At 40.9% G+C, this 144,179-nt stretch overlaps 6 protein-coding genes and 1 pseudogene across 9 annotated transcripts; 3 read left to right on the forward strand and 4 right to left on the reverse strand.

Annotated features, from left to right (window-relative positions):
* Positions 1-381: 381 nt before the first annotated feature.
* On the forward strand, positions 382-63,479 carry nfatc3a (nuclear factor of activated T cells 3a). The gene is made up of 10 exons (XM_034116288.1): positions 382-909; positions 15,456-16,638; positions 22,151-22,313; positions 36,660-36,859; positions 37,358-37,530; positions 38,484-38,624; positions 42,168-42,223; positions 42,359-42,485; positions 44,900-45,967; positions 60,649-63,479. Exons 1-10 carry the CDS (start codon positions 819-821, stop codon positions 60,723-60,725), a joined length of 3,279 nt encoding a protein of 1,092 aa, XP_033972179.1. The 5' UTR covers positions 382-818; the 3' UTR covers positions 60,726-63,479.
* A 510-nt stretch (positions 63,480-63,989) lies between these two features.
* Positions 63,990-86,530, reverse strand: esrp2 (epithelial splicing regulatory protein 2). The gene is given in 16 exon segments (XM_034116289.1): positions 63,990-65,385; positions 69,428-69,623; positions 69,820-69,986; positions 69,988-70,022; positions 72,419-72,617; positions 73,433-73,663; positions 74,510-74,811; positions 76,036-76,078; positions 76,234-76,366; positions 76,939-77,049; positions 77,527-77,581; positions 78,323-78,418; positions 78,605-78,719; positions 79,268-79,381; positions 85,534-85,662; positions 86,134-86,530. Coding segments are annotated over 16 exon segments (2,220 nt in total). The 5' UTR covers positions 86,266-86,530; the 3' UTR covers positions 63,990-65,223.
* Positions 86,531-90,127: 3,597 nt separating this feature from the next.
* Positions 90,128-91,707, reverse strand: si:dkey-148a17.6 (uncharacterized protein LOC108190685 homolog). Its single transcript, XM_034116291.1, has one exon. It carries the CDS (start codon positions 91,511-91,513, stop codon positions 90,425-90,427), a length of 1,089 nt encoding a protein of 362 aa, XP_033972182.1. The 5' UTR covers positions 91,514-91,707; the 3' UTR covers positions 90,128-90,424.
* On the reverse strand, positions 91,565-93,785 carry LOC117471346 (annotated as a pseudogene).
* A 1,940-nt stretch (positions 93,786-95,725) lies between these two features.
* On the forward strand, positions 95,726-106,908 carry LOC117471347 (E3 ubiquitin-protein ligase AMFR-like). Its single transcript, XM_034116292.1, has 14 exons — positions 95,726-95,882; positions 96,397-96,720; positions 96,819-96,911; positions 97,579-97,743; positions 99,405-99,560; positions 100,232-100,272; positions 100,844-100,976; positions 101,257-101,390; positions 101,527-101,637; positions 102,014-102,210; positions 102,309-102,412; positions 103,808-103,942; positions 104,047-104,237; positions 104,597-106,908. Exons 2-14 carry the CDS (start codon positions 96,466-96,468, stop codon positions 104,778-104,780), a joined length of 1,899 nt encoding a protein of 632 aa, XP_033972183.1. The 5' UTR covers positions 95,726-95,882; positions 96,397-96,465; the 3' UTR covers positions 104,781-106,908.
* A 1,492-nt stretch (positions 106,909-108,400) lies between these two features.
* Positions 108,401-112,164, forward strand: gnpnat1 (glucosamine-phosphate N-acetyltransferase 1). 3 transcript variants are annotated; one of them, XM_034116294.1, is made up of 6 exons: positions 108,401-108,667; positions 109,699-109,865; positions 110,024-110,086; positions 110,325-110,452; positions 110,664-110,725; positions 111,215-112,164. In XM_034116294.1, exons 2-6 carry the CDS (start codon positions 109,712-109,714, stop codon positions 111,360-111,362), a joined length of 555 nt encoding a protein of 184 aa, XP_033972185.1. In that variant the 5' UTR covers positions 108,401-108,667; positions 109,699-109,711; the 3' UTR covers positions 111,363-112,164. The 3 variants fall into 3 exon arrangements, with proteins under 3 accessions (XP_033972185.1, XP_033972186.1, XP_033972184.1); XM_034116295.1 differs by lacking the exon at positions 108,401-108,667 and adding an exon at positions 108,679-108,832; XM_034116293.1 differs by lacking the exon at positions 108,401-108,667 and having other exon boundaries at positions 108,861-109,865.
* A 4,116-nt stretch (positions 112,165-116,280) lies between these two features.
* Positions 116,281-121,710, reverse strand: styx (serine/threonine/tyrosine interacting protein). Of its 2 annotated transcripts, none has more exons than XM_034116297.1 (11): positions 121,461-121,710; positions 121,099-121,131; positions 120,369-120,422; positions 119,801-119,898; positions 119,636-119,696; positions 119,488-119,524; positions 119,355-119,394; positions 119,141-119,191; positions 118,696-118,768; positions 117,280-117,373; positions 116,281-116,846 (listed from the first exon to the last, which is right to left on the reverse strand). In XM_034116297.1, the coding sequence occupies exons 1-11, from the start codon at positions 121,518-121,520 to the stop codon at positions 116,773-116,775; spliced, it is 675 nt and encodes a 224-aa protein (XP_033972188.1). In that variant the 5' UTR covers positions 121,521-121,710; the 3' UTR covers positions 116,281-116,772. The 2 variants fall into 2 exon arrangements, with proteins under 2 accessions (XP_033972188.1, XP_033972187.1); XM_034116296.1 differs by having other exon boundaries at positions 119,624-119,696.
* Positions 121,711-144,179: the final 22,469 nt, after the last annotated feature.

The following is a 144,179-nucleotide window of genomic DNA, read 5'->3' on the forward strand; positions in this document are numbered from 1 at the left end:
TGCAGGGTAGTTTGTTAATTTTACTCCAGGTGTAACTAAAGTCTTATTTAAGTGTTGATTATTCTATTTCACATCATTAATCGAAATCTGCAAAGTAACTAAAGGTATTACATAATTATAATGGAGTGAAAGTACATGATTTATCTCTGAATTGTACCTCAAAATTGTACTTGAGTAAATCCTTAGTTACTTTGCACCTTTGGTTTTAACTGAAATTAGGAGATTGTGTGAAATGTGTGTGTGTGTGTGTGTGTGTGTGTGTGTGTGTGTGTGTGTGTGTGTGTGTGTGTGTGTGTGTGTGTGTGTGTGTGTGTGTGTGCGGCGTACCCTGTGTTGTGTTGTGTCTGCTGACGTCACCACTGGAACAGCCTTGTCACGCGGGGTTAGTAAAAGTTGGGATCGGAGCTCCGGAGAGAGAAACAGACAGGAGGAGAGATAGAGAGAAAGAGATAAAGAGGGGACGGACAATTAACCAGACAATTAATCGGCTTTTATAGCAGGGAAAGCGCTTCTTCTTTGTTGTAGATTAGCTCGGCACACAGAGAGAAACAGTGAGGGAAGAAGAGACAGAACGGACAGACGACTTTCTCTGAAGTTACGAGGAAGAGCAGCAGCCACCGACCTGTATTTTGGATTTGTCTAACTAAGGGGGGGAAACACGGCTTCGTGCATGGCCATAACCGCTTATAACTTAAACAAAAGTTGAAGTTCGGAGTCGTGACAGTCGGTAAATGTGGTGACATTTTTTTAGGAGAGCATACATTGCTCCATCGGTCGACGGTCGAGTGGCGGGGTAAAAACCCGAGCTGTCAAACCCGATGACGACTGCTAACTGCCCCGGGAATGAGGAGCTGGACTTCAGGCTGATCTTCGGGGAGGACGGGCAGCAGCAGCCGCTGGGGCCTGCAGGTCAGTGTGGTCCCTTTGGGGTTATAATGTTACTGCATGCATTGGAAGTATACTAAGACACTGTACTGTAACATTAACATAAGTTACTCACCTAAGCTGCTGCTGGTTTAAATTAAACCAACAGTATTTGACTGCAATATCAAAACCGCAAGCCATATGAAAGAGGAACCGAACCTTATAAGTGTTGTAATACTCTTATATTAAAAAAATATTTCTGTCATGGTCGCCTAATGTCCACAACGCCAGCTGTCATTAGCCTGACGTGCTAGCAAGTTAGCCTCAGTGCAGTCATTGTCACGGCTAATTAAACTGTTCATCCAGGTAAAAACAACACTTGTAAATGCCCCATTTCATTTTGCACCTTATAACTTTTCTTCTGTATACGTGGAGGCTGTGTAGCTCAGGCGGGACTGCAACAGTTAGGTTGATGTTGTGTAAGTGAAGCAGAAGGAGGGACCAGTTTGAATGTCACTGAGACACATTTCTGCAAAGCTGCACATGCTAATGTTGTCATAACTTTTAAGCACTTGTTTTTCACAAAATAAATCAAAAGTAGGACAGTTGCTGTTTAAATGACCAATATAGGCTTTGCAGTATATTTGTTATTATAGGCAAGTGGTTAATACATATCTTTATTTAATTTAGCAATATTTAATAGTTATTAGTTATTATTGATGTTTGTAATGTTAAGACACATTTGATTCCACAATTAGCCTTATATCTGAGTGTGAAAAGTTTTAAAATAGGTCCTAGCTAGTTAAGGCACACTTTAGTCTGTTAAAGTTTGTCAACTTTTTCAATAGTTTAGGTAGCAATGTTGTCAAGTCCTTTATTACTGAAACTATTGACCCTTGACTTTTTGAAACAATTTGCTCATGGAAATGATGGGTTACCCACTGCTGAATTAAGCATTGTTTGATATGTCATGATGTTCTGGACATAAACAAAATGTATGCAAAACCATCAGATCATTGTTATGGTGCTTTACACCTTTAGAAGAAACATTTACTCTACCCAACATGAACAATTAGTCATAAAGGCTATTGGACCTGTTGTTACCTGTTACAACAAAGCAATATAAAGAAGTTAAAATAGACTTTCTCCTGGTGGACCAGTGATTCTAGGTGCGCACCATGCTGAATGAGATGCCGTGGGGTTGAATCTAGATGATAATCTTTCCCGCATGAAACTGCCCTCTATTTCCCCCAGGCTGAAGTATCCTACAATATGAGACATTTGTCTATCAAAAAGGAACACACTTAATGGCAATCTGGAAAACTATTGTCAGAGTAGAAACAAAGAGTAGGAAAGGATTGAGCAATGCCAGGCTGTATTAGTTATGTTTAGTTAAGTATAATGACAAACAATCATAATAGTAGTACATGCAAACAAAGTTAGATCACAAACTTGATAGTAAATAGGAAATCTATGAAGTCAATGAATGTCTTTAATTGCTAGGACAGATATATAATTAAATTAAAGTCATTGCAATTAGTTTCCCAGTTGATTTATTGACGCAGTAATAGAATGGTTCTGTCTGATTTCAAATGTAATTTCTCTCAGTGAGGTGAGAGCAGGTATGCAAATAGTTATGTAATCCTGTCAAACAGCAAGAACGTGTTAGGGTACCTGGGTTTGAAAAGCAAGTTTAAAATTCATTTCTTAGTGAAATGCTTTCAGTTACAGGCTGCTTTTAGTTTATATGACTTTACATTACCAGTGTTGTTGAACTTCACAATGGTCATATCCATTTAAAATAATAAATGGAATGAATGCTTGAATGTAAAAAAAATGGCATTCTAGTCCTGACAAAAATACGTGTGTCAGGACTACCATCAAAATGACTTTCAGTTTATTGACTATATTTAACACGTGGATACATTGACTCATTTTGCATATGCCTAAGTGTGTGTTTTTATTTCAGCTGCTCTAGGCAGTTCCTGTTTAATGCCAATATCTAGCAAAATGCGAGTGTGTATAGTTGTTAAGTATTATGATTGACAGGAGCAGATTTCATCCTTTTCATAATGTTTCTTTATTGTCTGCAAACACTTGAAAAAAAACGAATAAATCAGGAGTTCTCATAAAACAGGGATTTGCAGAAGTCTACACCCAGCATCACAATTGCAGACAAAACTTTCTTGGTTGAAACTAGACAATATTTTTGATTTTAAAGGATTGAGTCTTTTAGATAGTATATATTGTACAGAAGCTGAGTGATATAAGATGTACGGAAGATCATAAAGTGGATTTCAACCCTCAAATTCATTGATTAATGCCATCTGTGTTAGTCTTCCATGCTAAATTAATCTTCTTCATCTGTTTCTGTCTTTGGGCATTAACCATTGGAACATGTGAACGCTGTCCTTTTCATGGGGAAAGTAATGACTTCATGAAGTTTTGGCTTATGCAGATTTAAATAAAGTTTTCCTTCGATTAAGAGAAGATTGATTTGGAGATGGGACGAAGGGAAAAACTTGCAGTTGGAATAATTTCGGAATAAAAGCACCACTGTGCAAGTGGGGGCGCATGTCCAAATGAATAACTGAAGTGTAATGCAGGATCACACAGCCAGAGTCACAGGGAGCTGCACACTCCTCAGTTGTTCTTCCACTGTGCAGGCAGGGATCAAGTCAGGGCTTGTTTTTGTTACAACCTGAAGAACTTCTACTGTGAATATCTGACAATATCTACTCCACTTAGCTCCTTATTGTTATTGCGGCTTGAACTTGTTGAACGTTGTGAAAAAAAGTGAGAACTCTCCCCAAATAAAAACGGACCAGTGCCACATCATACCTTATTTAAGAAGAAAGTACGAATATGTTACCATACTGTACCTTTGAAAGCTGGTTGCTCATATTTATGACAAATCTCCTCTACATATTTGTTTTATATCTTGTTCTTTAATTTAGCTGACTGTTGGCTTTCTGCTCACTTTCTCTTTTAGCAGAATTCTGAGATTTCTTGTTGTCTTTCAGCATTTTTACTTGTTGTGAATGTGATAAGAAATCTGTGTAATATCGTGGTTCAGAAAAACGCCCTTCCTATGTCTGTCTTTTTTTGTTCTGCTTTTCTTTGTCTGTTTGTTATGGGTGTTTGTCTTCTCACTTTCTTGCTCTCTCTGAGTGTTTTCTTGTTGCTCAGGAAACCTCTTTGATTTGAAGTATTGCTGTTAAATACAGAGGAATCAGCCACTTGACAGAAAGGGGTTTCCCGAGATGATATACAGTGCCTGCTGAATAGAAGTTCTTCTGTGAATCAGCAGAACTAGAAAGAGTCATTCATAACATTTACTGAAAAAGTTGTGAAAAAAGGATAATAGCTATAGAATCAACACCAGCATTATAACAAAATATATAATTAAAAGTATCATCTAGCAATATTTTTTCACAGTTAGGGGATGACCTAATCCAATATTAATTTTGGTTTTACTTTAAAAGACGTATTATTTGCATTCATTGGGTGTAGTCTTGTTTCAGGAGAAGGTTTCAGAACCAACGCCAACAAAAAAGTTCAATATATACAATTCTACCGTAGCAATATGGCTTAGTGCATATACTGTATGTTGGACAAAGAGTAATAAAAACATTCTGTACAGCAATGTCAGAGATAATGCAACATTTTAGAAATAATCAGAGTATTCTATCTGTAGTATATTGTTTAATATGTTAATGGTGAAAGCCTCACCATTGTGTGGTTGGCTGAGTCAATAATACCGAAAGTTATTTTCCACTTTTTAACTGGTGTATGGTCCGCTTGAAAATAGTTCATGTTTTACCTAGACTCAAAAGAGTCATTGGCTGAACAATTGTCTTTTTTAAACTTTGAGATAACGTGGTTAGCTTTTACATCGAGTTATTTTGACCCCTCTGACGTTTCCTAATCATAGTCAAGACATTGGAAAATGCATAGTTTGATTCTTTGTGCTTGAATTATGCTATTTTCCCTTACTCTGCTTTATGAGAGGGGTTTTAACCAATTGACTTTTTAAAACTAATGCAACAACAGGTATAAGTAGTTTTAATATTAGCTCATAGACAGATATTCAAAAACCTAAAAAAAACCTTTCAACCCTTTCAAGAAAGTCTATTAGAAATAGTTAAAAAAGTTATCCCTCTACTTTAGACTTCATCCGGCCACTTCACAATAAACTCCTTGTATGATATAACATGTATGATATTAAATGAAAAGAAGAAGTGTGCATTTTAACGTTTTCATTAATAGCAACTCCCCATTGCCTGTTCTCTTGCTTCGTTGTTTTACAGCAGATTTATCTTGAGATGGTTGAGCAGCTTAGAGTTTTTTTTCTTTTTCTAATTTGTCAATTTAGGCTGTTGAAAACCAACACGCGTAGGCGGCCTCCTGTAGATTTACATAGGCAGGGGAAACCACGTGTCAAGAAGTATCTCAGTCATGTGTTGAGTAGCTTTATGCAAAAACGTCTCTCAATCCCAGACGTTGTAGCTCATAGTTATCATTGTGAAGCCAACGACACTGAAAAGAGTCAGTAAGAGACACTTTGCCGCTACAGACAGGCCTCACACCTGCTTTCAACTAAGGTTAAGCTTGGTTGAACATACTAACTATAGAACATATTTCCCCTTTCACTTATTTTGAATCTAATTTCGTAATACAAATACTCCATCTCACACACAACATGTATTTGGGCTTATCGCTTAAAGTACCACTTGATCCATTGGTGATAGAGTGGTGATAAAAGGAGTTGTAGAACAAAGGTATTGGTGAGTTAGGGTTATTCAGGTCCAAGCAGTGGCCTCATTGGGCTTTTGAGGTGGTATGAGTCAGTGGGGGTGCCCTTTATGGGTGGTATGGTAGTCGATCCATAGCGGAGGTGTCTGGCTCTCTGCCCAGACATGCCATGTGGGGTTCAGATGGCAGGGGGTAATAAAAGGAGAGGGGGGCACATTGCTTACTTGGCGAAGATGAACAGCCTTTTTGTTTACCCACTGACTCTTCTTATCTAGAATGTTCTTTTCTTACTTTTGTATATACTCCATATACATTGACTTCTTATCTCAAACCCAAAGACGTTTTTGTGGTTTGTCAATTGCCACCATACCAGGCGGTACGTTGTAGACCAGCCGCCACCAGGAAGACTGAGGCTTCTTTCCTTTCTCACGTCTTTTTCTCAGGATGTGAAAGAGACCACCAGTGACATCAGAGAGGTTGATCTCGGCTAATGAAATCTCCAGATGCCAGCAGTCACCACAACCACTTACTGACTAGTTGGGTTTGATTTTGTTCTGCATGCTGTGGCATTTATTGTACCTATAGGATTGTCTTTGCAACCTTTGCAACCTTTTTAGCTTCAGGGATCAAACTGAGGGCAGCCATTGGAGAAAGCTTTTTGCCCTTGTGTATGTTGTTGTCATTGCTCCGCTTCTCTGAACCAAGAGCACGATCCTCGCAGTCCTTGTCGTGGGAAAGACTGAAATTACATCGCTCTCATGGTGGACTATTTTGAGCTCCCAGAGAGAGTGGCAGAGGGCAGGCGGCAGGTTCTAGTGACTTGTTTGTACTTAGTGCCGGAGAACCCCTCTAGTCCCAGCACGTCTGCAGCCTTCAATTTTTTACTGCTCAAGCACTTTGCGATCTTAACGAGGAGAGGAGTGGAAGAATGCTGTGCGCTACATCGCCAGGTGAGTGTGCCGGCACTCCCACTCTCTAGCCAGGTGTGTGTGTGTGTGTGTGTGTGTGCGCGCGCGTGTTGGTCTGGACTTTATATGAGGGGTGGGAGCCACCACTCAGACAAGCAGCTGTCATCAGAGTACAGGCTGTACTGAAGTGCTGAAAGATGACGAATAAATACGTTTTTATTTATTTATACACGTATGGCCAATTTTAGTGAACAGTCTCACTTTTTTGTTCAAATATGCCCACATTTCGATTTTGTTGATATAGTTGTATGTTGTATGCACTACACTTGATTCTCACTCTGCTAATATGCAATTATAACGTGTCTCTTTTGCACATTTGATTAGGAGGATTGTTCATATTACACATGTAGGACATGGATACTTTTTAATATGCATTAGTTGAGTTATTTTAGACAACCACAGGAGATAATATACCTATATATATAATCAAAAAGTAAATAAAAGAAGAGAGGAAAACACACAAACAGAGCTAAGACGGTGGAGAGATTGAGAGTTAGAATGTCCATAGACTTTGTAAATATTATAGTTTCATATTGAAGGCTTTATGTGACAGAAAAAGAGGGTTTATGGAACTACAGGTTCTAATACTTCTATGAAAATGTAAAAGGCAGAGAGGTGAAAGGTCAGACAGTCATGCATGAGGTCCACATGTGGGGCTGGATCTCCATGTGGGTGCCCCATGACCCTACTGAACTGGAGGGGTCCCAGCACCCAGTGTGATGAATGAGACGTTTGTTTCCCGGGGCGAGGCATGAGTAAGTATGTGTGGCATCTGTCTAGTTTAAATTTAGTGTAACTGAAGCTACCGCTGGCTGCGCTGTATCAACATGTCAGAGGCTGCATTACACCAGAGAGAAAGCTGTTGAACTTCTGCATCTGGCTTCTTTTTCTCATATTTTCTTTGGTCTCTTTTACTATGAGGCTTGCTCCTCAGGGATTACGCTGTTTTGAATCCCATTTTATTTTAGGCTGACCCTCAATGCCTTATTTCAGTCAGGCTAATGCGTGGTCACCTCTACATCAGGCACTTCCCACTCCCGTTAGGTGTGAAATGATCATTCTAAAATGAGTGTGCAAAAATAACGTGAGGATGCGCTCCAAAATGGTATGGGCTCTTCTATGCTTTAAAATATATATTTTTCATAATCTTGCTGACAAACAAACCAAAAAGATAACCTTTTTGGCGGATGTATGTATTTAAATATAGTGACTTCAGTAGTTACATTTTTAAAACTTGTAATGCACCGGTTTGATTTTCACTGCGTAATGAGACCACATGGGTCACGGTTGGAATGTGGACCATGTGGACTTTGACAGCTGGGTATAAAGCCCACACTAATTGTGGATAGAGGTTTTAAAAATATGAACTACTGATCACATAATGCACATTCTTAAAAGTTTAAAACATGAATCGGGGCCCCAAGATATTCTAGTCCTCTTGGGGAAACCTGTATGAACTTGTAGAGCTTTGAAAAACACAAAAATGAAGTGTTTACCTACTTTAGGCGTAGTTATTTTCTGGATTTCAATTCCATTTAAGCTTTTGGAGTGGGAATTGCTGCCTTCCTGTTTTTTCCTTGATTATTTCCTGTTGATCACAAGCTCGATAAAGAGCAACAGCACTGTTGTGAGACTCTCAGAAACTCAGCAGATGGACCCTTTACTTGAGGACACTGCCTTTCTTTTCACCACCTCACCATATGCTCATCATCCATGTGGTTTTGCCGGTACGCTTTAATTAATCTACGTGAAGGTGGGTCAAGACCAGGAGGTTGTGGTGGCCACTGTTGACATGTGGAGATAAGGAAAGTGTACAGAGATACATATAAAACAATCCGTCCTATGTATATATACTTAGTTCTAAAACAAGCATTACTGTGTTGATGCTTGGATATTTCAGGAACATAGTATATACAGTATAAAGTATAATAATCTCTATGATTTGTTATGGACTCGGTTGGAGGATATTGGTTGACACACTTGTGCATTTATCAGTGGTGTGTATATATACTGTAGACTCACTACTAAGACCTGCAGTTAGTAAATGTCACCTCTTCTCTTGCTCATGTCTCTCGCTTTGTATTTCTCTCTCAAACACACACACTGTCTCTCGCTTTTTCTCCCACATATAAGGCCCACAAAAGCTTTCCCTGCATGTCCCTCTCCCTCTTGCTTTCTCTCTCTTTCTCTCTCCCCCCGGGCAGACTTTTTCAGGCACATGCACAGTCAGCCCTGACAGATTGTTTAAATGTCAAGCTGCTAGCAGTAGCCTCTGATGTTATCTGCTCTGGGTTATTGCAGGCCATCAAGCAGCTTGTGTTCGCCTTGGAGGCCAATATCCTAATGCACTCTCCTGCTCCCACTGACAACCAATACATACATAAAGCGAGTGACACACTGTTTTGTTTACATGCACACAAGAAAACAGGTTAGTGGAAGAGGCAAAGTTAAGCGGGGGAGTAACAGCATTTTATTTTTGATGCACTGTGAAAACCTTGTGGTTACTCAAAAACCTGAGTTAACGTGCAAGTGACATCAAGAAGTAAAAGTGGAGTAAAGTTTCTTAAATGCATGTAAACACAATTGCATGTTAAAGATGAGGCTTTATACCAGACAAGATACATCAGTGAATGCATATGTAATAGCTAATATTGATTGAATAGTGGTGTATAATTATTTCGACAATCTGGTTTCCTTTTCTGTTGGATTTAATACTTATACTGTGGATTTTGGACCAACACATTTATCAACCTTATGAAAACCTTTGTTGCAATCAGGGATGGGGTTTGGTTGTGGTCATATCTGTCAAATGAGTATGGTGTAAACCTCCTGAGGCATTTGATCCAAATACACATCACTAAATGTAATTTCTGTGGTCATTCAGCTGTACGCCCTGAAAAAACATTTTGTTACAGACATATCTTACATTATGTGGCGTTTGTCTGAAGTGCTGGATATCTGTTTTTTCCTTGTCTAATGATTTCAAATAAATGTCATATCAAGGCATTTGTTTTGATCAAATTGTAATTATTAAATGTTGTTTGATATCTTTTTAAAATCCAGTTTTTTTTTACCGGTTAGGGTTAGGGTTCAATTGCACGTTTATAGTTTGCAATTATAGCCCTGCAATTTCCATGAAACCTATTATTTGATTACATTGTAAGAATAACCCTTTCCTAAAGCCTAGATCTCTTTATAGTACCAAATAATGTACTCTTAAGGCAATTAGTGATGTGTTTGAAAGGGATCTTCGTGTGTTGGTGGGTATTTAGTTCAGCTGGTTATTTGGCACTCTATGTTTATCCCATAATGTTACCTCTGCATGAGATTGTTAATTAGGAGCTTAATTTAGCTGCCGGCATATGTTAACATTGGCTAAGTCTGCTGTTGTTAAGCCTCTGCTGGCTAGTGAGTCGTGTAACCCTAACATAACATTACAGAACAATATGTCAGAATAATACCTACCTCAGAATCTTACCTTATATGTGATTTGTGCCTCATAACTGATAAAAAGGAGTCTGACTCGTTCTGCCCTCTTGCTCACTCTCACTGAATGTTATATGTGCACAGACCAAACCACGGACTCATTCAGGGATCACCAGGAGGTTTGGCACAAACCCATTCAGCAAGCTTAAGATACCCAGGTGTAGGCCAACCCTTACTATATACGTGTGCATGTGCGTCACAGGCTCCGTGTTTAGAAACGTAGCAAATGAGCCAGAGTTATAGGAAAACCCAGGGGGTAGAAAATAGATTAGCTTGGACTCTGCTGCGAATCTCTACAACTATCTACATCAACAAAATATTATGCCAAGTATTACAATTATAGTTGTTTTTAAGGTTATAATGTAATTATTACTTTATGTATTAATCAAGGTATACACTATTGATCAATGCCATGATAAAACTTGTGTTTTCTATTTTCATTAAGTGACAGCTGGGCACTGATTACATTCCTTGCCCTGCTGTTGCTTTGCATAAAAATAAGAGCAAATGTGCTCCACGCAGTGACGCAAACAGAATAAATTAAAAAAAAATAGACCGTTACAATCCTAACTCGGAGCTTTACAAAGAACTCTTGTACAACATTTGTGTTGAACCGATGTGGACTGATACCTATAGACCTCTGAAATGTAAAAAAATAAATGTTTCATGAGCATCCATCACTGACATTTTGTTTTACAGACCACAGAAATAAAAATAAAATGTACTTCCTTTTTAAATGTGTTCATTTTTACTTTTATCTGGGGATATACCATATATCCCATGAGGCTTATAGTACCTGGCGGGGTGGCACACTTCTGCTCTGGTCTGTTGGTCAGCAGCTCTGGAGGAGGGCTGAAAGAGGACACTGGGCCCAACACAAAGACTTTGTACAGGGGATGTAAGCAGAGCCTGCTCTAATCAACCTGCTTGCCCACCACAAAGGGAACCCTGGCTAAAGTTACCCTTTAGCTCCAGCACCACATGGTGTTTGGGCTAGTGGGTAACCTAAGACAGCATATACACACAAACACTCTCATATATACAGTAAGTGCAAAAAAGACACAGGAAGGCACAAAAGCACAACCACAGGCACACAGGAAAATACACACAGTCATACACCACCCACACTTTGTTACCCATATGCACATACACACACATAAAGAGATTCTGGGTGAACTAGCAGGAACCTGCCTCAGCAATGAACTTGTCATCTTCTCTGAAAGAGACTAATCCTTCCCTCCCTCCGTAGTACACTGGGCTTTCTCAGAATGTGGGCCTGTGTGTCACTGCCCATCACAGGACCCTGACACACTTTGTGGACAGTGAGAGTAGAGAAGGAAGCAGCAAAGTCTCTGCGGATTAAATCCCCAGGCAGTGTGACGGTCAGCCAGAGGTCTGTTGGGCTTTGTGTCAAGGAGCCAAAGTGGATGGCACCATCAACAGTGGGTCGGGCCGCTCCCTGTGGTTACCCTGAGAACACAACAGTCTTTGTGGTGTGTCGCACATATCCACAAAGATGCTTCACTAAAACATCTTCCAGTGAGAAGAGCTATTATTATCTTCGGTACAGCAAAGCCTCTTACAGATCGTTCTTTAACCGGATTGGCTTTCTGATGTATGGATACGCTTTCAGGGGCTTTGCAACCAAGGCCATTGATACAAAAACAGTTCCATTGCTATAAAAACAGTTCCATTACTATCTCCACTGCTCTCGTCTCCTCACCTCTCGTCTCCTCACCTCTCGTCTCCTCACCTCTCCTCTTATCTCCTCCCCACTTCTCTCCTCTCTTCTCTGACCTGATTTCCTAAGGTGACTGTTGTTTGGCTCTGACTCAGGGGTTTCCCACCACCCAACCCTTTCCCCACACTTGAGGGTTTTAGGTAGCATGCTAATGTTATATCAGGGCAAGGAGGCGGCTGTGGGCCAGGTAACAGGGTCGTCCCCTGTCTGACCCACACTTTGCAACTCTGCTAATAACCTCTTCACAATGTATGAAGTATAAAGAAATCCAAGGGTAGAAAAGTTGATGGCTTTTTGTGGCTATCCCACCTTTAGTCCTTTTTGTCATATTTTAATTTCACTGTTATGCAGGAGGCAACTTTAGGACATGGTAACAACGTGAGCCAGTGTGGTCAATAAAATATGTTATAAGATGTACTGATGTACATTGCTACTGGTGATACTCAACAGACATTGCAGCAAAAGTGCGCCTTTTCACAGTTGTATACCACAGGTTGTTTATCGCAATAAATTCATACAACACTGTCAGATATGCAAAAGATAAGTTTATTAAAACAGTGCCAGATTTACAACATACAAACACAAGGCAATCTGTGACTTTCATTCAATTGGCGCTTGCTAATTGTGTGTAATTAGCACCTGATTAACTAAGGCAGCAGCTCATTACTGAGTCAGCACCTAAGACTGCCCTGCAATGAATTATAATTATCTGAATTCAATGATTTTCTTGGTTTGATTCCACAGTCAAGTGTTGTTTTGAGCTAAGAAGCAACACAGATAGGCAAACTGAAGAACAATTCAGAAAGCTTTTCTAAAGCAGATGAAAATGTATTTCCTGCATTTTACATTTTGTATTAATGTTAAATCCTTCTAAGTGAATATGTCTCTCTAAAGTAGTCCAGGATAAGGCTTCTTAAAAGGAACACTTAATGCAATGTGAATGGGTTAATACCAGTCCTTTGGCCAATTAATAGCTATGTTTTTTATTGAGTCAGGCACAATGAGTTACATTTATACGGTCTATATTTTTCCTTCCCCCCCCTCCCGGTCCTAGCTAGTAAAGTAAATAAATAGATAAATACATATATAGGTAAAAATAAAGTAATGTAAAAGATATTTAAAAAAAAATCAATAGATAAGGAAATAAAGAATAATAACAACAATAATACATGTACCCATATACTCACATATGCATACCCACATATACACATATATATATGTACATACCTACACCCATACCCACACATTTACATACACATATATATACACATACATACACATACACATACATACACATACACATACATACATGGATATAAAAAACTTACATTCATAGTCCCCCCTTTCTTCCTAATTTAGTGAATAGCTATGTTTTTAATCCAGATTTTTATATTGGATTAATTTTAATTGCAAATGTAGCTTTTATTAGTAGTTAGAAGAAGACAAAGCACCACTCATGAGATGGATTTGCTTTGTCAACATTATGACAGACAGGGAATATTTTGCAACCTAGATGTAACAGCAACAAGTTGCAACAGAAGAAAGTCATGTCACTATGAAGTAGTTGCCTTTTTCTTTCTGTGTGCATGGTATACTGCCGTTTAATTGATAGAAAAGGCAGCTTGCTGTGGTATGCCTCCCTCTGTTATGATGTGTGTTTCTGTCTTTAGTGGTGCCCTCTGTCTCTTTCTTCTTTCCTGTTCTCTTCATGTTATTTCCTAAGTCCGGCTGCCATCGTTTTTTTTCTTTTCCTCCCAGCCTCATTCTGTTCCTCTCAACGTTGTCCTTCTCTTCCCCCGTCCGTCAGTCAGACGCTGTCGTCAGAGGATCCACTGCTGGGTCTTGTGACTGGCAGGCAGGGCCAGTGCGAAGCCGAGCGGCTATAAATAAAGAGCCGGCTGCTACTGCCTCTGCTGCTGTTGGATAGAGAGGACAGGAGAGCAGGAAGAACAAAGATTTTTAAAGCCACCTTTAATATCTGATTAAAAAAAAAACATTACGGTTTATTATTTAAAAACAGAGGACACGAATATGCTGACGTCAATTCACTCAATTTGAAGTTATGGCCTTTTTCAATGTGCTTGACAGTTAAACAAATATTTTAGTTTTTGAGTGTAAAAATATATTTTATTATGATACATTTGAGGAATATGGGGAAGTGATTTCACAACCTTATCCTGTGCAAGCTTCATGGTTGCTTTAGCTAAGCTAGGTGTGTAAAGAATGGTCATTGGCTTTTTATTCATTAAAGTTTTTTCATATTTGTTGTGAAGCAGAGGTTGTATTAATAGCTCAAAAGTCCTAAAAAGGACATATTTTGTCAAGTTTGATGTTGGTTAGGTGAGTAGTGCTCTGCAAAAGTAAACACTAATTGTAAAATGCATGTTCTCTGCTCTACTCAATGCATGATACATAAAGCTTAATGGTCACAAGTTAATATCTGCATGATGAGATGTTTTGGGGAAAATCTCAACTTTTATATAAGAACATAAACATTATGAATTCCTGTTGTCTTTGGAAATGTCTGTGCATGTGAAACACTGGAAGGGGGGGGGTAACTGCCCCATTGGGAGCAGCAGAGCATATCCAGTGGAAGTTTATCAATAACCTCTAACAGAGTAGTGCCAATGCGGACAGTGGGTTCTTGTCTATTTGTTTGTGTGTGGGTATCTGTGTGTGTGTGTACTCACAGCCTGTGTTGGATGACCTTTGATATAAATAGCCTGCCGGCGCTAGCTGTGATGACAGCCGACAGCACGCACCGTTGTGTGAATTTGTTTCCTGAGTAGTGCTGTTCATCGGTTATCCCTCTTGGAACAATGCCTGTATGACTGCCTGCTACCCAGCAACACTCTGGCCTCCAATTTCCTGAATCTGGTCTCAATCGCAAGCACAAACTCAGGTGGCAAACGCAATGTTATTGGTCTGTGATCAAATCATTTCGTGCAATTTTGGCAACCAGAGAATCAAGCAAAGTCCTGGTCAAGGTCAACACATGACTAGTAGGAGAAGCAAAGTATCACCAGGTTGAAATATACAAATGATCAATCCTCTTATCACTTGTATGAGAGTCTATACCACTCTTGGTACAGTAATATAAAATATTCTCAAATATTCTTTTTTTCCTTTAGTTGGTAGGTTGGCCTCATAATCGTTGTTTTATTTTGGATCTGGCGAGCCACCAGAAGCTCTACTTTTGACCGAAATGACTCCATTATTTGTTTTACACTGTCCATTCCTCTCTGCTGTACTTCTGACTGTGATTTAGGATTGATTAAAGGATGGGCTGGATGTGACTGATGTTTCAGCTATGCCCAATAGTGCTTTTGTCTGCTTAAACACCACCTTGACTCCGCCACTTAAGACCTAGGTATCACAAATGATCTCAAGAATGTGGCTTTACTGTGACACAACTAAGGTGTAGCATTTAAGCTCTCACTATTTTAATCTATGTGTTATTAACATAAGCTTTTAAACTTGTGACTCTGGATATTCCTAGTCCTACCAACAGTTATTTGTTTTTTTACCTATTCTTTGACACAGTAAAGTCAAACTAAGGAACTTGAGAAATAACAAAAGTAATACTTGAACTTTTCTCTAGATTGCTGTATCTAAATCTTCTCTTTCTGTCATTCTCCTAGATCTGGAGCCCGATGACAACACGTCGTTCTACATCCTGAATGTGGGCCAGCCCCAGTCTATGATCACCAACCACCAGTCTGTTGGCCTGCCTCGTCATGGCATGCAGTCCCACTCCCAGTTCATCAGCTCCTCCCCACGCCTTCACTCACACAGACAAGGATCGGATCCTCCGAGATATGAAGCCCCAGACTCCAAGTATGGCTCCTCCCCTCTGCTGCCCTCGGCTCCTGTGGAGGCGCCGAAGGCCTTCGAGTGCCCCAGCATCCAGATCACCTCCATCTCCCCCAGCTGCCAGCAGGAGATGGACGCCAATGAGCAGGATCTGAGGGCCAATGGGCCTGATGGGGACTATCATGTGGATAGGCCCCTGTCCAGAGACCACCTGTACCTGCCTCTGGACCACTCGTACCGGGACTCTTCGCTCAGCCCGAGTCCGTGCAGCAGCCTCTCCTCTCGGAGCTGGTTCTCTGACGCCTCCTCATGTGAATCTTTCTCACACGTCTATGACGATGTTGACTCGGAGCTAAACGAGGCGGCGGCCCGCTTCACCCTCGGCTCCCCTCTGACTTCCCCGGGATGTATCTCCCCTCAAACCTGTGGGGGGGTTTTGGAGGAGCAGCCCAACTGGCAGCACCATCACCCCGCCTTCGTGCACCACTCCCACTCCATCAGCCTGTCACCCCGGACGTCCCCGTGCCACTCGCCACGCACCAGTGTCACCGATGAGAATTGGCTTAGCCCGCGTCCCACCTCTAGGCCCTCCTCACGTCCCACCTCACCCTGTGGGAAGAGGCGCCACTCCAGCGCTGACATCTGCTACCCAGGCTCCTTGTCTCCTCATCACTCACCCTCACCCACGCCAGGACCTTCACCCAGGGGCAGCGTGACGGAGGACACATGGATCGGCAGTCCTTCTTTAGGCATGTCTCCCTTCCAGTGCTGTCCATCAGAGGCAGACATCCCGTCCAAGACGAGGAAGACGTCGCAGGACAGAACAGCAATGCAGACTGGGACAGGGGAGATGGGGCTAGATGACCAAGGAAATATGTCTCCTAATCTAGACTCTCCTTCTGACGATGGTCTCCACAGTCTGAAGAAGGACGGGCCCGGGGAACAGTTCCTCTCAGTGCCCTCTCACTTCTCATGGAATAAACCCAAACCTGGTCACACGCCCATATTCAGGTAAACCTTCTGATTTTTAAGAATAGTAGGAGACAAACTGTAGGATTTCACTAAAAACCATCTTGTCTCAATGTAGCTCCAACAATCACTAAATGTAAATGATTCATGCAGATGTAACGTGGGAGAGGAAGTGACAAAACATTTGAACTTTTCAAATGTCAGTGAGGACTTTCTCAACTTTTTGAAATAACTTTCTGTTGCAATCATTTTTTTCTTTTCTGTTTCCTGTATGTATTTGTTAAGAGTTGTGACAACATGTATAGGGGGGCATAATGGATTCTTGATGGATTAACATCCTCGAACTAAGCAGTGTTTTTAACTTATAGTAAAAAAGCACAAGGCAATGTGGCATTAACTGCATCTTGGTCAGTATTTTGTTAATCATTGAGGCAATCACTGCTTGGCAAGACATCATTATATGTCGTCAATCTTAAAATCAATCAGAAGGTCAACTAAATAATAGACCACAGTGATGATTTTATTTGTATGGAGAGTGTTGCGAGGAGTCATAAATATTGGAAAGTTTGATCTAGGGTGACAAGTGTGATTGCAATGCTGTCAATGAGTATCTAATAGCACATAATAAGCCTTTGATCGAGCAGACACATGTTCAATAGCAAGGGAACTTTGAGCTTTGAACAGTATCACCAGTATTCATCTGATTTAGTTACATCATAGAGTAATACAAGTTGATTAGTTTGTGGCAGGGAACATGTGGACACACAGAACCAACCACTCCAAACAGGCACACAAACACACAGGCAACATATCCACATTAAAGAGTGATGGGTGATTTAAGAAACTCATAATGGAGTATTTTTGGAGAGGAGTCGGCTGTCTGTTCTCCAATGTGTGCAGCAGATGAAGACTTGGCCTTGTTTGTGTGCACTGGCCCCTAGCACTGTAAATCAGCACAGGGCACATATGGCAAGGGGGCCACACACACACACACACGCACACACACACACACACACACACACACACACACACACACACACACACACATGGACATAACACAAACGCTCGCTCACATAGACCTAACACTCTCCAGACAATAGCAGGGTAACAGAGACGGCTCTATGATGAGTCACCATTTCATATTTGCATCTTTGCCCTTGTTAGTGAAATGTCCTTAGGCCACAGAATCATGTCTACATCGCTGTATCATGAGCAAAACAGAAGCTGTTGATTCCAATAATGACCAAAAAGTATTCCGACATACATTACCGAACCATTAGGGGCTGCCCAATTATTTAAGACGTTATCAAACTCGCAGTATAGACCTATGCAATATCTACATTGCAGTAAACTCAATATTGGGTAAGTGCAAATTTGTTTTCAAACATTACTCTAATTTAAAGTATATTTTGGTGCTGCAGAGAAGTCCTGGCTTATAAATAAGTATTCTTCAGACTTTAAAAAAATGCAGCTCTAGAACAATTGCCAAACCTGCCTGAAGTAGTTGCTCACATTGACATAAAAAAAGGCATAGTCTTTTAACAAAATGTAAACATGTATAGTCAGACGGTGTTAGATCAGTGAGTTGAGTAGGTCTGTGTTTTGCTTGTCACCTGCAGCTCCTTTCAAGCTTTTAAACAAATACCATACTTAACCAGGTCAGGCCGGGTCAGAGAAGGTATGAAAGTAGGACAGAATACTGCCCTGGCCTATTTTGGAGTTGCCTTTGTGTATGCACATGTGTGTTACTAGTTTGTTGACCAGATGGCTCAGGTGGAATGGGCTGGCTTGGGTTAGGGCGGGTGGAGTTGTGTTCAGACACTTCAGTGTTCAGTCTTCTCACGCCTTACTCCCTGAGCTCTCGGTAATGAAATATTAACGGCACTCTTATAGGGCTGTGCGAGTACTGTATGGCAAAAATCATAATCACGATTATTTTGGTCAATAATTGATATCACGATTATTAAATACGATTATTCATTGACTTTGAAAAAACATCAATTTATTGAACTTTAAAACAAATACAAATAATCATTTGAACAGTATTTTTTTAACTGTTGATTACCCTGAACGTATAATTCAACTGCAAAACCAATACAAAAATAAATTATACATTTATATTTACATTTAAATAAATAATATAAAAAATAATAAATACCAATAAACAAGATCAACAAATATTTTGGAGCGCACTTCCACAAGCTACTAAACATATATAAATATGATAAATACAAATAAATTAGACTAAAATAAATTAGATCAAATATGTTGCACTCTCACAACCTAGCAAAGCAAAATAATCGTTTTTTTCGATTATGTTGTTTTCGTAAGGCCAAAATCGTAATTGCGATTAAAATACGATTAATTGCACAGCCCTACACTCGTATGACTTGGCTCCCAAAAGATTTATTTAAAGAAAACAACGGTTTTACTCAGTGGCAAATACACAGTATGTGCATCTCCAGTCAGTAAGATAGAATTTAGTAGCAGGAAAATATAACAATGACCACTGCATCACTGGGATAAGTAAATGAAATACAAGTAGCAGAGGAACTGATGGTATTATTGAGGTTGGATGTATGCTTAATGGTGTACCATACGGCAAGAGAAAAAATGCGCTAGATGCTCAAGAAATAATTGTAATAGGCTTTCATTATAAAGCTACAGGGCTTCCATTGTACAATACATGTTTACAATGCATTGAAATATGTAACTAGGTGTCATTTCACGACTTAAAATATGACTGGTTGGTGCAACATGTAGGCTACAGGATTCATTGGATGCACAGGCTGATGGTGGGACAATGGAGAAGAAATGTAGAGAAGGGTATTTGGGTTGTGGGGCAGTGATCGGAGTGGGAGCCCCTACAGCATGGCTCAGACATTTGAGAAAGGTTATGCTGTGTCAGGACATAAGCCACCGCTTCTGCTCTGCTCCGTCACAAAGCTCATATTTCCTCTGTCCTCCTCTACTCCTGTTACCGGAGCAGCCATGCTAACCCACACTTCATTGGTGGTTATGTCATAGTAACCGGGAGAAAAACAGAATTAGGAGGCCTTTATACACTGTTTTAGATCTTAGATAGAGCAGGTGGCATGTGATCACAGCTATTTGTTGACTATTGACACAACAGGCTAAACATTTTACCATCACGGTTACTCAGAGCAGATAATCATACTGTCATAACTTTGTTTTGAAGCAGGATATGACTTTTATAGAACTGTTTGTGATATACATTATGTGCCTAAAGTCTATAGTCACTGAGTTTCTTAAGCTTGACAGTTACAAGTACAACTTAAAGTCGCTTTAGGTGAGCTTTCAATATCACCATGCCATAGGAAAATGTGTGTGCATAGATTTGAAACCAAAAAGCTGCATCTAGTACATCTTCAAAAATATCAGACACATGACCTTTCATCCCATAAATGCAGTGTTTCCTTTGAAATTGGTGCCAGTCTGTAAGGCAGTGAAGTGAAATGGCTCCACTGAAAGCCCTACTCAGATGTCTTTCATTCAGTCTGATCAGATTGGTCTGAACGTAGCCAGCACTTGACAGGCGTTTGGAAAGGAAAGAATTACGGGAGTCAGCCATGCTGGCTAAAACTTTACAAACTTTCCCTTGAGAATTATTTGTACTGTCAAAGATCTATCATGCCGTTTAGACTTGGATGTTTGCATGCTAGGAGCTTCTACCCTTTATGCCAAGTAAAAGCTAATGCCACTGTGCCACAAAGAGCCTACAGTGGCCCACACTGTGCTGGAAATCAGTGTGTAGCATAGGCTGCTTCTTGGCCCATGACACAGCATATACTACAGCTGGACTTGATTTACTGACTCAGGCCTAACATACACAGCTATAGACATAAAGACACACATGCATGGATTCGGTGAGAGTACAAACGCACACACACACACTCACACACACAGGTGTGTAATTTACGTCTATACTGCCACGCTAGTAAACAAGGACACTCTGTAACTGCTACCAGACAAAACACCTGGATGACACGCATATAGCTTGTTCTGCCCTATAGTAGGCCTCTAGCGCCATGAATCATTAATTGTGTACACATTGTCAAGATGTCTCAAAGGTTTACGTTATGACAGTTACTACAATTCAAGTACATTGTCAGGTTAAACATATTTAAAGGTTCAGTAAAGGTATTACAGAGTAGAATAAAGAGGTATTCTCAAATTAGCAAACGCCTAAAAAATGTGTCAAACTATGACATAAGGAGATGAAACCATTTAGGTAGCACAGCACAGCATTAACCTGTGGACGAACCATCTTCTGAATGTGTTTTGGTAACATTTGATTATTGTACTGGAACATAATTAATCAATTATAATCAGCATCTTGGATACAAGAACATTTGGAAAAGGTTACAACTTGGGTTGATGCTAATGGTTCATGTCAGTGTTTACTAAATGTGTTCAGGGATAATCTGATCTAATGCACTCGGATGGACAGACACAGTTTCTCAGTGGAGAAGGCCATTGGGTTTTTTTATTTCTGAGTGCAGCTGTTCAAATATGATTGTGGACTACACAGTAAACAACTAAAAACAGAGGCATGGAGGAAAAACACACAATGCCAGCCCCTGTGGTGCACTAAACATTAAAATACACACACACACACACACACACACACACGCACACACACACACACACACACACACACACACACACACACACACAGAGAGAGAGTAATTTAGTCACTGTCTGGCACACACTCTCATCCTGCCTCGACTTCACTGACCCACACAGAAGACTCACAAAGAAAAACCCCCCTCAGTAAATGATTCAACCTTAGAGTCTTAACCTGACCTATTACCAGTGCTGTGTTTAAGGACAGGATTAATGTATGTGTGCTCTCCAGTGATTCACCGTCTGCTGGGGCTGAGCATGTTAATCACACATTTCACACCTATCATGCTGTCTCGGGCCACGAAGGGGGAAAACCACCTTTTAACCTTTTCAGATTGCTGTAACAGCCGCAAAGTTGAAAGAGAGGTTGTCTGGCTTGACCCTACACTTTAATGTCACATAAATGACTAAAACAGATTTTGAAATGAGGCAAACTTTTTCTGTCAAGGCATATTTCTTCATCATTGATTACATGTCATGCTCTCAGCTTTAAGCTTCAGGGCAGCTTTTTTAAATCAAATACTACAACCACATTTGTTTTAAAGAAGACTGAGAGCCATTGTTTTGTATCTTTGCCATGAACACGCCCCTTTAGGAGACTAACGCCAGGTCTGAATATATTACCTCCAATGGGAGAAGTGAACGTTAACCTGGATAAGCCGATCCTTTCTCCTTAGAGTCACCAAGTATATTTTGGACCCATTTTTCACAAGTCATATATATTTCAAACAATCTGAAACAAAAATGACGGACGGACAAATCTGGGGAAAAAGACTGAGACCAATTTCTCATATTTGTCTATAACGCTTACATGAACTAACTTTCACAAACACCCTATTTATCTTTGCCCTGTTTTTACTTAAAGAGCATCTTTTTCAACAACCTTGCTTTGGTTTTCTCTCCTCAGGACCTCCTCACTGCCTCCTCTGGACTGGCCGCTGCCGAGCCAGTTTGGCCAGTATGAATTGAAGATAGAAGTGCAACCCAAAGCCCACCACCGAGCGCATTACGAGACCGAGGGCAGCCGAGGAGCCGTCAAAGCTTCTTCCGGTGGCCACCCGATTGCCAAGGTAACATATTTGGACATTTTCCCACATGTTTGGTGCTCTTCCCGCTGCTCAGGGAAAACCCCAATCATTTTGTAATTTAACTCTGAAGCTGTAGAGTCTAGACCATTACATAAATGTTAACAGGATTAACTGTGAAAACATTTCTCATACCATGCAGAAAAATGACCAAATCTCTTTTACAGAACATTACTTTTGGTTTTGTGCTCTATTAAACAAAATACCAGCACTGATGTCTGTACCATACTGGGGATTACATTTCCCCCTGAGTTCATGGCTGATTTACTGTACGTGTTAACATGATGCTGGCCATGCATTAGTTAAGTGAGACCCTTCTCACTGAGCACTTATCCAGCTCCGCTGCGTTAACCACACGGCAAAGACGTCAACTCTTGAGGCCTGCAGTGATGAAATAAAACATGAGAAGTAAACTGAAACGGACATATTTGATACATTTAGCAGCGGTTTCCTGGGAGATTGAGACATTTCCAGTTTGTTAGGATTGCCTTTTCTACTGCATTTGAGTGAATTATATTTTATCCTAACAGTGTATCATCTTTCATACTTAAAATGCAGATCATTATATTTGAGTGATAAAATAAACATCGTCTGCCTCCACAGAAGTTGCAGTTAAGCACCTTTGTGATATTTGCAGATAGCTGTCACTAAGGCCCCGTCCACACGGAGACGAAACGGAGACGAAAACGAACCAAAGTCGTTTTCAAAAAAGTCTTCCGTCCACACATGGAGATGCTGTAATACATATGCCGGGCCTGTAAGTGGCGCTGTACTTCCGTCACAAAATACACCAAAAGCAGCGAAGAAGACCGATGACGATTATTATTATTATTATTATTATATTATATTATATTATTATTGTTGCTGATGGTTGTGGTAGAGGAGCTGTAGATTTTGCACTAAAATCTGTATCATGGTCAGTAGCGTCTGGAGCACGAACGCAACCCTGTGATCCGCCATTGTTGTTGTTGTTGGCGAAACGCATCAGCAATGACGCGGGTGACGCAGGGGTGAGCAGGAGAGGTGGGGAGAGGCGGAACTATGGCGTCATCGTTTTCAGGAAATGATCATATAGGGCGTACACACGGAGCCGCAAGCGTTTCGTCCTCAGACATACCCACTTTGGGAGCCGTTATCAAAGTGTATCGGATTCAGGCTCATAACGGGATTCAACTGATATCGTCTCCGTGGGGACGGGGCCTTAAGACTTATGCTACATCATTGGACTTTGAATTAGTAATTGTTCAGTCTTATAGCCCGATCATCAGTCAGCAGTTGTGAATAAGCATTATATTTAGGGTTTAATTTTATACAATACACATTAGCATATGTAGATTGCCCCAGTCAGTCAACCTGTTGCAGACACACAGACAGAAAGCAGAGCTTCAGCTGTAGCCCAGTCCGCTGCTCTGACATTTGATATCACCTGCGAGAGTCTAGCTGAGCCCATAGAGCTACGGCTGCTTTGCTCTCCCAGCCAATGAGAGAGAGAGAGAGAGAGAGAGAGCGAGAACACAGTGACAAGCTTTCTTTGTGCGTATGATTAGGATAGGACCTTGACTGGACCATGACCATTGTTGGGTTTCACAACAGCGACTGACTTCAGACTGGCAGTTTGGTTCCCTGTCCAACAGCCCAATAGGGTTGCCACGTATAGTCCAATATTCTCCGTATATTTTGCACCCTTGCATCTACTTTGTTAGAATTGCAGTGGCGTTTTAATCATTTTATTTGTCAAACCTTTTTAGAACTGAGCGAGGATTTTTCCTAAAAAACTAAATGAAGATACTTGTAAGCTTTATCTTGCTGCCAGTTTTACGTTTCATTTTTTTTATGGCTTTTAGTATTGTATATTATTGCATCCAAGTGCACCATTAAAGAATAAAGACGCTTGAAAAGAACATTATTATCTAAATTGCAGGGACAAGAAACAAGCATTAGCTTTACTCTAAGCAATATATTCCATCTGTGGTGAGATAACAAAAATGCATCAGAAACAAGGAAAGATTTCGGTACAATTATTATTGTTTAGTTATTATTTGTTGCAGGCAGCGTGTGTTGTGTTGTTTGGGACTACAGAAGGAAACCAGCTGTGTTCTCAGGCTTTTTCAGTCTTTACTCATTATGCACTATTTACATAAGATATAATCATTTAAAATACCAAAACAATCCAAAGCTGTGGACACAATATTTCCTGAAACAACATGGAAGCCCAAATGCCTGCCATTTGTTGCTTTAGAAACTCAATGCCCTCATGCAGTCTCCTTGAAGGCCAATCATTAACCTCAGTTGCACCAAGATTCTATCCTGCCATATGTGACGATGCATAATTTAGCTGTCAAATGGTTTCAACTGAGCATTTGCCACGCTTGCCCTCATTCCTCTTCCCCAGAGGGAATTGTTTAGTTAGCACTGCAGTCGGCTTAACCGTGTGTGAAAGCTGCAGACCCTACGTTTCCTGTTTAAGGGTCATTTGTTTTATGTTATTATAGGAATTAGTTTGTGTTGGGCTAAATCTTGACCAAGATAAGAATCTAAAGCAGTTAGATTAACAGATCCAATAATGGTTAATCACATGTAAGGTCAAGCAGGGAAACTCAGATGATAAGCCTCAAGAGAAATTAAGTTTACTACCACTTTTAGTAGATGAGCTTGGTTTACTAAACCCTTTGTAATTTATGGATAAATTGCCATACAATAAATCTTGTATTACAGTTTTTATTATAGATGCCTTGACCTTGTACTGTAAAGTTACAAAAAGTGAGTGGTTACAACTTTTATCTTAAGCAGTTTGTTGCTACTACCAGTGCTGGAAATGAAAGATCTTTCAAAATCACAACGAGAAACTGCAATGTGTAGTCGCAGACAGAGAGTAGACAAAGCGAGAGCCCAAACAAACTACATTTGCATATCATGAGCAGCGATTTGCAGAGCCATGTGAGAGGAAATGATCGGGTGAATGAGTTCTGTGAGGGAGGATAGGGCAAGTGAGTTTAATTGCTCATAATTGTTGGGTTATATCTGAGGTTAAACTTAAAGGGGACCTATCATGCAAAATGCACTTTTGTACGTCTTTTATACATGAATATGTGTCCCCGGTGTTCCAGGGAACTCACCAAGTGTCAGAAAACACAACCCTCTCTATTTTCCTCCATACCCAAATCTCTAAAAAAGGGGCTGCAACGGATCTGATTAAAACTGATCCAGATTTGAACACTGTCCTGACGTCAGGACGGTGGCGCTACGGCTATTGGGCCAACTCTCCACCTATCAGGGGAATGTGGGGTTGGGCCACGGCCGGCCATTGCCGCTCGAAAGCGCTGGAAACGCTGTAGTACATATGCCAGGCCTGTAAGTGGCGCTGTAGTCTGCCACAAAAGCAGCGAAGAAGACTTCCCGCGCATGGTTGCTATGGTTACCCTTCTGTTTATTCTCCGCTGTGGCTTTTTTTTCTCCCTCCCCGAGGCAAGCGTTTGCTCCCGCTGCTTTAATTCAATGCAATCCCTCCCCGTCGAGGCAAGCACTGTAATTCTCTCCGGTTAGTCCACCAGCAGATGACAAACACCCACCTCTCCGCCTCTTCCAAGGAACGAGGGGACCGTGCGGCAGAGTTTCAGTTAGGTTTTCTTTCGCCGGTCAAGATGTCCATTAAAGTTTAAATCTTCCGGACAAAATTAGAGAAGTGCCGGTCAAAGGTCTTCTTTGTTATTTATTGAGCTTTAAAACAAATGAATAACGACTCTATAGGCCTATAATAACACGGAGGACGGAGATCTCTTTTTCTCCCCCTCTTCTGACTTGATCAGAGCCCGCTCCCCTCTCCTGCAGGGGGGCGTGGTCAGCTGCAGCTCACAGAATCAGCCCTGTGCAAAAACAGTGCTGGAGAACAGCAAATAGAGCGAAATGAGGCATGGCTAAAATGCATGATCTGTTTGGTATTTTGAAAACAGAAACGTATAAATATACCTTATATAGGTATGGCCCTACAATATATCATTTAAATATAGCATGATAGGTCCACTTTAAGCAAAACCTCATTCTGTCTTCACCTGCTATATATATACTGCTCCACTCTTTCTAGTGTAGTTGCTGTTAATTATTTTATTACCGCAAAATGTATATTTTGATGTCCTGCTGTAAATTGCTAACTAAGATTTTCAATATTGTTAACTCATAGTAACTCCCTTGTACTTTACAGAAAACCTAAAGCTCCAGTTACATTTTACGATAGACTTATGATAAACCGCCTATGGGCACTTTTTGTAGTTTAGACAATATCAAAAAACAGACGAACATAAAATGAACAGCCGGCTTGTGATAGAATCAGCACTTGTCCAGCAGGTCTAACATTCAGTCTGTGTTTACTAAACACCCAGTCCTCTATTGTTGGTCTTCTTAGCCTTTTTTGATGCTCTGTGCAAGGTCAGTGCCTTACCCTGTGACGTCCTTTTTTTCACACAAAAAACAATTTTGTGTTATGTATTAATGTTTGAGCAACAGAATAGCATTTTCTTTGAGGGCTAGATACATGATCAGACCTATGTTAAATAAACAAAAACCTTCAACAAGGATAAACAACAGCAAAGAAAGTGCATTATTGGAGGGAATGTCAAAGTCATTTGACCCAGTATATGTTGGACGTAGAAGGTTAGACCACCTGAAACCATTAACAAGCTCACACATATCATGTTCCCAGGTGCAATGTAGGTGTGAAGCCAGCTATTCCCGGAAGGCCCAGTGACACAGGTGTCGATGTGTGTGATCACAGCTTTTCTAACACAGAGTTCGAATACATAGATTGGACAGTTTGGACTATATTTCCAATAAGTCCGAAATTAGCAATTAGACGGGCAACATTGAGAAGGAGCCTTCCCTTGTTATAATGACAAACATTGATTTATATATGGTAGATAGAGATACGTTACTGATACAACAGCAGCTGCCCTTTCTAAAGATTGTACTTCTACCACCTCTCATTCCCCTCGGGTCTGGACTCTGGTGGTGTGATGTCACCAGATGACGGCATAGCTGCCATCTGGTGACATGGTGATGACTTCCTTTTGAGGCCACGCCGTTGCCTACAGTAGATCAATGCACCACTGAGCTGCTGTGTCAACAGAAAAAAAAACAGGCAGTGGTTGAAGAAGGAGCTGTGGGCTGGTGTTGTTCACATGTGTTTCAAATCAAATAAATGTTGTGTTGTTGTCTATGATTTATAAGAGTGAGTTACTATGATGTATTCTCAATGGTTTGCTAATGCTAAATCCTTCTTGTATTCATCATCAGGCTAGTAACACTGTTCCAGTGTCTGTTGTTGGTCTTGAGTTACATTTGATTTCTTTCTCTAGCCTGTTTGAGGCCGGCAAAGACATTTGTGTTTTGGGATAATACAATACACATTTTGTGAAGGTGAAGCCCACGTAGCAGTTTTTATACATTTGTGAGTTTCTGAAGAAATTAATGGCTGAAAGCAAATAGAAACATGTTTGAAACCTTATATTTAATTATTTCAATTCATCTAGAGATTCCACATGGAGTTTGAAAGCTTGATGACAGTTCTGTGGCATCATGTGACCTGAACAAGTTTCCTCGTGTTCTGAATTCCCTAACTGGAATGCTTAAAAGTCTTTTTTTTAAATAATTGTTTAAGTTTTGGAAAGTATACTGAATGAGTGGCCACGTTGCTGTCTAAATCATCTTTGTGGAGTTAAAACGGCATTGTGTCCATTGCATGTCTGTCAAAGAAAGCAGCTGCTTGGGATTATTGGACCCACACACTCCTTGCTTCTGCTTGCAGCGTCTTCCTGATTTGGAAGGATCTCATTAGTGGTGTCAGGTAATCTCTGTTTGCAGTTTTGAGAGGTGTGTGTACTCTACTTTGAAGCTCAAACCACTCTCTCTAAACAGGTGAAGTACCGGCTTCAATTCCTGTCGCGCAGTAACATAATCTGTACCCGACAAGGCATTAGCAAACAGACGAGTGAAGGTTTTGTTGAGAAACTCAAAGATGCTTCAATCCTGCCATGAAAGCACCAATACCTGGTTGTACAGTTTTCGGCCAACTATTGACTTTAATCGCTCAATCATCTCGAGGTGGGAGTCCCAGCAGGTGTTTCTGATCAGATTGAAATCTGATAATTAGTATTGAAATCTGATAATTTGTATGCAGTTAATTATGAAAAGCTTTTGATTTTTAAACTGTGAAAACTATTAAATAGTTGCATTTAAGGGGTAGGGTTAGGGTTTACAACGGCTTTTGAAATGACTATAGAATGGTTTACAAAGATTAGTTTCAAAAAAGACAATTTCTGGGAAAAGGAACTTTAGAATATTCTTCAAGTTTCTGTTTTGGTGTCTCCTAGCTTCATTATCCAGTGGCTGCAGCAGTAGTTAACCTTACCTCTCACCCAGTGGCTCTTATCCAGATTTCTCAGGGAGAATGGCCGTGTGAATCTTTTCAGGGCGTCTGTGTAGAATTGAATGGCTCAGTTGAGAAGCAGTTTTAGGTCAGTGATTTCTAACCTGCGGTTTTGGGCCCCAGGCGCAGGATTTAGGGGTTGTTAAGAAATGTAGCCACAGAAAATAAGCGGCAAATTAGCCACTGAGGAGATCCTTTTGCAGAGTCAGAAATATAACAATTTAGTTTAATTTGCTTATTATTATACTCAACAAGCTGGTGATGTGAGCTGGTACTTGATGTGTACCCGACCATGTAAACCTTTCTGTAACATTGAACGGAACAGAGTGACTAAGTGTGCATTACATTTAAGAGTAGTCATATCTTTTGATTAGAAATAACTGTAAATTGTGCTCTGACATGAGGCTGCAGAGTCTGACTTCTTTTGAAAATAAGAAAGGATTAAAAAAAGAAGTGAGGGTGTGGACCAGCTGTTGACCGGGGATCTAAAGAGAGACGGGTGTTCTAAAGGCAATGGTCAAAGCAGTCAGCTCCTTTTCTGTCAGTCTGTACGGTAGCCAGACAAACAAAGGCCACAAAGCGTGACAGAGTTTACATTGAATTGTTATGACAGACATGATTCATTGCTCGGGGGTTCTCTGAGGAATGCTTTGTGTTTCTGTGCAAAAACTGACACTCGGAGCTAATGAAATCACAGTGTAGCTTTGTAAAGTAAGAGCAATTACCACCTCTTCAAAGACATGTTTTACACAGTCAAGATACATTTGAAAAATGAGCAATCTTCTGCTTTACAATTAACATTCTACCTAAAAACAAACATCGTGGTTTTGATAATGAAGTTCAAATGTTAACAACACTTTGAAAGTTACTTTGAAAAGATCCTTATGGTTCCACATTTCTTTTGATATGATTGACCACCGTATCATCTCAGTGATTGTACATTGAAGGAAGGCTACGTGTGTGCCTGGCTGTTTTAGCCATTCCTCCGGGGCTAGCTGCAAACCATAATCGGTACACCTGTTGCTAGGAGACATATAAGTCCAAAGCCTCTCTGGCTTGCTGAGGTATCCTTGTGCGTATTTAAACAGCTTAATTGAGTGCTGGTGCACCCACACAAATATAAGGAGCCCCTCTGGTATTACCTGCTGCTTGACATTGAGGCAGGCAGACACAACAGAGAAAAGGCTGTCAGATACAGTGAAGAAACACACCAGCACTTCACAGGACTATACTGTATTACACCTGTCTTAAAGAACACAGACAGTCGGAGAAAATGTGTCAAATCCACAGTGCCTCACTTAACAAATCTGAGTGTAGCTGTGGTGTCTGGTAACAAGGATATTAAAAAGAATATGTCTTGTGTGTCTTATATCTTCATTGGCTTGGATGTATTAAATGATTCTAATTCCAGCACTTGAATGCAAAGCCATGAACCCATTGATGTCTGTTCCAGTCATGCACTTAACCCTTAACTTATGTTTGAACTTACTTCTTCTTCTGTCTTTCCTTCTTATGCACTCGCTCGCTCGCTTGCCTTGACAGGTCTCTCTTACTCTGCTGTCTCTGCTGTCTCTCAATAGACTGACTGACATAATGAGGGAGACACACAGATAACAATGCAGGGCCATGCGCTCTGCACTGTGTGAACTGGCTCGACTCAGTGCTGCTTTGCCCCGGGGCTGTATTGGATGTAAACATGTTGGAAGCTTGGCTCTCATTTGTTGTAATCAGGCTTAGTGCACAGCGAGAAGTGAGAGGGGGAGAGAGACAGAGAGGTGTGTGTGAGTGAGAGAGAGTGTGAGAGAGACAGAGAGAGAGAGAGAGAGAGAGAGAGAGAGAGTGAGTGGGGGAGGATAGAAATTGGAATAAGAGGAATTGAGCTTGGACCAGTCTAGCAAGGCCATATACAGCAGTATACAGTAAACGCTGCTGTGTGTGTGCATGTATTGACCTTGTTTAAACAAACAGTACACCGGCCCCCTGGCTCTCTCTGCCCTCCCCAGTGTGCTAGGCAAACAGCAAGCCTGTGTGTGTGTGTGTGTGCGTGTTTGTGTTTGTGTCCATAGATCCTAGGTCGTGTTGCCCCAGTAGGGAAACCACTGCCAGATAAAATGGACCCACTCGTGACCTTGACCACCAATTGCTCCTGATTTTATATCTGTTGCACACACACACACAAACACACACACACACACACACACACACACACACACACACACACACACACACACACACACACACACCTCAACCTTTCAAAGTTAACACCACTGTTTTGTGCTTAAATCCACACATTCTAACACACACACCACCTCCAACACAGGCCTTAGGGCTGTAGTTTACATCAACGTGAGTGTACGTAGCTGTTCGCTCACACACACACACACACACACACAAAAACACTCCTGCATACACACAGAGAGTCTCACCATGGCAACAGTGGAGCAACACAGGGAAACAACTTGGCAGAGTCAGGCGGTCGCTGTGAGAAAGTGTCGAGTTACGACACAGGGCTGGAGCTGAGGTAGGTGAGAGGCGAGGACAGGGACGGAGAGCAGAGAGTGATAAAGGCAAAAGAAGTGGGAAGAGATGAAAAGAACAAAGTAGTAGGAGAGGGCGGGAGAAGGAGTGTAGAGGAAAGATGAAGAAGAGAGGGTAGTGTATGAAAATGAATGGGAGGAGCGACGCTTGCAGGTAGTTGTTTCTGAAGAGGCAGTGTTTTGCTGCAGGGAGCAGGTGGTGTGCTCCATGTACATATCCCATTATCTAAGACTAAGCACCTCTCAATACCACAAAGAAACAACAAGGTGTGTGTGTGTGTGTGTGTGTGTGTGTGTGTGTGTGTGGTGTGTGTGTGTGTGTGTGTGTGTGTGTGTGTGTGTGGTGTGTGTGTGTGTGTGTGTGTGTGTGTGTGTGTGTGTGTGTGTGTGTGTGTGTGTGTGTGTGTGTGTGTGTGTGTGTGTGTGTGTGTGTGTGTGTGTGTGTGTGTGTGTGTGTGTGTGTGTGTGTGTGTGTGTGTGTGTGTGTGTGTGTGTGTGTGTGTGTGTGTGTGTGGTTGCAGTAGTTGCAGTAGTTGCCTGTTTATGTGTGTTTGCAGTGATGGGAGATGTTTTTCCCCTCAGCTTGCTCGCCCTATTACTGGATCAGTGCAACAGATGAAGGCCAAAAATAAGTGGGGACTTTATTTAGTGGGAGCTGAGTATGTAACTGTATCCAGTGGTTTTATTTTAAATTCGATCCACAGTCCGAAGAGGCAGTCTGGCCCGGGGACATGTGACCGGCTTTAATGTCAGTGTGGTTTAATATAAGAACTGATCTCTATCTGGCCTCAGTTGCTTTCTGACCAGCTGGGCTGCACTCTGGACAGGCAGAAAGGTGAGGAGTTAAAAGTGCAGAGACCACCCTCCTGTGGCATTTCACACTCAAGCATAGATTTAAGGGGGGACGGAGGGGGTGACTCAGGAATGTGAAGCAAGCCAAGGGTGTGTGTGTGTGTCGTGTGCATATCACTGCCGAGAAGCCTCCTCCGCCAGAACCATGGTACTATCCATGTGTGCTTGTTTACATCTCCCGCTGTTTGCAGGTGGTGCTTTACCCATTTTCTAAACTGAAGGTGCAAATAGGCCCCTGAAGTGTGCTTGGAAAGCTATTGGAGGAGCTCATGGCATCAGTGTACTCTGCATTTGTTACACAGATTGAATGCAGTCTTAGGGATGTAAAAGAAAGTGATCATCCTATAAAGTTAATGACATTGAATTAAAAAACTTGGGATAAATTAAAATCATGGAATATCATGATATATATTGGAAGACAGCTTCCCACTTGTCTCCTTTCCAATTCAGCTGCTACCCAGTATTGGTACTATGTGCTAGGCCCTAGGTGCTAAAACAAATGTCCTAACTTTTAACATTTTACATTACATAAACGTTAAATGGTTCAATATTACCAACATAAATGGAATTAAACATAATCAGAGAAACACCAGACAGAAAAAAACAACAATTGGGTTTTGTTGACAGTTTTGAGTGGTTCTGTTTCTTTTGATTCGCTGGGACTACTGAAGTGTGCCCTTTCTTTCTGGCCCCCTAATCAGGTTTTTCCAGGATGATTATTTGATTTATAAAGAACTGCTGGCCTGCTAAGTGTATGTTTGTCAACACTCTGGCTCCACACCAAATCCCTCATGTGCAAAGACGGAGACATAGAGACAAATACAAGAGGGCACAGAGAGAGGCAGAGCTGAAGAGAGTTAATGAATGGAACAAAAATGATGGTGACAGTTTGTGGTCTTGGGTAGGACACTGACAAACTGGGGTAAAAAAACCATACAGACATTTCTTTATTTAAAGGTACTCCAATAGAAAACACAGGTATCACAATGATACTGATGTTTAAACAGGCCACTATCTGTTTAAAATACAGGGCACTTTTTTTGAGCTTTCCTTTTATTTACACCCTTGAAGCATTTTCATTTTTTACGTCGGTCTCGCCTTTCTTACAGATGCATTCCACCAGACACTGTTAACGCATTTTACGCTGTCTGGAACACACATGGTGCTTTGAGTAAACATGCCCTGATTTAGTGACACACACATGCAAGCAAGCACTGTCTGTCTGTGCTCACTTCCACAGTTTGCAGGCATGACTATAAAAACAAGGACTTTTGATTCCCTCGCCTCCATGTTGCTTTGAATCCAGAATAATGGTGTCATTTACAGCCATGGATCCATTCAGACCGGGGTGCGTAATGACCTGTTAGCTTGTTACTGGCAAGATTTGTACTTTCATGTGGCTCTTAAGATCTAATGCGGTTTTAAAAGGATGAGCCCATTACTGGTTATTAAAGGGGCCATCTGCTGTTACTCGGTACTTCCTTCCTAATGTATTTCATGTGCCACATACAGTCGGTTTTATTCCATTTTGACAAGTGAGGCATCATCTTGAAGTTTTATTTCAGAAATATATACCCTCTGGGAGTTTGTATGTATTTGAATGTGGGAGGAAGCTGCCTTCCCTGACCTTCATCCCTGTGGTTGGTATCACAGAGATGTCATTCTGCTCTACAAGAACCAGTAGCAAGCTTAAGCTCGACACACCCAACGGGAATAACTGATCCATTTAGTCATTCAATCTCAGACATGCCTGCCTCACTGAGCAGTTAAAACACATGTAGGATGTGGTGGAGGAACATCAACATACCTTTGGGCAGGGAGTTTTTGATTCAAAACAAAGCCTGGGGGTTGGAAATTAAACTTTAAAAGCCTAAAAAACTCAACAGTTGGAAAAATAGCTATTGATTTATTGCTACAGTACTGATGAATAAACATTCACCCTGTATAATTATACACGACAAATACATGCTTCACACAGATATTTGGTGAAGTGGATAAGAAGATATTTCAATCAAGAAGATAACATGTCTCACCCTGTCTAGTGGAAAATACATCCCTTGTTTTATTTGAGGCTTTTGTGTTGTAAATGTGTGCTTCTTTTAGTTTGTGCTTATGTTTGTGTTATGGTTTCCCTTTAAAAGTTATTTGTGTCTGTTAACAGTGCTTATCTGCTCTCAGTAGGTAGATACACGGAAACAGAGTGTTAAAGTGAGCTGAACCAGGCCGGACCTCAAGCGTCATGGCTTCTCAGCTTTCTCTGAAGCTCCGTTAGTTTAGCCTACGGTTCTAAGCCCAGACATTTGACAAACTTCTTACCTCTCAGCTCCCAATCGACCTGAGACACTAGTGGCGCGTTTCCACTACAGCACGGAGCACGGTTTAAGAGGGCTGTGACGTCAGCGGCCCGTTTTTGGTTGCGTTTCCACTTGGCCTAGTACCGGCCGGCGGGTCCTAATTCACAGTTTTTCTGGCCTCATAAAATCGTAGTTCTAGGGCCAGGGACAACCAGGCTGAGTGTGTGACGTCAACACTCTCGGCTGCTGATTGGTCGGAGAGAATCGTCACAATCGGCGCGCGAGATAATCCCTAGCGTCGCATATATATAGCGAAGCTTGCAGCATTTTTATAAACAGCATTTTTGTTAACAGAGGAGCTACATCAATGGCAAAGAAAAGCACACCATGGTCGGTCGAGGAAGTGACGACGTTCCTCCATTATATAAGTGAGCCACGCTGCAGAGGAATGTGTCTTTGATACCTGGAAAGGGATACTAAAGATTTTATTATCTACAAAAGTTAAACAAATTGAAGGTTAAGGTTACCACTGTGCTCTTAACTTACGTGATGTTAAGTAGTAACAAAAAGTATTTTGTTTACTTTCCAGAAATAAAATTTTCCGACATATTAAATTCCACCCTTTTTTTTGGGAAGCAAAGCGGTCTTTATTGAGCTCAGTAGCATGGCCCTCTTTAAATTCAATGTTTTTATTCAGCTAAGAACAGTGAAGCATTATTCAGGTTATAGCTATGCTGCCTAGTATATGCCTCTGGAGGCTCGTCCTCTCGCATAACTCGCTGTAAACACAGCATATTTCAGTTTTTCCACAGCTCAGTTCAATGTTGGTGCCCCCCATACCTTAACTTCTTACACCACAGGGGACCGTCTCAGAAGAGGAAGAGTGAAAGAGAGGGAAGGAAAAATGAACACAGTAAATCCAATGAAAGCCTTTCTCATGAACACCAATCCAACCATTGAACACAGTACACTCTTTACCTATTCTGGAAATAAGCTGTGTTTAATAATCTTACTGCAAACAAGTTCAGTTCAATTATTGGCTTCAGAGAAAGTCGATATTTTGAAACAAAGCACGTATTTCTTTGCTCGTGCTTTGCTCCTGTTATTTTGTACAGATGTTTCCAGGGCCTGATTGTGACCAATTTAATCCTTTCTAATTTAGCTGGTTTTGGAACAGCAAATGACAAATCCCAAGCTACACCCACTTTTTCTCTTTCCACCAAACGTTGACACAGCGGTGTGTGACGCAAACTTGCTGGGAGGAAAGGGTCAGTAGCCAGCTGTGGTGAGGTTGAGGCTTGGCAGTTCCTGGGGTGAAACAGCAATGAATGGCCTTGTTCTTCTCTGTTAAACTCAATGGACTGCCCTCCATATGAGCTGGATGTGAGGGCAGTACGATGGGAGTGTGCAGGAGGCGGGGGTCACGCAGTTTGCCAAGTACAACATTACAACAGAGGTGGGATTGTGTGGCCTGCCTGTTTGTTCTGTCCCTCTGAGGAGGAAGGGTCCTGCTTGCCTCTCCATCTTCCCCTTGTCTCTACCTGACACCAAACAAAATGTCCTTCATCCAACTTCTCACCTGTCTGAGTAGAGACCGCGGTGCCATCACTGTGATGAATGGAGAGGGCAGCTAGTAGTTTACGTGCCCCATGCCATCCATTTTGGCCTGCTCGAAGCACTGGATTTGAAAAGGCTGTTGACATTTTTACTGGCATTTCTTTCCCTTTTAGCCCCAGCGTAACCATTAAAAGGTTTTTTATGTGCACGAGACCTCACAGAATGACTTGAGGAGCGTGTGAATGATGCTTTGTATATTTTTACAACCTTTTTTCGTAAATTGATCCGATTGATTGCACTGTAGATGCAATACACATTTTTGTTGGTTGTGGAACGACCGAACAGACCAGGTTTTAAGGCTCTAGCTGGGTTTTTAGGAGGTAACGGTGGTTTGCATGGAATCCTGTTAAGGGGCAGGCGGTTGAGGGGAAAAAATTGTAAGTCCATTAGTTGAAAAAACGCGTGTTTTTCGGCCAAACGACCAGATGAATCTCCAGCGGGACTGCCAGACTTAACACAACACCCTCGAACTGACATTTAGATTCCCGCCAAAAGGGGTGGCCTTCTGAAGTCAGTGGAAATGAAGAGAGTATTCCTTTGTTCACACCTCTCATCTGGACTCCAATAACTCACATCTGTTTCTCTGTCTCTCTCTCTCTCTGTCATGTCTCAGCTCATTGGCTACACTGAGAAGCCCATCAACCTGCAGATGTTCATCGGAACAGCAGACGACCGCTACTTGAGGCCGCACGCCTTCTACCAGGTGCACCGGATCACCGGGAAAACTGTAGCCACGGCCAGCCAAGAAATTGTAGTCACCAGCACCAAAGTTCTCGAAATTCCTCTCCTGCCTGAAAACAACATGACAGCCGGGTAGGTGTCTGAAGCACTTCGGGGGTTACATTACTCAGTTATGAGCTTACCACCATGAAGGAAGCCCGATCCAATGAAAAAATAACAATGTTTATGATCATATAGGATTATAACATCTTCCAAGGGAGATTTAGTAGATTTTCTTAATTTAAGCCAACATGAGAGTTGGGCGCAGAGGGAAAATCTTTCTCATGGAGCAGAAACTCTATTCAAATATTTATGATTCTGCATCCCCTTGATTATTTTATTTATATAAGGTCTGGTTTCATTTAAGTTGGAACTCATATAGGAAGGGATTTGGTAGGGATTTTCTCCTTTACAGTTGTAATAAATCATATTCACAGGCATTCTTATTTTGTTATTCAACACTCAATTTGCCTCTCATTGCCGACTCCCTACCGGGCTTGTGGTTGGTTTTATCACTCCCAGACCTTCACTACTTATGCCTGTCTTAGTGATTGCCGTATAGGAGCCAACTATTTCCCCTCTACTTTGCAGCATCGACTGTGCTGGCATCCTGAAGCTGCGGAACTCAGACATCGAGCTGCGGAAGGGGGAGACGGATATCGGAAGGAAGAACACACGGGTCCGCGTGGTCTTCCGAGTCCACATCCCACAACCCAACGGGAAGGTGCTCTCTCTGCAGGCCGCTTCTATCCCTGTGGAGTGCTGTGAGTGTCAACAAGCCAGAGTCTCACACACACGCCTACACACATCAAAACATGTTCATTCAGAAAAGCACATGCACACAAACCTTCCCACACACTCCTTTATTAGCCGGCTTGCAGTCTGGCGATTTGAAATGTTGATTTAAACTACTGTTTGCTCATTGAAAGTCACTTAAGATAAGAATGTCTGATACATGTTAAAAATGTAAACGCTCAGTTCTATCCATGCCATTTTTGTTAAGCATTTAGGGAGGTGTTGACACTAATTTGTGGTTTATTTTAAGGCACATTTTTTGGGGGGGTTTTGTATTACAGGTCACCTATTATGCAAAATCCACTTTTTCATGTCTTTTATACATAAACATGTGTCCCCTCTGTGTAAAGAGATTCTGAAAGATTCAGGAAAAAAGATTCGCTCACTTTTTGTCCTGATCCATTTATATAAAAACTGAGCTGATCAGATTTTGGCCACTTAATGATGTCATAACGATTTTTTGGCTTGTGTAACCATTAGCCAATAACCAACCAAGGTAACCCCCCCCCCCACCTTATCACCTGAATCTCCTCCTAGAGCACCATTGTGTTCTTTTTAATCAAATATCTCTCAGAGGGGCGTGGGGAGTGGCTCCTTATTTCCATCTGAAGTAACAGACAGAGAATCAGCACTTTTGAAACAGGGCTGAAACAGAGGGGATTATGGGATGCTGCAATGATCTGTTTGGTGTTTGGAGCCAAACACTTCAGAGACATGTTTTGTATATCTCTGAGACTTATAATAGATTGATGAAAAACAGTATAATAGGGGACCTTTAACATCCATAATGTTTAAAGGTGCTCCTGATGATTTGTCTACACATTATGAATCCACCCTGAATAGTAGACTGCAGAGTGTATAATCACAGCTCAGCCAATGACGCTCCTCCTTCTCTCCTCCACCCCTGCTGCTCCTCTCCCAGCCCAGCGTTCGGCTCAAGAGCTGCCCCAGGTGGAGAAATTCAGCCTGACCAGCTGTCTGGTCAGCGGGGGAGAAGAGATGGTCATCACCGGCTCCAACTTCTTCCCTGAGTCCAAGGTCATCTTCCTGGAGAAAGGCCCTGGTAGGTGCACAGCAGCTTACCTTTGAAACAGTTCGAGAAAATCGAATTGTGTTTAATGGTTGTCTGACAGATTTTATCAGAGAAGCCGCCGTGAGTAAAACATCACATGTGTCATTTATGTGGTCTGTTGGAAAATAGGTATTCTTCAGTGGCCAAAAAACGGACTTTGGGGTGTTGTTAATTTACATTTCTACTCTTGAGGTTGGAATCAGAGGCTTTTCTAGGTCTTGCAGAGGTCAGCAGAAGGATTTTATGGTAGTCCTGTCCGATAAATGTCAGTGGGGATGTGAAAACATACGTGTGTCTTTACCTCAGCCCCAACAAGTCCTCTATTCCCACAGGGCATTCTGTCAGGTGCAGAACAGATGTATCTCTGCTTATAATGCTGTCTATCAAGTAGGCATGAGGCAATGCACTGCAAATCCTGACATGGCTTTTACATTGCAGTATTTGTACACATTTGTTTACACAGACACATACTATCTTGTAGCAAACTCTACAGTCTTTTGGTTTGATTATTCAAACCACTGCAGTATCAATATATTACACAAACATAAAAAGGTACAAACTTTATTTTCACAGTCTACAAAGCTTCCTCAAAATACTGTCATCTTTACTTAACACAAAATGATACATCTTATAATTCACATGCTTAGCAGGACAGGCTAATATGGTCAATACGTATGCTAATTTGCATGCTTCATGCTACAGTGTGATTATTTGTGACTTTGAAAGTTGCTTATATCTGTTAAACAAAGGCCGACGCTAAATACGTTACTTAGTTAAACTCTCTTTGCAATTCATCCTGTTCAGTCACTGGCCTTTCTCTGCCTTCTCTTTTGTACATCACTCCGTAATCAAAACACATATTGTAGCTGTTCCCTTGGATGGAAATGTTAAATGGATAGCAATCGTAGAGCCAGTCTCTGCCTGCCTGAGACACCTTTGAGATGCGGAGCAACAGAATCAAGTTCACACATGGCAGAAAGTTGAAGGGTGTTGTTTTTGCGAGTAAGAGCCTATGTCTACCATTTTTTTATCCCGTAGGAATGTCTGTAGCTCTTTGAGGTGTAGCAGCTGAAGCATGGCAAAGAGAGGTAGCACGGTTGAAACAACCCCCTGATGGTCGAGTTTTTATAGCACAGCAGCAAGTGGAAAGCTTAGAGAGGTGCATCTTGGGTATGAAGGGAAAGCTGGGCCCCATGGAGCACGAAGGCAGCGGACTGTGGAAAGAGACAGAAAGAAAGCGAAGGGGAGTGGAAGATGATGTTGATTAGGTTTGTGTAAATGATCCCCCTCATCACGACTAATCCGCCTGCTTTAGTGCAGAAAGGCCCTGATTGGAGTAAGTATAGGAATGGAAGAAAAGGAAAAAAAAGAGGCAGTGACAGACATTTTTCCACCATCTGTCAGAATTTGAAGACAACAGTAGATTCATAAGGAACTGGAGAAACTGGGATTTGGTTGCTAGTACACAGAGATGATGGGATGGTACTATAAATGACTCTATGTACAGACATAGAGATCATGGGGCATTTGTTGGTGTGGGATCATATTTACAGTAAAAGCAGAAAAATGTCAAAGTGTAATGTCTTTTTTTGCCATGTGGTAGTAGTCATAGCTTCAGAGTCCTGCTTTTGTTGCTACCTTAAAGCCTGGCAACTGAAAGGTTACATCTACACAAAGTACATACTGTTTAAAATATGTGATAGATGTCTGTTTTCCTCACTTTTTTATTGTTTTTCTCTCTGTATTATTTCCCTAAAAGCAAGATTAGCATTTCAAAGCTACGAGACTTCTCAAACAATGAAGTTCAGAATAAGTCCATAATTGGTATAAGTATTTCAACTTTACAAGGATGAATGTTTATACAAAAGAATGAACTTTAAAGGCTATAACTGTAGTAGTGACTAATAGAGCCTGTGTTCTCTGTAGTCACTGTGTTGTTTCTCTTGTAAGAGCAAATAACTGTGGGCTTTTACAAATATGTTTTAAATAAACAGTAATCAGCTTTTGTTATTTTTGTGTTGGATCTTCCGGGGCAATAGGTGCTCGCTCTATCCCTTCTGACTGGGGTGCGCAGGGTGTCTGGATGATGGAGTCATTGTCTCAGCTTGGTATGAGGTGCCTGTTGGTGCTTGTTGTCTGACAGAGCATGTGGGGCCCTTGCTCCTGCCTGTTGAATGTCAACAAGCTGCGCTGCAATAATGCACTGCTGTCAGCTGCAAAGACATTCAAGGTCATTTGCTCAGAGGAAAAGGAAAAAGTATCTTTCATCTGTGATTTTTTTTCACGAGTGTCTTCAGAGTTGTTACTGGCTTATGGATAACTACAACTATGACTAACGTTAGGGTGAGATAAGAACAGGTAAATCACTTACTTAGAGCGTGGATTGTAAATGTTACATGGCTTACAGTTGAGTGCTTGTAAGGAAACATATAGGCTTGCCTCTCTGCAGACATGCTGCAGATGCCTGACGGTGGTTTTTGGGGGAATCCTTTGGGTTTTGAGGAAGAGGCCGTGCAGGTGCAGAGTACACTCGCACCATGTGAGCAGTATGAAAACAGGCAACTGCAAATTAATTTGACTCCGCTGAGAGACTATACAGTACTCACTTAGTTGTCAAAGTTTGTATTCTTCTCCATGCTGCAATGATTGTGATTTCTTCCAACCACACGGCAAGTCTGTCAGTGTTTTCAGCCCGACTGCTTCCCTTCAAGCAGCTGCCCTTAAGACGTCTCGCCAAATAATTAGATCCCTCATAGGAAAGCTGGAAAAGGATGTTTTCTAGCCAGAAACCTGGCAGTGTGTTAAGGCCTTTTCAAATAAATACAATTATTCCACTCCTCTGTCCCATAATGTTAACCAGGCAAGACAAACAGCAGGATATTTGGACATTTGATTACCATTTAATAGCTGCTAAGACTTTCTCCATAAGGCTTCTGGGCCTTTCAAAATGACATTGTTTTGATGTCTCTCGTTTCTCCAGAACAAATTGAAATCGTGTGCTCAAAGTCTCATATGGTTCTCAAGCCCTGTCTGTTTGAGAAAACCCTGCACACTGACATCATCTTTAGGAAACTTTAAGATGGACAAAGAGAGCTTCTCCAGAAGAGGAAACTTACTTTGAAAAATAGCAGACTTTAATTCAAAAGGGTCCTCATAATAAAATGTAGACATCAGTGGTCATGTGTGGCCTGGGTTTATTTATTATCACTTTTGCTTCAGGAACTTGTTTGTTTTAATGTATTTTGTGACTGGTATGTGATACAATGATACTGTGTAACTCTCAGTCTATTCTTCATTAAAAAGCCTATTTTATCCAGACCTGCACTGGAGAACTGTCTTTTCTGATTGACTGATTTGTCAAATGTGTCACTTTCCTTATGAATTGGAGGTTTATTGTTAAATCTAAATCAACATTTTTGAGTTTAGAGTGACGTATATATTTTGTGTAATATATGTTCCTGCTATCTTTCTCCCTGCCTGCACTAGGAGTATCACTGGTTTGTGCATTTATATATATTTTTTTCCTAACCATAGATGGACGACCACAGTGGGAAGTTGAGGCAAAAATAATGCGTGAGAAAACTCAAGGAGTAAGTAGTCAAATGTTTATACTGCATATTGTCTGCAACATTTGTACTCATTTTTGTGTACTAGCAGTTACTTTTTATTGTAGGTTGTGTTGGCAATAATTGAGTGTAAATAATGTCAAATGTGTTTTTTTGCAGTCGTGCATCATTGTGGAGGTCCCTCCCTACCACAGTAAGTCTGTGGGCTCAGCTGTGCAGGTGCAGTTTTATGTCTGCAATGGCAAGCGGAAAAGGAGCCAATCGCAACGCTTCACTTACCTATCAGGTGAGATAAGAAGACTTTTAGACAGAGTTAGACCGTTAATGAAAGTTTTGGGTTGGTTATTTTCGACTTAAAGTTGCTACATTTGAAGACAATCCCCTCGGTTGTAGGTAAGGGAGCACAAGCTAATGCTTTTACAGACATTTAGACAAAGGGTTTCTCTCAAGCTTTACTTTGCATTCCTTGGGGTGTACTGCTCCCTGTTGCAGCTCATCTCCAAAGATAATGACAAGAAGTTTGACTGACAGCAGAGACAGTTGTAACGTGCTCTCGGTGTTGCACACTTCTCCACAGGGGTTTCACTAACCCCGTTTCTCTCAGCATCACTGTGGTTTACAGGGGCTTCTCCACTAACAATAACATTAACACCTGCCAACTGTTTATTCTGTAAAGCCTACTCAAACTACCAAGCCAACATTATTTTTTCTTTTGCAATCCAGGAAACTTTATATATTCGCAGGGCCATCAGTAGTTTCATACGAGTATTTTAGCAGTAAGGCAACTCGATAGTCATAATATTTTGATTTGAAAGTTTCCTCAATGTTTTTCATTAAAGGCAAATTCCTGCCGTGCTATTTGATTGATTTGATTTGTTATTGTGTTATTTTCCTCGAGAAGCTAGTCATACTGAAAAACCGTTGGCGGAATATAATGGCATGTGAGCATTTTGTGCAACATATCCAAACCCCTGAGTTTTACCACAAAAGTGTGTAAGTTTGTGTGTGTGTGTGCGTATATGCGGCCTTGCCCCTCCACCCACCCAGCCTTTCTGTTTGCAAGCACGCCCACTCAACACTGACAGTTCCTGTTTTCAGCGTCGACAGATCAGAGCAGCCAATCAGAGCAGAGTAGAGTTACCCTGCTCTGTCAATCAAGCGGCGTCGCTGACACCACTAATGTAACCACGGACACCGCCTGCATTATGGCGGCAAAAAATTAAAAAGTTTTCATTGTGGTCTGGGCTGCAGAGGCCCTGGCCCAGTTGAAGGATGAATTGTGAGAAAATTGTGACATGTTTAAAAAGAAACTTGGAGAGAAATTGTCTTTATTTAACAAAACGTGCAAACTATTTGTTAAACCTTTATAATCATTTGCTTCCTTTACCCACCAAATAATACTGTACCTCTGTCTCGGTTTGAAGCCACAATAAACACTACTTTGCTTTGGAGAACACATTTTCTTTTTTAAACTTAAGAAACAAACTATGATTTTCTGTATGAAAACAGGATTTCAATGTTGGTTTTCAGTCAGAAAGAAAATTATTTGACCTTGGGGGAAAAGTGTCTTTTTAAAACAGAAGGAAAAACATGTACCCTTTACTTACCCTTGATATACCTTTGGCTCTATTCTATTTGTCCTTGGGGTCTTCTTCAAACAGAAGTAAAAAACAATTTTTTTAAATGTCTGGGTTTCATTTTGAAGCCATAATAAAACAGGATTTCATGTTTTTTTAAATATACAGTTCCCTTGCTTTACCCTTGATATCCCTCTGGCTCCGTTTAAAGCCAGAATAAACCCTGTTTGGCCTTTTCGTGCCCCCTCGCCTCTCAATCCCAGAGGCATGATGGGGTGAGTAGAGGGCACTGAACTCGTTTTCTGTTGGTCTGATCCGGGCTGCGGGGCATTCGGCTCCTCTCTTCTCACACAACATTTCACATGATGGCACCCGGACTGACAACATATGCTCTCCCTCTAATTCAGAGCTGGATAAAAATAAAACTCACTGTCACAAGGCACCAGATTGGGAAATAGGTTACCGATTGGCATAGCAGAGCTGTGTGTGCTGTCACAGTAAAAGTGATTGTCCCCATTTACCATCACAATGTCACTCGTTTTCTTGAAGCTTTTTGCATCTGGAAGGAGACACATTTCACAAACCGTACATTTCAGAAACTATTCTTCAGACTTTTAGGTTCTTGTGACCTAGTTTTTCTGGTTTTACTGACACATATTTCAACTTCAAAGACACTGATTGGGTGAACTTGTGGGGGATGAAAATGTGGAAAAACTTGAAACACCGACTTACTTGCCTGAAGGCACTGGACTTAGCAGCAGCATCACTAGCTGTGACACTGTCAATGTTGCAATACAATGACCTGACTAATGTATATTCTTACTGTAATCTACCCGCCACCACACTTCATTCCATAATGTTACACTTAATTGATCTTATAAATACTGCTGCTGCTCACTTATTTGCCCTGAATTTTCTACTTACTTTTATTAATTTTTTTAAATACTATGTACATACCTTTTTATCTAATAGTGTATTCTTTTTATTTTTCGTCTCTATCTATACCCTGTGTGTGGGAATAAAGGAATTCTGATCCTGATTCAGGCAGTATTTGAGTGATTGATGTGTTTGATCCTGTCTGTATCACCGTTTTCCTCACATCTCCCTTCCTCTCCCCCTTCAGTGTTGGTGAAACAGGAGCACAGAGAAGAGCTGGACCTCTCTGCCGTCTCCCCCATGTCCCTCCCCCTGGCCCATGCTGGCGGGCTGGTGCGCCCCCAGCTGCCCTCTCCGGAGCAGTGCCACCCATCGGACGGCCTTCTGTCCAGCTCCCCCCACGGCCTGCTCCCCCTGCAGGGCCCCTGCCCCTCCCTGGGCTCCCCGTCTTTCCAGCACCTGCCTCACCTCCAGAGTCGCAGCTTGCACCACCCCCCCGCAGACTGCCACATGACGTTCCACCCGACCCCTGCTCCTCTCCCTGCGCCCCCCCGGCCCTCCTACCAGTCCATGCAGCACGGCCACAGCCACAGCCTGCCCTTCAACGGCCAGTCCCCCCTTCCCCTTCAGGGCTACGAGAGGATTCCCTTCCAGCACAGCGTCTCTGCAGCGTCTCACCCGATGGGGATGGGGATGGTGTACCCTTCCTCCCCGTGCTCCTCACCATCAGCTCCCCCCTCCTCAAACAGCATAGCTGGGTCTCCCCAGAGCCAACAACCGATGCTCTCCCCCTCATCCCCACGCCTGCACACACTCGGAGGCTATCACTGCTCCCCAAACCCCCCTCAGGTGCCCTCTCCCGGCGGCCACCCCCTCGTGGGGCAGCTGCAGAGAGCGATGGGCTACCACCCCGTGGGTCAGAGGTCAGCCTCCTGTCCCACCCCGTCCAGCGCCCCTGCTACCAGGATGATCCCCTCTCCCCACTCAGGGCCTTCCTCCCCTCAGCTCCACTCGCTGCCCTACCAGTCTCCCACCTCCTCCTCCCCCACATCAGGTGGCAGTCCTCTGGGGCCCATGCAGCAGCAGCAGCAGCAGCAGCAGCAGCAGCAGCAGCACTCAGGTCAGCACTCCCCCCAGGCCACCAGCCCGGTCATGGCCAGCCTCTCCCCGGTGGCAGCGGGGCCTCTGATTCACCCTCTGAGCCCACAGGGACCCTTCCCCTCGGACAAAGAGAGGCCGGACATCAAAGAGGAGCCTGAGGAGAAGGAGCCCACCTTCCGCTCCATCGGCCTACAGGACATCACGCTGGACGATGGTAAGTTATTTCTATCATCATTTTCTGACTAACAACTTTTCTTCGGGCTTGTGTCCACCTGATTTCCTTTATAAGCAGAAAAGCACTGAGGGTGGTGAAGAGCATGTGTTTAACTTGCCTTCTCTACTGTGATCCTGAAAAGTGACAGAGAAGAGCACAAGATGTCTATAAAAAGTTTATTTAGATTTGACATAAGGCTCATTAAGGCAGTCCCACACTTGACACTTTATCCTATATGGAGTGGTGCAGTGACGCGTCCTAAAACCCGGAAGCAAGCTGCGCATGGGTTCCCTCGACAAAAACGCAATGGAATTTCTCCATAGGATTTTGGAAAATAGCTGGAAATAAGGTCTGTGGTTGACACACATTTAAGAGACGGGTCACGTTTGGTTCAGTCGGATAATCTCCACATGTCTACCCTACTTTTATAATTTTCTAATCGTAAATCTAATCACCAGAAGCTAAATGCTAACGTTATGCTATAAACGAACTACAGCAGGGTTGCTGCTTCAACGTCACGCCAACTTAAAGGTCCCATGTCATGGCCATTTCTACTGATCATAATTCCATTGTTGAGGTATACTAGAATAGATTTATATTGTGCAATTTTCCAAACTCACATTGGTTTCTCATACAGCATCTCTGTATAGTATGTGTATTCACCGGTATTCACTGTGAGCCCAGTGTGCTCTGATTGGTCGGGACGTTGCGAGGCTCGCTGCTCAATGATCTGGCTTACTGGTGTGGTTTCCGGGTCGGCGATACAGCGGGACAGCGCGAAACTCATCCTGAGCACACACAAACACTCACAGCCGAAGTAAAAACAATAAGTGTGGCTTGATATTGAGTAAGAAAAAGGTTTATACACACTGTGAGAATGGGTCTGCGGAGAGAATTTCTCCGCGATCCCAACTCGTCTATTACCAACCAGGGAGCTCTATGCAAGTCAATGGGACTCCCTGTTAGTTGAAAATGTACGCTCAAGGTCCTGGTGTGTGAGGAGCTCCGCGGATTGGTCCATTTTGGTTCCCGGAAGAAACAAATGGAAAATGAGAAATGTCCAACGAGGCGTTCTGGGGCAGCATAGACAGGTATTTTCTGTGTTAGAGTTTTACTCGCTACAGGGTGTACTTTGAGGGATTGTGACTCTGCAAACCATTTTAAATGCATACAAACCTTCATAACACACAAGGGGACGGGTAATAACCGGAAAAGCATGACATGGGACCTTTAAGATCCATATTCAAACACAGTGGCGGCCGGTGGTCTTTTTTTTTGGTGGGGCTCTTGACGTACCGTAAGTGACCTACCCGGGGGGTCCGGGGGGTTTTCCCCCGGAAACTTTTTTCGAGAAATGACCCCTTAAATGATGACTTCTGGTGATGTTAGAGGGGGGGGGGAAAGGAGAAATCGAGGCTTAAAAATATGAGAAGACTGATCAATACCTCCATAATCTTCAGTGTGGAAAATATTATTTATCAACCTGAACATCTACTACTTTACCAGGAATTTGTGTTCTCCGAACTGGTCTGTTTTTTTCTTTCTTAAAACTGTTCATGTTTTATGAACCAACACCTTCACCAAGTAGCTTTACAGTGAACTGCATGTGAGATATAAAATTAATAGCATCTTTTCAGTAGCATTAATTATAAATATTTAAGTGGTTCAATACAAGTCACTACAGCATTTCAAACTGAACTGTGAATAAATGCAATTTAAAAAAAAATAACCACAGCACAAAATGTCATAAATTGTGTTTTTTCTTTGTTTCTCTGAGGATTATTTACAAACAGGCTTATTTACATATAGCAATAACTCAGAAATGAAAAAGCTACATCGTCTAACACGAACAACCACTTAGCATAATGATAATATATGTGTTATGTACAATGTAACTGGCAAGGCTAGAGCAAGAAAGAACATAAAGTTTGCAAAAGGTTTAAATAACTTCAAGTATCTGTCTTCAGATTACGTGGAGGTTTTAGTCCGATGGGAAGCAGATTTTAAGCGACACCGAAGATAAACCAAAAATGTGGTGGAGCTGCAAACCGTGTAGTGTTGCTGGGACAGAACAGGAGCTATAACCGTTGGAAAATACATCACAGACAATGCAACAAACGTGGAGACAGAACAATCACTTCTGTGATAAATGCCCACTTATTAATAAACTTCTAACAACCATGGGAAACCTCCTCTCTACATATAAAGTGATATCCAAGCATGGGAAACAAAAGACAGCATTTACCTGTTTGCATCCAGCTAGCCAAGCCTTTCTTGTGTACCAGCTACTTGTGAAGCCTCGTGTATAAATGTTGTCTTTTTCACGAGATTGCTGCGATATATTCAAATCGGGTTGGTCCGGTGCAAGGTCTTTAAGCAACAATTTATCTGCCAAACTTCTCCTTTCGAAAGGATTGGAGATTAGCTCTTGAACAGAATTAGCCGGGGACCGAGGTCCGGAGACTCCACCTGCACACGAAGCCATCCTCATCAACTACTGCGTCAACCGGATACGAGTCACTGTCCAAACTACTCACAGACTGCACTGGGCGCTGACATTGGCGCCCGGTGACCGTCATCTTTGACGACGCTGATTGGCTGAAATTATATTTTCGCGGCATAGTTTACACGTTACAGATAGCAACAGTCAGCTGCTGGTGGCTGCTGCTGCACTGGTTGAAGGCTCCTCTCTTAGCGCCCAGACGAGAGAAGGTGCATGGGCAAGGCCAGGCAGGAAACATGTGACTTATCAGTAACTTTAGACATCGTAACACAATTTTAAACGAGATTTTATTGTAGATTATACATTTTACTGATACCAATTATATAATATTTACCTTGTTCATTAAAAATAAAAATAAAAACATATATATTTTTTTAAACATATTTTTTTTTTAATTTTAATTTTAATTATTATTATTATTTTTTTTTTTCAATATGGGAAGAGGTGGGGCGGCGCCCCTAGCGCCCCTATGGACCGGCCGCCACTGTTCAAACATACAGATTCAAAATGGTACAAGTTGAAGCGTTTGTTTTAACAGTTTGCAGGAGGCAGGTACATGCTTTCAAGCGGAACACGGGGAAAAAGAAACTTAGCGGGAGTGTTTACGTGTTCGGTGTAATGACGTACAACGGCCTCGACAACTTCTGTAGTCCTATTCAGCCACTTGTTAACAACCATCGTTTTTCAGACACGTCAACTCTTCAGAAATCACCAGCGGGGTCACTGCTGATGGATTTAATGTCATAGAACAAAACGTGATCCGTCTCTTCAATGTGTCTCAACCACAGACCTTATTTCCAGCTATTTTCCAAAATCCTATGGAGAAATTGCATCGCTTTATTGTCCAGGGAACCGGAAGTGGTAAGACGCTAACTTACTTCCGGGTTTTAGGACGCGTCACGGCACCACTCTATTTGCTAGCACTCTAAAACAATTAGAAAGAGAAGCTGGCCATCAGATAAAGACACCCAGTGGACACGCATCTACATTTCACTTTCACTTTATGGTGATGACACCCTACATGTCTCTTTTGTTTTTTGTCTGACTCTCATTCTCCAGTTTCCTGTAAGTCAAATCATCCTGCTCTCATTATCACATTTCCCTCCCTCACCCTGTCCTTTAACACAATATATTTACACAGCCCTCCCATCTGTGAACAATCTCATTTTCAGTCTAAAACAAGCGGCCGCTGTGGGATTCAATCTACCCTACATTGTGTCACGAGCAGGATGAATTTATATCTGATGATGTAAAACAATACAGAACATCAGTTGTTTCTCCAGTGGAGGAAACCTTGGTGCCTGATTATGGTGATAGCGTTTTTCATCAGGTTCGTTACTGAGGGGTCATGGGACTTCGTATTGGGTAACATAGACACACATAGCACTGATAACTGTAGTATCATATTAAAGGGGGTTAGGGTTAGGGTTAGGTTAGGGTTAATTGTAAAAAGCTTCTGTATCTGGCAGCAGTTTGGAGATGAATTACACGCACTGTGTTTTTTGGCTTCTTGGAGCTGGGGGGGGGGGGGGGGAAGGATTGCATCATCTACTTGCAAACAGTGAAACACAGTTGTGTGCCAGAGCAGTAATTACATCCTGTGTGCGTTTGTGTGTATGTTAGCGTGTGTACGTGCATTAACCACTCTAATTAGCATGCTCAGGAGAACTTAACTATTGAGCGTGAAGTCATTTAGCAGCTTTTGTCTTTCAACTATAAACTCTACTTTTTAAAATATGTGTGTCCAGACTACTCCGAATCATCTACCTCCTTATCTGTTGCTAAGAGCCTCTTTGGGCTTTGTTAACCCCTGTGTTGTATTCAAATGAGGGTCCTAAAGCTTTGGGGTTAATAAATAACATGGCCAAGGTGTCGGGGAGGTACGGTTTTGTGTGCGAGCATGGGTCAGCCTAATTAACACATGGCCATTGTCAATAAGTCATGTGTGAAAGACTAACAACCACTGAAGTACATAAAACATGTTCAAACACACACTTTAGCATGTAGCATGTTTGTTTGGTCGATTTCTCCCTAGCACACACACACCTTGAAAGACCCACAGTCGGCTGCACTCACACTATCAAAAAGAAAAGTGTGAGAAAAGTTTGTGAGTGACACGGTTCAGCTGGGAATGTGAGCTCTCCCTTTGAGCCGGTGGCTAAAAATAGCTTTCTGTGCCAGCCCAGCTCTGTAGGCCATGTGTTGAAGCAGCAACGTGAAGCTAAACGCAGCTCTGAGTTTTAGCAGGTCACACTCTGTTAAGTAGACCGTATTCAGCCCGGTTTGATAAACACACAGATCAGGATGGGCACCAATATCACACATATTTAGATAAGAAGTGAAAAATGCACATGTAGCAGAAGATACACATGTAAGAAAGAATATTTAAAGTTGTTAAATCTGTTCACAAACTCAAATATCATCCATAGCAATTACGTATAATTAGCAATAATTATTCCTTTAGTGCGTATAATCTCTTTGATAGGGAGGCTGTGGCGCAGTGGAATAGTGCGTTGGTGTTCAGATCAGGGGAGCACAGGTTCAAACCCCACTGCAGTCAGCATGTCGTTGTATCCCTGGGCAAGACACTTCACCCCAAATTGCTCCTGTGGGGGATTACCCACAGTAATTGAGTAAGTCGCTTTGGATAAAAGCATCTAACAAGTAACATGTAATGTAATGTAATGATAGCCATTTAATTAATGTGGTTAAAACAAGGGAAACCAGTCTTCTGCCATCACCTGCACCCTTTTACTGTTACCTTTACTCCCTTCAGATCATAATTATCACTCAATTTCTGCCACTCCTTCTATTTTATTCACTGTTTTAACTTACTGAAAAATGTTTTAGTAAAACATGAATTGTGTTTTGGAATATGTAGATTCATGGCTTTCCAACCTGCAGAGAGCTGAGATTAAGTAATCTTTGCATATCATACTATCATTAAACATGAAATGAACTACTGCGGTAGAATCACAGACTTGCATGAGAGGCGATACAACGATGTGAACGTGTAGAAAACTGCTCGGGTTAGCAAGCAGATGGCCCTAGTGACGCACACCAGAGCAAGCTTGAAATGTGTGTGTGTGTGTGTGTGTGTGTGTGTTAGATGGGGTATTGTGTTTGTGTCTGTTTGATGATATAGAGGTGTGTGTGTACTGTATGAGTGTGTGTGCAAAGCAGGAGACACAGGAGGTGAGAAGACAGACTGACAGACAGATGGACAGACGAGGTCAGCGTCCAACCCCACTGCAGGGTCACTCAACCGAGACATCCAATCTGAAATGCACTTGGCATGTGAGATTAAACAAAATGTGTAAACAGAAAAATCTTGTCCTTTTTTTACAGTATAGTATACACAATATATTTCAGATTGTCCATGCAGACTACTTGAAATATGGTAGTTGGCAGTTAAATTAAACTTATTCCCAATATCAAAAGGACAAGAAATCTATAATAAATCTATAAAACAGCCTCTTTGAAATCACAGCAGATGGACACGAGGATTATAATATGCTCACAAAGGCGATGGGCTGGAAAAGCAAAGAAGGAACGTTTGAACAAAGCAGCATGGGACTTCACTGAGTGTCACTAAAATGTCCAGCTTTGTGTATTTCTACTGCTTTGAAGTCTGAATCAAAACAGAGTAAGGTTGGGTGTTCCTTCATTGAATATCATCCAAGACAGGCTTCTTCTTCATGGCCACTGTTCAGCACATTTGGGGCGAAGAGACCACAGCTTGTTAAAATAAATACACCCAATGAATTTATTTGTGTTGCAGGACTTGGACATGGATGATTGATGGACTGTTTTTATTTTAATTAATGTCTACGTCTATCCCCAGCAAGACTTTCAGACAGGTTTGCCAGAGCTGTGTGAGTGTGTGTGTTTGGCTCCTCTATAATCACAGCAGTGGCTTGAAGAACAGTCCCTCTTGTAACCATGATTGCAGCCGTCATGGCGACAGAACCTGAAGCCTCTGTGCTGCCGAACCGTGCATTTAAGTAATTAATCAGCACGTGATGATCTCTGTGTTTACAGAGCACGGAGGGGAAGGGATAGCGCGTGTGTGTGTGTGTGTGTGTGTGTCTGCGTGTGCGTGTAAGCAGTTGTCAGCAGTGTGCGGAGTGTGTTCACAACAAAGGCTGCTCTTTTGTTGGCCCTGCCCTGACTAAATGCACAGCTGCCTCCAACTGCGAGCGCAGTGTTTAGGGTTTACAACCAGCCGATCCCTGCACTCCCTAAAAGACACACACACATACACAGTAATGACAAATGCACACACACAGATACACACAGGGAGTGACGGTCGTTATCCTGTAGATGTAATTAAATCAAATATACGAGGCACTGTCCGTGCAGTGAACACATATTTTAAATGTCTGGTTTTACTGTTCTGTTTTCTCTCCTTACAAGAACACACTGTAAATAGTCAGAAACTTCCAAGGTCGTCGCAAAAAAGAATTGTCATCACATATTGGGCCGCCCTATAGTTCCTCGCATGTGGTTGACTTTTTAATTTCTTTGTCAAACTTCCGATTTAACATCCTACTTCATTGTTATTCAGAGGGTTGGACACATGCGCTAAGATTTGTCTAAATATAAAGATTGTCTGCGTTTTGTTCCACCTTTTGTAGAAAGCCAAGCTAGCTGTTGGCAGGTCTCTATGCTAAGCTAAGCGAACTAGCTTCCGAGTGAAGACTTCTTTTTGTAAATTGGCAGGTATAATATGCTTTACTATCAAACAATATACAAGTCCTTTTTTAAGTCTCCTTCAATGCATGGAGAGCTGCTCTCCCGACACAATTTCACAGAGCTCCCTGAATGTTGCAAAATGGCAGAGAGCCCTTAATGAATAAAGCAAGAGAGTTGTGAAGAGGCCAACATTTCACAATCCAAGAAAGATTTGGTTAAAGTTTTCAGGACTTGGCCGACCGGACCGGGGAGAAAACGCCAGTGAATTTTGGATTTACCTTTGACAGGTGGCGAGAAATATGACTCTAGGTGTATCCCAAATGAAATCAAACATGACATTTTATTTTTGGAACTTGTCTTTGGTTTTTGGCTACGTCTGTAAATGATTTTGGTTCACATTATTCATCTGGAAGACCCATTTTAGTGTTTTTTTTGTACTTTAAAGATACCTAAAATGTTTACATTTAATAGCCACCACCATCATCAACGATCCTTCAGTGGAAGACAGAGCCACCTTCATTCAAAAGCAATGAATGTTTGGTTACTCTGAATTCACAACATCACTAAAGATATTGCATCAGAAAAAAACGTTTTCCGATAATCGCTAACTTCTGATATTTTTGATATTCATGCGTACACAACCAGGAAGTAATGAAAACATCTGTAGTTCATTTAACTGTGATTCTTTTTATTGAACAAACATGTATTATTTTTGCTCATGGACCTGTGTTTATGGTACCATTTCAGTCACAGGCGTCATGCTGCCATTAACCAACCATAACAGTAACAACACAGAGCTCTTGATTCGATGGCATGACAAAAAAAACAGTGGAAGGAAAAATGGTTTCCATGAAATGCTGCTGCTCGTTAAAAACAATGGCAAACATTTGCTGGTCTTTTCCCCTGAAACAAGTGGAAACGGCCTTTCTGTGTCATCTTTCCATACAATTAAGGTCTTAGAGCGTGTATTGCAAAGGTCCTGGCAGAGTCTGGAGCGAGGAGGAGGGGGGGGGGGGGGCATGGAAACCCCTCAGTGGAGATGAGAGCAACATATTATCTCTTTAAATAAATATGAAATAGATCAGCGCGCTATTCAATCAGGATTTAGCTATGATTCAGTTTGATGCGTTCTTGTCTGCTCGTCCTTGATTTGTCAGCCAAGCATTAAGTTGTTGACTGGAAAATAAATGCTAGTTACCAAATGTTCGGTGGTGCACAAGTGAGGACTTGACAGTGTTGAGAAGACAATTAGACTCCCCCTATTAAAGTACAGGGGGGAATGCGTCTATATCTATCAAAGCATCTGAGTTTTAAAAAAGTTTTCATTGAAGGAGGATACATAAAAGAAGAAACACACAGAAAAGGTAACAAGGAGACAAGTGTGTAAAAGCCATACACGGATCAAATATCCTACAACCCTTACACATATTAACTCAAACTAAAAGATTAACAAATGAAGGCATCTGCTTTATACAATTTAAAGGAAAGATTTGAAGTTTTGGCTGATAAAAAAAATAACGTATAGCTTTTTCGAAACGGGCATTTTCACAATTTTAATAGAATATTCGAATGGAACCGGAAACATTTACCAAGACGGTCTGCTTAAGTGGAATAATAAGTCTACTATATAAAGTGTTTTAGCAACCACCACCTATTCAATTGCAGGAAGAGCTTTACTTTGACTCAGACCCCAGAGATCCATCAGCGCCATGCTCTCTCAGGGTGTCCGCGGGGTCTTAAAAAGTATTAAAAGTTGATCAAATCAATTTAGCGAAAATGAAGGCTATTTAAAAAGTGTTAAACGGCATTTTCCAAGGTATTACATTTTGCAGCTTGTTTTCAATAAGTATGTAAATTGTCCAAAGAGGTTGTATTCTAAAGTTTGCCTGAATGTAATCATTGCGTAGGTGTGTAGTGTGATTCTGTGTAGTTTATTTATGGCATCCCGTTGGATTGGACGTCATCTGAACAGGACATCGCACGCTCACTGCTTGATAGCGCGCGAAGGTCCGTTTACGCCGGTTGTTAAACAACATCGTTATGGGGAAATGCAAGTTTGCGTCCAAATGGTTGGAAGATAAGGAGGAAGGACAATCAATACTGTATATAGTAAATGTGAGGTAAAGTGTGTCGCCAATGTAACCGGTTAAAACTCAAAGTGGCGATGAGGTCTTAAAATGTATGGAAAGGGTCTTAAAAAAGGTCTTAAAAGGTATTACATTTGACTTCAGGATTCCTGCATATACCCTGTCTCTGCTGATAAGACCTAAAGCATGGACTAGTATCCATTGTAATGAGCTCTACCGATCCCCCCAGGCGGCCATTTGGGCTCCAGTGGTTTCCTTCCTGAAGTCTCGTGGTCATGTACTGAGGGGGACCCACTATTCAGAGTCCCCCATCTAGTCTTGTGAATCACTTAACGTCAGATCAAATGGGAAATCCAGCGATGATTCACTGAAATGAAAGACTTTGAAAAGCTGACTTTTGAAAGAGCCTCACCCACTCAGTGACTTACCGACTCCAAAAGTTACATTCAAATAAAACCGATCACAAAGCTAAATGACTAAACCAGAATAAAGCTTCTCTCTTAGCCATCCTGGAAGATTTCAATGTCAATTCCATCAATCTATTTTCCGATGTGCGTGTGATCGCTCATTGACTGTACGTTCTCTCTCTACCTGAGGCTCCGTGCAGACGTGAGCATGTCGTCGCAGAGCGAGTGGAAACTGAGTTTTGATATTCCCTCTTGCAGGCAAACCAAGTCTTGCCTCTTTTTGTTCCCTCTGCACAAATGTTTCCATTGTGACATGTTGTCTTCATTTGCTGGACTCCAGAATCAGTCAGTCTCAGTTCTTTTCTTAAGCCGCTCTGCCAGAGTAATGTTTTCTAAGCCTGGGTCAGGGAACTTTTTTCAGTGTGTCATAGAGGGTTATGATAATTGCCCATTTTCCATTTCGACAGTAGACATGTTTATCGCAGTGAACGGCCATCTGCCTATTTCACTTCTGTTTTGCATTATGGAAATCTTTTTAATATCCCTCCTTTGACGTGCACTTTAGAAACGGAGACGTAAGATTCCCTAATCACGGCGGTCTGCTCGACGGTTAACTTTAGTGAAAGGAAATCAATGTAAACAATGTGTCAAGTATATGTAGATATGACTACATCTGTTTCACTGAAACAACTGAACCGTTGACTTTAATGAAATGTATTATGTCAGCAGATTTAATATTATTGCTTTCAACTAACCTAATACAGTTATTTGTTGACTTAATACATTTCATTAAAGTACATGTTTCAGTTTTTTCAGTGTTCTGTAGCAACAATTTATTTTTAAAAGCTGCAAGAAACTGTTAAAGTCTGACATAGCGGCCACAATTTGTTTTTTAATTGTCTTTGTGGTGTAAATATTTGTTTATATTATTTAAACCCACTTGCTTCTTCCTGACTTTAACTGATGCCGACTGCCAATGAACAATAAAGTTGAATTCAACAAATGACTAGCCCTGTTTGCATAGATTTAAGACACAAACATTCACGATCAAACATTACAATACAAACATTTAAAGGACAGTCCAAGTAGCAGCGCCAATAAAAGAGGCCCTTTTTAAAATCATGGTGTATAGGAGTGGCCTTTTAATAAGAAAACAAATCTTTTAACCTCCACCAAATGCACTCATACACACATGAGCAATAAAAGCCATGAGCACGCAGGGGGAAGAATCTCCTGATGTAAGCCAACCTGAGAGCCGTAGTAGTAGTATTGGGCTGACTGATCATGTATATTCTGATCAGGGACCCCCCCCCCCTCCCAGTCATCTGTAGAGGATCTCCCTCCGGCTGACAGTCAGCGCTGAATCACCGTGTGCTGCTGCTCTGTCATGACGAATACCAGTAAATCTGAGAAACACTATCAGCATATGAAACTCTTCGTAGGCCCGGCTCCACTCACACCGCTCTTTCACTTCTCGATCACCGATGTGTGGAGCTCCAGCTTGAATTCAATGGTATCTGACGCATAGGTCATTGCTCACTGAGGTGGGACAACGCATCTTTATTTCTCATCTGTTTGAACTATTGAGCTTTATATTTCTGTCTGGAGAGACTTAGGCACTCTTCCCATTGTAGTTTTTAACAGGGACAGAAGTTCAATTCCACGTGAGTTCAGATTTTCATTTCTCGGCTGTCATATCGAGAGTGAAGCCTAACAAAGATCGTGTGAGTTAACCTCTTTCAGTACATCTTTTGTAAAGATAAGTACTGATCAAATGAGACTGATCAAATGAGACGGATTAAATGTGACGTTGCACTTTGGTTTATGCCCTCTGTGTCTCCTGTGTTATTTATAAGTAGACGGGTTAATGTTGGCCTGTGCAACAATCTAAACAGAACAGTGGAAAGTCATGTGTTTTTGCAGACGCCCACTTAATGTCGGTCTCTCGCACTTCGCTCTGTGTTTCTCATATGTTTTGTGGTGCTGGAGCAGATTGATGAATCCACAAAGTTAACCCCAAAACATTTCAGATGTGAGCGCAGGCCCTCAACTCACTGTTAAGACCCAGCCATAGAATCAATACAGACCATGATAGTGCAAATGCATTTCAGGCACAAGCAGTGGTGGAAAGTACATTCACTAAAGTGCGTCACTTACTTCAAGTACGTACTAACTTGTACAATTTGTAGTATTTTTTTTACTTCACCTGAGTATTTCACTTTTATGCTACTTGTTTCTCTTCATCTCAGAGTGAAACTTTTGACTGCTCTACATTGATTTGAGAATTATTTTACAAACAAAACTTACTACTGTATACATGTACAAATATCCAACTTTTGTACATGTTAAACTATACAACAGTACATAGAGAAGTTAAAATGTGCTCCAGCTATAACAATAAGATGCTGTTTTGTGTTAAAGCATCAATAATAATATTCCAATAATACCATATTAGGATATAACTCTGACAGGGGCCATTCTGCCCAACATGTACTTTCACTTTAATAAGTACATTTGGCTGTGAATACTGTACTTTTACTTAAGGGAAATCTTGTATTTAAGAGTAATTCTACAGAGCAGTATCTCTCAAAATGATATAGGAGTGAAATCTGAAACATACAGATATACATTTCACCAAATTGATGTGAAGTTTGGACAAAAGAAGCTAAGTTGCTTCACTAGTCTTTTTATTTTGTGGATACAGCTTCTCTCTGATGGTCTTTATGAAGCTTTTATTTCAACACAGTTGCACCGTTTGTATTTTGTAAGGTCGCAGCCTTTAAAGGAGATCAGTTCCATCACGGTTTTATTACAGCGATCCGTAATTGAGTGAAAGAATCGATGAAGCGGCCCACTTGTAGTATATTGTCCCTCAGTGTTTTACACACAGAGGTAGATGTTTGCTTTGATAGTGTCAGTGTAGCCTCATGCGTGCGTGGTGTTGCTGTGAGTGTGATGGTGTGTGTGAACATGGTTGACATGGGAAAGGAAGAGCCTCCCACGCTAACAGGATGATGACAGTGATGGTGGCCAGACAACAAGCAGGCAGCCGAAAACACAAATAAAACAACACAATGTAAACCCCAACTCTCTGACACAGACTGGAGAAGAATGTTAAGATGTTTAATGTAAATATATGTATTTGATACACAAGAAAAAAGCACTTTGTCGCTGGAGGAAATGATGATGAAGTGTTGTAACACCAGAAATGTGAAGATTATCATATTTAATGAAAGTTAAATTGCTTTGCGAGCACACATGTCCCTGTGTGTGTCATCACATTTAAATACAGTTTCTTTTCTCTAATGGAGCACTTGGTCGGGTTCATTTTCTCATCATCGACTGAGTCACCCCTGCCCCCTTCTTTTTAAAGTGATTTACGGTAAAACACGCGTGTATTATGGCAAGGGGAATGTGTGAGTTTACAGTATAGAGCTTCACAGGTGGACGTAAGTAGGTGGAGTTGTCGTGTTCAGACAGGTAAACTCTCCCGGTGTCACACTGGGCCAGAGGTCCCCGCTGCACCCTCCCAAACCAGTTCACCCAGCCTGCCTCTGACCTGTCAACCTCACCTTTTTATAAACCACATGAACCCTGAAGAGTTTGAACCAGTCTTCCCTCTGCCTGTGTCCTCCTCACCAAGTGTTTGGAGTTGATTTACTTCACGGCTGCTCTTTTAACTGGCGCCCCCCGCTGGGTCTCTGGTGGTCTGGCGGCAGCGCGTGTGATTGGACAACGAGAGTAATGTGTTATTTATTTAAAATCAGGCTGTAGCTGAGTCGATGGAGTAATTAACCTCGCTGTGCCTCAACGTGTTTTTCACAATGGATCGGTTTCCCACGGCCCTTTCGACATGCTTACAAACCATGAACAGGCCTGAGGAAATGTACCGGAGCTCCATTAAAGCTCTGCTGAAGTAACGACAGACGGTCCATGTGCTGCTTACTGCTAGCATGTCTTTGAGTGAATGGAATAGTTTCTCTCATCTGTTATGTGAGCGGTGGTTCTAGCGCACGTCAGAGCTGTGACTTGGTGACCTTCGGGTCTGCCAGTTATTTGAGTTTTTCCATTTTGAGCTTTCAGCTGGTTGAGTTTGAGCTTTCAGTCTTGTGAGGAACTGAGCGTGGGACAACACCGCCCTCTGCTGGACAGAGACATAGAGCTCTATGTTGTATAAGTGATGGAAGTTAAAGTTATGAAGCTTGAGGGATTTCTTTGTGTTTTTCTGTAAAAATTAAAGGCAAATTCAACATGTACAGTTTCCAAAAGTAATACCAGCGTTTCATGAAACTTCTCATTGATAGTTATAGTTTCAGTCTTTATCAATTCAATTTCGATTGGAGATGGGTTTTCATCTGCATATGACTTGTATTACCTTATTTCATAGCATCAAGTGGACATGTATGTATTGCACTATTTCTCAGTTACTCTTTTTGTTATTTTCCCACCAATGTTTATCAAAGCAGCAAAAAAAGTAGCTTTCTTCCTTATATATATTTGATTTTAAAGAGTGGTTTTAAAATACACAAAACAAACAACCAATATGCAGAAGAAAAATAAAATAAAAGTAAAAAAAAACACTGGCATTAACACAACAAAGGAAAGTTACTCATCATTTATCACATACATGTTATTGACATATGACACAGTTAACCTGTTAGACAATAAACAATTCACTTAGACTTTTCAATCAGACTTGAGGTTCTTTTGTCTAAAAAGAGTTCCTCTCTGTTTCACATTGATATTGTCTGAAACCTAGCAGTGAGGTTACAGAGATGTCCTGAGCTTCGTTCCTATTCTTCACAACGACACAAGCTTCAAAGCAATTCCATGAACCAGTGCACTTCACAGGAGTGAATCAAGCTTCGGGGCTTCAGCATTGAACGCCCTTTACAAAGTATCTATCATTCAAATCTAGACAGAATATCATAGAATGAGCTGCAACATAAGAACTTATGTTTGTATTTTCTCTTTGTTTTCTCTTCACAGTGAATGAAATCATCGGCAGAGACATGTCCCAGTCCCCCAGCACCCACGGTCCTCCGTCAGCTCACAACCAGTCATAGCCCCGCCCCCTCCAGGACCTGATGCAGCCTTCTGGCTCAGGGAACCCCCCCCCCTGCGACACGGGCCAGGTCCAGGTCCAGGTGCTGTGTGCGATGGCAGGAAGACATAAGAAAGACTGTGTTCAGAAACAGACGTGTGGTGATTCTGTTGGAGCCTCATGGACCTGTTAGACACGCAGACACGCTCATACGTCTCCTCGGATTTCATTTCAAATCTACTGAAACTGTAGAAACAGAACTCTCAACTCCACTCAGAAGACAGAGAAGGTGAACATGTGGAGTCACAGCGACGACCCCGTGTCTTCCCCAACCATCAGATCTCTACGACTGGAGCTCGCCCTTTGCATAACTGTCTGTAGTGGAGACAACACCACGGTGTGTGTGTGTGTGTGTGTGCGCGTGTGTGTGTGTGTCCCTCTCACCAGCATCGCCCTTCTTGGACGAAGAAGACATATTAGATTAACAGAAACTCAGGAGTGCAACGTGGTCTCACAGAAAGCCAGAGCTGGGATACAAATCGTTTCTCGAGGTTGTTTTAGTTCAGTAAGAAAGGCAAAAACAATTATAAACAACAATAACAATCAGGATTACAAACAGTTAAGTGTGGCAAAACTAATCACAGTTGGAGAAAACTGTTTAAACAAACACAAATTTGCATTACTCGATTCAAATCAAACCATCATTTTTTTTAAATATCTGCCTGCATTTGTAGTTTGGCACCAGTTTTTGGCTCAGTGATGCAACGCTGATAAACCCATTCAGGTCTGGAGTGCAGGGCCCGGAGGATCTGATCTGGGATCTGCAACCTGCAACATTCCACTACTGTAGCCCCCCTGCAGCCGTGTAGATATCTGTACATGAACCCCCTCTTCTTCATCATTTACTCCCTCCCTCCCTCTCCTCTACCGTCTTCTTCAAGTTGAACAAATGCCTTATTAACACTTAGCAGCTTCGAATGGTTCTAAAGTAACGACTTTTCATGTGTTGCACAGCTGGCTTTGAGTGTGACTGTAATATTGTGTACAAAAAAACATGGTTTCACGAATCCTGATGAGTTCTCTGATTGTCATTCAAATATATTTGAAGGGGCCCGATATTTCCACGTTACAGAGAAGTGTTTTTAATAATGACATCTCTCTTCATGCAATAGCTCCCCACATCTCCCAGGGGCCCTTGTGTGCCTTCAAAATTCCTAAACGCCACCATACTTTGGATGGGAAATGATCTGATTTGAATAGTATTTTATACATAACGATGTTTATATAATGCATTCATGTATTGTTCCCCGTCCTTAATGAACAATTAAAAAAACAATCCCAAAGTCTAGAGAACAACATCTGGATGCACTTCCTGTTCCCTCCAGTCGATGTCAGCTGTTCACAAACTCATTACTTGTCTCCAGAATGATGTTTTCATATTTCCTATTCTCACAGATATGCAGTGCCTGTACGGCAGCAATAACGGGGTCCTGAGAGGGTCCTGAGAGGGTCTTCAGGCGTGGAGGAGAACTGATTATTTTTCTTGCCTTAAGCTTGACAATGATGCTCCTGCATGTGAGAGCGGAGGAGTGTTGCTTATGACGTTTTCAAGTCAGTTTCCAGGTGAAAATGATTTAGCTATGCATTAAAATTCTGCCTAATGCCTTTTAAAATGAGGAGAAAAAATAGAAAAAAATAGAAAAACAAACCTTGTTGCCTATAGAAGTAGACTTGTTGTAGACGCTTGATTTATTCTGTTAGCATCCTGGAGCCAATCTGCCTTGTTAAGGACGCAGTGCGAGCATCTTAATGGGTTCAGGTGTGTTTCTACCAAATATGCTGTACAGAAGAGCTTTAAGAAGCACACGTGTATTTAGGCTATGCAAACGACAACAGCAGCTAATGTAAGACATGACATGAAACATGAGATTATAAACTAGCTGCTTATTCAGAGCGGAAAGAAAAGGGAAAGCATTCAGAGAGGGAGAATCATGTCACGATGTAAACTATTAGGATGCCTTAACTCCTGTTTGTGTCTGTATTCTGTTTGAGTTTTCTTTTTCTCCACGACTAAGACAGAAGTCGGTAACTCGTTTTATTCCCTTTGTTTTGTGTTTTGGGGCACAGGGTGGACTTTGAGGGTTGGCTGGGAGGAGGGAGATGGCTTATTTGATGTTGTTGTTGCATATAAAGCTGGTTCTGCAGCTTGAAAGACCCGAGTCAAAAAAAAGGAATAGAAAACCAGCATGGACAGTAAACTCTGTCCTCTTGTCTCAACCAAAGAGCGAACAACGTGTTCCCGTCAGACAGAGACTGTACCACTCGATTTTTGATACTTTCAAATGGATGTCATTCCTAAAAGGTTGGGGACATGTGAGTGTTGAATATATATGGTATATATAAATATATAGTATATATCTATATATACACATTTCATATATACACACATGTTTATATAAACACATGTATGTATGTATATATATATACACACACATGTTTATATAAACACATAAGATATGATATATATATATATATATATACACCCACATGTGCATATACTTGTGTGTACTTATATATATATGTTTTGTAAAATAAAAGGGAAATACAGGTTTAGCTGATGTTTACCGAGCCTTGTATTGTCATTTCTTGTATATTTTGTATGTTACATTTTTTGTAATTTTTAAGACTGCAGTGCTTTTTGAAATTCTTCAAAGGGAATACCTTGCATCATACTGTAGGCTCTAAAGTAGTGTATATCAATAAAACTGAAAATGCATCTATGTCTTTGTGTCTCCTTTTTTCTGCATGTATTACAAATGAAAGTGTTTTCTTCAGACTCTGCATACGGCAAGCGTTTACTTAGAGGTTTAACACAAACTACTGAGATGATATAGAGCAAAGAGCTGCAAACTATCTTTCATAAAGCTTAGCGTAACTGCAGCATGTGTCGAGGCAAGTTAGTATAACAAGGTGACTTATTAAGCAATGCAGGGTTAAATGACATGTAATGTGTAACATTTAAAACCCCAGATGTGGCACCCTCTAGTGTTATTAAAACAATTATAATTGCATAAAGCAGAGCAATCAGAAATAAATATATAGGAGTTGTTGCATCTTTATAAACATATGACACGAAGACGTTTATCCTCGCCCGGTGACTTCAGGTCGGGCGGGAGGCTTTTCCACATCACATTTAAAAAGATCATATATATTTCTTTGTTTGGCATTATTACTTATTAGGACCTTATGATTGCATCTCTTAAAATGAGACCACATGAAACATGAATAGATTTTAACATTATTTATTGTATTGACTTACACAGATATAAACTCAAGTGTCAAACTTGCAACAAAAGAAATTCATTTCTCCTCTGCCACCAGAGGTTGACCTAGCCTCGTTTTGGCCAGTATTGCACTCTGGGTAATGTAGGCATGGTAAAAAGTGGGAGGGGATAAACTCAGACAGCTGTGGGCAGGCCCGTCACAGAACAACTCCTGCAGCTTTTACACAGCACTCGGTCAGAAGCAGGAATGAAAGCAGCTTCAGACTGATCGTTGGAAACCAAAACAGAAGAGATCTAGTAGCTGAGGTCGATCATTATAAAAGGCTTCAAGATACGCCTCTGGTCATATATCAAAATGTAAGGAAGTGAAGTTAATAAAAATGGAATTAATTTGTCGTTCCACTCAGTTAAAGACGCTCTGTCACTTAAATCTTACAGTAGAGAAAATAAATCTGTAGTGCTTGTAAAAGTCTCAATGGGTTGACAAACTCATAAATGCTTTTTAACAGAAAAGTAGTCGTTTTAACCAATCGTCACTGCAGCCAAGGTTAGTTATAAATTATCCAGTGAGCAGTACAGTTTGATATTCACTCTGTTGCTTCAGTAGTCTTCATGGCTTCTCTCTTTGTAATGGCACCACTACACTGCTGGAGGTCATCAACTCAATAAACAGTGTGCATACACACATCTGTGTTAGCATCGAGCTAACACACAGAATCATAAACTCTGAAAATCCTTGTAGTGGTTAATAGGGAAAAAATAAGAAATATACAGAAAATATGGTGTGCAGAAGTGGTTTGTAAAGCCTCAAGCATTTCAGGATGAACATCTGTACAGTCATATGGGGAGGGGCATATAAAGAGCATTTAAATATACATGCATATTTGTCCAGGCTCCTCACCTTCTAGTCTCCACAACCAGCTATTACAGTAGGCTCAAATACTAATGTGTGTAACATCCACAGAGTCATAAGCCCGACATGAGGCGTCACCAGTGGATACTCAAACTCCAGACGCTGCTTCAGGAGTGTCAGGGCAGGCGGTGTCAGGGCAGGCGGTGTCAGGGCGAGCGGTGTCAGGGCGACAGATCGGGGAAAAGGGAGGGCTTTTTTTTTATATTGTTTTTTTAGTGGCACTGGGATCAAATTAAAAAGTTGCTGCTACATGTAAAGCAATTGGCAGATGAGTGCTCTTCAATGGGGGGTTAAATTACAGGAGGAGAGAGATGGAGAGCAGGTCAGTGGATCAGGAGCATGCGGACCGGCTGGCCGTAGAAGGGGCTGTTGGCACGCTCGCTGACGGCCCGCCTGGCCACCTCCTCGCTGTGGAAGGTGATCAACGCCTCGCCGCTGCACTGCCCACTGTAGTTGTACAAGATGAGCACGGCGTCTGGCTGGAGCTGCAGTTAAAAAGCGGAGACACATTAAGTATTTTTGATGCAGCGCCACTGTGAAAACACCAGGGGGAGCCCACAAAGCCGAGGAGGAACATTGGAGACGATCAGCTCATCAAACCGGTCCAGTTAGGTAGGAAAAAAAAAGATTAATGGGCAGAGCTTAAAGAGCAGAAGCAGAGGACATGCTGTTCCCAGAGCAGCTGAAACCCAGCGGCAGGTGGGGGGGTGCCACACAGGAACTACCCTTAGTTTGCATGCATCAACATCAAAATCAATTATAATGCAAAAGGAGATACATTCTTAAGACATGCAGATTCGAAACAACACACTGATGAAATGAGTTAGAGAGTAACATGTGAGAGCAGGCGAGAGGGAGGCGCTGCGTTCAGGACGTTCACTGGAAAGAGCTGAGGAAGAGTTTAGGCAATGTTTCGGAAACAATTTGCATGACGAGGTTCAGTGTAGGAGTGCTGAATCAAGACCGACTGACACTTATATTTATGTAAGCAGAGGCAGAATTCAAAGAAAGCATCTTAATGTTTGTCTAATTGTTCTGTTCAGTAACAAAAATACTGTTCATTTACCAGTTATTTATAGCACAATTGTTTGTGAAGGTCTCAATTGTCGATTGTCTGGTGTGGCATCAATCCACCAGGTTGTAACTGCATTTTCTGTGTTGCTCAATGACAATAAATGATCCTCAAATTACTTATTGCAACACCAAACTTCCTGCTTGGAGCGGGTGTCATCTTTTACAAGCATGCAAATTATCTGCAGGAGGCGGTGCAGCCACAAGTCTAAGCTGTAAAGTGATATATCAACTATCATATCTACATTCTTTAATCGTGACAATTGTTTTAACCTGTAGTCACTTCAAGTACTTAACAATTACCCAAACAGTGGTTAAATGTTCCCAATATCTCATACATTGTGTGTGATATGTATTATTATTTAAGTGTCAGGACTCAGCACTCCTATCAGGCCCACAGGACAGACGTCAGGGAGGAGGCAGATTGGGAAGCGGCGGGTCGACATGCGGGTCAGGAGCTCAGAGCCTCGGTGGGTAGATCGGGCATTCCTTCCGATTAGGGCTGGAAATGTATCATAAGGCTGGCGTGTGTTTAATGGTGTGTGTGGTGATTTGTTATCATGGTAAGGTAATGATATTTCATGTCACATTAATTATCCATAGTTTCACACTCGCCTTATTTAGGAAGCTACAATAGGCGCTTTCACACCGGAGTACTTTTCCCAGTATAGTTCCGAAAATGTGCGTTCACACCAAAAAAAATCCGGAACTAGAACTTAGTTCATGAGAACCTTTCCACCCCCTTTTTAGTCCCTGCTAGAGAGCAGGTACTTTCATGGGAGAAAAAGGTTCCCATTTCTGATTGGCTGGGCGGATTGCAAACCACGCCCCGTAAAACTCCCAAAACGTTTTGTGAAGCCGCCATTTTATTTGGTCGCATTAGCATTATTAGCATTAGCATTAGCCCAGCGCACCAACGGAGAGAGACTAACTTATGGCAACACAAAATAAAACGTGGGAGCGGTGGAGTGATGAGGAGAGGTCGGCGTTCTGGCGATTTACTCGGAAGGTGTGGAGTCTATTTTTATATAACATTACAAGAGGGATCCTTATTATTACATTATATGCTTATTGTGCTCATGAGATTGCTATGACTATAAAATAAATAGACAAGATCAGCAATCCCACGGTTTGATGGATGAAAGTTTTAGCCTGCAATAACAGAGTAGCAAGGTCAGGTGCAGACACTGGCAGAATACAAAGAGCACACGCAGCTAGGAAGCAGCATTATGAAGAATCCACTATATCTGCAGAAAGCTTCAGAAAAAACAAATGACTTATGATGGTGCCAGAGTAGGGAGGGACTTCCACAGGCCGGCCGAATGCTGATTGGAGGATTGTGTTGCCAAGAGACTTTTTTCTAAGTCTGCGCACCTACCAAAGAGAACCAAGTCTAAACCATGGTATCTCTTCATCTAGTCTTGACCAATCATAAATGTACGGGCAACGCCCTGTGTAATCAAAATGTATGCACGCACGAGGTTCGAGGCTCTTTTCCGGAAATAGTGGTTACAGATTAGCTGCCTGTAATTTCTATGACGTGACGGAGTCCTTGGCCAAGTGACCATATATATTTTGCTCTCTCATAATAAATAGTTAAACTTAGAAGTCGTCTGTCTTTCCGGGAATTTTGAACACAACAAAGGCTTCAGTAGAAGCTACTGGGAGTCCCAGCCGGCCGGGGACTTCGGGTGGCAGTATACGCCGTGAAGTTATTTGCGGCCTGCCAGTAAACCCAAAGCAGAAGAAGAAGTGACGTCAGCGGCTTCATTTGCCTAATCCTCCCTCAGGGACTTATTCCGGAGTGAACGTGATCTGCTCTTTAGTTCATCAGAACTAAAGAGTTCTGATTAACTAAGTTCTCATGAACTAAGGACGGCAAAGTACTTGGTGTGAAAGCGCCAATTCTGCAAGTATTTAGCATAAGCATTTAGCTTCAGGGAGCTAACTGGTAAGGTCACAGAAAGCATTGGTTCAATGATTTGCTAGTTAAAAGATATGCTATTATTTACGTAGAAAATTGCTATATGTTAACGTGTATCTGGCACATGCTACACATTTATTTACTGAAATACTTTGTATAACATAATGCTAGAGTATGACATTTAAAAGATATACTTCATATTCAACCAGCCTTATTTAACTGTTAACACAAATCACCATCAGTGCTCATTGTGTAGTGTGATGTTAGTCCAGTGCTGCATATTGTGCATGAGCCTCAACATATAGATGTTATTTAAGTGCAGGAAATGCCCTCTCTGCCCACTCTGGGTCTCTTCGGTCGGCGGCTCCTCTTACCTTGGGGTGAGTGCCTAAAGACAGAGCCATTCTTTGGGCTGAATCAGACTCCTGGCCTGATGGCTCATCTGAACCATGCCGCTGTACTCCTCAGGGGCGTACTACAGACGGCACAATAACGAACGCACAGTCAGGGGTGGGGAGAGGCCTTTGAGCAGTACACAGCTTTACATACACACAAGATGAAGAGGTATACACTCTCAAAAATACTTCTTTGAGGAAGACTTAAAAACACATCAAACCAGAAACACACACCAAAAACGTGCTGTAAAGGCTATAATAGGAAACAAATAAAAACAGTTTGAAATAGTTAGGGATTGGGGGGTGAAGGAGAGCAGTTCTGGTGTGGGAACTCTTCTCTCACCCAGGGGCCGTGTGAGAGACGCTGCTGCAGCCAGAAAAACACACACTCACTCCTTCAGAGATACAATTACAGAACTTCAGCCAAAAGTCAGGCCTGGAGTCAGATCTGCTCACAGATAGACTTCTCATGGACTCCCTCAGCATGTAGAGATCTCCAGAGTGCAAGTAAAAAAAAAAAAAAAAGGTTCCTACCCCCCCTTTACACACACGAGAGTATAATTGTTGTACCGATACTAAATGTCATCATATGCCATAAAAAAAAAACACAGCACAACCCCTCCACATCACACCCCACCCTCCTCTCCATCTTCACTCCCTGTCGTGCCAAACCGTCTGAGGCCGCACCCATCAGGGTTCATACCTGCTTCAGAGGACTCCACCTCATTTCGTCTGGCAACGGAAAAATATGGGCAGCACAGAGAAGGGAGGGGGGACAAGTGCACACATGTCTTTTAATTGAATCCTACTGTGGTGTGACTTGGTAAAGGGTAAATCTTCATAGCTGGTCCTTCACATGGGGTTAAAGTTTGTGGGGAGATTCTCTCTTGTTATCCTGGTCAGCATTTAGACGTACTTTCATTATCAAGGGGCTGCTGTTAATGGTTTAAACTAATTGCAATGGGCCTGCTTCAAATAAGGTGCAGTTTTAATCCAAAAGGTTTCATAATTTCACAAATAGAGCACAATATCTGTTTTTTTCTTGGAAACACATTTACACACTGGGCATCTTTGGGTTGCATTTACATCCCTGTACACTTTTATATCTGTGGTTATTTATCTGCAACATGTGCTGACCTGGTATCCCTGGAAGAAGCTGAGGATGTCCTTGACCCCGGTGTTGTAGGGCAGGCCCTGCATCCTCATCAGGGCTCCAGGCTGCGGCAGCACGGAGGAGGCGGAGCCTGCAGGGTGGGGCTGGGCTGCGACCGCTGCTGCCATCGATCCAGGTGGTGCTGCAAAGTAGCTCATCGTGGAGGGGGACACTGGGGGGCTGGAGAGAGAGAGAGAGAGAGAGAGAGAGAGAGAGAGAGAGAGAGAGAGAGAGAGAGAGAGAGAGAGAGAGAGAGAGAGAGAGAGAGAGAGAGAGAGAGAGAGAGAGAGAGAGAGTTTGGTCAGTAAAGATGGGGAGGAGATAGAAAGAACAAAAAGGTACAAACCGATGAAGATGTAGCTGATGAGACACTAACCTGGGGTAGTACGCCGTGTAGTTCATATTCATGTTCATGTACATGTGTGGCTGGGGGGGGTAGTAGGCCAGAGCGTGAGCAGGGTTGTGCGTCATGCTCTGGGGGGGTCTGGGAGCAGCCAGCAGGGGGGACTGGTAGAGGGCCGCTTCAGAGAGCATGGAGGGGGGGGGTGGGGAAGGCGTAGGCTGTGGGGGGGGACAGACCTGCAGAAACAGAGAGAGAGGATCTGGTCATTCACATGCTGTGTTCATTACATGCACAGTCCTGTCATATATGGAGAAGTAAGGGAACGGTTACAACATGCTGCATGAGGATTTCAACAGCCTGCGAAACCATGTGACCTATGTGAAATGATAGTCTTATTGTTACTTACATCACCATGTGTCTGAGAGACGCAACATCAGACTGAAGGTAGAAAATGTACCAATTCTTACTAAAGAAGTCTGGAATATATAAAATTGTTAACCGAACATTGTTGGGGTTTAAACTGATGGTGTAACAAAACAAGAGATTTAATTATTATTTTTAAAAAAGGACAATCTGTGTCTTGGCCAGAAGTAATGTCATCACCAAGAGAGGAGGATTTAGGGGAAAGCAACAAAAGCAGTCATGAAATCAGACTGTTGAGCCATCATAAGTGTGTCATAAGTTCCATAAATGTTACCAAAACCACACATGTTTTTTGCGTCACAAGAAGGCAGCTGAGGACAGAGCAGCCACATTTATACAAATATTAAGAAATGTTTCCTTTGCAAAAGCCATCAGACCAGAATCATGCCGGGAAAAAAAAAACTGTATGCCCAGCCAGGTATTTTATTTAGCTTACTGTGTCCTTCAGGTTGTCATACCTATCATGTAGACAAACACAAATGCCAGTGTGGCTGTATTTACATACAAACAGCCATTATCAGTGTGAGGCTGTGGGCTGCTGTGGTGACCCTCAGGCGCCGTTTACACGAGGACAAAACGGCTTGCATCTGCATAGTTTCGCGTGCGTATAGCCCTATTATTTACACGAGGCCGATAGAAACGGACCCCACAAACGATAACGGGTCCCAAGGTGGATAGATTTGCAAACGAAACTCTCTGGGGGGCCAAAGAGTCCGTGTAATCGCCTCTATACGAATATTTCCTGAAAAAATAATGATAGCCCCACCTCTCCCGACCTCTGCTGCTCACTGCTGTAGCATGGCCAGTAGCCATCTGTAACGATCAACTATCAAAAATAGCTGTGTTAATTAAACGCACAAGGGGTTCTTGAATGAAATAATATTATAAAAGGCAAACCAGAATTGTTAACGCCCAATATACTCCTTAAACAAAATAAACAGAGTCAGATTTCATGCATTGATCCATTATATTGACAATTTTCCAGCCAAACAACACAAACAAAATTAAACAGTCCGCTCTGCGATACACCAAAATTGTCTTTACTGCCTAATCCAGGCCATTATTGTTCATTGCTCACCCGGTGTTTGTAGAGAATATCTCTCTTTCTGAGCGCGTCCTCTCCACGGAGACGTGCTTCTTGGTCGGTCGATGCAATATCCACAGATTCGGTTTCTTTCAGTTAACTTCCCCGTTGCATTTATCCATGTATTTACATGCTGAGGAAATTACTATATCCCGCTGAATACCAGCAATCGCCACACACAAAATAACGATAGCCCCACCTCTCCTGCTCACTGCTGTAGCATGGCCAGTAGCTACTGTCAGTAGCTACTGCTAGTGCTACTGTTACTGACCATGCTACATATTAGTACAACATCTACAGCTCCTCTACCACAACCATCAGCAACAAGTGGACATGGAGAATTACATTAACTACTACATGTTGCTAAATCCACCGGGGCATAAACAGAAGGGTAGCCATGGCAACATTGCTGCGGGGCTGCTGCGGGGTCTTCTTCGCTGCTTTTGGTGTATTTTGTCGGAAGTTACAGCGCCACTTACAGTCCTGGCATATGTACTACAGCGTTTCCAGCGGTCTCGTTTGAACAGACACGTTAAATGAAACGAATGCATGTGAACGGAAGACTTTTTTGAAAGCGCATACTGTGCATAAACGCAAACGTTCCCGTGTGCACAACGCCGTACACAGCGACACAAAACACTGCTGACTTTGTGAAGTGTTTCCGGTAGTGACGGCAAGAAGAAATCACCATAACTCTAATTCTAGTAGGTGGAAGGGGGAAAAGACATCTCTCAGGAAGTAACTAAATCAACCTAAAATGAAAATGCTCTTCAATGGCTGCCAATCCAATCTAATCTCCAGTCCCATAGACAGATATGAGCCTTACAGAGCAAAGTACAGAGTTGCATTCAGTCCAGTATGAACCGGCATTTGTGTTTCAAAGGAGAGCAGAGACAAAGCTGTATTGTATATATAGGCAGTGTATAGTAAGCTGTAAACATTACCAAAGACTATTTGGAAATAATAACAGATAAGTCCACAGGAACAATGCAGGCATGAAAGGTGTCAGCCTAATAGCTCGGGCAGCATTTTTAAATGAATCAGTCTATATCAGTATATATGATATATTATAGGAAAAGACAATCCTAACACCGCTATAAGGCTCAACTGGTGGAGGTCTCTTACAGGGAAGCTTGCAGGGCGGGGGGGAGAGGCCGCTGCGGTTCAGGGTTCCTCCCATCAGCACGATGCTCATCTCCTCCGTGGAGCACTGGAACACCTCCACGTACCGGTCCTTCATGGTCTTCTTGTGGCACTTCTGGGCCACCATGAACGACTTGTCAGGTGATTTCATCTGGATGAAAGCGTCACCAGAGGGCCGACCCTGTAGAAGAGGATAAAGGAGGACACAGACAGAATGAATAAAAGACACAAAAGGCACAAGAATAACTTTAACAACTCTCCCAAAAATTCAAAAATGACAAGAAAGTGGCTTTGGCTTAAAGTGGACCTATCATGCTATATTTGAATAATATAGTGTAGGACCATACCTATATAAGGCATATTTATACTTTTTTTTCAAAATACCAAACGGATCATGCATTTTAGCAATGCCTCATTTTGCTCAATTTGACCATTTCTAGTTCTGTTTTTGCTAGGGCTGATTCTGTGAGAACAGCACCATCTACTGGCCTGGCATATGTACTACAGCGTCTCCAGCGCTTTCGAACGGCAATGGCCGTGGCGGTCTCCTCCTGATTGGTGGAGTTGGCCCAATAGCCATAGCGCCACTGTCCTGACGTCAGGACAGTGTTCAAATCTGGATCAGTTTTTATAAGATCCGTTGCAGCCCCTTTTTTTAGAGATTTGGGTATGGAGGAAAATAGAGAGGGTTGTGTTTTCTGACACTTGGTGAGTTCCCTAGAACACCGGGGACACATATTCATGTATAAAAGACGTACAAAAGTGCATTTTGCATGATAGGTCCCCTTTAAAGTAGGTGAAGTTTGGGGCTGGAGGATTAAGTTCAATTCTAACAAAACATGTCACAGCTTGTGATCTTATCTGTGCTTAAATACTTGCTACAATACAAAAATGTATGAACATGACCAAGAAAACAAGACGAGCGACATTCAATATGGTTTTAAGACTGTGAACCTTCACAGTTACATTTTGTCTCTGACCCCCCAGCAGTCTGACCTGTTGGTTGAGCACCATGTGGACTCCGTGGGGTTTGATGTCCACGGTGTGCTCTCCCATGAACTCCAGGATATCTTCGATGCCGGCGGTGTAGGGCAGGCCTCGCAGGCGCACACAGTCCCGACTGCTGCTGGCCGCTGGGAGGTACGGCTGGGCCATGACCGGGACCGGCACGATGGGGGAGGGGGGGAGGGTGGAGATCAGAGGAGCGGACATGTAGCGGTTCAGGACCTAGAGAGCAAAGAGGATGAGAATGATGAATCTGAAAAGTCATTACTGCTCGTTGCCTGCCTTAAATCTATTACGGTTAATAATCATTTAATGCTATTCCCCACAGTGGAACTCTGGTATAAATTTTAGTTTTGTTTTATGTATGTTTATGTATGTTTTGTGTGTGTGAGGACTCCAGGAAGAATAGCCAATGTTCATGCTAGTGCTAATGGGGATCCACTTATTACCCCAGGGCACTTAGTACAGATCGCGTTCACACCGGAATAAGTTCCCTGAGGGAAGATTACGCAAATGAGCCGCTGACGTCACTTCGTCTTCTTCTGCTTTGGGTTTACTGGCAGGCCCGCAAACCACTTCACGGCGTATACTGCCACCCGGAGTCCCCGGCCGGAAGTCCCCGGAGTTGGGGACTGGCTTCAGTAGAAGCTGCTGTCTACTGAAGCCTTCCGAGTAAATCGCCAGAACGCCGACACCTCCTCATCTCCACCGCTCCCATGTTTTATTTTGTTTTACGGGCCGTGGTTTGCAATTCGCCCAGCCAATCAGAACTGGGGCACTTTTTTCCCCCAGGAAAGTACCATCTCTCAGCAGGCACTAAAAATGGGGGTAAAAGTTCCCGGCACTAAGTACTCTTTTTGGTGTGAACGCGACATAAGGGGTACTAACTGAACTAAACGCGAAAAGTACGGGGAAAAGTACTCCTGTGTGAACTCGGCAAAAGACAAAAAGGCCTTAACTAGACTGACATAAAAATGAAAATAAGGTTAAATCAAGTATAGTCTACTTTCTATTAACATTTCCCAGCCAATATAACTGTACCGAGGGTCACAATATAAAATCCTTTACCTGTTGCACCTCCGCTGCAGTACTCCGAAACAGCTCGATATAGCGCTTCCCCAGGATCTGCTTGTGCTTCTTCAGGGCATTCTGGGCGTACTCTTCACAAGAGAAAAGCACGAAGGCGTCGCCGGTGGGCCGTCCATCGGGGTACTTGACAAAGAGCAGACCCTCCGCACCGTCTGTGACGGAGCTCTCAGGGCCGAGGAAGGACAGCACTTCCTGGGATGTGGCGGTGAAGGGCAAGCCCCTCATACGGATTATCACCTGGTTCTCTTTGGACAGGAATTGGGCCACCTCGTTAGACGTGCCTGGAGTCAGAGAACAGACATTTTTAAACACCTGGCATCACACGACCATCCCAGTAACACTCTTTAGACAACACATGGTTAATGAACTGCGTTTATATAGCAGTTTTTTTAGTCTTAGTCAACTCAAAGCGCTTGACAAAACAAGCCAGCTATCACCAATTCACTCACTGGGATCCGAGGCTACCTTACAAGGTGCTACTTGCTAATCACAAGCGATACATTTTAAGTACACTCATATGGAAATTGATTTGGGCTTTAGTATCTTGCTGCACGGATATTTTTGACATGTACTGCAGGGGCCAGGGTTGTTACCACTAACCTTCTAATTAGTGGAGCCACATTTATTGTTATTCTCCCTCTTCATGCTACTACTAGCCAGGAGATGCCAAGCCCATATTTGTCAATTGCTCTTTATGGTACAATATAACATTCTCCTACACAAAGATGTCAGTGCATGATCATTAGGTTTTGGATTATACATTTATTTACACGGTTATAGTGAACTGCTTTAATTTCTATTGATAAATGCACTTGTATCTTGTCTGCTGGACCTACAGTGTTTGCTTAGAGTCCAATGTGCTGATCTTAACTCATTTGAGTAAAGTCCACAGTGGGACCAGCAGCCACTGTAAGTTATCTGCTCTGTGACTGTTCCTTTGTGTGTTATCTCTGTCCTGTGTTACTGGAGGCTGCTGCTCTGCGGTCCAGAGACCCCGGGCCCTGCCTTTGTCTCTTCACACCCCCTTTGTGTCAGCACTGAGCCGGTCCTTTCCCCGGCCGGCAGCCGTCTCCCCCTCGGGGGAGTGTCGCTCGAGGCTGCATTGAACAGGTGAGCCGCTGTTAGCCGAGAGTGAAATTTCTCTCCAACTGGCCTCTGCAGGACTTAGATGGGGATGAGGAGGTGAGGAAGGGATGGGGGGGGGGGCAGAGGGGGGAAGCTCCTCACAAAGCGTCTTTCATTAGTACCAGATAAGCTGCAGGAGAGTCACTGGGATGAGGCAAAGTCACAGGTAATAGGAGAGAGAGCCGGAGCGCAAATGAGATCCCCTGTTTTTAAGGGTCACTAAAGAGCTGCCTTTTTTACAGATGTGTTTTTGTTTTTCCTCAAAGATGCGGGAAGCCTTGAAATAAAAGTCTACCTCACACAAACAGAAAGCCTTTCACTACGAGTGCTCAAACAAACATGGGGAGGAGAAGAGAGGGAAAACAGATCTGAAATCTTACCTCCTGCGATCTTGAGGAATTCCTCTCCTGTGGCCTTGTACACCTGAGTCGACAAGAGGAAAACTAGATTTAGGCATTGAAGCACTTTATTTATCAATCATTTAGTTTAGAAGACATTTCAGAGATTCACACAAAAGAGCAAAACCTAAAAGTGATATTGTGTTTAGCAAAGAATTAAAAGAACAGAGAGAGAATAACCTCAATGTAGCGGCTGCCCATGTGGTGCTTGTGACGTTCGAGAGCCAGGTCCCGGTGTTCCGAGTTTATGAAACGAACTAAGGCCTCACCGTTCCTCCTGCCTTGAGCGTTCAGACACAGGGCCACGCCACCCCTGGAACACACGTGCAAAGAGACAAACATGAGTACCAACACAGATCATTTGGTCCAGAAAAGCTCCAGGAAAGCTCCTTTAAGCTTTTAAAGCGATGTCTCATTCCGGCACAGGTCTTCCTACAAAGTCATAAATAAAATGAAATGAGAGCTATAGCTATACGGAATATATTTGCCCAAGAACAGTGACAGATCAAGGCGTTGCTAATTAACTCTAATCCTAATATTTCAGTACTTTTGTTATCTTCAAGTTAATCTTTTTCATATTTTACAGCCATGCCTTGAGGTTTCATGGATTTTCTTACAGCTATTTTGGCCTACTGTACAAAACTGATAAGTGTCTTTAAAACACATGACATAAGCATTTTACATTCATCTTCATCCATTGGACATTAAAATAAGCATTTTATACGACCTTGAAAACACTGAAAATGCCAGAGCAGTGAAATCAAATCTGCACCCTAATACTTTGAACGCTCTATAAATCACTTTAAATGTTTTCCTGTAGAAGTTTTAATAAAGATTATTTGATTAAGGTGGCTTAAGGAATTGTGTCCATCAAGTCCAACCTACTTGGCAATGCTGAGGCCTTTAAAGAAGCGAGCGATGTCTTGGTCTGAAGACTGCCATGGAAGTCCCCGCGCTCTGATCACCGTCTCACTGTCCACCGGCTCTGTTTTGCTGCTGAAGAGGGTAAAAAAAACATTAATGACATATAAACAAAACGTACTAAATTGGAATTATTCGAAACAGATTATTAAAAACCCTGCTGATTAGTTTAGCTTTAAGAAAAAGCACCACGCTTTTGTTAAGTTTGATCAAACCGTCTACAGATTGCAGACACAGAGACCACTCACAGTAAGTGCTTACCACTGTAACACATGATTAAATGTCAGGGGGTTGTCAAGGTGATAGGCTTTTCCCTGTCTGAGAGCAGCAGGATTTGGTGTTCTGCTACTAGATAGCCAGGTAAGCACTTGATGGCAAAGTTGGACAGCTTTAATGACACACTTGTGGTTTCCTTGTAGCTGTAATCAATGCTAAAGGCCTGAGGTCTGAAAATGGCTGGAGGAGGTGGGGGGGCAGTCTGTACACAAACAGGTGTGTTAGGAAAAGAGATCGAGTGAGATACATGTACATAAATGAAAAGTTTATACATACCATGTGCCAGAATCGAACTTGTACTTCACCGTTTCCACACAGGAGAACTTGTGGTCTAAAATAAAACAAAGACATATAATTGTATGATTGAGTGTGCCGTTTCATCCTGTAGGTCCAAAACAATGTTCTCTCCTTTCTGCGGTGAACAGGTTCACTCTGCCAACAGTGTGTGTTTCAAGCCCTCTGCATTCCTGTTACTGTCACACCCAAAGACATGCTTGGCTGTTATTAAGGGGGTAAAGCCAGAGGCGACTGCCACAGTCGAGATACAAGATGTCGATTAAAGTTTGATTTATTTGCACTTCAACATATCAGGAGTCATATAACATCCATCTATACTGCAGTTAATTATCTAATGTTTGTTTAAGTATAGAAGGATCTCTGGCTAGCAATAATATAATCAAGATATTATGTGATTAACAAACTAACACACCTTAGAGTTAGAAGTGTTTCTCACTGTGACATTTGGGTTTGTTCAAAGATTCCATGCTATTCAAATGTGCAAGACAGGTTTTGTTAGAATACAAAGACTTTAATTTGGCAGTCACAGTGTTGATTTCATATCCCCAAACATCAGGTAATTACACCGGTAACTGCTTGGGAACATTGCGCTTCTTTATGGGTTTTTTATAGCATATCTGCGCAAAAAAAAAAAGGGTAAGAATGAACTCACTGCAACTAAAAGATGGAGCTGCAACATACCTATAATTCTACAGCCTAACTTTTGCCCAAAATGAATGAACAGAACTTTCCCACTAAAGACAAAACCAGTGGATTAAATGTGGTGGTGACTTACTGTAGGGCTCAGCCAGGAGGTGGAGGGTCAGCTGCACCATGCTGCTCACCTCCGTCTCTCCCATCGACTGCTCCAACACAGCTGGGAGACCAACATCTACACTCACAGTTAAGGAAACTATCATTTGTGTGTACTACTTGCTGATGTGACTTGCTGTATGGTTTTAGGCCTACTTTATCAGTTAACCAAAACTAAGAAAAAAAGACAATTTTGTCTTATTCCTGAAATATACAGTTAATGGCAGCATTTAGAACAATCTCTCAGTAATGTTAGTAAGGATACATTCCAACATGGAGGCAGGTGTGAGCTGCTGTGCAGGGGTGGCGTCGGGGCAGCATTTCTGAAAGTCTTTCTTCAAGTCCACAAATGAAAAGAAACATTCAGGAAGGACAAGATTCTGAAAAATAGACAAAAAACATGATTCAGTATGACAACATGGACACAGCAGGAAGCAAAGATGAAATGTAAATATGATTCTTCTTGTGATAATACCAGGAAAGAAAAAAGAGGAAATGATAATTCCAATTAAATGCATTCATTCTTAATACTGCACAATGCCCACGTTCGTGAGGGTAACAAATCCTTACGTTGACGCGCATTTAACTCAGTACTGGAAATTAACAGTGTGTTTGGTTTCCGCATGCTTATCACAGACACTATGATTTCACTGGAGCCATGCACAGAGAACGAGAAATTGATTTGTTTAGTGGGATAACTGCAGTTAGCAAAACTTTAATGGAAACATACACATTTAAGACATTTCATTTGAACAAAGCAATTGCCATTGTTCCATGCAAAACGCTTATTGTACATTGGAGATACAACAAAAATGTGCAAATGCAAAATGATAAATGCTACTAGAAACATTTTCTTGTTGTATCTCCAAGTCTAAAATGTTACCTTATGGTTCAAACAGGCGTGTGCAACAACAGTATGAACAATTACCTTTGTGGAAGCTTCTGGATGGAGTGCCTGTCGGATGACGAGCGGACTGTCGACACAAAGTGTGAACGAGTTTCTGCCGAGGGATTTCACTTCTGATGACACCGACTGCTGGAACTGCATAAAGAAATAAAAAGGAAGGAGAAAAGAAAATGAAACACTATCACAATACTTCAGAATTTGTACCCATTAAAAGGAAAAACAATCAAAACTATCTTTATTTGGAATGATTTAATTCACATTGCTTTACAAACATTTATAAAGAAAATAGCAATATCTGGTTTAAAATATGTGCAAACACCACCTAAAATGAGAATTACAGTGTGCTTTAATCTTAAAGGCATACAAGTGAAGGTGGCGTGTTTGACATTATACTGCGTGTTTGTTTCTTATTACAAACGAGGCTAACAGGTTTCAGTGTTTGTCTGGCGAGGGAGGAGACAAAGGAGAGGAATTATCACACCACTAATCACAGTTTTCTTTCAGCACGACAAGCAGTCACAGCTGGAGGAAAAACAACCCGTACGGGTACTACGGGTCCAACCTGCCTGCCTGCCTTTACAGTTTACGCTGACAGTTACAACACACAATCCTTCATACCAGCAGCTCCCACATACTGTATGTACATGTTTATTTATAACTACCACATTAAATGAGCCCTATTTGTTTTGTTGTGTCAACCTGTTCTTGGCAACATTTCACTGTCAACAGAGGCCATTACTTCAATGTCAACACATACAGGAAAATGACATCCGAGGTCACAGGACAGAGTTCTGAGGCCCAATCTAACCATGTGAGAATATCATCGTTTGATTACCGTCTCAGAAAAATAACACCATGTTAAACCATTTCTATGACATTTTATTTAGGTATCAGCTCATCGTCAAAATATCTGATAATCTTAGCTTGCTAAATATTGAATCAGTTGATCAACAGAGTGTAGAGAGCGGATGCTTACATTTTTACATGTGACTCCACTGTACATAGAGACAGGTAAAACAAGTGAAAGCTGTTGATTCTCAACGAGATCTTCAGTACTAGTAACACGTTCACATACTAGGAGTTGGTTGATTCAATGTGGATAAAGACAAGCTTTGCGTGATACTGACAAACTGAAATCTTTCTGAAATCATGGACCTAAATGCCTCTGGTATTCCCTTGCGGCCTAATGTTCCAATGCAAACAGGGAGTAGCTTTTGCTCGTGTCTTTGGCCACTTTAGAAAATTGTTAGAACTTGTTGTTATTCTTTTTTCCCTAACCCCCTCAAAGTCACCAGTGTAAGTGCTAAATTAGACTGTCTCAGTGTGTTGGCGACTGCCTAGTTTCACATGGCCATTGGCTATATACGACTTATCTTCAGACAGTGGGAGAGTATTAGAGGTGCGTGTTTAGGCATGCTCCCCAACAGCCATGCAGGACTATTTGGCAACGCTTACCAGCTGCTGACAAGGGAACAAATGCCTTGGGTTAGATTTGGGGGGTCTGGACAGAAAGCTGAAAGAATCATTGATCTAAGAAAAAACACTTAGGGCCCATGAACACAATCAGACCTATAATCACTGGTCGCTAAACCATGAATTACAAATATTTGCAAACTATAAATGAAATATGTTTGCAGTTGTGCAAAAATGACTTTAGGCATAGACAGTCATTACCATTCATTCACTAAGCCCCTGTTCTGGGTCAAGGTCATGTGAAAACACTAAAAAAAATCAAACATCTTGTTGGTTGCAGCTTCCGAAAGTTGTTCTATGGCTCAGTTGAGAAGGAAAGCATATCATTTGTTTTACAATGATATTGAGTAATTGGGCTTAACACGAGAGCTGCAACAGTTCTTTGTGGCAGAAAGTCACCTTACTAAAGCCAAAAAGACAACTTGCAGATATTACAACACACGTTACAGAGTGGGTAAACATTAAAAAGATAATGTATGTTTATGTATTTTTTTTTTACATTGTCTAATAATTATTTTAAATAATAATTAAAAATAATGTTTGCATGGTGACCCGGATCTGATACAGGGGTTTTTAATTGACATCACACCACAGATGCACAACAGGATGAATCGGAGAAGGTTGTGCTGTGTTGTCATTTTAATTCCACACCTGAATGACATATAATGAAGGGCAGTTACAATAAACTGAATGCCAGAACAATAGGTTAACGATTCATTTTAGTGAAAGGACACGCCACATGCCTAGCTGTCTATGTAACCACAATATTATGCTAAACTAAAAAGGTGGAACCCAGACACAAATTGTTCTATTTTTAGGGGCTATAATTATCATACATGCTGTACAATAAAATAAATATCTGAAATGTCTTGGCAACAACAATCTACCTGCCCTTTTCTTCAATTGTTATGATAAGTAAGTAGAAAACAAGAAGTAAAAGACAACGTTTGTGGAATTTAAGAACCTACATTTGAATTCCCTCACTCATTTAATGTGCATATTCTCAATAAATCGGTCTCTGCTGTGTTTTTATTTCTCTCAAGGAGTAGCATGGGTCTAAACGCTCTAAAATAATAATAAAAAGTCAGGTGCCTTCTTTAAATCCCACTTAATACCTGAAGCTTTTACTGTTCTAACGTTAAACACAGAAATCCAAAACTATGTTACTCCAAAGTTGTGTAGATTAATCCACCAGCACTTTGCAGGCGCAACCATACAGGACAATTTCATGTTGGCAGTGATAACAGGACTAGTGTTTGCTCATAGCTGTGCATGCAGCTCCACCTTGGCAAATTACTAAAGCCGGATTACGGAGAGAAAAGCAAACGTTTCAGATGACGTAGTGGCACACCCACTCCCTTTCTCCACTGTGTCAAAAAAACATTTGAACTGAACAAACAAGCTGAACAGAAGAGAAAGCCCACACTGACAACAGATTAGTAGAAACAACAGGACATTAAGACAAGCTCATGAACATCATGATCTGTATAGTATTTAATAAAGTCCTTTCCATTGCCAACAGATCATTATCCACATTTCCCTTCTGTACCCTGTTGCAACTTGCAGAACGTGCCATCAAACATGCAGATGTAGTACTAGTACATTTAATCCAAAGATAGAATTCTGTATAATAAAAGGAAGCAAAAAAGTGAAATGTTTTCAACATCAAGTTCTGTCTTCAACATGATAACACAGACTAGGTTTCCAAATGTCCTCTAAAAGCAGCTTTCAGTCTCACTCTACCCTCTGAAAAGCATTTCCACAGATGAGGGGGAGGAAGTGGCCTTTGAACATGGTCCTATCACAGTTTGCTCTCCAGTGTAGCTGACGGCTTGTATGCAGAGGTGAGGTGAGGTGGTGGTGGCTGAAAGCAACTCTGATAAGAGCAGCAGGGAGTGCCGGAGCAGGCCCTGTGGTAACTGTTTCAGGCCCTAAAGTCAAACACACACTGCAAATCAGCATGTTTTATTAGAGTACGCTGCTGGCATTCAGAGGGACCATTCAAACTGGGAAACAATCACTACGGATAATCATGTAAATGACATATCTTTCATTGGCAGTGCGTATTCTTAAGCCAATTTCTTGCCAGGTTTGTACACTATGAGAGGGTGCACCACATCACCAAGCACAGCAGAATAACTAACATAAGCTAAGATAAAGAAAAGATAATCAATAGAAAAAAATAAAACCTAAAGATCAAAAATGTTCCAGTGTGAGGAAAAATCACAAATACATGCCAACGATAAGGAAACTTGTTCTTTCCCAGCACCAGTCTCAAAATAAAGATTTAGCTGCTCTGTCATTTACAGTATACTGCATTGTTTTTTGCATAACATTAATACATTTACAAAGTTAAGTGAGACTTGGTTTGGAAACTTGACTTTGATGTAATGAGGTTATTGCACTACATCCTCCTCAGTCTACGTCTCAGTCAGATTTCTTCCCATAACTTGCTTTCTTAGCTACATGTCGACAGTCATTGTAGCAACAGGCACAACACATCAACATTATGTAATGATGTTCCTTTTACAAAAGGTATTAACTTGACATTTTGTTCAAGGGAAACTTTAACCACACCCAGCAGTCACTTCATCATTGTAGGTCCGGGTTCATAAAACAAATTGATAATTATGCAGCCTTTTTCTATAGTGTTCAAAAACCGGTTGTGTGAATCACTCGAAGATGTGACTCCACATGCTTTCCATGTCACGATATAACGCTAAATAATTTACTTAAGTCACTGCTGAAGCCAGTAGTCAGTATTCCTGGCTGTGGTCTGAAAGTGTTGAAAGCGCTGTCACAACGACAACAAAACCAACAATGTCTGTGAGGTCTTACTTCACGTGCAGCTCTTCAGGCTGTGACATGTTGTCAGTGTCCAGACCAAAGCCAAGCCTGTACAGTCAGCAGCAGCAGCCTGACAGCAGGTCAATTATCCATCAGACTGTTCCCAGGAACTGAACTGCAGGTGTGGAACACACCATAACGTGGTAAAGGTGTCACAGGTAATAGTGAAACACATATATGCTTGATCTTCTATAGCCATATTCGTGCTCATTGGTCTACTCTGACAGCATTGCAAGAGAGAAGTCACAGGTTTTTGTAATGCAACCTTTTAAAATTCCTAATTGCTATTACAGTACTGACAGCTGTGCTCCAAGTAGATAATCTGACATTAAAAGGCTTGAAAACTAAGTGTTAAAAAGCCCTTCTAATCTCTCTAGCTTTCTCTCCCTAAAGAAATCTTTCACTAAAGAAAACCAACTAATGTCCTTGGGGGCTCTGACCACACAGGTCAATACAACAAGCCCACCATTAAGAGGCCTCTGCTTGTTTGTTTTCTATCATTGAATACGATGGAATGGGCTACCTTACCTAAAGAGAACACATGCTTGCACACCACAGTTTTAGACAACACTTCAACATATCTAGAAATAATGTTAATGTATTTACTTCCCATTATCAACAGGGATCAAACTTATCGTAGAATGATAAAGAGGGAGTGAAAGTAACCAACAACACAAAGGCATGAAAAGAACGAGCTGATAGCTTGGGTTAATATTTGAAGGTTCAGCACACAAACTAACCTACAGTGGAGCTGAAGTCTTACCAGGTCTGTCTGAGGCACAAATTACTTCACCAATTGGATCAAAAAGCCAATAAAACAGTAACTGTTTTATGCTTTGCGCTGACTGTCATAACCCCTGGAGCCTCATCGCTTTAAAGCACCATAAATAATTAAAAGAATACAACCCTATTTTTGATTGATTACCAGAACTAACCTGCTTAGACCTCAGCGGCATAAATATCAACCAACCTGGTCCAGCATGATAACAATAGGTTTTCTAAACGGTGACATGTGGGAAAGGTGCAGTCAGTCAAACAAACAAACAAACACTCTTGCAAAGGTGGTTGAAAAACATGTTTGGCAACTTAAGCACTATTGTCGAAACACACCTCCTGACTGGGAGGAACCACAAAGCACATTTAGATCTTGGCCGTAAAGAAGTGGCGTGATGGGGATGAAGCTTAAGTTTTGAAAAGCTTTCCCTCCTGTCTGTCCTGCAGCGTAAATCAGAGGTGTGGTCCCAGGTAAACATTCCACCTTCCAGATGTCTACAGCATGCATCAGGCCGAGGCAAGACTAGACCTGCGACTCCTCCTAATCTTAGGAGGCCTCAGGCTGTGCCTATCCTAGCCCCTGAGCTCCTACAAACTGTCAGCAGAGTTTAACTGTCAGGGTAACACCAATGTCATATCTCAACCAGGTGGAAGACTATTATTTTTTTAAAAGGTCATCAGGTAAATGTGACACTCCTCACATTAACTTGCAGGTCAATAGCATCTCAGGCTTGTCTCATCTCATCCCGCTTTGGGCATTAACTGTCAGAAGAAAGTTGGCTCAGTTTAATTAGCTTTTGAAATACTCATTGTTACCGACAGCAGCGAGATGTTACAAGCCGTTGCTGTGGTTTTCATACCGTAGACATTAATGATAGCAGTGAGAGATTTTTTATCACGGTGGGGAAATGGCACCAGGACTTCTAAGGCCTTTTTTTGCAAGGGAAACGATTTTTGAGGATGTCAAGGTGGCATTCAAGGTCTAGGAATACAGTGTGGACTCTACTCTGACATTTCATCTTAATGATAATGCATGGGTGTAGTTCCTGTGTGTGCATTCAAGCTAATGTGTGCATGTGTGTAAGAACAGAGTGAAAACTTTATTTTATCAAGAGGGTAAAAAAAGACACCTGATTCTTAAATGTTAGTTATATAGAAATGCACCTCTCATTTAAGAGAGCAGGGAGACTCACCTGTTGCAAAACTGTGTCGAGGGGCTCAGCTTTGAGGATATCTTCCACAGTCAGCCCAGTCTCCTCTTTACACTCGTCTGTCCGCTCCAAAGAGTCAGGCTTCACTAGACACCTATGAAGCTTCCCGACCTGTGAATGGATTTAGCGGTTCATGGCGCAGAATAAAGCGTGGAAGATTTGCTAATTTATGGCAAATTGTATAATAAAACCCCCCACATTTAGGAAATGCACTCTTACAAAAGTAAAACAACTGACAATGTAGTTGCAAAAAGCACTCAATTGTCATTAAAAGCGTTGTTTGTATTGACAAGCTGACATGCTAAACCAAAACGGTGTGTTTTCCCTGGGAGGCGAAACTACAGTCCTCACCTGCTTGATAAATGTTGGTTGCACACCTGTTAAAGGTGAGCTAATAAGACGGCTGGACGGAGAATTGATGTAGCGTTAGCTAGCATAAAGCAGGTTACAGACGGTTTCAGAGAGCACACCATGTTGGTTTAAATGTCAAACATACTGTTTCACTACAGGTAGACACTATGCCACAAACACTGGGTACATAAGAAACCGTACAACGAACGAACGGGTCAGAAAGGTCCGTACCTTTTTCTCATGTAGATCCACAATTTGCCACACCAAGAGAATTATTTCCCTCTCATCCGAACCCAGTTTACCCCCATTTGCACCAGCTGTTGCCCCAAAGAACACCACCAGAGTATCACTGTGCGAAGCCATCAGGGACCACAAGGGTAAAAAACTACAATTAAAGCAAAGATTAAAATAAAAATAACACGAGGGTTCACCTTTTTCCAAGTGATAAGAAGAGCGAACAAAAGGGCTAGAAACTCAATTGAGGTAAACGGAGAGAGAAAAAAGGGGAGATTATTTTCAGAGGAGCCACGAAAGAGTTTTGCGGTAGGAGACTCTACCTGTTGAAGTACTTGAGTGTGCTCTATCCAGAGATACTGGTTTAACTGGTAAAGAAGGGTGGAAATCCGTGTTTCTTTCACACGAACTCCATAACAAGCCTTGGAGGTTTTTTTTCCTCCTCTCCTTTCTATTTTTTTCTGAGTTACCTGTGTGGCCCGGCCTCCAAGCGAGGAGAGCTCCAAAGGCCTCGCCTATTGGCCGGTTTGGAAAGGTGAGGGCGGGAGGTTGAGGTGAGTGCTGTAATCTCATTGGTCAGAAGTGCTAATGAGGAAGTAGTCTGGCAAAACAGGGCTGTAATACCTCCATGAGGCATGTAGCTTATGTTTCACTTTCATAGGGGAAAGTTAATGAACATTGGAATTCATGCATTTTCTACATGCAACACCTATACACCTATACAGCTGCCAAAATAGAGAAACGTTTGAGTGTGTTTGGGTATTAAATGATAAAAGAGTTATGCAGGCCTACTTCTCATAGTGCTGAGTGCTGATAATGTTTCAAACAAATAACATGTTACAAAAATGTGTGGGAGATAAATCTTATTAATAAAGACAATATTAAACTGTACTGAGTTTTGAGACATATACATTTTGCCTGTACTATAGCCCTTGCTCCAGGTTTTTGTCAGTATAAAAAAAAATGAAGTATGACAGTTGCCCTCTAAACCTTTGGATTTAGGCTAAAGGTAGAATGGAATGAAGGAAGGATAGAATTAAAGGAAGAGGGAGAAACAAAACAAAGAAACACAGACAGACACATGCAGAATTAGAGACAGAGGGAACAAATACATGTATTGTCTCCTTCATGTTTCAAACCTGGGATCCTTCATCCTCTGAGAACCTCTGCTACTGCTTCAGTGGGAGTGCCACTGTGAAATGGAATAGGCTATAACTTACTGTCACTTAACATGTATCTGTTTTTCTATATGAAGTCTCATCCTCTTTTGCATGGCAGTACTTTTTTCTATGAGCAGCTCTTTTAGTGAAATACAATTTGAAACATAAAAAATGGGCAACAATGTACAATCAAAAGGTTTCAAAAACTTAACGGGTCCTTACTGGCCTGCTGGAGTTTTTACCAGTCTTTGGCCTGGTTCCCAGAATGCCCTGTTTTGTTGCTCCTGACACTCCCATCTCTGCTCGCTATGAGCCAGTAGACGGTAGTGAAAGCATGGTTTTCTTTCTCTTCCCCTCCTTAAACTTATTTGAGAGTAATTATCAGTATCTGAACCAGTCTGATTGGTTGAGGGACACATTGGAAACACTTCAGCTGAAATCCTTGACACATAATGATGTTCCCCCTCAACAGCAAAGAACATTTAGCTTCATGACATCACATGCTCAGCATGCTATACAAGTTGTCTTGATATGGCACCACAGTGACATGTTAAGTCTTTGTTCAAGCAGGTTTAACTGGTTTGAAAAAAGTTGTACAATCGAGACGGCAATCTGTACGAGCCCCCACAATACCCAGTTCATAACTATGCTTTGGACTCAGAGGTAGTATCATGTTGTGTGAGGTGTTTGCATGTCTACTATCAAGCCAGAGGTAAAAGCTGTTAAACTAGGCGACACACTTTTGACACACTTTGAAATAAACTTTTGGGGTAGATAAGATTCATGTCTCAGTCATCCCTTTTGGCAGCTCCATCCTGTTGTGTACTTTTAGCTGGTGGAAGTATTGGTTAAATTCAAATGGATAACTTTAATCTGGTTACTATTTGAAACTTTAATGGCTGAGAGGCACATTTTGAAGGCAAAAAGTTATCAATTTACAGTATGATAAGATGGGATAATCCTTTATTAGTCTCACAAAAGGGCTTTCTACAGTGTTACAGCACCAACACTGAAACAACAGGAGGAAACACCAAGTATAGTAAATAAATAATCAGTAAAAAATGTGTATACACATAAAAAGGATATAGATGATGGCACATAATTATGATACAAAATATATCACAGGATTTGAAATTGCACATAATATTGATTGCACATGAACGAGTAAATGAATTTTGAGTCTTGGTATGTGCAGCCTACTGGGAGAATTGCAACTGACAGCAGCAGGAAGGAAGAACTTGCCATACCTCCTTCATGCAGTGCAGGTGAAGCTGCCTGTGGCTGAAAAAGTTGCCAATGGCTGTCACAGTGTCCTGCATGGGGAATGTTCTATATCACACATGATTGTTTAGTCATAATTGTTCTTCCTCCCATCACTTAAGGGGGCACCCTGGCTTTCATAACCATGCATAGTGTAGGATTGTACTCATAATGAAAGGCAATACCACACTGCTAATGTTGTTTCGTTCACATGCTGCTTCCTCATTCTGTGAGCAAAAGGTCTAATATGTCAGCTATGATTTTCATGTCTGACAAATTCATTTTTTGGTCATACCCTTTGCCCTCTTTAATTTTCAACTATCACAGTTAAAATATTTCTGACTCACTAGTACTTAGGGCCAAAGAGGTGACAAGCACTCTCAGAATGGGTTATTAAATCTTCAGTTCAAATCAGTATCACAATGAGCCATCTCGCAGTATCTGACACATACAAAGACACCCCACAACAACCACAACCATGTCAATTCTTCTAAATGTTTTTTCCCCAAATCCCAACTTTCAATTGTCATTCCCAATGTCAAATACATGTTACTTTTAGATCCTCGTCGACATGAACAATTATTAATAAATGCTAAGATTTGTGTCAGCCTGAAATGGTTTGGGGTCCCACTAAAGGGAAATAATTTCACAGTGAAATGTCACCTTATATTTAGTATAATGAATTTGGTCAATCTTTTTTTATCATATACTGTAGATGCTTTGTTTCTACGACTTTACTCCTTTTGCGCAGCTATGTCAACAGACAGATCTGTGATGTATGAAGCAAGACTACGCTGAAAAAGAGAGTCTCACCTTTACCAGTCCTTGGATAAGAAAATACATATACTGGGACAGTAAAAGAAAAGTATAATTAATGAGACACCACACTAAAATTGTAAAGAAAAAAGTGCCACTGCCATCTACTGGTTGTGCCAGTCGGTAAGAGCATTTTTCTGTAGTGATGGCAACACAAACTGAATGCTAAATGTTATGAATATATGACAGACATACGCATTTAAAAATAAGGGAATAAGCTGACACTGAGCTTTATTTCTTAAAGGGTTTTAGTTTTATAAGACTGTGACAAACATTAAGACATGATTCCGCTTTTTGCTGCTCAGCAAAGGGAACATGCAGTTGTTCATTTTGCAATCTTTTCATGGAGAGGAAGTTGAAGGTTTGACTTTTGATTCTAGTGGGAAAGAAGGACAATTGTTTGCTAATTTGTCACGAGTGGAAACCATTTTTAAGAAGTTGTACCTTTTGGATTATTTGATTAATAAAATGGTCAATTGAGGAGAATTTAACACTACAACATAAATTGTTTTGTTACATGAGTTCACAATAACACTGTGGTTGTGAGTGAAATATTCCTCTGCTGCAATTCAGAAAAACAAGAAGTGTCTGACACAACCACAGCCTTATCAGATAAAAACCTTCTGTGTTATGTTCCCACATTACAGGCAATTAGAAAAAATGTACACAGAATCAATAACATAATCATTATTTCCCTTTGTTAGCATTAACAAAACTATAAATAAAAAAATGCTTACATTGAGACCATTGTGTCCATTGCTTATAGCATCATTTATTGTGCAATTTTTGAAAACTATACCGCAAACATTTAACTACACAATATGGGACATTTTTATAAATATATGTTCACAATTTCAACATTTAAAAAAGGTAATTTACAGATTTCAACAAGCATTGCACAGATACACTTCCACTTCCTGTTTTTCTGTGTTGTAATATCATACAAAATTAGTTTAATCACAGAAAAAAGCCCCTTTATTTCTTTAAAAAAATACATTTAAAATACACACATGAATATACACACGGCACAGACACTACATACAATTTAAATATCAGGATGGATTATTTTCGCACATATTTATTAATATGTCCATTTGGTCTTTTGGCTCAGACTCACAGTGAGAACTGTTGGTTGTTTGATTGCTCTGTCTTTTGGTCACAAAGGACAATTCTTTAGTGCCCTCACCTGGGGAGGTGCTGGAGATATGGCGGAAGAGCTTCTGGATGCCGGTGTCCCTCAGAGAGCTCCTGAAGGAGCGAGCTGCGAACATGTAGAGGATGGGGTTAACAGTGCTGCTGATGAAGACCATGGCTCCAGCGATGAAGGTCATGGTGTACCTGACACTTTCCAGATTCTCTGCTGCCTGAGGTAGGGAGTCTTCAATGGCCAGGATGATGACTGAAAGGACATTTCCTATATGATGAGGCGTCCAACAAATGGCAAACACTACCACGACACTGGCAATCAGGACAGTGGATTTGCGCTTGGACTTGAAGGTCATCTGAGTAATCCGGCTGCACAGACAGCCATAGCAGACGATGAGGATGAAGAAGGGTATTATGTAGCCCACCAGGGTTTCCAGCAGCACACACCACAGCTCCTGGGCCACAGAAGTGTACAGCCGGTATAGACAGTGCTCCTCACCAGAATCTGTCCCTACCACCTGAGTTGGGATGACAGGTATGCTGAACAAGAATGCTGCAGTCCACAGAACCAGCAGAACTTTATCCAAAGCTTTCTTTCTCTTCCAGCCAGCTGAGGCAAACGGATAGCGCACAGCCACAAAGCGCTCCACACTCATGAGGGTAATGAAGAAAACGCTGCTATACATACAGGCGTTGATCATGAACACCATGGCTTTGCAGAATGCTTCTCCAAACACCCAGTAGTGGGCCAGGGAGTAGATCCAAAGAGGCAGGGTGATGAGGACCAGCAGGTCAGCTACAGCCAGATGCAGGATGAGCAGCACAGTGTGGGAGCGCTGCTTCACATGTCTCAGGATAGTCCAGATCACCAGCAGATTCCCCGGAGCTCCTATCAGGAATGACAGACCCAGGATCACACACACATATACTGTCCCGCCATCAAACGCCTCAGGGGCCATTTCCACTGAAGAGGGCAGATCGGTCGAGTGGTTCATGCTGTAAGTGTATGTGCTGACTGTGGAGTCTGCATGAAAAGAAAAACAAAGTGCTGTACAAGCAAGTATTCACTTCCCTTTAAGAATAGACAGCTCAGGAAAGGGGTTTCCTCACATGGCTATTTGAGACACAGAGAGGTGATTCATGCATGCGTCATACATCAATTTCTTTTTACCTATAGTCATCAATTAAAAGTAAGTAAATTAGTCAAATAAGTAAAAGAGAAACCCACAATTTCTTTTTTAAATGATCTCAGATAATACATAATCTCACATACTAAAAAGTAATGTGGGAGCAACTCCATGGTACACAACAACATTAAGGCTTGGGAGAATATGTATGATGACAGTTCTCCAATGAAATTGAAAACATTGGAGAAAGAAAAATCTGAAGTAAAGAAACACAAGACTTTTACTCTAAAACAAAAGACACTTTATCACAATCATAGAGCATATCAAATAGAAAGTTTTCAAGATTTTCAACAAAACATCAATATATGATCATCAAAATGAAAAACACATTGTCATTTGTTTTCTTGCCTTGACATCTTAGGGTAAATGGGAAGGCGATGAGAGAAGGCTTGTTTCAATGACTGCATTAAGTGCATGTGACATACTGTACAGTCTTTCAAAGCCTTCATAATAAAGAATAGTCCCATAATAAACTGCAATATATAAATGTCACATTTCCCCAGCATCACAGTTCCAGGGATTCAATTTGTTTCAGAGTCGCTCATCAGCTCCAACTGTGTGTTTGCTGCCCTCTGGCCTGTCTGATGTTGTATTACCAGCTCTCTGAGTTTGCTGGTGTGAGTGACCATTTCCTGGAAAAGCCTGACCAGAGGGGACTGCTCCCAAACTCCCTCGTAAGTTCCTTGCGAAGAGGACGTATAATATAGGATTCACTGAACTGCTGATAAAAACAAGAGCTCCAGAGGTGAAGACAACACTCTCTTGCACACATTCATGATCTGTGCCTGAATTTAGGATGCAAACCACATCAATAATGTTGATGATATGCCAAGGCAACCAGCACAATGTGAAGGCTATCACCACAGCGTGCACAAGCACCATAGATTTTACTTTGGAGTTGTAATTCATTTTCCTTAGCTGGGCAGCTACTAGACAGTAACAGATACTTAGAATGACAAAGGGACTACAAAACCTGCCAAGGACTCCAAACATAACAAGATGATCGCTTGAGTCACAGAGCTGAATTCCTTGATGAAACACGACTCAGTTACATCGCTTTCATCCATTGGTGCGGTCAGTAATGCAGGCACTCCTAGAAGTAATGCGAGGAACCACAGAAGTGCGAGACATGTGCTCATAATGCTCTTGTTCTTCCAGCGCATCATTACAAATGGATGACAGATGGCTAAATAGCGTTCCACACTCATAAGGGTGATAAGGAATATGCTGCTGAACATGCAGACATAGACAATGTACACCAAGGCCATGCAGAAGGCTCCTCCAAACACCAAGGTGTCAGCCAGGGAGTAGATCCAAAGAGGCAGGGTGATGAGGACCAGCAGGTCAGCAACAGCCAGGTGCAGGATGAGCAGCACAGTGTGGGAGCGCTGCTTGACATGTCTCAGGATAGTCCAGATCACCAGCAGGTTTCCCGGAACTCCTATCAGGAATGACAGACCCAGGATCACACACACAACTACTGTCCAACCGTCAAACTCCTCAGGGGTCATTTCCACTGAAGAAGACAGCTCGGTCGAGTCATTCATGCTGCAAGTGTATGCCTTTACAGTGGCGTCTGCATGAAAAGAAAAACAAAGTGCTGTACAAGCAAGTCTTAACTTCCCTCTGAGTTGGAACAGGAAACAGGTTTTTCAGTAAGACCGATGATCTACCGTTATTCCAAAGACCTTTCTGTTTCTATTCTGTTAATGAACTTTATTATCTGTATGTTATGGATCAAGTCAGGGTTATATTGATTTGATTGCCATGTAATGATTTACTGTACTTGACTCACTGCATGGCAAAACAAGTCAAAGGTCTTTTATAGTTCAATCACTGAATGCTTTTATTTTGTGTATTTGTGATGGTTGAGAAGATGCATAAGATAAGAAAAGATGGATCTTTATTAATTCCTGTGGGGAAATTCAGGAGTTTAAAGCACCAACAGATAGAGAATGGAAAACAGGACACTAAAGATTCACACAAGGTCCAGGATAATACAATTATAGATGAAATCCGGATTGTTACACAACACACATTAATGACACCTACTGTAATATGTTCCAAAGTGTACATCAGAAATACGATACGATACGATACGATACGATATTACTTTATTTGTCAGATCAAGTCTGAAATTTGACTTGCGTCACAGCAGCTCCATGTCCAACATCAACAGACAAATATCCAGACACAAATACATGAAACACAAACAACAAACATTTAACATAACAGCACAATCAGTGAGAGAAAACATGCTCAAAGAGCCTTCAGCGTGCATTTGATCTGGGATTCAGCTCTGTATTTACTGTGAGGATTGACTGATGCACAAAGGAGTGCTTCAGTCTGACCTTATTGAATCGTGGGACCCTGTATCTCCGATTAGATGGTAGCAGTTCATATTCACTGTTCAGAACATGGTTTGGGTCAGAGATGATGTTGTTGGACAGCCTCACTAGGTTGTTATGAGTCATAGAGTCTCTGACAGGGTTGACCAACAATCTTTGAGCAGATTTTTAACAGGTGGAGCAGTTTTGATTTTAAAGCTGCTGACAAACATTTGTACCAGGTAGTATTGCAGTACTGTAGAATGGACATGATCACAGATGTAAAGAACAACAGAAGAATTTCTCTGCTCGCCCCAAAAGACCTAAGACGGCGGAGAAAATAAATTCTTTGTTTTGTCCTTTTGCACAGATATTCAATGTGATCCTTCCATGACAGCAGATGGTCAATCATTACACCCAAGTATTTGTATGAAACTCCCTGCTTGATTTCATCTGTAGAAAACAATGCTTGTTAATAAAATATGTTTTTCTGTTTGTTTGTTTCTACATTGGCAACCTAAATATACTACAATAAATACATTTAATAAATATTAATTATTTCCAAAAAGAAACATATGTCTTTCTCTTTTCCACTTGTGTTTGAGAAATAAACATTATGGAGCAAAACATAATGAACTGACCGTTACTGCAATGGTGCAGCTGAACTGAAAGTAAGTCAGGACTTTTTTTTCTCCTTCTTCCAAAACCTTTGAGATCACCAGTTTCAACATAGCTCATAATATATTTCTGAGATTAGACACAAAGCTAGACTTGTGTCTGTGCCGTCTCACCCTATTCATCCCCAACAACCTTTGCAATTGCATTTGGAAAGTCCCATTCACGCACTTTGACTTTGGACTCTCTGTCAACTCTATCTATTGCATAAATGGCAATCGTTAGAATGGTTTATTATTATCATTACTTGCTTTTTCATAGCTAAAGTCAGAATTATTTCTGAGCCAAGCACACTATTTATGTAATAGTTCATTATACAACCCCCTGTCAATTTTTCTTAACTTTCACAATTTCGTGTACAAAACTATAGAAGTTTCACAAAAAAACTTATTTTTTGCAGGGCTACAAGGTTGTATTACATGGTAAGAGCATAATTTTAAAGTGGAACTGTAGATGTAGTAATGTAATGGAAGATATAACAAAGTTATTTATTGCTACCAGGATCAGAATCAGGCTAACCTTAAACCTAAAACCCCACATACTTTTTGTCATATCTCACACTGGCTTAAATTGATCATTTACATTTTTTTGTAATTAATACAATAAATTCTGTGGTGAAAATGGACACGGTTGACTATTTATGATGGGTTTCATTCAGTAACTAAGTCATTACTCAAGTAGGCCTACTGCACTTTAGTACCATTTTGAGGAACTTTACTTGAGTATTTCAATGTTTGCTACTTTGTACTTCTGCCCCACTACAATTCAAAAGTAAATCGTGAACTTGCCTACATGGTAGGCCTATACTATTCAGGCATTAATTACATTTGCAAAGTAACCCTCCCAACCCTGGGTATTTCTACTTTTACTTTACTACAAATCTAAGTACTTTTGCCACCTCTGGTTTTATCAACTTCCCAGTAGAACAGTTTATGGGGAAAATCAGGCAAATGTTGACACAGTCCAGAAGAGGGCAGTAAAAGCGTTAAACCTCGTAGAAGAAGAAGAAGAAGAAGAAGAAGGCTTTCTCTCAGTCAGCTGCCTTCTCCATTAAATAAAAACATGACGATGGTGACAACTACGACGCTTTCAGTGCAGCTGTACTAAAAGCACAGCACTGGATGGATACAGCGAGGGACACTGGATATTCTGTTTAACTAAATAAGTTACAAACTGTGAGTGACGATGTAGTATTAGTGTGTTGTCTGGTGTTTAACAGAGGCTAGCTACGTTGCTAATGTTAGCTAGAATTAGGTAACGTAGCCATGTAAATAGCTAATGTTACGGGGCGTGAACTCCTATTTGTTTGCGTTAAATGTATTTTACACTATAGACACTGGGGGTATTAATGTCAGTTAGTTTAAGTTACTGCTTTTTATGTTGTTTGACTGATTTCACCTTTGACGTTTCACTAAAGACAATTAAAAAGGTCCACCTTTACCAACTGTACTGAGCTAACGAGAAGTTAGCATTGCTTGACAACTGACAGCAACGTATGTTAACGTATGCGGCTAGCTAACGTGAGTCTTATAGCTTCTTGGAAACGAGTAACAAAATAGTGTAATTCATTTCAAATCATAACTAAATCACTTTTTAACATGAGTTAGCCAGGATCGTATTCTAACTCATTAGCATTTATCAAAGGTACGCAACTTTTGCCAATTTTAGCTAACTAACTCACTTCCGCAGGTTCTTCGAGTTCTTGGCTCTGGACACACACCATTTTTACAAGTTGAGAAGTGGGCCGCAAACACTGCAATGCCTCTGCTGTTTTTGGAGAGGTTTCCTTGGCCCAGCCTGCAGACCTACACTGCCCTGAGTTTGGCTTTGCTTGCTGGCAGCATCTTTAGTGCCTACACCACTGTGACAGACCCGGGCTTTGGGGTCTTGGAACCAGACGAAACACCAGCTGCCCCTGATGTGGATCTTGAACATCTAAACAATGATATTACTAACACAGAACTGGCAACCACTGTCCTGTGGTATCTTGTCACTGACAGTCTCTTTGTATGGGTGAGTACTGTCACCTAGTCTTTAACTATTAATGGCTAGATTAGATTATGTGTTTCTTATGAAAACTAATTGTGACTATATTCTCTGTCCTCCTCCAGGTCTTGGTTAACACATTCTGCTGTTCTTTGATGTTAATAGCTAAAATGATTCAGTATATGGTGTTCGGCCCGCTCAGAGTCAGTGAGAAGCAGGTGAGTTAATGTGTGAAAAATATACTACGTTAAAATATTGCATTTTAATGTATACAAATGACAAACTAGTTATTTATTTCGTTAGTTAAGTTATTCCCAATGCTTACAAACATGTTAAAGAATATCTCTACTGTTAGTCACGGTAACAGTACGTTTTATTTGATAGCTTGTAGTGAAAACGTATCCTCATCCTTGCAGATGTGTCAGCGTTGTAGTTTTTCCAGTAGTTGTAGTTAATGGAGTTTTTGTCCACTTTTAAGCCACATTTTTATGATACACTTTATAGATCTTGGTCATTTAACTATAGATGTTAAATGGATAAAGGATCTTGGTCATCCAATGTCTGGATTTTACCTTATTTAAAAAACAAACTTGGCAAACATTTCTGATAAGCTCGCAGCCTCTTCGTCTGCTGGGGAAATAAAGATTGTTTACCTTGCAGAGCCAAGCAACTATGGAAATGGTGGTGAAGACAATCATGATTCCACATACCTTCTGCTTCAAGGCACTTCCAAACTCTGTCTTTTATTACTATTTGAAAGACAGACCTCTAGATGCAGAAGTTTCACATATTTTGCCTTAAGATGATGATTGAAACTACTTTCATGCCGCTGTGTAGACCTGCCAGAGAAATGCATCTAATTTGATGTTTTTGTTTATTCCTCAGCACCTGAAAGATAAGTTCTGGAACTTCATCTTCTACAAGTTCATTTTCATCTTTGGCGTATTGAACGTGCAGACAGTGGAGGAGGTGGTGATGTGGTGTTTATGGTTCTCCGCCCTGGTCTTTCTCCACCTCATGGTGCAGCTCTGCAAAGACAGATTTGAATATGTAAGTCATTTAAATATAACATTGTTTTCTTCTTCTGAATTATTTCAGTTCCCCTAACCATGGTTTATGGCTAGAGGGTATGGTAATCTGAACCAGGACAAAACACCACGTTTATTCAACTGTTATGTTTCAGAAATACTTCCATCATCATTTTCTGATCCAATCCAACTTAGAAGAGTTACAACAAGTAATGATATTGTACCAACCAACTAATCACTCTACAATACAAAACAGCAGTATTATCAATAACATATTAGACATTAGCCAATGCACGATATTTCTGGATGGCCCACTAAAAGTAAAAAACATTTATCATACATGGATGCCTTTTTTGAAATCTTAAAGCTGTTATAAAAGTGGTTCCTTTCTGCATTTCAAGCAAACATCTCACTGTTGTCATGGGGGCCGTTTTTTCTGCTACAGAGCTCTTATTTGTTCAGACGGGACACAAAGGTTACTTTTAGAAATTTCAGTTATACACAGTTTAGCAATGACTTGGAGGCATTGGAAATAGCTATGTCATCAAGCAAACATAGAGATCCATACATTAAACAAATAACTCCAAATCTTGTTTAAAAAGTGAAGATATGCAGTAAAATGAGAATTATAGGGTTTAATAGACAGGTCTACATGTCCCTGTTTGAAACCTGTTCCTATTTATTCTACTCTGTAAACCTCATTGGAAGGTAGCTATAAACCTGGCATTGAAAACACCTGCAGGTACTTTTATAAAGTGGTCTTTTTGAAAGGTGTGGGGAGTGTCCTCGGATAGTCTGACAGTAACTAGACTCTCCTCAGCTTTGAATCTAAAAATAGTTCCTTTCACTGGCATGTGAGGCCGCTGATTGGCACGTCCCTGTATCAGATTGTGGTCTGCATGTTGGGGTAAACAAAATATCAAATGTAATCGTCCTCCTTACAAGCAGTGACATTTAAAATGGGCATTAAGTTGGTATGCTGCCTGTGATGTAATGCTGACTCAATGCTGTAAAAATGTACCGTTTTGTGACTGTGTGTCCTTTACTACACATGGTTGTTTGTTTAAGAGCGTAACTGTCTGAAAGTTTTTGGTTTTGCATCTTAGGTTTGACTATGCATTTTGCATGTTGTATTTCCGTCGAGGTCTGTCAGTTGTGTTAGCACAGCTGTCTTCCTTACTGTTTATGTGGTTCTAGCTTTTTGGGTCAGGATGACGCTTGTAGGTAAAACCTCTAAAGATCATAGAGATATGCGGTTGTCAATGTGCTTGGATTGATGGTACCTGTTTTTTTTCCTTTAACTTACTTTACATTTTTGTAACAAGGTCCTAGATTGTATTATATTGCTTATAAACAATGTTCTATTTCGCTTTACAGCCTTTCTTAGTTAATGGGCCCAATGCTAAGGCTTGTGTGTGCATAAGAGCAGGTTTAACCCAACAACATTATATTCTATGCTGGCTTAATAGGTGATAATGATTTAATAGGAATATTCTCCTTTTTAAATGTGTTGTTTTACCATTTCATTAAACAGTTTGCCATCAAAATCAACATGTTTTATGAACATATTGTTGTGTTCTAACAGACCCTCATAAACCATCACAAGCTCTCTGAAAAGACAATACAAATATGTGGATGTAATGAACAAACTTTGACTCATAATTCTAATTTTCTTCCCTGCAGCTGTCGTTCTCCCCCTCCACTCCCATGAACAGCCATGTGCGAGTGCTTTGTCTGCTGGTCTCCCTGCTGTTGGACTGTTGTGGTCTGGCCATTGGCTGTGGGGGACTGCTTGGAGCTTCTCATGGCATGCACACCTTCAGCTTTATGGCAGCAGAGGTGAGAAACAAGGAGACACAACTGTAGAAAAGTGGGTGTCCTAGGTATGGACAAAGGCAGGATGATTGTGGGCTCTTTATTATAAATTAAGCTTCAGGTTAGGACTATATATTTCTTAAAGATGTATCAGTTTATGTCAACAATTTGTATTTTAACTTATGTCTCAAATGAGCCTTGGACAATCTGTATGTGTGTTTCATGTGCAATACTGTAAACACTGCAAACATGTTTTTTGGAAAACAATAGGACAATAAAGCAGGAAAAGCTTAGTTGTCATTTAAAATATGTATAGTGGTTGCATTTCATTTGATGTGTGCCAGTGACCCAGTTTTGAGCATGCCGGCTCAGGAGCATGGCTTACTGGGGCTCTGGGACAATCCCTAATGCTCTCAGTAACAACTGCTTTGTCTGCTATGACGAGGCATAATCTCTGGTGGAAAAGTTGTATTTATTTGATCCAGAAGCTGCAGAGGTCTCCATAAAGGAACACGTTTAAAAAGAGAGGTTTAGTTTTATAAATACACACATTAACTCTGCACCTTTACCTAATGTATTCCTTTAATTTTCTTTAATTGTTGAGTTTTTTAATCCACAGCTGAAATGTAATATTTGGGATCTTTATCAATATCTCTATGGAACATTGACTACCATTATGTCCTTTTTCTCCTCAGTGTCTGCTTGTGACTGTACGCACTGGGCATGTCATCATGCGGTAAGTCCCTTCAAAGGCTCCTTATATTACATGCATGCACGTGAGCACGCTGCAGCACTGCAGATGAGATAGACTGTGCAGATTTTGAATTCGGGGCTAATGTTAGTCGTGCCCTTGTTTTTCTCTGGTTCTATTACACTATTATAAAAGGCTTCTTTGTCCCAAAGAGAGTGGCTGGGATTATAAGAGCAGCGGATACAAATCTAATCGGCCGCGGTGCTCACAGATTTATCTAACGTTAAAACGTACAGACTGCATTACTTTATCAACGAAAAATGTATTGATTTTACGTTAACGTGTGTCTCAACACACCATACGTTGTTGTTCGAATATTTCAAACCAAGCATACTGGCATAACGCTGTTAAACAGATGTTAGTCTTTCTTCTTGTTTGTTATCCTGAGATGTTAGTTAGCAGCTTCTGATGACAATGTTGCCTGTTTAATCTGCCCAAAACACCATCTTCATTTTATGAATTTACAATTTCCATTCACGTTAAAGGCTGCATCGCCACCATTCAGTTTAAATATCACCAGTGTAATGGCCTGACAGAGTTATCCATGTCACCGCAGATATTCTATTCATCTGTGGGATCTGAACCATCCAGGGACCTGGGAGAATAAGGGCACATATGTCTATTACACTGACTTCGTTATGGAGCTGGCTATGCTCTTCCTGGACCTGATGCATCATATCCATATGCTGGTAAGACAAAAGTGAAGCATGTGTCTCTCGTCAGAGCGGAGTATGACACCTGACTATTCCCTGTGTTTTTGTTTTTTATATTTCTGTTGTAAATTATTGTCTTTTGTTTTGATTGTAGTAAAGTGTTTTTATTACATGTACAGCACTTTGGCTCGACCAAAAATCGCTTTTAAATGTGCTATATAAATAAAACTTGATTTGATTTGTAGCGTCATCATCATTTAATCTGTCCCTCTCTCATGTATTACTCTCTTAATCTTTAATAATTCTGTATCATTAGCTCTTTGGAAACATCTGGCTGTCCATGGCTAGCTTGGTGATCTTCATGCAGCTGCGGTATCTCTTCCACGAGGTCCAGCGCCGTGTCCGCAGACACAAGAACTACCTTCGTGTCATCAACAACATGGAGGCCAGGTAATAATATATATATTTGATTTAATTTTTATGTCATTGTGTTGTAGTTTTTTGTTGGTATAGTTCAATTGTTTCTCATAAATCCATCGACCACCAACTGTTTCATCATTATGTACTCTTATTTTTATCTTTGCAGATTTGCCGTGGCAACTGCAGAGGAGCTGACAGCTAATGACGATGACTGTGCCATCTGCTGGGATACCATGGTGACTGCACGCAGACTACCCTGTGGCCATCTCTTCCACAAGTAACGTGTTTTTTTTTTAAGCAACATCCCTGCTTGGACTTAAACTGGCTCCCTACATAGAAAAAGTAACTTACAGAATAAAGATGGCTGAAGGAGAGGCTAAAGGAATTGTAGACAACTGGATATACCATCCCTGAATAAAGTATCCTTAATTTGGTTAATTAGACTGTGGAACTTTTATTAGCTTTTATAAGATATTTTTTGTTTGGATATGTATCTCCTGCCCTCTCATTATACCAGTTTAAGCTTCATTAAGATTCCCTGCACACATCCTGATGTTAAGCTATAGAAGACTTGTTCTGATACCTAAAATAATGTCAGGTTCTATACAGAGAAATGCCATTATAACTTTAGCGAATTGTGGTTGTGTTTCCAGCTCTTGTTTGCGCTCATGGCTCGAACAGGACACCTCCTGTCCAACATGCCGGACATCCCTGAACATCAATGGGGACGGGGCCCCGGCGAGAGGCCAGCAGCCGGGCGGGGGCTTGGAAGACAACATCGGCCCCGTGGGAGCCGCTCCAGAGGCCAGACCACACATCAACCACCACAATCACTTCTTCCACTTTGATGGTGAGTCTGTCACACACAAGGAAGGTGTTGTGGAAGTGGCCTTACCTTATCAGGCTGTGAATGACAATACATTCTAAAATCCATTCATTCTCTTACAGGATCTCGCATTGCCAGCTGGCTGCCCAGCTTCTCTGTGGAAGTAATGCACACCACCAATATCTTGGGCATTGCTCAGGCCAACAACTCTCAGCTCATGGCCATGGTGAGTTCATGTTTACAGTCTGTTGACATTCTTGTTGGTTTTATGAGAGGTGATACACAGATAGCAATTTGAGGCCACGTATGTGGTTTTGGTATAGTTAATTTGCATAAATCCAGTTCTGTCATCAATTATACCCCTTTCACACCGGCGCTTTTCCAGCTCCTGCTGGGAGCTAGAGCCTGAAAAGCGCCGGTTTTTCCTGTTCACACCGCAGCGGCGGCGCGTCATAGCTCCGGAATGCGGTTCACTTCCAGCTCCAAAAAATTGTCGGTCCAGAGGCAAGAGCTTCGGAGCTATGACGCGGCGTCGCTTACGTCTCTTACGTCTCTTACGTCGAGGCGTGCAGGAAACCTTACTTTTACCATCCGTTCGCTGTTATTGATCATTGTGGAGATACATGGGCTATACAGGTTGTCATGTCCGACTATCAGAAGTAGAATCATAATGAAAAATACGCCGGTAAAATGTGCCTGGAGAAAACGGCTTAGCAAGTAGTCAGTTTAGCTTCGGTTGCTATGCTAACATCACCCATGTTATACCAGAGAAACTTTCATAACAGCGTTGTGATGCCAAACAGCGTCAATTCAGGCTGACACACATTCACTTAAGGGGAACTGGGGATATGTATCAGCTGCTTGTGTGACAGTCAGACAGTGAATACTTTAGAGCCGTGTGAGCTAACCCGGAGCTAACGGGAGAATAAACTCCCGTGGAAGTGCAGCCACTGCAGCGGTTGGTAAATGCCGCTGAAACACATTAATAAACAATGAACCACGGCACTCTGGAGAAAAGTATAAGGTTGGAGAAGTCGTTATTTAATTTAATCTGGCTTCGTATGATTAAAAGCAACACGATCATCGACCCGATGCAGTCCCCGGCCCGTTGTTGTTGTGGAAGAAAATCAGCGACGTAAACTGTGACGTCATGACGCAGCAGCGGCAGCTCTGGGCAGTGTGAACAGAGCGGGAGCTGAAAAGGGAAACGGGAGCTGAACCAGAAAAGCTCTCGCTAGGAGCTAGAAAGTGAAAAGCGCCGGTGTGAAAGCCGCATGAGTCACACTCCACTCCCAGTCTGTCTGTTTATAAGTAGCCAATGTTGCCTGGGTTTTGTACCATGACCCTTATTTGACTTCCTGGTTAATGCGTGTTGACACAGAGATAACAACTTTATTGAATCAACTGAGTTACTTGAAAACTGTTGGTTACAAAAGATGCCAAGGGTATTTAAGTGAAAATGTAAACCGCTTTATACCTAAAGAATCATGTATACTGTATGTTTAAGACCTCTTTCTTTTATTTTTTTTAAGTCACTACAAAGTTTTCCATCTCCAATAATCACTCTCTAAATAATGTCCCTATTGCTTTTTTAATGTTTGATGAACCTTCTGGTCATCAGGCCCATCAGATCCAGGAGATGTTCCCTCAGGTGCCCCCCTACCTGGTGATGCAGGATCTGCAGTTGACCCGCTCTGTGGAGGTCACCACTGACAACATCCTGGAGGGACGCATCCAGGTGCCTTTCCCGACACAGGTCAGTCAAATATTTCTTGGATCTCTGTTTGACTTCCCTTTGGTTTACCTAAAGGCAGATTGCAACAATTTGTCACATAATAAAGTATTTGTTTCTTTCATCAGGCAATAGAGCGTGCCCCTTCACAGCTGAACTCTGAGTCTAATGGGCAGGAGGGGTCCAGTGAGGCAGCTGAGCCGGGCCTCAGTGAGGCGGAAACCATGGAGGTCAGAGGAAGTCGCTTCTCTAAGTCGGCTGAAGAGAGGCAGAAGATGTTGAGGCAGAGGAAAGAAGAGATGGTCCAGCAGGCTCGCAGGTTGGGACATACACACTGCTTATTTTATAACTCATAGAATGTGCTGCTTGGCTAGGGTTATATATTTAATGTGACTGTGATTATGCATCGTAGCTCAGCTGTAGAAATTGTGTTTTGGGAAATAGACCCTTCTTTGTGGGTCGAGTTTGTCTTGGTCTGTGGAAGAAACAGACGCATGAAACAATTTTAAAAGCCGTCTTTATTTGGCTACCAGAATAGCTAATCTGTACACGACTAATAAGTAGAACCTCTGTTCACAAATGGTAGACATTTATGGTTGCCTTTTTCCCCATTTAAAAATAAAAAACCATGTTCTGTTCCCATGATCATGCTGTATGTTGTTTATTACTCCCTTCTAGGAGATATATGTACAACAGTCCAGAGGATCCGGACGTGGATTTGCCTGAACTGGAGGAGGAGGAGGAGGAGGAAGAGGAGGAGGAGGACACTGGTCCAGAATTGAACTTGACTACGTTGAGACGTAGAACCATGGCAGCAGCTGCAGAGAGACGCATGCAGAGTCAACAAGACCCAGCACCCTGAGGCACAGATTGTTTTCAGCAGGAGAGTCTACCACATCATCATCACAAGAGGCACAGACAGAGCTATTTCAACCCTGCTCCATTTGGTATACAGTCAGTGGTTATCAACTATTCAAAACCATAATTAAAAAGCATTGCTAACATGGCCTTTGGACTGTTTCGAGCTGCCTTAATAAGGTGGGACTATTGTGAATGGCCTCTGCATTACTGATTCCAGAGTGTTTGGAACAGTATATCAATTGATGGGTGCAAGTCAAGAAATGCAAGGTTGCATTGCCCTTTATTCACGTGCCACACATTGAACCACCAGCTTCAGCAGGGAGTCAGTTCCTGCCACATTTAGGACTGGCTGTCAGAAATGAGCATGCTTTGCATTCAGAGAGAAGGGGGTTTGAAGGTGTCTTTACTAGGTAAAAGCTATTTGGGTCTTTGTTTGTTTTCCTTTTATCAGACTTTATTTTCACTTGTTTTGCTAATGGCGAACAGCTACGTATTCTGAGTGGAGAAACTCATCTGATGTATTTGTGCGTTATTATTTTATGGGTTTCGACTGTGAATTAACTGTAGGCAAAATCACATGTTCTTATTTCTTACCTTGGAGTAAGAGAATGTCACTTTAGTATTGTTCAGCCTTTCTGTCAAATATGAATGTTCCTATCAACATAATGCTGCAGACAAAGTGTTTTTGACCCACATGGGTTCTGTATTTAGGGTGAGATATCATCCATTGCAACCAGTTTTGTTATGTACATCTTAGTTTTTCTAATACGGTTTGCTTGAGATGCATATAGGCAACACGGGGTGTAGTATATTTTGTACAACTGGTGTCATTCTCTCAGTCTTTAACTAGCATCTCAAAATGGTCAGTTCTCTCTTAATAAGATCATATACTTTTCTACTGAATATAACAGTGGGTCATTTGTGTCCATCATTTTGGAACGAAAGTGCAAGTAGAAATTGTTGGTCTGTGACAGCTCTACTTGCTGGAAGACTCTTTGCTACTCATTTAAGAGGCTTTGGCAGCAGAATTAGCAGTACTTAATCAAGAGTCGACAACAAGTTCACTGTCCTTTTGACTTATTAGTTCTGGATATTTAATTACCTGAAAGACTGAGAATCTTTTGCTTTTTTAATGATCGTATCTGCCTTTGACTAATCCCATTGAGGAATGCTAGTTTATAACATGTAAGGGACATAATCATCCTCTGCTTAAATATATTTTTAAGTAGTGCAGTTGTTACAACCCAAGAGAATCACTTTTATAAAAATACCTAGAATAACCAAAAGACATTAAGAGTAGCTTAATTAATCTTTAAACATAACTAACAGTAAAGTCTACTAGCAGAAGACTCGAGGGCTGGCCAAAATGAACATGAAGAAGGAAGACTCCGTGTGATCTGGGCCCCCTCCCTCTAACTTAAGCCAACAATTAAACTAAACTTAAAATAAATACAATCAGTGAACACAGGTTTACAATTCCATCAAAAATGAAGAACACAGGAAAAATACCCACATCACATCAGTCCCAAATACAAGCTGCTGCTGCTGCTGAGGAAGGAGGGTGGAAAGACACAACACGCCATGAATGAAAAGCAGATGCACATCCTTTCCAGTATTGTCAAATATCACTGAATCTGAAGTTTGTTATCAATGGACATAAAATATGGACACTGTTTGTTATTAGTTTAATTTTTTGTTATAAGAGTGCAAGGGCAGTGAGGTGAAATGCGCATGAATAAATGCTTTTGTTTCCTTCTACTTATCCCAAAGAACAGCCCACAGACTTCCACTTAAAGCTGAAGTGTGATTTCTACTTTGTGTTTATTTCTGTTTTGAAGGTGTTGTAAGATGATACAGTATAGGATTTTTGATTTCAGATTTCAATTTGTCACAATTTACAAAAAGAAATTGGACTATTTTGTTTAATTTCCTCTTAATATCCATGATATATTTTCCTGGTTATCTTTCATAACTATTAATGACAGAACTTTTTGGACTGAGCTTTCCTGTATGTTTGTGCCTAAATCAAGATTGGTTCGGTTATGGATAATTTCTGTAAATGTAGTTTTTGTAAAATATGTGAATACAAAAGACTTAATAAACAGAGCTTCTACAGCTTTTTAACGAAACATGGTAATTTAATATTTTGTATCGAGACAAACCCACCTTTGTTGATGCTTTGTTAATGTTCACCACCTTTGCTAATGTAAATCAAATTGTATAAGTAATAGTGAAGCCTTCCCAATGAGTAGTGGCCAGTATTTATACATTGGACCTTTGAGTTTAGTCTAATGTGTGCGTGTGACTGCTCTGACAGACAATCAGACTAAATGACTGATTGGAGTCATATATCAGTCTCTGATCAAATATGAAATGGTTTCTGTTAATATCAGTTTACTTTTATTTTAGTTCTTTAATTAAATGCTTAAAAAGTTAACAAAATATCAGGAATAGTTTGTTAAAAATTGTATTAAAAGAGGTATATGCATATTTAACTTAAAGGGGACCTATCATGCAAAATGCACTTTTGTACGTCTTTTATACATGAATATGTGTCCCCGGTGTTCCAGGGAACTCACCAAGTGTCAGAAAACACAACCCTCTCTATTTTCCTCCATACCCAAATCTCTAAAAAAGGGGCTGCAACGGATCTGATAAAAACTGATCCAGATTTGAACACTGTCCTGACGTCAGGACGGTGGCGCTACGGCTATTGGGCCAACTCCACCAATCAGGAGGAGACAACCACGGCATTGCCGTTCGAAAGCGCTGGAGACGCTGTAGTACATATGCCAGGCCTGTAGATGGTGCTGTTGCTCACAGAATCAACCCTTGCAAAAACAGAGCTAACATTTTTCAAATTGAGCGAAATGAGGCATGGCTAAAATGCATGATCTGTTTGGTATTTTGAAGGAAAAAAAAGTATAAATATGCCTTATATAGGTATGGTCCTACACTATATTATTCAAATATAGCATGATAGGTCCACTTTAAATATATTTGTATTGCATTTTAGATCACTATAAAACTGAATTCTGAATTTTCATTATTTTATTGTACTGGTGAATATTAGGTAACAAGTCAGAACATTTGCATTTATGAATATAAAACACTCCATATACAATGAGAAGATTTAAAATAAATAACACAACCAAACAGCACATATAATGTTTGCCTTCATAAACAATAACACTTGCTTTCTGTAAACACATCTTAATCCCACATAACAGTGTTCATACTTGTTATATCCAGAAAAAGTTACTATCTGAGAGGGGTGTGTACTTTTACTGATGCATTTGCATGCATTTACTGACGTCATCGGCCAACAGTAGCAGCCAACAGATCAGCCACGTGTGCTTATTATCACTACCCGATCCGTACCCGATCACACAACCTGTGCTTCACGTATAGGCTGTATGAAGGTATATACGGGTATCAAACCTGCTTGTCATCACAGTAAGAACGATGTCTGGTAATAAGTCTGTCAACAATGACACGTTTTAAACGATTCAATAAAGTTCGCACAGTTCTGAACAGGCATCTCCACAGTCACCTATACTGTCTAGTCCTATCTGTAAGCGTCCTGATATCGACATCTTAAAACGCGTACTGAATGCGGATAAAAGTATTCCTATGGAGGCTAATATACCATACCATTAATATACTAAAAGATTAATGTGAACCACACGTGTATAAAGAGAACGAGCTGTGAAAGAGAGTCGAAGCGATCACACTTTCCATTTCCTGGTCCGTCCACAGTGGGTCCTCAAAGACGCCTCTATCCAACACACTGGACGATCACCAGCTAATCTCCTACACCGGTTGTCATTCATTTATCTCACTCTGGGAATACTTTATTGGACCATCTTTCGGGTGTGTTTGCCACAGGTAAGTGATTACAATAGCTAGCTAGCGGATTAGCCTTTGGGGGTAACGCCATGGATGAATGGGTGACGCTTATGTGAACTTCAGCTCTGACGCTGTCTAAGCTATACATAGTTTACTCGTGTGTAGGTGGCTTCTTGAAGCTGTTTGACAGGATACAAGAGAAAAGTATGACGCTTAAAAAATATATCAATGCAGTTGTTTAGCTTCCTACTTAATTAACTATAGTAATGACAGTATTAGACTTGTTGTGTGATGCTAACGTTAGCTAGACAAAACACTACCCTTTAAACATAGGAGTGTAACTTTATTTGATAATCATGTTTAATATAAGCAGTAAAGCCAAATGTTAGACAAGGTACATTACTCTAGGTAAACACAGGGAAGGAGGAAACCGCTGAATAGTAATTGTGTTTTTCTTCATTGATATGAGCCATACCATTTGAATGAATAAAAGTAAAAAGGCTACATCAGAAGGGGATACACATAATAATAATAATACAACTAATTTAAATTAACATGACGTGGTAAACCATAGTAATTGTGTTTTGCTGCCATGGAAACTAGAATTATGACGCATTAGTCATAGTTAGATAGTTTAGATGAGGAGGAAACATTTAGTAGGACAGTCCCTCCCCAGATTAGATATCCTGGGCCAGATCCTGGAAAGAAAAATAATGTATGAATGCTGTAAGGTCAGGCTTTAGCACAGACCTTACAGAATGTTAAAGACGGAAATCACTTTATAATGTATTATTGTAAGATGATCAACATTGAAATTAATATATAAGTGTTTCCTTGTCCAACTAGCTTATCAACTCCTGGAGTATGGCAGTAAAGTAATGACAACTTTTTTTACCATGTGAAACTTTATTTGTCAGGTCAAAGTTCTATGTGATTTAGAACAGACAAATCCAGTCTGATGGCCTGATATATTCTGTGTGTCATATTTTCTGTATTTTCCATATACCATTTGTCATGGGTGTGTGTTGGTGGACTTACCGGTTACTTACTGCCTATGTGTGTTTCCATAGAAGAGATTGTGGAATGCTGCTAAATGAGACTCCAATTTTTGAGCCCTCCCTCCTCCAGGAGCTGGACTGGAGTAGCAACACTGTCCCTTTCTCTCCCCCCATCTCTCCCTCCAGCCCGGGGGAGGGCCTGGTGCTAAGGCCCCTCTGCACGGCAGACTTCCACAGGGGTGAGTCAAAGACTGCATACACAACATATTACAGACCAGCATTTGATGTGGAAAGCATGTTTGTTGTCCCATGGCATCCTACTGTATATGGAGGATCTTGGGAATTTCATATTTTAATTTAACATTTATATAATTTAATAACAGTTTTTGTGTTCTAGGATTCTTCAAAGTTTTATCTCAACTCACCACAACGGGGGACGTCACACCAGAGCAGTTCACGAGTAAGTCGTGCTTAGCATAATGCTACATTTACCACTTGCAGTTTTCATATTTAAAATCCGAAAGTGTTACCAACTTGCATCTTGTGCCAAAACAATCACAACACAAACATATTTGACATGTGTTAGATCACATATTTGAGAAGAGAGAGAACCCTTATCCTAAAAAAAGAACTTTATATACAATCCTGTGTAAGAAAAGATCAGTGAACTAAACTGTTTATTATCTGATTGCTTCCAGGGAAGTTTGATCATATGAAGAAGTCAGGAGATTACTACGTTGTTGTGGTGGAGGACACAAACCTGAGACAGATCGTTGCCACAGCCACCTTGATCACAGAACATAAATTCATCCACTCCTGTGCTAAGGTAAACTACATCCCGTAAAGCTATTTTAATTTCCTCTAAAGAAGTTACTTATTAATGAAGTGGTTATCAGAATGGTGACTAGTATCACCATTGTTCCTAACCATAAGAAAAGTTCCAAAAACGTTTTGGTTCACTTATAACTTTGGACATTCAATTTGCATGATAACCATAATGTTTTTAATGGATATCCTCTATTCTGTTTCATTTATAGAGAGGCCGGGTGGAGGAAGTGGTAGTCAGTGACGTGTGCAGAGGGAAGCAGCTGGGTAAACTGTGAGTATAGAGAACCTTCTCTTTGTCAAAGCTAGTTGAGTAGCACTTGAAATGTTTTGGCTCTATGAAACCTCAAAGTCAAAGTCAGCTTTATTGTCAAGAATTCTACATGTTGTACATCCAGAAATATCGAAATATCGTTTCCCGCAGTCCTACAGTGTGACATATATACATCAAACAAAAAACAAGAAGGGCCTAGATAAACGGGGTATACATTAAACAAAACAAAGGGCCTAGATAACCGGGGTATACAGTTTAAAATGTTAATAATACAAAACCTGATGTACTTATATGATTCTGTTTTCTTCAAGTTTGTATCTTCTTGGTCGAATGCACTTATTGTAAGTCGCTTTGGATAAAAGCGTCAGCTAAATGCAATGTAATGTAATGTCCCACAAATCAAACATCACAAACATAATGCAGTTATTTAGGATTTTAATGAGCTTTATTTTCATTTTCCTCTTTGTTGTTTTCTCTCTGTCCCTGTAGGTTGGTTTCAGCTCTTACTCTTCTCAGCAAAAAACTGGAATGCTACAAAATCACACTTGAATGTTCACCCACCAATGTGGCTTTCTACCAAAAGTTTGGCTACACCGCATCGCACGAGACTTACATGCAGTGTCGATTTCCCAACTAAGGACAGCAGCAGCTTTAAACCTCAGTTTTTGGAGGGGATGGACCACACCTTTATCTACTCGCTGAAACCTCAAAACAAAATGTCTTACGAATTAGGAGAGCTGGCCAAGGATGAGTCAGTGGTTGTGATCCTGAACTCAACACTGAGTAAACATAAATGGACCTTGAAGCCGTACGGTACAACAGCATCCTCCACCCCTTTGGTAACCATAGCGACCTCACCAGGGTGCAGCTCTGCCATCATCTTCCTCCAACATCCGAAGAAACGTCTTCTCATTGTGTTTCTTTAACAATAAGTGGTTTTCTGGGAACTTACTAAGAAAATAATGATCTTTATGACTTATCCAATTGCCAGTAAATACAATTGCTTAGGATTTATAGATGAAATTTAAGTTGTGTTTCTTTTTATAATATGTTCTTTGATACAAAGTGCTCTATATGCTTGACAGTACTGTTGCTGGATAACTAATGAGGGTTTTAACACTACAAGACATGAATCAATAATATCAAGACAAGACTGTTATAATGTATAATGTATAATATTTCTAGTGAACAAAAAAGTTCTTCAGTGGTGAGGAATTAACAAAAGTTTTGTATTTGGCCGACATTTGAATTTTGATCCCAGGTGTGATAGGAACAGGTGAAAGAAACATTTTGTGATGGGAAATGGATAAAAGAGTTTTATTAATGGACTATTATTTAAGTTTTATAATTATGCTGTTATTCTGGAGAACAGGGGTACATATTTAATGTAATTTATTTTCCAAATATGAAATAATCACATAATATATTCTATGATCTACTGTGTTTTGTTTTCCTATTTTTCTACTAATTCAAATGCACACACATTAGTTTTATATGAATGTCTTCTTATAGTTGTGGCAAATTATTTCAATCTATATATCAAATGGATCTCTAAGCATGAAGATACATCACAGCACGATGAGTTGGTCTCTGCCTTGCAAAGAATTTAGAAAAAGAAAGCAACTCGACCATGTTTTTTACATCAATTCTGATGCAACAATTCCAAGGCAAGGCAAGTTTATTTATATAGCACATTTCAAGACAAGGCAATTCAAAGTGCTTTACAAAAATGAAAGACATTAATAGCATTTAAGAAACATATTATGAAATGATATCTAAAAACACTAATTTAAAAGCAATGATACATGAATCACAGTTACAGTGCAGTGTGAGATACACACATCTGAACGAACCCCCCTTTGGAAAATTATAATCTGACCCCATGGTACCTTTTAGTTTTCGTCAAAACTATTCCTCTTTTTTATTTTTAAATGCACATAGTTAAGTTTACCTTGTCTTTCTAGGACTTTATTGGTATCCTTCGTGAACCAGGGTCTTTTAACCAAAACGGCACACGTAGGGGACTTTAACCACCTATGAGGGGACTTTAACCCCAAAAATGACTTTAACTACCTTTGGGGGGACTCAACACAAGGCAATTCAAAGTGCTTTACAAAAATGAAAGACATTAAGAAAATGGCATTAAAAAGCAAAGATAATAAAAGTTACAGTGCAGTTTAAGATATGAATATATCAATTAAAAGCAGTGGCAAAAAGAAAAGTCTTCAGCCTGGATTTAAAAGTAGTAAGAGTTGTAGTGGACCTGCAGGTTTCTGGTAGTTTGTTCCAGATATTTGGAGCATAATAACTGAACGCTGCTTCTCTGTGTTTAGTTCTGACTCTGGGGACAGAAAGCTGACCAGTCCCTGAAGACCTGAGAGTTCTGGATGGTTCATAATTTAGCAGGAGGTCAGACATGTATTTTGGGCCTAAACCATTCAAAGCTTTATAAACCAGCAGCAATATTTTGAAATCAATTCTTTGACATACAGGAAGCCAGTGTAAAGACTTCAGAACAGGAGTGATGTGATCCACTTTCTTAGTGTTAGTGAGGACTTGAGCAGCGGCGTTCTGAATCAGCTGCAGCTTTCTAATAGAGTTTTTAGTGAGACCTGTGAAGACACCATTACAGTAGTCGAGTCTACTGAAGATAAAAGCATGGACACGTTTTTCCAAATCCTGCTGTGACATTAGTCTTTTTATCCTAGATATGTTCTTTAGGTGATAGTAGGCTGATTTAGTAACTGTTTTAATGTGACTGTTGAAACTCAGGTCAGAGTCCATGACTACACCTAGATTTCTGGCTTTATCTGTTGTTTTGAACATTGCAGACTGAAGCTCTGCGCTAACTTTTATACGTTCTGCCTTGGCTCCAAAAACCATTACCTCAGTTTTATCTTTGTTTAATTGGATACATTTCTGACACATCCAGTCATTGATTTGTTCAATGCACTTACTCAGTGTTTTAATTGGAGAATAGTCTCCTGGTGAAATGGTTATGTAAATTTGGGTGTCATCCGCATAGCTATGGCAACTTATTTTGTTGTTTTTCATTATCTGAGTCAGTGGTAGCATGTAGATGTTAAAGAGAAGAGGCCCCAAGATGGAGCCTTGAGGTACCCCACATGTCATATTTGTCAACTCAGATGTGTATTTACCTATAGAAACAAAGTTGTTTCTGTCCTTTAAGTAGGATTCAAACCAATTTAGAACTGTTTCCGAAAGTCCCACCCAGTTTTCCAGTCGGTCTAGTAATATGTTGTGGTCAACAGTGTCAAACGCAGCACTGAGATCTAATAATACTAACACTGAAGTTCTGCCACTGTCTGTGTTTAAGTGGATGTCATTGAAGACCTTTACAAGGGCAGTCTCAGTGCTGTGGTTTGGTCGAAATCCTGACTGGAACACATCCAAACAGTTATTTAAAAGCAAGAAGTTACTCAACTGTTGAAAAACTACTTTTTCAATGATTTTACCAAAAAATGGCAGGTTTGATATGGGCCTGTAATTGTTCATTACTGAAGCGTCTAGATTATTCTTTTTTAAGAGTGGTTTAATGACTGCAGTTTTCAGGGCCTGTGGAAAAACACCTGAGTGAAGAGACTTGTTTACTATATGAAGTAGATCTGAGGCCATGCAATGAAAAACATTTTTGAAAAATCCTGTTGGAATAATATCAAGGCAGCAGGAGGAGGATTTCAGAAGTTGTATAATGTCCTCTAGGTTTTTATCATTAATCTGATGGAATTGTGTCATGATGTCTGAATTGATTTTAAGTGGACACAGGGACAAAACATTTGCTGTACCTGATGCAGAGGCACTGGCTGCTTGTCTAATTTTCAGAATTTTGTCAGTGAAGAAGGAGGCAAATTCATTGCAGGCCCTGGTGGATAGAAATTCAGAGGCTACTGACACTGGGGGGTTTGTTAGTCTGTTGACGGTAGCAAACAAGGCACGTGCGTTGTTTTTGGCAATGATGTCAGAGAAGAAAGACTGTCGTGCAATTTTCAATTCCAAATTATAAAAGCCAAGTCTCTCTTTATAGATTTCAAAAGGAACCTGGAGATTGGTTTTTCGCCACCTACGTTCAGCTTTTCGACACTCTTTTTTTCTGTTTTCACGGTCATGGCCTTTCTCCATGGAGATATTTTCTTGCCAGTCACTTCCTTTACCTTAGCATCTATAATTTTTTTATTTTTTAATAAAAAATGATCTACTAGCTCATTTACTGAGATGTTAGTAGGGGCAAGTGTGGAAGAACAATTCTGAGTAAACATTTCCCTAGTATTTTCAGTTAAATATCGCTTTGTGGTTACCTCTTTTTGAACATTTTTGTGAACAGAAATAGAGCTCTCAAAGAAAACACAGGAATGGTCAACATCAGTCATCACAACCTTTGAGATATTCAGACCCGGAGAGATAATTAAGTCCTGAGTGTGCCCCTTATTGTGCGTGGGCTCCGTCACATGCTGAGTCAGTCCATAGTTATCAAGAACACAAAACAGTTCTTTAGCCCCTCTGTCCTGGGGGTTGTCAACATGGATGTTAAAATCACCAACAATGACTAGACGGTCAAAGTCAATACACACTATAGACAGCAGTTCAGTAAAGTCATCAAAAAAGCTTGCACAGTATTTGGGTGGTCTATAGATATTTAGGAACAGAGCTCGAGAGGAGCATTTCAGCTGAAGGGCCACATATTCAAAAGAAGCAAAGTTCCCATAAGATGTCTTCCTGCATTGAAGGGAATCATTAAACAAAATAGCAACTCCACCTCCTTTCTTATGCATTCTTTCCTGATTCATAAAACTAAAGTTGGGAGGGGTTGATTCGATAAGAACAGCTGCACTGTTATTTTATTCAATCCAAGTTTCCGTTAAAAACATAAAATCGAGATTGTGCTCAGTGATAAAATCATTGATTAAAAACGTTTTTCCCGCCAATGACCTGACATTTAATAAAGCTAGTTTAAGTTTGTTAAATACACTATCAGTCAGATTTTTTGTGACAAGCTGTGGCTGACATGGAGTCACTGCTACATTTGATAAACTCACACAAGCATTTGAGCGCTTCGTTTCTAAGCTGATTCACCGTTCTCAATCTATTACCTATCAACACAGATATCAGCAAAGCTACTGGCAGGCAGGGCCCCGGCATGTCCTGGAAAGAGTTGAGAGTGCCATACGCCCTTGAGCCTGGACACAGCACATATCAGTAAGAGTTTGCTGCGTTTTGTACACACACATTCTTATCAGGTTTCGGTGACCGCAGATGATGTCTTGAAGGGGAGAGGTGGTTGACGTAGGCACGGTCGTCTGCGCAAAGTTGTTCAAAATGAATTCAAGCCTTTAAAAAAAGGCATTAAACAATATGTAGGATAATAAACTAAAAGTCCTCAATAAAATAAAGTGACCGTTTTTTCCATGGCAACTGAAATACATGGTCTAAAAAAGTACAACTTATTTTACTGTAGAATTTGTCCCTTAAAAAAAAAGTAACATTCCATTATTAGAAACAATACTGGAAATATTTTTTATAGGAATAAAAACCCAGTACTCAGTCAGACTCTTTTTATTAAGCAGTGAGTTGTTATTTTTCCATTCATTACTATACCACATTAAGCCTGATATTAGTCCTTAATCCTATTACTCCCAAAATAAAGGCATTAGCTTTTCCTCTCTTCGTGTCCTCCACCGGGCGGCGTCCTAGCTACTTTCCATTTTGCCAGCCGCCCCCTTCTCGTCTTCTACACAAATTCAAGTATCGAAAGTGCATTATTGCAATACTGTCCCGCTGCAAATGCAAAATGCTTTAAATACTATAAAACTGCAAAAAATCTCCCATCAGTGCATTCAGCTTGAGAAAAAAAAGGAGTTATCAAATCGTCCCGTTCCCCGACAGTGCTGCATGTCTCAGACACGAGCGCCCCCCCCACCCCGGTCCCTTCCCCTTAGAAAAAGTTCAAATATTTACAACATTTTTAATCCCATTTAAAATGTGGAAAAAAATGGAGTGCACTGCGCCACGCGGCTAAATATCAGTAAAGCTCATCCGTTGTGCGCTGCTGTGACATGCATCGACCCAAAGTCCTCATCTTCCTCCAGGCTGCGCTTACGGCTTCCTGAAACAGAAATAATTCAATTATAATAAAAAATAATGAGATATTTTCCAAGTGTAGGTGAACATTAGTTTCTCTTACTGTCTTGTAAACAGAAAAAATCATGACATTGAGAAAGAGGATGCAGTAAGTTATGAAATCACCCACAATGGATTTGCTGGTTTTCTAGCGAATGAGAGCCAGCCTCCTTGTCGATTCAAAGAAAAACTATAACCATTAGGAGCTACTGTCTCTTAATCATCATCAATAACGAAACGCTGGTGATAAATTAAGTCAGCAATCCTGTAAGTCAGTCTCAACAATGTGCTAAACGAACAGCTAATGCTACTCCCTTCCTGGAACGCATCAAACCTGTTTCATATGCTTTCTCAAATAGTCTGACAGTGAATCAAAAACAAGGGGAAGGGTGTGGCTGAGCGGTACATTGTGTACAAACCTGTCATCCCAGCTTGTAAGGAGAAGGACCGGCCCAGCTGCATCGGGGACATCATCTTAATGGTCAACTTGGCTAAGTAGATCGCTTCATATTCCTATAAAATAAAATACTACATTTAGTTTTGTGACAGTTGCTCCATGTTAGAATAAAATGAATGAATAACGCTTCTCGAGGGCATGTGTGTGAATGTTTGTTTATTTTATGTAATGTAAAAAGGAAAATCCATGACATTGAGAAAAGATGAATACATTATGGTATGAAATCAACAATGGATTTCTGTTTTTCTAGCAAAACAAAACCAGCCTAATTTGAGATTCAAATCACCAGTGTTTTAAAGTTGAATAATTGCACATACAGCCAACAGTGAGTATTATCCGTATTGCACAGTTTAAGATGGTTTAAGCTGCTGATTGGTGAGGTTAGTCCCAGTGCCAGTTAATTGGCTCAGACTGGCTCTAAGGGAGTTTAGGAGTCTGCAGGCCACAGGTGAGAATGACTTCCTGTGGTGCTCTTTAGTGAATTTTGGAATAAATCTTCCACTGAAGGTGAAATGTCTAGAGTGGGCTGTCACTGGAGTAACTGCAGTGAACCCTACTCTGCGTTCTGTCCAGGCGCAGAAAGAGAACTAAAACATTAGGCCTGTCATTTCATTTGCCTGTCAGATCCTGTATTGAATTTAAAATGATTTGACTGTTTTTAAAGCAGTAAAGTAGTGTTTGCACCAGCATGAATATTTCAGATGCTTTCTGTGTTTATGTGAAACAGTGCAGCCCCTCAGGCACAAATCTGTTGGTTGTTCTAAAATGGAGGTCTGAGGACGTTTAGTTTTTATACTTTGATTTGCAGGACATATTTGCCTGAGGATCTGACAGCTGATTTATCCTGTTTTAATGTTTGAACACATATATTGTATTAAAAGTTGAATACTAATACATTTTTTTATTATCCTGATATTTATTTCACACAGTTTGACTTCTATAACCCTTTATTTATTTTATATACGTTTTACAATTTCATGTTTGTTCATGCATTGGTCTCAAAATGTTTCAGTTGTTTTGATTAGTTCTGTCTACTTTGTGCTTGTCATTCTGCAATCTTTTGAAGCAATTTGAACTGCACTTATCCGTATGAAAGATGCTAGACAAATTGATTGATTGCAGAGATTGAACATGTATACGCAAAGATAAGGAAATCCTTTTTGCAGTTTCACATCTGAAGCTAGTGGCTCAGAATAAGAACACACACTGTGAGATGACAGCCTGAAACAGCCTTTAAAGTAAAGTATCTCAGGACAGTTTATTAAGTAGACTAAAAAGTTAGTTGTGCATTTAGTTACAATAATAAAGAATTCAAATGTTTACTTATTTATTGGACTTTCATGATGATTGATCATAGTGTGAGAAATCAAAGTCTTACCTGGAGCTGATGCACAAAGCCCACGTTGGGGTTGATGCAGAACCTTCTCTCCTGGACGTGGCTGAATGCATCCCTATAGAGTACATGTTAGAACATTACAACCACAGCACCAAGAGATACTGCAAACTGTTAGAACGGAAACAAATACTGATAACATTCACTTTTGTGTTATCATTTCAGCTGCAGCAAATGTGAATATACTTGTGCTTCTATAAAGTTACATTTTACATCCTACCAATTATGCAACAGTATGTTTCATAAACTTGCACACCATTACAACTTTTTTTCGTGGTTTTATACTTAACGCATGGCATATACAGTGTTGTCCAATACAAAAATTCAATGATATGTTCAACTAAATCCTTTATACTTGAATCAAACTCAACAATTTAATCTAATGGGGTACAATAGAAAGACATAATCAGATGTGAACAAATTAAATCACCTGTATTTCATCCCAAATGTTTCCATAAGGTATGCAATCACTAAGGCAGCACTGAAAGAATGAAAAAAGGAGACACCATTTTAGCCACAGCTGCAATTTGGTTTAAAGAAAGTTATAAATACAATACCCAATGATATACAGAAAGACTTAAGCAGTAATATGTTAGGGAAATTGCATACTGATGGCCAATGCATTACTTGTATAACCAAATCACCTTCTTGATATCCCTGCATTACCATGAAGCAGTACCTTTCCTAAAAGAATAATACACGAGATTGATGATGAAATACTTTTTTTTCTACTTGACGCTCTTAAGTATGAAAAATGGAAACTGCACGAATCCTTACCTCCTGTTGCTAAGCAGCCGTCAATAAATTCTTTAGTCTGTTAGGAGGGAATTGAATGACAGTACATCAGGCATTTTGTAAAGGTCATTGCTTCTAGTCAGTCAAACACTTGCAAAGAAGGGAAGTAAAAGCCCACTTTGTAACTCACTGAAGGGAAACATCGTATTATATTTTCCACTGGATTGTCCGCAATATCTAACACAAGGTATCTGCAAAGAGGCAACAAGATATGTTAGCCAGAAATCACTTCAAATAACAGAAACATGCATATATCTTCTAGCAGAGTGCACAGATCACAAGAATTCTTACTTACCTAAATGAATGAGGGAAATTAGGTTTGATAAAATTGGCTTCAATGTCTTGGCGAACACACACAACGTGCGTTATGCCCTGTCTCTCAAGAATTGGCAGCTAGACACAAAGAAAAAGAAAAGCAATATGAGCAACAATAACTTAAGCAAATAACTTTCTCCGTGTCACTGTCTCTTAATACCATTAGTGTAAATTGACAATAAACATGTTCTTTGCTTTTAGTTATCATTATAAAGTTATGTAATGCTTAATGAATGACACAATCTGTGTTTAGATTGATATGTCAAACATCTCGCAGATAATAACACAATTTATTTGTATTTATAACCCTGGTAGTGGTTTAACTGATGGAGTCATTTGTACCTTAATATTACTGTGATGTTGATAATGTATGGAGGAAAACAGAAAGAGCCCAGAGGAGGAAAAGACCTACAGTAATTCATCATATAGAATCAAAAGCTCAACCCAATAAGGAAAGTGTGTGATACCAATGATACCATTTGAATCACTGGGAAAGGAGAAGTTAAAAGCTGTGTCTATTGCAACTTTAAGTTCTGTAAAAGAATTACCTTGCTTTTCATTGCAGCAGAGTAGGGACCTAAAAAGAGTCCTGGTACGATCTCCTGAAAGTAAATATAGAGCAAGACATCAACAACAACACCGTCAGTAATAACTACCCAAACCTAGCATCAGTTTATACAATTAGGAGAGGAAAGCCCTATTACAAACATGTCTTATTTACTTGTATATGCATGTCCACACACAAATTGTACCTGGATATAAGTTCACACAGCCAGTATGTCTACTATATAAACCTTTAAATATCAGGCTTCCTTAACAACTTTGATCTCAGGTATAACACTGGGCAATGTGTTGATATCAGCAAGAAGTTAATATGTTTATAGGAATATTTTAAAGATTGAGTCCCAACATTGTAAATGATTTCAAAGCATGTGTAAAATAATGTAATTGGCATTAAATGCTGGGCTTCACTGTTATACTCTATACGAAAACAAAAATACTTCTTATTATGTAAAAAAACATCTTCAGTAAATCATTTGGCAATCATTACTTTGGACTGCAGAATTTGTCATCCTTAAAATATGGCCACACCCTTAAATAGCAACTCATATTTTTAAACTAACACACTAGCCTGTAATTGAGTTGGATGATTGATGGAAAATATTTTAACAATAAAGATACTTTTAAGAACGGCTTTAAAATGTGTGAATCCACAGATTTGGTGCATAGTGAAACACTGCCAAGTATGATCCTTCTCTGTACAGAATATCTACATACCTGCATTTCTCTTCTCATTGGATAAGCCCAGTCCTGTAAAATGGGGAAATAAAAACGAGGTTAGCACCGAGGGAAGTTTGGAGGGATTTCAGCCAGCAGGCAGGGTGGGGAATGAGCACCGGTGTACTTTGTGGACATAGGCTAATGTTTGGAGACTATGCTACTGAGTGTTGGATTAGTGTGAGAACAGTAACGCTATGCAGCCATCGACACAGGCAACAAAATACGAGCATGTGAAACGGAATAACACTTCTGCGTAATGTCCCAAATTGTACAGCATTTCCTGAGCGTATTTGAGCTTCCAAGACAATACTGCAGGAGTGTAGTTAGCTCGCATTAGCCGGACAAGCAGGCTGCCTCACCAAAAGGTCCTCTTTGGTCGCGGGCAGAGACGGGAACTGGAGTTTGTTCGCCTCGTCCATCCTGCGGTCTGTTCGGGCACCGACGGCCCGTCTTTACGCGCGGTATGGATGTTTCTCGCGGCTGGGTTAGCTGGACAGTCGGTGCAATTTGTTTTGAAGCTCCACATGCATGTCCGCCATGCTGTCCCCTGACAGATGTGTCACGTGATCGCTCAGCAGATGGCAAACTGGGCTCGTAGGAAGAAGGAAGCAGAACAATGGCGACGTCCAGTGGTGGATTTACGAAGCGCACAGGACTCACTTCCGGATGTAATACTTCCATGGATGGTAAGTAAGCTTCCAGTTAAAAATAAACACAACACAAAACAAATAAATAATAAATAAATATCTTATAATAATTATAAAAACATAATAATTATTGTAAAAATTATCAAAATAATAATAGTAAAAATACTTAGCGCACAGGATTAATTACTGAATGTATTACATCCATGGAATTGGGTATGTACGTTACCAGTTAAAATTAAATCGAAATACAAAATTAATAAAATCATTATTATTATTAATAGCTATCGCTCCATTAATAATTGTTGCAAAAAAATAAATGTATGTTTCTTGTTGACCAAATTAACTGATAAATAACTACAATTATATTCTCAGGAAGACCACCACAATTCACATTCACCACAAAGATGAATCCCAATGTCTCTACTTATAACTTAACAGATGTCACTTTATTGTGCCCACTTATTTAATGTATACATGTAATAGGTTAATTTCAACTTGAAATGAACCTATTTACATGTATACAGTAAATAAGTGAAATTGAAATGTTCAAGGTGTCTATGTTATGTTGGATGTTGTCTGGAAATGTTATTCATTCATTACCGCCAATTCAGTATCACTAAGTGCAAAAAGCCGACAACAAGACAATGTAATCCTGACATCTCAAACAACCACCTCGAATCATCTCTACAAATAACACTATCGTCTCCAGCATCAGTCCCTGATTAATCATCACTTCAACAATGACTGATTACAAGAGAACAAACATGATCTAAACCAGAGTACATGAATAATTTCTAGTTGCTTGATCGGTCTCCCAGACGTGTTATCAGTCTGTTGTGTGGCAGTGTACCAGTTTGTGATTTTTGTTTACTGTCTGGCCCTTGGGAGGGGACAGCACTTTTCATAAATGATAGGGAGATGTAATCTCAAAGCAGAACTGCTCCAGTTAGCTGATGCTTACATGTGTGTGTTTTATATTATAGCATTGTGTGTAACATATCATAGATTTGCAGCACTATTGGTCAGCTTGAAAGGCTTCACTAAAAGTCATTTCTTATCAGTGTCAGGGACAGATACATCATCTGCTGCTGTTCTTCCATAATCACACACATATTAATCTTTGTTGAATATCAATTACATGCACAATTTAAACACTTTCTTTGCATGTATATCATTGTTTTCTTAACCTTAATTTTTCCTTCCCAAATATTGTTTTCCTGCCTAAAAAATATCCCCACATAGTTTTTTTCCCTTTGCAATGTTTTCCCTGTAGTGCTGACATCCTGGCTGCAACGACTCTTTGATATTGTGGTGTTCCAGGTCGAATCACAAATTAGCACTCATGCCAGATTCCTTTGGCAGAAATGTTGTGAGGGGGATAACAGAGCGAGAGTGAGTGAACAAAAATGTTGGATGAAGAAGCGAAGCTAAACAAAAGACAAAGATAGAGAAACATGACTGTGTAGGACGTCTACTATACTAGGATTTACTGGATGATTATTACAGCAGCAAGTGTCTCATAGCAATTTGCGGTCACACAACCCAATAACCCAGATTTCACAAATCCCTAAAAAATGAATTTTATTGTTGAATATACAGTATTAGAGTTAAATGTCACAAAACAGAGGGACAGCAAGGTCATGGATGAACTGGTTTTCAAAATACTGACTGTAGTCTAACTTTAAGACATTGGTTAATTATTGAAAGGCTGCTTGTAAGGAACCTTTGCGCTCTACTCGCATCTAGCTCTTACCTCTCATCTCTTATAGGTTAAGACTTTGTATGTAGCTCTCAGTCTTTGTCATATTTTAAACAAACCATTTTTAAATCCAGTCACGTAAAAAAGGCGAAGTATTTCCATATCTTTGGCCACGTTCTGCCTTCATTATATAGAGGGTAGCAGGCAGATACGCGTAATGAAAGTCAAAACAATCCCCAGCTGAATGTGCTTTAAATCAGCATCATAAGTCCAAGTTACACCTGGGCTCTGTAGTCTTTAGCAAATGGTATAGCTGACAATAGTGCATTTGTCTGGGACTATTTTCATCTGTAGATAAATGGTTTTAAGGGTTACTTTGAAATTCTAGGATGGCGAATATGAAACTGATTAAAAAATAAACTAGTCTATACCGCAAATGTTTGTTGTAATGAACACAGTGCAGTGGTGTGGCCCAATGTAATCTTTAGACAACAGTAGAGCTGTGACACAGAGTAATAAGCTATGTCAGGCTTTAGCTACAGAGACAATGTTTAGTAGGACAATTCCCCGTTGGACTTGGCCAACTCATGGTATTTGTTGACAACAGAAAAAATATCTAATATCTTACAGTCTTTGCAACTGGAGGAGCAAAAAACATAAATCTGGGTAGGATGCAAAACAAAATCTGTTGGTTGTGACTGTGTGTTGAAAAGAAAATCTAAGCTTTACATCATAAAAAGAGTAAACACAATTTAATAGGCAAATCCCAATTAGAACAAAATAGTATTTACTTAATCAACATTTAATATGGCACTAAATCATAATGTGGTGTAAATGTCGCGTATAGAGTATAATGACAATAATTCATCTGCAGTTAGGCTGATGGGGTTGGACTTTTAAAACTAATTTTCCTTCTAGTCCTGTGGAATAAAATGTCTATCTGAGTATTAGACATTTCAGAGGACATCTGGCCATGTTGTAGCACATCCCACTGATGGCACTATAAGTTAATTGGATTTCACTAACGACAGAATACCATCATTTCTTTATTGTACGAGTATGCCTCTTTTTAGCCTGTTAAAATCATTGTATTAAAAACATTTAAACTAAAAGTTAACCCGACCCTGGGGTCATATGAGAATCTGTACCATATAGGGATCATAAAACCTGCATGGAGCAGAACAAAGTTGTTCTGTGTGCTTTTTAATGGCTGCAACACTAAGAATCCTAAAACGTTTTGTAGGATGGATGAAGAAAACTCAAAAACCCTTTTTTATCTACTGTATGGAGAGAATCCGTTACATGTCAAACTGGAATATGTCTCCCTGCTTGTCAAGTCTCCAAAACTGAAAATGTCATTGGAATTATTTGTATCAGGTCAAACTGTTAATGCAGAATAAGTTGCTTTTGACTGCACTGATATATAACGATGTTCCAGCATCATCATCTGAAATCTAAATGGCGGTAGAAACTGGCAGGGTTCACACATTGATTAAGAGGGACTATGACATTTTGATTACTTAACTTTCTTACATTTTAAGTAATGTTAAATACAATAAATTAAAGCCATCGAATCTGAAGCCAGAAGGTCCCTTGAAGGTTTAAATCCCAAACAACATCGGCACAAAATGCCTACATCTTATATATTACAGGTTTTATTTTTTCAGTTTTTCCTTTTCTTGTCAGATTAATCATGCTTACCAGATGTGAATCAGTCACTGTGTATGGTTGTATTCCCTTGAGCCCCGTCTGCTACAAAGTGGATGGATGATGACAAGGTGAGTCTATTAAATGTTTATCATGGTTGTATTTTTCAGCAGGCATATTGTGAACATGCTCCCTAGTCTTTGCAAAAAGGAGATTATAACTCATACCCCCACCAGAGAAACAGATGGCCACTCATGTAGATCTCACTCTTTTGATCATTAATAAAAGCCAAATTCAAAATGCTTGTTGTTCAAAAGCCTTTTGGCTAATAACAGGATCAGATTAGACTTTTATTAAATGGTAAGCAGGTGAAAATGACGTATGGACAAGATTACAACATATATTATATTAAATCAATAATAATACACATTGTTTTATTTGGATTTTGTTTAACCTTTTATATAGGGATGTTAAACAAAGATAGCAAAACAGAAAGAATTAAGAAGAAGAATGAACACAATAAAAACAGACCTGTGACAAAATTGCAAAGAAATCAATAAAATCCCAAAATGTGATACTTTACCTTGACTTTAATATACATAATGTCAGGGTAGAGTGAAGCAGGCAGGACCCAAATGCAGATTTAACAGAACATACCTTTATTTCAAGGCTTCACGTAACAAATAGAGCAGAACTCTCTCCCCCGTGAACACAGTCAACAAAAACAAGGATCTAACAATGACAGACAGAAAAACCAGAATTTAAATGCACACAAGACTAATCACACAAACAAGACACAGGTTGAACACAATCGGGTAATCAGGTAGGAGGGAACACAGAGACAGAAAGCAACAGACAAGACGGGGGGTGAACACTTTTCAAAATAAAACAGGAAACCAAAGACAGATCAAGACAAGACAAAACACAACACAGACAGATTGTGACACATCTGTCTGTGATATCTATAAAGGCTACTAAATCATGCTTTTAGAATACAAATCTGACAGCAATACCACAGCTACTGTACATGATGAAGGGAGCCAACATTATAGAAATTCAGCACATCTCTGCATGCTGTACAAAGTGGCATTATTTTCCACAAGTCATATTTATGTCTCTCATCACTATGGGAGAACAAATCAAATCCCGAGAGAATAATAAATTATGTTAAAGGCTGGCAGTGTTGTTTAAAATACACTTTACTTACTTGGGGAATGGTAGTGCAACAGTGTACAAGCTGATTATGCATTTATCAGTGCAACTGCTTGAGGTGTATGGTGGAGGAGGTGCTGCAGTGGAGTTCATCCCAAAGCTACTTTGTGGAATTGGGATCAGGAGATACCAGTGGCTAGATCATTAATATACGTTTTTCTGAATGTTTTTCAGGTCATTTCTGGATGATTCCAGTACTTTGAAAGGGAGCTTTTAGAAATGTGTGAATATGTAATGGCTGCAAATTGATCAAGATGGTAAAGATATATTTAAAGGTCCCATGTCATGGCCATTTCTACTGATCATAATTCCATTGTTGAGGTATACTAGAATAGATTTATATTGTGCAATTTTCCAAACTCACATTGGTTTCTCATACAGCATCTCTGTATAGTATGTGTATTCACTCTCTGTCCTAAACGGCTTGTTGGAGCTCCTGCCCCCCCCCCCTCCCTATGAGCCCACTGTGCTCTGATTGGTCAGCTCGCCCACTCTGTTCTGATGAGTCCACCACCGTTACAGCGGAACATCAGTGATTATGTGTTAAGGCCGCTACACACCAACCTGAGACCAAAGAACGCGTACCGAAGGCGTCCCGACTTTTACGCGAGCTACGTCGCCTGCGTCGGCTACGCCGCCCGCTACGCCGCCCGCTACGCCGCCCGCTACGCCGCCCGCCTACGAACACACCGCAAATACTTCAGTCGACGAGTGGCAATAACTGTCCTTACCAGCAGGCAGCGGTAGTGTGAACAGCCAATCAGAGTGATTGCTTGGGCCGACTTTTGGTGGTGTGAAAAGGTGCCGTAAAGAGATGACGGTGCCGGACACACCAACCTGAGTAGGGCGCCGCGAATGCCCGACTGCCTCTGACTGCCTCTGACTCCCAAAATCGGGTTGGTGTGTAGCCAACTTTACAATGGCGTTAGCAACCAGAAAATGACACCAGTAATGACAAACAGATGAGAATGCTGCGTGGGGTCTGGGTGCCGTGTTGGCGGGACGTTGCGGGGCTCGCTGCTGGAGCGTACAGTGTGAGCTGGCTTGCTGGTGTTGTTTCCTGGTTGCTGCGTGGGGTCTGCGGGCCGGGCCGGGCCGGGCCTCGCCGTGTCCCGCTGTCTCAGGCTGAGTCCAGGCTGAGAAATCCGCGGAGCTGCAGCTGAGAAAAATAAGGCTGGCTGAGTGTGTGTGTGTGTGTGTGAGGATCCATTTGGACCAATTGGTCCATTTGGATCGTCGTTACGTCACTTGGTTCCCGGAAGAAAAAAATGGAAAAAGAAAATCTCCAACGAGGCGTTCTGGGGCAGCATAGACGCGTCTTTTCTGTGTTAGAGTTTTACTCGCTACAGGGTGTACTCTGAGGGTTTGTGACTTTGCAGACTGTTTACATTTATAAAAAGCTACATAACACACAAGGGGACGGGTAATAACCGGAAAAGCATGACATGGGACCTTTAAGAATCAGACAGCTAAAATGGTTTATTACTCTTTGAGGAAAACCTCAGTCTATGATAATACCAGTTCGTAAAGCTGTTGTTTCTGACAAGTTCTTCATACTTACACTAGGGTTCCTGACTCAAACACAAGTAACAATAGTTTAAAAACTGGGTGTTGAGCGTACACCTGTTTCTTTGCTACTAAAATAAGGCTGTTGTCAAATACAAATGCATTCAATAATAATGATATTTGCTCATAACACCCATTGTCTTTGTGCTATTCCAAACACAATGCATTTTGCCAACAGGCCTGCGCTCCAGCCATTCACTGGCCCGTCTCTCACACTAGATGGCAGTCAAACACAAACATTTAGAAGTAGGCTGCGAGCCAACAGGCAGCAGCTGGGGCTGGGCCTGTCCACCTCCATCGATGGGAGCTTCAGGTGGTTGTGGGGGATTGCTTTTAGGGAATATGCACATCTCTTTGTTCGAGACACGAGAGAGATCATAAATGCACGCTCACTGGCTCCGGCGCACCTGTCATTCATTTCTCAGCCCAAGGACTCTTGAATTTGGCTTGATGAAAAAAGACCTGGAGCTGGAAACATTATCAATATTAAAGCAGCTTAGCATGCTGGCTCTGTTTGCTTTTGTTGGCCTATACAGCAGTGCATCAGTTAAACGTATTGTTAGCTCATGGCTCTTTAGAATGAATAGAGAGGCTTAAGACTATTAGCACAACATTTTTTTTCCGCATACCTCTAACATGTTCTCATTATTAAAAAAGCCAAAAGACTGGCACATCATAGCAACGCCCTAAACTCTCCACCTTACAGTTTTACTGCACACATGTCTCATCACCACCTTCCACTTTCACCCTCTCACTTGTTATTGAGTCTGTGGATGAGACTCAGCACATCATTACTAAATTACTGATTACATGCGTCAAGCGATACAAATGAGGAGGTTGCCCCTGATGCTTAATTGGTAGGATGTAATAACGGAGCGGTGATATGTGGGCCCTTAATTGTGTGTTTACTGCACTATTTATTGGTGAGCGTCCCTCCCCTGGCTGGTCGCTGATGAGGTGAATGTGTTTCTGCTGGCGTGCTATCAATCCTGATTCATTAAGGACACATAGGGAGTGAGAAGAACACAACGTTTGGCTTCCAGCTCGACGTGGGCAGAGGAGGCAATTTTAAATTTCACTGACTGGAGGTTAGTTTCATAAAAGCATTCAGGAAATAAAAGAGTGCTATCTGTACAGAGGCTAACAGGGGGCATTTATGACATATGGACCCTCCCACGATGGATACAAACTTTGTCAACTTTGCTTTAAAGGATGGTTGTGTGTCCCATTGAAATTCTCAGATGAAACACAGATTGTTAGAAAACGCACGAGTGGATGGATGCTATACATATGCACGAATATGCTTTATAATCAAATGTTAATGTTTTTTTGTTTCATGGTCAACACATTGTATGTAGAAGTTTGCTTCATTTCTTTCTGTTTATTCTATAACGTTAGATGCTGATATGAATACAACAATAAGGCTTGTTAAAAGTACATTGAAATGAATGTAAAACAAACATCAAGAGAATCCAAAGGCAACCAGATATATCGAGTCAAACCCAACTACATTATAGATTTGTGAGGTCCATTTCAATGAAAAGGTCAGGACACGATATGGATTCATGTTTTCTTCAAGGTGGTTGTGGTGATTACACACCCAGCCTGGATCTTCATGGTCAAGTATCCTCTTAAAAGATTGATATCTGCCAACTATCTTTAGGAAGTGAACACTTTCAATCTGAGATCTCTCATCTGATATCTAATGTTAATCTATATCTATTTGGCTGTCATGAGAAAACACAAACAGACCAGATGTAAGGCCCAACATGCAGCAGGGTGGCGGTGAGGCTGCAGACCAGGATCATACACCTCAAGGGTTTAAGTCAATTACAAATACCCTCTGAGTCTGAATAAGCTTCAGCTAGAGATTTTTGTGAGATCTTCACTTAAGTTTGCACCAGGATAATTGCCCTCCACTTTAAAACAAGCTTCAGATGTTGAAGAAAGCATTAAGATATCAGTGTCAGCCCTCAAAAACACACAGTGGATGAAACCTAATTGACATATCCTCCTGGAAAATCATTTGTAGTTTCTGCTTGTAGGCATTGCACATTTTGAATTTCCCAGTCTTAGTGAGAATGCAAAGTTGCCCATGGGAAATCTGTACAGAAGCCTGCATAAAGCAAGGCCAATCAAAATAAATTGGAAAGGCTCCTGTCACATCAAGTGCAGCTGCTCCACACTCATGTTTTAATTCCTGACCTCCCAGCAGAGAGATGAAAACGACTTTATGCAGGGCTTCTACTTCATTTAGTGGCATTGTATTTTTTGTGTCCACATAATATTTGATATGTTCAGGGAGGTGTTATGAACTGAGTTGCAGAGGACAGAGGGTGTCGTATTGTCATACTGATATTCTGTACAAACTGTGAAGTCCACTGAGACAAATGTAACATTTGTGATATTGGGCTATATAAATAAACATTGATTGATTGATTGATTGATTGATTGATTGATATATATTCATCTCAATCCATCCATTTTTTTTATGTTTCTCTTTTCTTTCTTTCTTTTTGGAATCAGCTTCAATGCATCACTAGCTATTTTCCATTCATCTCCTCTCCTCTCCTCTCCTCTCCTCTCCTCTTCATTCCTATCCTTTCTTTTAATTTAATTTAATTTAATTTAATTTCCTCTCCTCTCCTCTCCTCTCCTCTCTTCTCCTCTCCTTTCCTTTCCTCTCCTCTCCTCTCCTCTCCTCTCCAGGCAGACATGTCTTTGATCCGAGGAGCCCATGTCTTTCACCCCCCTCTACAATCCTCTTGGGGTCTTATTAACAGACACGCGGTTCTCATGTTTTATTGCCTATGATAAAACCTCGCCTCTGATCTCTCATTACAGACTGGCTCTTTGGAAATGGGCCCTGCACCCTTCGGCTTATATTGCCCGTAATGGGGCAAAAAGCTAAATGCACATCTGAATGTGTCGGGTACGAACCGGGTCCCTGTGCATTAATAAGCCATCAGATCATCCTGGATTCGGCCTGATTTCGGTCTCTACGCAGACTTCACATGGGAACGTGGTGGTTTCTGCTTGTAAAGTGAGCTATGGTTTTTAAGTGGTTTCTCATATTCACACGAGTAACTGCAGCATATACAAACATGTAAACACACATGTTCAAGCATACACTTACAGATTCTTAAATAAGCAGATGCACAAACATATGCAGTGGATGTGCTCACAGAAATAGAAGTAGAAGCACACTTTTTCAGGCTGGTGTACATGTATGCATCAACGTCTTACATGATGTATTTCATGCTGGGTCTTTTTTTCACATCACCGGGGGAAACAGCTACGCTCTTTCAGTCTCTGTCACACATCCTTCCAGTCCCTCTGGGCGACATAATGACGAGAAAGAGACCACTGGCTCAGAAACTACAGGCTGTATTTTTCCTCTTCTCCCTCTCGGTGTCTTCTTTGTTCCCGTAGGTTTTGATTTGATACATTTGTAGGTCATACATGCTCGGAACAAGTAAAACTCATTTCCACTTTAAAGGAAGGTCCTCCATCAGATGGCCTGATCCCATTATTCTTTTCTTTACTGTGATTCAGAACACTGTCCTTGGACTGTGACATGGATGTTGATTACGTTTTGCTTTGACTGAATATCATATTTATTTAATTACTAATCAGTTCATGGGCAAAAGTAAGAACTTTTATTATCCTGTTTTCTATTGTACCTTATTGTACAAACGAGATCTGGCCTACCTGTTTAAAAAGTATCTACCCTATCACGACTTAATGTTCTTTATTCCATACTAAGCGCAATACTTCATCAAGTATTGTACTATTTTGAAGTATTGTATTATAATTTGAACTATATTGATCAACTTGCCATTACCCATTCATTTGCATTTTTCTTTTCACAAGCCGATCAGAGCAGTTTGGATGTTTAAGTGAGGGGGGCTTTAAGAAATGGGCTAAAACAGACAAAGTTAAAGCATATAAGCACGTAAAGAAACCTTAAAAACAAGTATGCGCCTGAACATGACCATCATTTGTCCCATTTAACATGAAAAGCATGTTTCAGATACTGTAACATTAAAATTGAAGCAGCTGGTATCAGTATACTTTTATTAATACATGTATCATCCTGTTTCACAATTCTCTCAGGCAGAAAACAATTCATGTGATACACCACAACAAATGTTTTTATATACCAGTACCACAGCACAGTATGAGCCTCCCATCGACTTGTCACTGACAGAGAAAGCTTCAAATCCAACACAGAATGTAGAGGGTGTCCCAAACCTCCTTTCAAAAGTAAAATGGTCCACAGTGAGACCGAGGGTGTTTCTCAATCGCGAGTAAAGCTGCTGCAGAGCCACTATTTCAAGCATACTACGTCATCGAGTGCCGCCGAAGTACTGTTCCAATCTCCAGTATACTTGGAAATCTACCGAGCCCGGAGTACTCCGTTTGGAGAAATATCGAGTCTGCACATGAGTAGACTTCGCGGTCTTAAAATCCCCACAATGCTTTGCGCGATTGAGAAACACCCCGAGACCCATCTGGACAACGGGTGTTTCTCAATCGCGAGTACGCTTGCTTGGTAGCACATGTCTGCCGAGCATCTTGCTTCAGAAGCGAGTCAAGAATACTTCCTGACATTCGGAAAACGAAGTGTGGAACACGCTAGCAAGTGTGCAGGTGTGCGTCATATGAGAGGCCCCGCCTTACATCTTCCGTCACAGATTTGGGGAAATTGGTCCGTGCGCAAAGCATTGTGGGGATTTTAAGACCGCGGAGTCTACTCATGTGCAGCCTCGATATTTCTCCAAACGGAGTACGCCGGGCTCGGTAGATTTCCAAGTATGCTGGAGATTGGAACAGTACTTCGGCGGCACTCGATGACGTAGTATGCTTGAAATAGTGGCTCTGAAGCAGCTTTACTCGCGATTGAGAAACACCCAGTGCTTGTGCGTCTGTGTACTTGATGTTCTCGGTCCTCCTTGGTTGCTCTTGTTACCAGCCTCTTGCCTGCACAGCTGCCACTCATTTACTGATTAGCCTCTCGGAGTATAGAGGGCAGATTTACACTTGCGTTTGTTTGATTGTGTTAATGTCCTAGTTGTCGTAGCACTTAGAGCCATTAAAGCCTATGTTACGTGTGGCCACAAATGCTAATAGCTAATCGCAAGTTTCTGATTGCTAATTTCATGCTCATTAGCCAAAAGTATTTCTAAGTGTCAAACCTTTTGTAGGAAATAGTTACTAAAGCACAACATTATTAATGATACATTTGTTTCATTTTGGTGGGGCAGACTATCGCAGTGGCAAAATCCAAATGGAACACAGCCATTATCTCTTCATTTATTTTGATTAAATAAACATGTTAACATGTTATTACCTCAGTGTTCGAATTACCCATTTGCTTTCGGGGGAGCCCTATTTTTCAGAGCACATCCTGCTACAAAATATGTCACACGCACGCTCTGTTGACTGGCGCAGCAGCGCGGATTCGATCAATTGCTATGAAATCACTCTGCTACTACTACAGACGGTGTCACCACACCGGCGGCTGTGGCCGTTGTTGAAGCCTCTTCAGGCTCCGCATCGGCAGGCCTCTCCCTCGGTGTGGAGCTGTCAAACTCGACCCTAACGCCGCTTACAGCCGGCCAACTAAAAGTTGTTCCGTTCACGTTGTCATTTTTAGACTCCTTCGCTTCTTTGCTTGTGAATCCAAAAGCTGCGACGCTTGGCTGTTTTCTTTTTGCCATATTTTTTTCTTACAAAGCCAGTTAAAAAAATATCAATATGAACATTTCAAATACCACGCCGGTATCGCCACCGTAACCATAGCAACGTAAGTAGCGTAAAGAATGCAGCGCCGCCACGTACAGATGGCAACACCCAGAAATATTCACAAATATAAAACATATATTCAGAAACTGTAATGAACAATGACTATTATTTATTTCAAGAACTGTTATTTACAGAAACTCAACATTTCTAATCTGTGTGACACAAATATGCACGATTATTTTGGGCTCCCCCTATTTATCTCAAAGTCGGCCTTCAGGGGAGCTCCCTCCCTCTTCGGGGGAGCCAAGCTCCCCCTGGCTCCCCCCCATTTCGAACAGTGTATTACCTGATATAAACTGTTAACTTGTGAGCTTTAGAGGTGCTGGTAGTTTGGATTGTGTTACCTTCAGACAGACCCAGGATAGTTGTGTCCTTGTTTCCACTCTTTATGCTAAGAAACATCTCAACTTCATATTAGCTGGAGGGACATGGAGAGTGGTAACAAAAGAAGAAAAGGTCCAAGGCAAGGATTTCTTTGTGAATTCTGAAAACATTGACAATGCTTGTACATGTATAATAAAGCTTTGTAAACAACCCACTCGTAGCTGCACAACAAGCCTTCTTCAATTCTCCTTGAACAGTGAAAGTGGTATTGATTTTCATCTAACTCAGCGAGAAAAAGAAATCATATGTCCCAAAATGTTTAACTTTTCCTTTAACCTACGTTTTATTATAATCAATGTTGTAAGTTCCATATATCTTTCACAAATGTCTCAAATCTGATGAATGTTTGGCGACACAAACAAATCCCATTCATGGCAGGTGAAAAATGCAAGTGCGACTTTCAGCGTGTAAGCTTTAGTTTGCTTCTCAAACTCACAAACAATGTTTCCTAAAGCTTTAAATTACGTTAGCAATCACTTCACCTCTATCATCACTTTAGGAGGATGTATTCAATCACAGACCACAGTTTCTTTTTGGTTGAGAGAATCTGCAAGAACTTGTGTGTTTTCAGCAGTACAAATCCCATTTAAGATTACAGGGAATCTTTCAATTCAGTGTTAACATAAAAATAAAGCTTAATGGAGCTTTAAATAGAGTATATTATGTGTGAATTGTGGTGTGGAATTTCAGGAAAATGGCTAACAGGCTTTTAAGTGTGACTTTAATATCGATAGACTGCAAGTTCCATATTGTATTTCGAATCATGTTTTTTCTCCAGGTCTGGCCTGCTGTCTGCCTGCCAGAAGGGAAGAAGAAGTAGATATGTTGCGGATAATTAACAGGATTTGACAGGCGGCTTCCTCCAAGCGCTTGCTGCCGATTTTTGACTGACAAGGGGAGTGCGAGGGTCACACTTGTGTTGCCTCTGTCTTTTTTCTCTTTCTTGTCTCTCTTGCTTCACTTTTCTTTTTACTTGAAATAGCTGGGAGTTGGATTGGCATCAAAAAGATGGTCTAAACCTAAAGGGTTTGATACTCGCTTCAATGTTAGCTGTGTGGTCCTGCTTGTTTAGCGAGGAGAGAAGCAAAGAAGAAATTCAAAGCCGCCAGGCTCCTTCAAACACAAACCCACACTCCCTGTGTCCCGGCAGCAAGCCTCTGCTCCTTTTATGCACCCTGTTCAAACATAGTCCCCTGTTATGGCTTATCTGTTCTTCTGCAGGTATTGTTGACTTGTTTGTTGTAATTGTTGTGATTTTTTCAAAGGGAATGGAAATAATTGATGGGGAAAGGCCGCTGAAAGTCCCTTACCTGCAAAGCCAGCACCACCTTCTAAAAACCAGCAGCTGATTGTCTCCTACCCTCATTGTGATGTCCCCAGTTCGGAATAAGTGTCGGCGTAATGTTTTATCTTTTGGAAATAATATTCTAATTCATCATTATCACATTCACTTGTATGCTAACTAAAGCACGACACAATATCAACAGAGCTGTGAGTTCAAAACAAATAAGCAGCACCGCCGATCCACTCTCCCGAAGATGTTTTCGTGCATCTTTCCTCTTATTATTAAATGTAATTAAATCAGGTAATAAAACGCATCCATAAGAGGGATTGGCTTTAATTATGACTCCTGGCACTGCACACAGTCCAAGCTGCACAATAAAGTCCGGGAACCGGAAGACTTAATTAGAAGGGGTACCATATTTACAGGCGCCCACCCATCCACCGCCACCTGAGATTTACTTGATTGCAGTTAGATTGGAGAAGAAAATGAGAAACGAAGGGGGGCTTTAGTCCCAGAATGACTTCCTGGCTTTCATTAGGCCAATGCTGTGATATAAGGGCAGATCTTAGTAGCATCCACATCACCCCTCCACATATAGAGTCTCACATAACAAGGTGGAGTACACACACACACACACACACACACACACACACACACACACACACACACACACACACACACACACACGCACACGCACACGCACACATATAATACGTACAAACATAATACGTACAAACATTCAAAAACATGGTCCCTGAAATCTCTGTAGTGTGTCTGTGCGTTTTCATATATGCATTAATGGCAGACAAAGCATCCATATCATTGTGTTTTGCATGCCTACAGGTGTGTGTCTGTGTGTGTGTCAGATATTACAGAGATTGTGGCTCTGCAGTGCTCTCATCAGCGTGACCTTGGTGGTTGTAATCAGAAGTATAATTGCACTACAGAACTCTTGTCTTGTGGAGACTTGTTCAGTTTCTGTTCATTTTTGTTTACAGTCTCTAAAAGGGGTGAGACATGCTAACTGCCCACTCACACACTTATCATATACACGTAGCCACACAGCAAATACACACACACACGCGCGCACACACACACACACACACACACACACACACACACACACACACACACACACACACACACACACACACCCACACACACACACACACACACACACACACACACACACCACACACACACACACACACACACACACACACACACACTGTACTGTAGCACCTTCCCCGCATTCTGTGCATTTCTAACACTTAGCTTCAGTGATAGCATGATACAAACAGGTGGTGAAGGATACCAGTCTCTGCTAAAGACATTTTCCTGTTAAAGTAAACACTCTCCTGATGGCGTAAAACTGCTGCTGAACCAAACAGCAGGAAATCTCCACATTAAGGGTCAATAAGTCCAGAGTGTGAAGATGCAAGCAATTCAAAGATAACATTTTAATGCATATTTCTTCTCTCTCCTTGAAAATGTACTAAACTCCTTGAGATAACTTGAATATAGACCACTCTCTGGGCCCGTGGATCCAAAACACAGGATGAGAAATCCCTCATGGAGTCACAAGAAAAAACAATATGAAAGGTTGTCAGTATTACATGAGATAGAAATGGATAATTGTTTCTTATACACACAATTTATTACATCAATTATTTGACTTAACTTACTTCTATTGATATGTATGAATGAATATTACATGACATTACCTTACATGTCACTTGTTAGACGCTTTTATCCAAAGCGACTCACATACTCAATCCTGTGGACAATCCCCACAGGAGCAATTTGGGGTGAAGTGTCTTGCCCAGGGACACAACGACATGCTGACTGCAGTGGGGTTTGAACCTGTGACCCCCTGATCCGAACACCTACGGACAAACCCACTGCACCACACGCCTCAATATGAGTTGTTTGATGGAAAAACATCCTGCAGATAGATAAGGCAAACTAATGGTTTCAATGCATAAAAATAAATGCTACAGGTTATACGTATGCATATATAAATATTGTTAGATTATATATAAATAAAGATTTATACATTTCAGATGTATTTTAAAGCAAACGATCAGAGTATTTTCACACATACTGGGATCATGTGATGTGAAAATCACACAATGAAAGTGTTGTCAATATTATATTGCTATAGTAAATCTGCAAGCAATTATGTATTCCCCAAATAGTTTAATATTGCAATTAGTCGTGAGGGAGTATTCGACCAGTATATTTCTGCAATGTTCATCATTCTTTGACTCCTTAACCCTTAGATGCACGAGTGACTGGACCCTACACTCTTCCATAAGTGGGTCAAAAAGGACCCGTATTAGAATCATATGTGTTTTTAATGCCATTTTTGTCATTTTGGTTTAGAAAAATCACTTTTATAAATTTTAGTATTATATTTTGGTTCACACTAGAAATATTTTATATTGAATTTTTCACTATTTATAATTTTAGACGTTTTTTTTACATTTTGAAAAACGAAATTCCATGCATAGAAAATGCATGCGGGTCATTTTTGACCCACTTATGGAAGCTTGGGGTACTAATACAAAAACTACAATTTCTTAAAATGTAAATTTAAAATTAGAATGGCATGATATCCAAAACATGTTTTTTGAGGAATAGCTGGAATATGAAATGATACAAAAATGTAATTACAAAGATACTTCAAGAAAACCACCTCACCGGGTCCACAAATACCCACTTATGGAAGCTTGGGGTAGTAATACAAAAATTACAATTTCTAAAAATGTATAAAATGTCAATTTAAAATTAGAATGGCATGATATCCAAAACATGTTTTTTGAGGAATAGCTGGAATATGAAATGATAAAAAAATGTAATTACAAAGATACTTCAAGAATACCACCTCACCCGGTCAAAAAAGGCCCACTTATGCATCTAAGGGTTAATATAGTGGCTAACGCTCTTGAACGCACCTCGAGGCCTGACTCCTCCCCTCATTAGAGCTGTGTATAAAAGGCACCTGTTGGCCTTTTGTTCTTTCATGTGCAGCATGGCATGAAATACAGATAACAAAATATACTTTTTGCAAATGTTGGTATTTCACTATAAATCTCAACTCCATTCTCTAGTTTTTGGACTTTGACATCCCTTCTTGAACTACAATTCAAGGCGTCATTAGCTTGATTGATCACTCGTATCAGACAGGCTTTTGTAGAGTCAAAACTTTAGGCAGAGAAGATTGATAGGCCTGGTGAAGGAGGAAAGAAATGCTACAGAGGCGTAGAGGATCTTCAGCTCTGCTGCTGTCCCCCACACTGACAGGCTTGTCGTTCGATGAGAGCTCTTCACAATACTCAGACAGTCTTTTTGAATGTTGAGGTCATTGCAGTCACATAGATTTGAACAAAGTTTAGATGGAAACTTTCTACACTGAATATTTTCATCTATGCAAGTCCTTGATTTATTCCAAGTTCCTATTCTTACAATAAATATATAAAAATGTCACAGATGTTTCATACAAATCATTGGCAGCATTACTTTTACATACCATAGTTTTTCATTAGAATAATTGATGAGGATCAAACCGAAACATGGAGATCTTGAACAAAACTCAAATGAAACAAAATCTCTTGCATAAAACCTGTCTTAAAAGTAGGCTGGAGACATTGTTATTAACATTAGAAATCCAAATACATTTAGCGTATTCATACATGCGTTTTTTTCTCTTGCTTTTATTGCAAAGGGTAAAAAGTACAGTCTGAAGTCTTTACTACAAAGCAGTTACTCAAGTTCAAATCACATTTAAGAAATTGCATGTGTTATTCCTTTGGTCTACATTTGTCCAATTCATATTAATGAACATGAACAACTTTCAGCCAAAGCCAGAGGCTAAAGAGCTAAGACTCATCAAGATGTAAAATCAAGAAGTCCCTTGGTGCGTGTTGCTTCAGCATTTACTGTATCTTCTACTGGAAAACTCAAAATGTAAGGTCCCTCTGTTTCTCCCTTGGGGAGATTGTACTAGGCAAATTACTTTCTGAACTTTCAGGCCTCAAACAAGAATGCTGAAGTTAGTAAGTTTCCAAACAGCCTTTACATAATGCCTTAGAGGACAGCAGCCCCTGTGTGTGTGTGTGTGTGTGTGTGTGTGTGTGTGTGTGTGTGTGTGTGTGTGTGTGTGTGTGTGTGTGTGTGTGTGTGTGTGTGTGTGTGTGTGTGTGTGTGTGTGTGTGTGTGTGTGTGTGTGTGTGTGTGTGTGTGTGTGTGTGTGTGTGTGTGTGTGTGTGTGTGTGTGTGTGTGTGTGTGTGTGTGTGTGTGTGTGTGCTTTAGGCCAGAGACCTTCCTCTCACTGCTGCCTTTCAGGTGTGAAGAGGAGTGACTGAGATTCGAGCACAGGAGGCTTTTTGGAAAAACACCATGGTTAGCAAAAGTTAGAATACTCTACAGGTCAGGAGTTTACATTTTGAATTCCTTTTATAACAGGAAAATATACTGTTTAACTTTTCACTGTTATTTTTGCAGGTTTGGAATCCGTATTAAAAAGTCAAATCACTCATTGGAGCTGTTCTAACAAAGATAGAGAATATAATGTGTGGATTAAACAGGATGATTGGAAACAGACATGCTAAGCTGGTTTAACTGAGGGAGTTGACCGATTCAGGAGAATGAATCGAGGGAAAGTACTTAGAATAAATATTGATCTAACATTTTATCAGCAGCATACAACTTTGTGGTAACAACTAAGCAGTGGAGTATTTGCAATGCCCCTTTATGTCACTTTAAATGGAAAACAAGCAACAGTAAACTTCAAAAAGAAAATCTATTAGCCCATCTTCTTAGGTTTTGTGGACCCTGCAAAAATCAGCTTTTTACAACTATTGAACAACTGTAAAAGTGCATCGAGAAGCAACAATTAACAAGAGGAAATATAATTAGTTTTATCACCTGGATGCTGGGAGTAGTAAGTTCTAACGGTATAAATAAAGACATTAGTTGTTAAAAGCTATTTTACAAACTCAAAGAGTCATCTATCCTGCTTAACAATATCACCTTTATCACAACAGATATTCCCTGATGTATAGTATGATGATATGGTACAAAGCAGTATAGCATATTATAAAGAGAGGAGGGGTTTTTCTGAGAAGAATTAAACAAGACTAAAATAGTATAGCCATGCAGCGAGGCTGTGGGAATAGCCTCACATCATGACATTTTTCAAAAACAACAGGAATCAAAACTAGCTGTCTCTCGCTGCCACACTCTGAGGCAGGGTGATAAATAATTTAAATACGGGAATAATGATAGCGTTAATATCCTAGAAAGCATTCATAGTGTTACACTCAGATATTCACATGAAAAGTGACAGAAATAGTTGTGTCAGGAATTTAAAAAAGTGCTATCGAGAGAAGTTCAAGTTTTGGCTTTCTCACCTCCACACAGTTGGCCCATCACTTGCAAGTGTGAATGTCAGATCGTCACTTTGAAATCTGACGTTGTCGAGAAGAAGGGGTCGGGGGTTTCTGAAGCTATTCCATCATCTGTATCACTTTTGAGCGGATCTGCTGAGAACTACAGAGGGAGTATTTAGATGCCTGGAAATCCATGATTTGCGTCTATGAGCAGGAGAGTGTATATCCTCCCTGGTGTCTGTCAACCGTTGATTCCCGCTCAACATGAGTGTTCTTGTAGTGAACTCTTCCCTTTGTACCAGAGAGCCCCCTGCATGCTAAAACACGGCATCCTCCACAATTAGCATGATGATAGGATCCACCATAATGAGACGACTTATTGCCAACAACACATGCTAATGATAATTGTAATAGCGGCAATCATTTCCGGGATACTCTCTCCTCTGATTTGCATTCTCTGCTTGGCTCTTCCCTTCTCTGCTGTTTTGTTATTTTACTTTTCTTCACTATTTTCTCTTTGCGCTCCACTGTAGCTTTTAAAAAACTTTACTCCTTCCCAGTCTCTGTACTTTCAAAAAAACTGAATTTATTCCATGTATCTTTCTGTACTTTTATTCCCTTTCTCTCTATAATTCACTCCCTATCTCTCCACTAAACCTCTCATTCCTATTGTTTTCATTCATTACTATTTCCCTTGACACAAACTGCCAGCAAGGCAACAAATCAACATCTCTTTAACTTTAGCACCACTTAACTCGTATTGTGCTTATTCTGCAGCTTGTTTTGTTGTGGGAGATGGATACAGGGTGTGATAAAGTGATACAGCGCTGCAGTGTGTGCGTTGGCTGGTTCCGACAGGGACCTAAATCAGTGTTATTGTGCCTTGCGTGGCCGGGCCGTTATGAAATACAGCTGTCAAGTTGCTGTAACTCAACAGAATTTCCACTGAGACCCAACATTACACTCAGTCATGGAGGAAATCATGATTTGTTAACTGCTCGTTAGTCATAAATAAAACTCTAACACATGTAATGCATTGTTAATTGCTCAACTTATGATAGAGTGAGAGAAGCGGAGGGATGTTGAGTGTTCATCATTCTGTATTACAGGGACGTTTTGACCTAAATGGAGGGGATGTATTTTGTGCTGATAACAAAGTGCTTACTATCAGAGAAAGGAGTTTGTTCTGTAATACAATGTACACTGAATACCAGTTTATCAGGTAGGCCACAGTCTATTGCAATCCAATCCAATAAACCCTGCAATAATGTATCAGCGACAGTGAGAAGCTTCTTCAGGTTATCTTTCAAGGCCACTTTTGGTGTTGTGGAACATCTCCTTTAGAATATAAATGGAGATTTCTGGTTTACTTCTGATTATATTACACCTGGCATTGTGTAATCTCAGAGGTCTGATTTGGCTGCAGGTGAGATCTGATCACTGAAATGTGTCTCCTTGAAATTGCTCACAATCTGGATATTGTTGGACACCAACACTTTATGTGAACGTTCGATTCTTCCTGCCAGATCTGGACTTCACAAAGACACTCGATCCCTCCTGTTTCAGTGGCCCTGGGATCCTGTAAAACTGCACACACTGTAAAGAAAGAAACCCATAGGATTCACTCATCTCTAGGCGAAGAACCAAAAGACAAAAGCATCATAAAAGCCTTTTATTCATAGTCTCTAATGTGAAGCCTGCTGCCAGCAAACTGATCATTTGTGTTAATTATACTTGACACAGCGCTCAGCCCTGGAAAGGATTGATTGGAATATTGTGTAGGAAAAATAGATCCGATCAAAGATACAGGCTTTACATTTCAATTGGTCAGTCGTTTGTTTAGATCTGTCTCAATCAAGTGTAATTGTTACGCTCTCCGAGAGCTACAGGAGTGAACCCACAATACTGAACACTGACGAGATGAGACAGAAGTTATGAAGCAAAAAGGGTTTAATGTCCAAAAACAGACTTGAGATTGAACTGAAGAGGGGATAGATAATCCTACTAGTCCAGAGGCCTGTACTACGAAGCTGGTTCAACCTAACCTGGATATGTTTGAGTTAGCCGGTTGGCCCAATCCAAAACATACGCGCTCTGGCTAAACTGTACTACGACGCTGGTTATCAAGTGGATCGCTCAAGCCAGCCGTGTCCTATCTAGTTAGGTGCGCGTTCACATGAAAGGGGTGGTATTTGGAGCATTCGACCAATCTCAAACACGGACAAGCATACTGACAGCGCAGCGTCATACTTCCTGAATGAAAAGTGAACTTTAATATTAGTCAAATATGAAGAAGTTAAACTTGAAACATCCATGACTTAAACACTTTATCCAGGATAAAAGCCACATAGCTGCACCTGCAAGGTGAATACAGCTGGTAAAAGAAAAAGCGTTTGAATGCGTACATTAACTAAAATTAATTACATTTGACTCGAGTGTTTCGTCAACTTAATGTGTTGCTTAAAATAATACTTCTGCATACAGTATGTGACACTGTGAGTGTTGCACGGCCAGATACGGCTCAAGAAGCTGACTCAGATAAGGAAATATATGATACATTATGATGTGATATGATATGAATGATAATGGGACACATCGCCGTCTGCACTCACAGTGCCGCGGACTGTACGTAATGTTACTTTGATCCGGTTACTTATGTTGTGGCCTTTATATATACAGTCTATGGTTGTGGCAGATATTTAAGTAAGCTTTCTTAACGCTAATGTTATAATAGTCAGATTGCTCTGAAGATGGGAGGGGATATTCTATTAATTTTCACGTTCACACAGTCAGTTGATTTTGGCCGGCAGTCTTTCCTGCAACGGCAGTTTTTCTGTATTTCCTCTATCCTGTAATATGACTTGATAGCTTTAAACTCCGCACACGGAGCTCTGATTGGTCAGCAGGCAGTGTTTTCACTGAGTTGATCTCTTAGCCTGCAACCTAACCTCCTCCCGAGGAGGTTAGCCGCTCAGCATAAGTTACCATGGAGATCTAGCCCGCTAAAAAGAGAACCAGCGTCGTAGGACCGGAAAGCCCGAGTTTTCCCTGAAGTCAGCCGGCTAAGCGAAAATCCGGCTTCGTAGTACAGGCCTCAGGTCGGGAGATTGTCTTCAGAGCTGGAGCGGAGGTCTGAAGTCAGGGATCTAGGCTACGTGAGAGTGAGCAGACAGGAACTGGAGAGCGGGGAAGCACGGAGGAACACAGCTGGAAGGATGGTGGCTGGACGCGGCAGGCAGAGGAGCAGGTTGATGGATACTGGACAGAGAGAACATAAGGTAAGTCAAACAAGAACACTGGAGATAGGTTTAAGCTAAGCTAAGCTAAGAGACCAAGACGTTTACCAATGTGTTTAGACGACGAACTGGTGAATACTGGATGAAGAAACCGGGTATATATGCAGGTGTAGGTGAGTAGTTGTAATCAGAGAGATGAG

Source organism: Trematomus bernacchii, unplaced genomic scaffold (genome assembly GCF_902827165.1).
Source record: "Trematomus bernacchii unplaced genomic scaffold, fTreBer1.1, whole genome shotgun sequence".
Taxonomy (NCBI): domain Eukaryota; kingdom Metazoa; phylum Chordata; class Actinopteri; order Perciformes; family Nototheniidae; genus Trematomus; species Trematomus bernacchii.

Bases quoted from the DNA above. Each gene is read 5' to 3' on its own strand.
- nfatc3a (XM_034116288.1), top strand. From the start codon at position 819: ATGACGACTGCTAACTGCCCCGGGAATGAGGAGCTGGACTTCAGGCTG. The intron at 42,224-42,358 runs GTAAGTAGTCAA...GTTTTTTTGCAG, and splicing joins TGCGTGAGAAAACTCAAGGA to TCGTGCATCATTGTGGAGGT. The intron at 42,486-44,899 runs GTGAGATAAGAA...CTCCCCCTTCAG, and splicing joins ACGCTTCACTTACCTATCAG to TGTTGGTGAAACAGGAGCAC.
- si:dkey-148a17.6 (XM_034116291.1), bottom strand. From the start codon at position 91,513: ATGAACCACTCGACCGATCTGCCCTCTTCAGTGGAAATGGCCCCTGAG.
- LOC117471347 (XM_034116292.1), top strand. From the start codon at position 96,466: ATGCCTCTGCTGTTTTTGGAGAGGTTTCCTTGGCCCAGCCTGCAGACC. The intron at 96,721-96,818 runs GTGAGTACTGTC...GTCCTCCTCCAG, and splicing joins CTGACAGTCTCTTTGTATGG to GTCTTGGTTAACACATTCTG. The intron at 100,977-101,256 runs GTAAGACAAAAG...CTGTATCATTAG, and splicing joins TGCATCATATCCATATGCTG to CTCTTTGGAAACATCTGGCT.
- gnpnat1 (XM_034116293.1), top strand. From the start codon at position 109,643: ATGGGTGTGTGTTGGTGGACTTACCGGTTACTTACTGCCTATGTGTGT. The intron at 110,087-110,324 runs GTAAGTCGTGCT...GATTGCTTCCAG, and splicing joins CACACCAGAGCAGTTCACGA to GGAAGTTTGATCATATGAAG. The intron at 110,726-111,214 runs GTGAGTATAGAG...CTGTCCCTGTAG, and splicing joins GGGAAGCAGCTGGGTAAACT to GTTGGTTTCAGCTCTTACTC.
- styx (XM_034116296.1), bottom strand. From the start codon at position 121,520: ATGGACGAGGCGAACAAACTCCAGTTCCCGTCTCTGCCCGCGACCAAA. The intron at 121,132-121,460 runs GTGAGGCAGCCT...CCCATTTTACAG, and splicing joins CGACCAAAGAGGACCTTTTG to GACTGGGCTTATCCAATGAG. The intron at 119,192-119,354 runs GTGATTTGGTTA...TCATTCTTTCAG, and splicing joins AATGCAGGGATATCAAGAAG to TGCTGCCTTAGTGATTGCAT.